At 47.2% G+C, this 123,444-nt stretch overlaps 1 protein-coding gene and 1 non-coding gene across 5 annotated transcripts; one reads left to right on the top strand and one right to left on the bottom strand.

Moving 5' to 3' along the window:
• Nucleotides 1–26,611: 26,611 nt before the first annotated feature.
• SAP130 (Sin3A associated protein 130) lies at nucleotides 26,612–85,149 on the bottom strand. Of its 4 annotated transcripts, none has more exons than XM_029068451.2 (21): nucleotides 85,093–85,149; nucleotides 79,259–79,376; nucleotides 76,642–76,916; nucleotides 74,516–74,674; nucleotides 72,935–73,046; nucleotides 70,717–70,841; nucleotides 69,329–69,453; nucleotides 66,060–66,207; nucleotides 62,192–62,282; nucleotides 61,822–61,926; nucleotides 54,938–55,079; nucleotides 52,897–53,018; nucleotides 49,667–49,969; nucleotides 48,101–48,278; nucleotides 44,440–44,544; nucleotides 42,385–42,740; nucleotides 40,916–41,164; nucleotides 40,571–40,696; nucleotides 37,273–37,376; nucleotides 28,884–28,997; nucleotides 26,612–27,577 (listed from the first exon to the last, which is right to left on the bottom strand). In XM_029068451.2, exons 2-21 carry the CDS (start codon nucleotides 79,368–79,370, stop codon nucleotides 27,419–27,421), a joined length of 3,210 nt encoding a protein of 1,069 aa, XP_028924284.1. In that variant the 5' UTR covers nucleotides 79,371–79,376; nucleotides 85,093–85,149; the 3' UTR covers nucleotides 26,612–27,418. The 4 variants fall into 4 exon arrangements, with proteins under 4 accessions (XP_028924284.1, XP_028924275.1, XP_028924301.1 ...); XM_029068442.2 differs by lacking the exon at nucleotides 85,093–85,149 and adding an exon at nucleotides 84,287–84,436; XM_029068468.2 differs by lacking the exon at nucleotides 85,093–85,149 and adding an exon at nucleotides 84,287–84,436 and having other exon boundaries at nucleotides 40,916–41,161.
• LOC114816590 lies at nucleotides 65,226–65,363 on the top strand. The gene has a single exon (XR_003764387.1). It is a non-coding gene; the product is annotated as a small nucleolar RNA SNORA7 (small nucleolar RNA).
• Nucleotides 85,150–123,444: the final 38,295 nt, after the last annotated feature.

The raw sequence follows: 123,444 nt of genomic DNA, 5'->3' as shown, positions 1-123,444 counted from the left end.
AAGCTCGTGGTTAGGAGCCCTGGGCTGTAGTCACGGGTCTGTCGGGAGCCGTTGGATGATCTGTGGAAGCCTCACTGCTCCACTCGTGAGGCAGCGGGGCCAAAACGGATAGAGGACGGGCCTGGGAGGCAGAAGGTCCCCGGTTCCCATCCCCGCTCCACCGCTTGTCTGCTGTGTGACCGTGGGCAAGTCACTTCACTTCTCTGGGCCTCAGCTCATCTGTAAAATGGGGATTGACGCTTTGAGCCCTGAGCAGGGTAGGGACTGTGTCTAACCCGATTTGCTTGTATTCATTCATTCAGTCGTATTTATCGAGCGCTTACTATGTGCAGAGCACTGTCCTGAGCGCTTGGAGGGTGCAGTTCGGCCACAGAGACAATCTACCTGCCCAGTGACGGGCTCACAGTCTAAACCGGGGAGGCAGACAGCAGAGTAAAACAGAATGAAACAAAAGTAGTCTGGCGTAGATATCCTCGAGATAAATAGAATCACAGATATATACACATCGTTAACAAAATAGAGTAATATATACAAATATGCACAAGTGCTGTGGGGAGGGGAGGAGGAGCAGAGGGAAAGGGGGGCTCAGTGTGGGAAGGCCTCCTGGAGGAGGTGAGCCCTCAGTAGGGCTTTGAAGAGGGGAAGAGAGCTGGTTTGGCAGAGGTGAGGAGGGAGGGCATTCCAGGACAGCGGGAGGACGTGGGCCAGGGGTCGCCCGCGGGATAGGTGCAAATGGGGGACGGTGAGGAGGTGGGCGGCGGAGGAGCGGAGCGTGCGGGGTGGTCGGTAGAAAGAGAGAAGGGAGGTGAGGTAGGAGGGGGCAAGGGGAGAGAGGTCTTTGAAGCTTAGTATAGAGTCTGGCACACAGAAAAACACTTAACAAATACCATTATTATTATCATTATTTAATCTCTCTGGGCCTAAGCGTGGCTTGGTGGAAGAGCCCGGGCCTGGGAGTCAGAGCCCAGGGTTCTCAAAACTGGCTCTGCCGTGGGACCTCGGACAGATCACCTTCTCTGTCCTTCACGAGTATCAATGCAAAATGGGGATAAAATACCTATTCTCCAGCCCTCTGGATTGTGAGCCCTCAAGTGGTCTGATAAACTAGTATATCTACCCCGGTGCTCGGCCCATCTGCGGGGTTTGATAGCGTCGTGATTATCCTAGTTCTTAGCCCAGTAAGCCTTAAAACCAATATTATGATCTGTAAAATAGGGGTAGAACTGAAGACTTGTCAAACCCTGAGCCCGGGTTTTCCAGCATAGTTTCTGCTTTCAAGGGACACAGAACCATATTTTCTCTGGAAGAGTAAGAAAATGGCTCTCTCTGAAACCTTTACCCCCGTCAGCGGTTATTGTGAAAGCAAAGAGGATCGTTTGATTGTGCTACACAAAGTGGACTTGTTTTAGGAATGTCTTTAAAAGAGGAAAAATGAATTCTTTAATATCTGCTCATTTTAAATGTGAATGTCCAACTTAAACACCCACCGACGGGGAACGTGGCTTCCGACTCTCTTCCGTTGTACTTTCCCGAGGGCTTAATACAGTGTTCTGCACACAGCAAGTTCGCAATAAATACCGGTGATGGATGGAGGTTTTATTATTAACGCTTCTGCATCTCTGGTAAATAAACCCATAGCATCCCAACGTTAAATGTTCAGAACATCTCTAGACTGTGCCCTCGTTGCGGGCAGGGAATGCGTCTGTGGTGCTTTTCACCCAGTGAGCACTCAGTACCTATGATCGAATGAATGGAGGAGTCGTGTACCCCCGCAAAACAGATTCTAGTTCCATTTCAAATGAAGTGAAAATTTTTAAGTAGAACCACCAGATAGAATGCCCCGTTGTATGACGTTCGTCTAACCGTTCTCAGTCACGGCAGGCATATGCAGAAACGTCCAGGCAAGTGACTATTGTGATAATGATGCAAGAATGAGAGAAATTGGGGTTAAATTTATTTCCGAAGCCCGCCGGGTACTGTGTGATGAAAACGTAAAATCCGTTATTCCCTCCGTGTCACCTGAAGATTACAGGCTTATGAATTAAGCTAGGGGTGGAGGAAGGCCCTGGAACGATGTATTTTTTCCTCCCTTTTAATGTTCTGCCAATTTTGAGTTGCGCTGGTTCAGCTGGGTTAGTGAGTGAAGCCTCGATCCATTTTCCAGAAGGGTGTCTGGATGGCACGGCGGTTAGCTCCGTATCGCCGCCGCGATACTGGACTTTGCGGACGAATGGGATGCAGGCTAGCTACGGTGGTTCCAGAAAGCACTTTGACTTTTCAAGCTGTTCCTGACTCAACTGGTTTTAGGGGCAGGAAAAGCAATTGGAGGAGTTAGCCTTTCTGTGAAGGGCAGGAGGAGGTGGAGGAAAAAAACCCCAACAACCTCCCTTTCTCATTCCTCTGCCTGATGGTGCGAGTTTTGGGTGGCCCTGCCTGAGCCAACCTTTTTCACGGGAAGCAACGTGAGGTGGGGGGAAGAGCCCGGGCCCACGAGTCAGAGGACCGGGCTTCTAATCCCGGCTCTGCCACTTGTCTGCTCTGTGACCTTGGGCAAGTCACCTCACCTCTCTGGGCTTCCGTTACCTTATCTGGAAAGTGGGGATTAAATCCTTCTCAGACTGCGAGCCCGATGCGGGACCGGGACTTTGCCCAACCTAATGAGCTCCTCCCTATTTCAGTTCTTAGAAGGGTGCTCGGCACTTAAATGCCGTGATTATTACGGTTTTTCTTAGTATTTCAGCCTCAGATGTGGTGAACCCAGGGGTCCGTGCCTCCCGACCATGACCCAGGTAAGGAGGTGATTTGAGGAGTGGGATTACTGAGCTGCAGTTAGTTTCCGTCTAAATAATCCCCAGCATCTTTCTGATCCGTCATTAGTATTATTAGTATCATCAATCGTAGAGAAGCAGCGTGGCTCAGTGGAAAGAGCCCGGGCTCGGGAGTCAGAGGTCATGGGTTTGAATCACGGCTCTGCCACTTGTCAGCTGTGTGACTGTGGGCAGGTCACGTAGCTTCTCTGTGCCTCAGTTACCTCATCTGTAAAATGGGGATTACAACTCCGAGCCTCCTGTGGAACAACTTGATGACCCTGTATCTCCCCCAGCGCTTAGAACAGTGCTCTGCACATAGTAAGTGCTTAACAAATACCAGCATCATTATTACTATCTGTGAAATACCCACTCTCTGCCAAGCACTGGGAAAGACACAGGTTAATCATTTTGGACAGAGGCTCTGTCCCACATGGGGCTCACAGTCTAAGTAGGAGGGAGGAGGGTTTTAATCCCCATTTTCCAGATGAGGTAACTGAGGCACAGAGAAGTGAAGTGACTTGCCTAAGGTCACACGGCAGACACGTGGCAGAGCCGAGATTCCGGACCCTGATCCCCTGACTTCCAGTCCCAGGCTCTAGCCACTGAACCCAGCCGCTTCCCTAGGCCATAAGGGCCAGCTGTGCCCCGACCCCAAATGCGAGAGCCAGGTCGTCAGACACCCATTGGAGGACTAGAAAAACCACCACCTTCAACTCTCCGCACCCTTTTCTGATGGCCCGTTAAAAGCTACCCAGCTAACGTGCATAAATGATGCATTATCTTCTATTCAAATGAAGCTTTCTAGATCACTTCACAAATGTGCGCTCTCCTTAAAATCTTGGGAGGCAGACTTCTATACTATTTTACTTTTGGGGAAACTCAGTCATCAAAAGAGTCAGTGTTTGGCATAGAATCCAGGAAGCAGCACGGCCCAGTGGAAAGAGCATAGGCCCGGGAGTTGGGGGCCTGGGTTCTAATCCTGGCTCCGTCACTTGTCTGCTGGGTGACCTTGGGCAAGTCACCTAATTTTCCTGGGCCTCAGTTACCTCATCTGTAAAATGAGGATCGAGACTGGGAGCCCCACGGGGGACGGGGACTGTGTCCAACCTGATTTGCTTGGCTCCATCCCAGCGCTTACTACAGTGCCTCGCACAGAGCAAGTGCTGGCTTAAATGCCATTATTATTCTTATTAGGCCTGGGAGCCAAGGGACCTGGATTGTAATCCTGGCTCCGCCACTACCTCTGCTGTGTGACTTTGGGCAAGCCACTTAACTTGTCCGGAGATGGAGATTCGAACTGTTAATAATAATAATGTTGGTATTGGTTAAGCGCTCACTAGGTGCCAAGCACTCTTCTAAGCAATGGGGTAGATACAAGGTAATCAGGTTGTCCCACTGTCCTCCCTCTTATGTAGACTCTGAGCCTCATGTGGGACCCGATTATCTCGTATCTGTCCCAACACTTAGTGCAGTGCTCGGTCCATCATCGTCAAATGCCGCCGAGTCATTTCCAACTCATAGCGGACTTCATCCGTAGAGTTTCCTCAGTAAACAATACGGAAATGGTTTACCATTGCCTTAGTCCACGCGGTAAAAACTCAAGTCTCTGCCGTTGTCTTGGAGAAACGTTCTGATCAGCTGATGGTCTGCCTGGGACTCTTTCCCGCGCCGCCGCCGCTCAGCGCAAGCGAATCAACTTCGTCTGACGCTTCGGCTTAGACCTTTCCACCGTGGGTAGCCCTGGCGAGAGACTACGTCTCAGGGGCGGAGCTCTAAGCTTCCTTGGCCTACACAAGCTCTCCTGCCACGATACGGTGTTGATTCATAGGAGAGTTTTTTGTCTTGGCACATAGTAGGTGCTTAATACCGCAGTTATCATCATTAATTATTATTGTTATTACAGATTGACAAATCTAGACCACTCTATTAGACCTCACAAATTTCCTGAAAGGATAAACAGATTAAAACTCCTTTATCCCGAGAGGGTAACCGAATAACGAATAGCACCAGTGCGCGCACACTTCCATTTCCCGCTCCCCCTACGTATCCACGGTTCGGCTAGACGCGAACGTGGATTTTTCACCCTCTAAGCGCAGGGGATGATTTTTGACGCGGCTCCGTGATAGATCAACAGTGTCCCTGCCTCAGCTCAGCTCGATTTAGACACCGAAGCCTCATTTCCATGTTTTTGTCTCTTGCCTACTCAGGAAGAAGTTATTTTAAAAACCCACGTATCAAGATTTGAGCTTTTCCCCCACACGCCTTAAAATCTTACACAATACTCAGGCTATTCGAATCCTTAGCAATGAGGCTCTTGGATCTCAAGGGCTTTAAAGTCTATCTTGAGTAGGGGGTGGAGGGTGGGGAAAATAGCCCAAAACAGAATTCCGCAGTGCCAAGATCTTTAATGTAGTTAGGGAGAAAGGAAGGGTAATTGTTTTCCCACTTTTATTCTAAAAGTAGAAGGAAAAGGAGAAATTAGACTTTGTTTTGGCTGCAATGATTCTAAAAGCGAGAGAATTAGGAGAAAGGTAAAGATACGGGTCGCTCTGCCACAGGAGAACCACCCCGAAGAAGAAACTGAGTGCAGAAGACAATATATCAGTGGGTTGGATTAACTCCTCAGCAGAGAGGAAGATATACAGCATCTAATCCCATTGATGGAAGTTTGAGAGTCCTGCGTGGGATTATCAGATGAGTTATTTTAAACCCTTCACCCAAATTCTCCACAGATGTAAACATTTGTGGAAGGGAAGGATGAATCAGTATAAATGTACTCAGCTAAAGATTATTTTCCTTCTCAAGTTACCCATCTGAATTATTTGTAGCTCCTTCCTGATGTTAGTAGGATTAATGGGAATTGTTAAATGCAACGAATCAAACCCTAGGCTAAGCACTAGGCAGGATAATTTAAGACAAGTAGGTCAGAACCCATCCCTGTCCCATATGGGGCCCAGAGTCCAAGAGGAAGGAAGAAAAGGATTTAATCCTTTTGCAGGTGAGGAAACCGAAGGACAGAAATGTTAAAGTGACTTGCCCAAGGTCACCCAGCAGCCAAACGGCAGAGTCGGAACTAGACATCATGTTTCCTGACCTTAATTCACATTCTTCACTCTACCCCACAGCACTTGTGTATATTTATGTACATATGTATCATTCTATTTATTTTATTAATGATTCTACAATTCTATTTATATTGATGCTATTGATGCCTGTCCACTCGACTTGCTTTGTTCTGTTTGTCTGTTTCCCCCCTTCTAGTCTGTGAGCCCGTTGGGCAGGGATTGTCTCTATCTGTTGCCGTACTGTACTTTTCCCAAGCGCTTAGTGCAGTGCTCCACACACAGTGAGCGCTCAATAAATACGATTGCATGGACAAACGAATAATTCGATAGCTCCAGGTCTGGTTCCAGAATAATTCCTTAACTAAAGTCAGCTATCCAAAGGAGGCCATTGCGTTGGTATAGTCTGAGGCTTTCGTGCTTTAGGTTCACCAGAATTGTCCCTCGAGATTTCACGCGGGAGAGTCTGCAAAGATGTTTGTTCTCCAAAGGCCAAACACTGACCACTGACAGCTCAGATTGCGACTAAATCAGGCCCGCTTTGTTCGGCATGTCCCGAATCACTCTGGAGGGAACGAGAGCTTAAAGATCAACCAATTGGTCATTTGTACTTATCTACAGAAACCTTCGGTTCATCTCTCCCCACTCCTCAAGAACTTCCTGTGGCCGCCCATCCACCTCCGCATCCAACAGAAACTCCTGACCCTTGGCTCTAAAGCCCTCCATCAGCTCACCCCTCCCTAAGTCAGAACCCGTCCCTGTGCCCCATGGGGGGAAGGAAGGACAGGAATCAATCCTCATTTTGCAGGTGAGGAAACGGAAGCACAGAGAACCAATCTCCCATTAATAGACTGTAAGCCTGTCACTGGGCAGGGATTGTCTCTATCTGTTGCCGAATTGTCCATTCCAAGCGCTTAGTACAGTGCTGTGCACGTAGTAAGCGCTCAATAAATACTATTGAATGAATGAATGAGCTCCTCCGGCACTAGCTTGCTCACTGGGCCCCAAACATGTCTATCCTCCACCTCCTTTCCCCTAGTCTGGAACACCCTCCCGCTCCTCGTATGCCAGTCCCCCACTCTCTCCGCCTTCAAACTATTACTAAGGTCACATCTCCTCCAAGAGGCCTTCCCCGATTAAGGCCTCTTTTCCCCAGCTCGCTCTCCCTTCTGCGTCATCCATGCACCTGTCTGTGACCTTTGGCTGCTTGATAGTCTCACCAACCCCACAGCATTTTTTATACATATTATCGGTATACCTTCTCTAGGAGAGATCTTCTCTATCTAGAGCAGTGACTGCCGGGAGTAGAATTCACAATCAGACAGTCACTGGTTTGGGGCCTTGCAGATTTGCTCAGAGTCAAATAATTGTCTGAAGACACTTTGCCCGCCCCTGATGCAAGATTCTATCGCCAACCCTCATCAGCACATGCGTCTCCAAAATGACGATCTGCCATGGAGAAACCGATCGGTTTTACAAAGATTCATTCCTACTCATCGCAGGACTGGAAGTGTTTGACAGACATCGGCATGGTAAGAGTCGATGCGGTAAGGTTGAAGAGAGATGAGGCCGTTGGGACTGACGGCATCCCTACCGGGGCATCTCGGAAGAGTGGAGATGGTAAGGGAAGAATCAACATTGACTTCGACGTCATCTTGAATACACCTACTATGACAGAGAGGAAGGGCCAGCTGAAAGCAGGGTCTCCCGGGGCCGAGGCTCAGGCTACCCCTCGCCTCCTCGGACCCCCCCACGATACGGCTTCCGACTGCACGAGCTACAGCCTCCGTTTCAGACCCCTTCCACGCCCAAAGTCGCCCTCAAACACGGCCGGATAGAGTACCTACCGGCCAATAACTGCGGCAGAACAAACTCCTTTCGCTCTCTGCGCCTCTGCCCTGTTGCAGGGGATGGCGGGCAGGAGGTGCCTGGAAACCACAGCCCCAACGGCACAGGAATAGAGCGGCAATGTGGACGAGTGGATGGAGCGGGGGCCCGGGAGTCAGAAGGGCCTGGGCTCTAAACTCGGCTCCGCCACCTGTCTACCGTGTGTCTTTGGGTAAGTCACTTGACTGTGCTTAAATTCCCTCATCTATAAAATGGGGATTAAGACTGTGAGCCCCACGTCGGGCAGGGACTGCGTCCAACCCGATTAACTTGGATCCACCCCAGGGAAATGGAGCTGCGGCCCCAGCCGACCCGACCCAGAAAGCCTGGAAGGGGAAGGAACACCCAGACCTTCAAGGGAGAAGTGGAGGTGGAGGATCACTCCCTCGCTCCTCCCGTCCTCCCCTTCCCCTGCCACCCCCCCAAACTCTTGTCCGTGAGAAAGCCAGCTCAGCAGAGTTGCAGAGCAGTTGCCCTGGGGCTCAACAGGCCAACAGCCCCATTAGCCCCTGTTAAATGGGGGGAAGACACATAGAGGACACGGAGAAGCAGCATAGCTTAGTTGAGAGCAGGGACCTGGGGGCCAGCCGGTCGTGAGTTCTAATCTCAGCTCCTCCACTTGGCTGCAGTGTGACCTTAGCCAAGTCACTTCACTTCTCGGTGCCTGGGTTACTCCATCTGTACAATAGAGGTTGAGACTGTGAGCCCCACGTGGGACAGGGACCGTGTCCAGCCCGATTTGCTTGTATCCACCCCGGCGATTAGAATAGTGCCTGGCACATAGTAAGCTCTTAACAAATGCCATGATTATTATTACTGTTATTATTATTCATATGAGGCGTCAGCCTGAGCTTAGGAGAGTGGTGGCAGGGAAGCCAGCGAGGGGATGAAAGAGGCTTCTCACCCAGCACGTGTCCGATAAGCCAGGGCAATAACTCTCTCATCATATGTGGCATGATGTGAGGATATCACAAGCCCCCACAAAATCTATTAGCTCCAGGCCCACGGGGGCGTTGTCATGGCCCAGAAAAGAGTAGAAAAAACTTACCAACCTATGAAGATCTGGCATTCTTTCGACTAGGGAGAAAGATCCTTAGCAGCTAGGTGTCACTGTAAAATGCCCAAGCACCCGGAGGCATATCAGCGTAAGTCTCGTAGACATTCGCTGCAAGTTTTTCCTAAAGATATGGAGGGCTTGTGTTACAGACCAAAAGTCGCCACTCTCATCAGCACCATCTTCAAGAAGAAAGGTGAAAAAGTAGGCCATGGTAACCATTATAGCATTTCTGTTGCCATTGCTGGTTAGGTCCTAAGCAGAGGACTTGGCAACCAATCGATGAATTGTATTTACTGCACACTTACTACGGAGAGCTTGGGAGAGTACAGTAATAACAATATAACAGACACATTCCCCATCCACAGTGAGCTCTCGGTCTAGAGGGGGAGACAGACATTAATTCAAATAAGTAAATTACGGATGTAGACGTAAGTGCCGTGGGCCCGGGAGGGGGGATGAATAAGGGAGCAAGTCAGGGCGACGCAGAAGAGAGTGGAAGAAAAGGAAAGGAGGGCTTAGTCAGGGAAGGCTTCCCGGAGGAGATGTGTCTTCTATCAGGCTTTGAAGGGCAGGGAGAGTAATTGTCAGATATGAAGAGGGAGGGCGTTCCAGGCCAGAGGCAGGTTGTGGGTGAGAGGTCGGCAAACGAGATAAATGAGATCGAGGAACGGTGAGTTGGTTGGCATTAGAGGAGCGAAGCCTGCAGGCGGGGTCGACATAGGAAAGTAGGGAGGTGAGGTAGGAGGGAGCAAGGTGATGGAGTGATTTAAAACCGACGGTAAGGAGTTTCTGTTTGATGCAGAGGAGGATGGGCAACTCCTCCAGATTCTCTCGAAGAGTGGGGTAAACGGACTGTACCTTTTTGTAGAAAAACCATCCGGGCAGGAGAGTGACTGGAGTGGGGAGAGACAGGAGGCAGGGAGGTCAGCAAGGAGGTTGATACAGCAATCAAGGCAGGATAAGAGAAGTGCTTGGATTAATGTGGTAGTAGGTGGGATGGAGAAGGATGGATTTTAGCCACGTCGTGGAGATTGAACCAACGGGATTTGGTGAGGGATTGAATACATGGGTCGAATGAGAGAGAAGAGTGAAGGGTGATGCCAATGTTACAGGCTAGTGAGACAGGATGGATGGTGGTGCTGTCTACAGGGATGGGAAAGTCAGGGGAAAGACAGGGTTTGGGTGGAAAGATAAGGGGTTCTTTGCCAAACCGTACATTCCAAGCGCTTAGTACAGTACTCTGCACACAGTAAGCGCTCAATAAATACTATTGAAATAATAGCATTTGTATCCTCAGGCTAGTGTGGCACAGAGACAGGATCTACCCAGCACATCAGATACAAGAGGGAGCAGTCTCAAAACCTCGGTACCGTTTCCCCAGACTTTACGATAACGTTGTACCCCGTCGTAGAGCTAAATAAATCTTACTTTGCTTGCCTTTGGGAAGTTCATCAGGATTCTGAGGCCGACCCAGTCAGCTGGGTGATGGTGGAACTGAGTCAGGGATGTCTAATTCGATCCACTGCCCGCTGCCTAAAGTGGGTAGAGCAGGGCCATGTACCTGTCCAAACTCAGTTCGGTTTATGCTAGGCAGCCACGGTGAAGGAGACGATCCGGAATCCCGGCCTCAGTGGGGTGGGAAACTCTTCCGACTCCACAGTTGCGAGCGTCTTTGGAGAAGATAAGAGTAAGAAGATCTACTATATGCCAGTTACTAGCCCGCCCCAGGGACACACACCCACGAAGAAATGCAGATGATTGGGAACTGCTTTGCAGAGTCAGCCTGGTGCGAGGGGCTGCCAAAAAGGCTGAAGAAAAGGTTGGTTGTGGAGCATGGCCCAGTGGAACGATCTCGGGCCTGGGAGCCAGCGGGACCCGAGTTCTAATCCTGCCCCGCCACCCGTCTGCTCTGTGGCCCTGGGCAAGTCGCTTCACTTCTCTATGCCTAAGTTACCTCATCTGTAAAATGGGGATGACGACTGGGAGCCCCACGTGGGACGGGGACTGGGTCCAACCCGATTTGCTTATATCCACCCCAGCGTCTAATACGGCGCCTGGCATGTAGTCACCGCTTAACAAAAACCATTATCGTCATCACTCTTTGCCCCCCCCGGGGAAACCTCTCACGCAATCAAATCTGCAGCCAGGTAGAACCGAATGCTGCCGTGACATTCTACTACCTGGGCTGCGGGCTGGCCACTAAAGAGAAGCAGCGTGGCTCAGTGGAAAGAGCCCGGGCTAGGGAGTTGGAGGTCATGGGTTTGAATCCCGGCTCTGCCCCTTGTCAGCTGTGTGACTGTGGGCAAGTCACTTCACTTCTCTTGGAGAAGCAGCGTGGCTCAGTGGAAAGAGCACGGGCTTTGGAGTCAGGGCTCATGAGTTCGAATCCCAGCTCTGCTACTTGTCGGCTGTGTGACTGTGGGCAAGTCACTTAACTTCTCTGTGCCTCAGTTCCCTCATCTGTAAAATGGGGATTAAGACTGTGAGCCCCACGTGGGTCAACCTGATTCCCCTATGTCTACCCCAGCGCTTAGAACAGTGCTCGGCACATAGTAAGCGCTTAACAAATACCAACATTATTATTATTCTCTGTGTGTCAGTTAACTTCATTTCTCTGTGCATCAGTTACCTCATCTGTAAAATGGGGATGAGGACTGTGAGCCCTACGTGGGACAACTTGATTGCCCTGTATCTACCCCTGCGCTTAGATCAGTGCTCGGCCCATAGTAAGCGCTTAACAAATACCGTTATTATTATTATTATTATTAAAGAATTACTGCCAAAAGTGTGTCACCTATGTGGTTCAGACCCAACTGTAGGTTGGCAGGATTATAGGGCTGTTTAATAGCTACTACTACTACTCCAAAATACTACTGTCTGGTATGTTGTCTTCGTCTTTCCAGTCTATGGAAAGCCTGGCCTTTTTTAAGCAGAAAATTCCAGAAGATGGCAAGACGAGAAGGTGAAAGCAACGGGTGTGGAAAATATGTCAACGTAAGGGACGATCCCCGAGTGTTTATTGTGTGTTCGGGGCTGCGGGTTCCAAATCCACCCCGTAAGCCACACTTACCCCACAGGCCCGATTCACTGTCAGTAGCAACATCTTTAAAGATGAAGGACCATTATGTACCATCGATTTCACCTGAAGGCATCCCCAAGACACAGAGAGGGTCCCTAGAGAAATCTTATAATTTTATTTTTACTGATCTTTTCTACAATCTTGTCTTTGAACGATCAATAGTAATAATAATAATGTTGGTATTTGTTAAGCGCTTACTATGTGCAGAGCACTGTTCTAAGCACTGGGGTAGATAAAGGGTAATCAGGTTGTCCCACGTGAGGCTCACAGTCTTCATCCCCGTTTTACAGATGAGGTCACTGAGGCCCAGAGAAGTGAAGTGACTTGCCCACAGTCACACAGCTGACAAGGGGCAGAGCGGAATTCGAACCCATGACCCCTGACACCCAAGCCCGGGCTCTTTCCACTGAGCCATGCTGCTTCTCTACAGACAGTATACTTCAAAGGTATTCCCTCCCATTTGTATAAACCCTCTGCAGGTGAATGTTCCAAAGAGAAATATACTACAGTGGTGGTTTTCTTTTTTGGTCAAATCTGAGATACATTTTTTTTTTTCTGAAAGTGTCCAAGTGAGCAAAGAAAAAGAAAAACCACAATCAGTCTTTAAGTCTGCAAAAACTCGACTAAATGATTGGGAAAATTTAATAGAAGCAAGACGCATGATCAACTCCCCTCCGTGATCTTACAATCTATTGAGTATGAAGGACCTCGAAAGTATTCTTTAGAGAAGGCAAGATCTTCCAGAACTAGAAGCAAACATTTCCAAGATCCAGGATAGGCTGCAGGGTGGCTTAGTGGATAGAGCACGGACCTGGGAGTCAAAGGACCTGGGTTCTAATCCCAGCTTTGCCACTTGTCTGCTGTGTAACTTGGGGCAAGTCATGTAACTTCTCTGTGACTCAGTTTCCCTCATCTGCAAAATGGGGTTCAAGACCTGTTGTAATTATAATTATGGCACTAGTTAAGCCCTTACTATGCACTAAGCACTGTTCTGAGCACCAGGGGTAGACACAAGTTAGTCTGGTTGGAAACAGTCCCCGTCCTACATGGGGCTCACACTCTTAATCCTCATTTTACAGATGTTCTCTCTTCTATTTAGACTGCGAGCTCTATGAAGGACCTGATACTCTTATACCTACCTTGGCGCTTAGTACCCCAGCTCATAGTAAGAGCTTAACAAATACCATTATTATTATTATTGTTAATTAGAGGGAAGGACACTGTTTGGCAAAGCTAGAGGGGCAGAGAGAGTTATCAGATCCCCACCCTACTTGATCCAGTAGTTGACTTTAATGTTAGTTCTATCCTAGGATGGTTTAGATTTCTTGTGAGGCCTTCTTTTAATCGGTATCGTCTGGATCTGTTGAGTGAAAATATGCGTTAGGCACTTTAACCTGTTCTGGGATCTTATATTCTGTCTCTTTTGGAGAATTAGGACTTTTACCGAATGAATGAAATCTCATGATTTCACAAGAGAGAAGTTAAGTGACTTGCCCAAGATCACACAGCAGATATGTTGGCAGAGCCAGGATTAGACCTCAGGTCCTTCTGACTCCCAGGGCCATGCTCTATCCACTAAGCCACGCTACTTCTCTCACGGGAAAGAATAATAACGACGGTATGATGGATTCTGAGCCATAGCTAAATGCAAAAAGAAAATAAAAAAAGAATCTGTTTCATTCAATCATATTTACTGAGTGCTTACTGTGTGCACAGCACTGTACTAAGGACTGTTTCCTGGCAAGTGCCTCTCAATGAGAAGTGGAGATTCTTTGATAAGAGTGTGATGGACCTTAGGGAACTAAATGTAAAGAAGAGGAGATTTAAGTTACTTAAGTGAACCTTCTCTTCTCCCCATAAGGCAGATCAAAATTTATGAGACTGTGGTAGCTAGAACAAAAATGGAAAGAACTTATTCCTACAGCGCTGAGAAGGTCAGAGTTGTGTGCGGTATGCAATGGAAAGAATATCTGTTGTTTAAGAAGGTGAGACATAATTCAGGATAAATCACTGTTTAGAATTATTGGAACTCGCTGTATAGGTCCTCCAAGGACAACAAAGACAAGGGGAGTTTGTCTATGGAAGCAGCATGGCCAACTGGGAAAAAACGTGTGTCTGGGAGTCAGAGGACCTGGGTTCGAAATCCAGTTCCACCATCTGCCGTGTGACCTTGGGCGAGTCTCTGTGTCTCAGTTTTCCTATCTAGAAAATGGGGATTCGGGACCTGCTGTCCCTCCTGCTGATTCTGGGAACCCAGTGTGGGTCAGGGACTGTGTCTGACCTCATAATCTTCTACCTACCCCAGTGCTTTAGCACAGTGCTTGGCACTTAGCAAGCACTTACTACCATGAGTGCTCTGCACATAATAAGCGCTCAATAAATACTATTGAATGAAGTGGAAAACTTTTCCCAAAATTCAACTTGGGAAAATGAGATTTCAGGGGTGTTAGATTCTAAAAAGTCCATTAGGACCGGCTCGAGGACCTATGTGTTGGTGGTTCTTTAAGGGTCGTTTGACGAGGAGAATTGATCCAAGACCGCCTATCCACCCCTGCTTTAACTTTATTTTAATATACAGTTTATCAAGCTAGGAAATTGCAGGAAGTCAGAGTGATGGATTTTCATTCATTCATTCAATAGTATTTATTGAGTGCTTACTATGTGCAGAGCACTGTACTAAGCGCTTGGAATGTACAAATCGGTAACAGAGACAGTCCCTGCCCTTTGACGGGCTTACAGTCTAATTGGGGGAGGATGCAGATGACAGACAGATGTAGATGACAGCTGTAAAACAGATCACACGCTCTCTTCTCAAGGGTTCAGTACAGTGCTCTAAACAGAGTAAGCACCCAATCAATCATTTGGCGGCACTTATTGAGCGCTTACTCTGTGCAAAGCACTATAATAATAAACAAAGACTACTGATGGATAGAGGTGTTGGTTAAAAGAATCAGTCCCCAACTGAGAATGCTTTCATGGAAGAAAAGCTTTTCAAAGTAAAAACATAGGCTGCTGACATGGAGCCCAAATTTTTCATTGCTTAAACAGTTCAAAGAGTCATAGTGTCCTTAAAAAATACTCGCATCAATATAGTTCATGCATTCACCTTTGTTAGAAGGAAAAATTCAGTAAACATAGGGCCATATAAGAGGTTTACTCCAACAGGTGAGAACAGAATTCATTCAGGGCTCACTGGTAATTATAATAATAATTATGGTACTTGTTAAGCACTTACCGTGTGCCAAGCACTGTTATAATGACTGGGGTAAATACAAATTAATCAGGTACAGTCCCTGTCCCACAGGGTGCTCATGAGTTTAATCCTCATTTTACAGATGAGAGAACTGAGGCCCAGAGAAGTTAAGTGACTTGCCCAAGATCAAACAGCAGACAATGTTGGCGGAGTCAGGATTAGAATCCAGGTCCATTAAGCCACGCTACTGCTCTAACTGGTAAGAATAATAATTATAGTATTTGTTAAGTGCTTATTATGTTCTAGGCACTGTGTTAAGTGCTGGGATGATACAAGATAATCAGGTGGGACACAGTCCTTGTACCGCAAGGGACCCAAAAATCTAAGTAACCTAGTCCCTGGGCTATTTAGTGTACTGGAAGGTGATTCACCTAAGGGATTCTAGCGTATGCCATCAGCCGGATGCCATTAAATCACGATCAAATCTGGGGAAGGAGTGTGTGCTTTGGTGGAAAAAACACAGATTGGGAGTCAGAGGACCTGGGTTTTGATCCCAGTTCTACCACTTGCCTGCTCTCAAGTCACTAAACGTCTCTGTGCCTCAGTTTCCTCAACTATAAAATGGGGATCCAATAACCTGTTCTCGCTCCTACTTAGAATATGAGCCCCATGAAGGACAAGGACTGTGTCCAACCTATCTTGTATCTACCCCAGTATGGTGCTTGGCACCTAGTAAGTGCTTAACAAATACCAAGGGGGTGGGGGGAAATCAGGTACTGTGTTGGAGGAGGGGAAGGGTATAGAGAAATGAAATCCACAGAGGATCCAAAAATCTGACAGTAGCTAATGAATTTCACCCTCTCCCAATAAACCTCCGTCCAGAACTACTGACAAGGGACAAAATGAATTGATTTGGCTTTCTTTCCCTTTTATTTCTTCTGCTCACCCTCTGATAGCCATACTTAATGAACAATAAAACTTGCCAAAAAATAAAAGCTGATTAGTGAGACAGAAGTAAGGGACAAACAGATTATTGAGCAGGAAGGACTAGGGACCAAACATAAATTGGGGTGTAACAAAAAATGTATTTAGGACAACATAAATTCAACACTTGTTTTCTGGAGCTTTTGGCTCTTGTAGGGTGAGCTGACTTTTTAGGAATTATCTCTGCAATTCACTTTTAAGATCAAGATTTGTTGGCGTTATATGAAGTTTATGGTCGGCAATAAGCATGCCAAAAGTGCCACCCTGGGTGACCTTAAAAAATTCAGCTAATGACAATTTTATGTCTTCAGGATGCTTCAATTTCTCCTAAGAGCAATAGCCGACCTTTCTTTATCCTGCTTGCAACAACCTCCTGGAAGCTTGGCTTTCAGTGCAGTTGGCAGTTAAATTATTTCCAGTACAGACCAAACTTCTTCTGAACCAGTTTATACCAAACCACCTAGGAGGTGATTCAATTCCACAGTTTTCTTCCTGTCAGTGGAGCCGTCCGATTAAACCCCTTCAAAAGGCACAGTTGTAAATCTCCGGTCCCTCCGTCCTCCTGCCCCTTCTTCGACTCACCCATCTTTCGTGGCAGTATCTCAAGAGAACCAGCGTGGCTCAGTGGAAAGAGCCAGGCTTGGGAGTCAGAGGTCATGGGTTCGAATCCACTTGTCAGCTGTGTGACTGTGGGCAAGTCACTTAACTTCCCTGTGCCTCAGTTACCTCATCTGCAAAATGGGGATGAAGACTGTGAACCTCACATGGGACAACCTGATTACCCTGTATGTACCCCAGTGCTTAGAACAGTGCTCTGCACAAAGTAAGCACTTAACAAATGCCAACATTATTATTATTATCTCAAGAGGAGATCTGCTTTCTCTCAAAATCCACCCCTCCACCTGTGCCTTATCAAAGACTTGCCCCTTCCCATCTTCCCTTCCTCTTCAACTGTTTGCTCTCCCATGGCTTTTCCACCACTGCTTCAAATATGCCCAAGTCTCCTCTATACTAAAAAAAAACAACCCCTCCCTTGACCCCATGGCTCTCTCCAGTTATCACCCCATCTCCCTTCTACAGTTCCTCTCCAAACTCCTTGAGCCAGTTGTCTACACCTGCTGTCTCCAATTTTTCACCTCCAATTCTCTCCTTGACTCCGTCCAATCTGGTTTCCAGCCCCTTCGCTCCACAGAAGCCACCTTTTCAAAGGTGACAGATGATCTCCGTCTTGCCAAATCCAGTGGCCGCTACTTCATCCTAATCCTCCTCGACCTCTCAGCTGCCTCAACGCCGTCGACCATCTCTCAGCTGCTTCGACACCGTCGACCACCCTTTTCTCCTGAAAAGATTATCCGACCTTATTCAGCTCTAGGTCCCATTCTATCCTCCAACTACACCCACGCTTTTGGAGAACTGACTCACTCCCGAGGCTTCAACTACAACCTCTATGAGGATGCCTCCCAGATCTACATCTCCAGGCCTAATCTTTCTTCCTCTAAGCAGACTCACATTTCCTCCTGCCTTCAAGACATCTCTAGTTAGAGGTCCCGCCGATACCTCAAGCTTAACAAGTCCAAAATCGAATGCCTTATCTTCCCATCCAAACCCTGTCCTCCCCATGATTTTCCCGTCACTATAGAAAGCACCACCGTCCTTCCTGTCTCACAAGCCCATAAGCTCGGTGTCATCCTTGACAAATCCGACAGATCATTGCTCTCCCCCTCTCCAAAGCTTTACTGAGGGCGCACTTCCTCCAGGAGGCCTTCCCAGACTAAGCCCCTCCTTTCCTCTTCTCCCTCTCCCTTCTGCCTCTCCCAGCCTTGCTCCCTTTATTCTTCCCCACTCTCAGCCCCACAACACTTATGAGAAGCAGTGTGGCCCAATAGGAAGAGCCCGGGCTTGGGAGTCAGAGGTCAGGGGTTCTAATCCCGACTCGGCCACTCGGTCAGCTGTGTGACTTGGGGCAAGTCACTTAACTTCTCTGGGCCTCAGTTCCCTCATCTGTATAATGGGGATGAAGACTGCGAGTCCCACGGGGGACAACCTGATGACCTTGTATCTTCCCCCCTCAGCGCTTAGCACAGTGCTTGGCACATAGTAAGCGCTTAACAAATGCCGTCGTTTATTATTACCATGGGAGCAAGAGGTCGACAGCAAGATGGAGGTAGACTAAGCAGGTTGGGGTTAGAAGAGCAAAATGTGTGGGCTGGGAGGGAGTGGAGGAGGAGGGAGGGGGAAAGCTGGATAGAGTGCCGAAAGACAAAGGAGGCAGGGAGGCCAGCGAGGAGGCTGACGCTGTAGTCGAGGGGGAGATGACCACTTCTTGGCGACTAGGCTAACCATACAAATTCCCCAAATCAGAAGAACCTGGTCAGTGGTCTTCTTGGAACCATCCCTGCAAATCCTACAGGAAGAACTACAGGACCGGAGCTGCTTGTCTGCTCATTTGTATATATTTTAATTACCCTATTTATTTTGTTAATGAGATGTACACCCCCTTGATTCTATTTATTGCTATTGTTTTTGTCTGTCTCCCCCGATTAGACTGTAAACCCATCAATGGGCAGGGACTGTCTCTATCTGTTGCCGATTTGTACATTCCAAGCGCTTAGTACAGTACTCTACACACAGTAAGGGCTCAATAAATACTATAGAATGAATGAATAAATGATCATGCCTACTCACTCTACTGTATGGGTATTCTCCCAAGCGCTCAATACAGTCTGTGCCCACAGTAAGCGCTTAAAATCCACTGATTGATTGAATTGTCAGTCTTTATTAGAACTCTCATTTGCTTGGAGCTTCAGCCTCAGCTGACTTGTACGGGTGTCCTTTATCTAGGTTTTAGGCATTTAAAATCAATCAGCAAGGAATGAATGATTGAATTTGAAAGGGTGAGGTGGGGGGAAATGCTTTGGTTTTCTTTGGAAAACAAAGTTAAGTCTTAAATTTAGGGCTAGAACACTTGGATTTGAATGCCTTATGGAAGAGAAGAATGTGGACAACGGCACGGAGGCATACTAAAAATGGCAGGGGGCGGAACCAAATGTAATGAAGATCTTATGCTGATTCAAGCCATTAGGCAAGGCTTAAAATACATCAGACTGAAGGTAGGGAATTTTATTAGAAAATGAAATTGAAAATTCACAGCTACGAGGTCTCTTGAGTCTGGAGGCACACACGAAGAAAAACGCGTCACGTCAACGACGCTGATGAATGCGGACAATGTCGTGAAAATGTAATTTACAGTTCTTCCACAGAGTGCGTTTTAACTATGCTTTTTGGTTTAGAATGTAGTTAGGGAAGGAGGGAGTGTTCATCCAGTACAGGCCTGTTTGCATACAGCGGGCTGTAGCTCCAGTGAGAACAAGCTGAGCTTTCCCCAGTGTCACAGAACTAGGTATCTCTACCTGACGCAAGCTGCCTAAGCATTATGTTGTGTATTATATCTAAATAAAGAGGCCTTCGAGGAGCCACAAGAGTCAAGAAGGAGGCCTCTGAAAGGTAGGACAAGTGAGATTCCTCAGGAACCAGAAAGGCTGAGAACTAGGAAAAGAAAAGCTAAAAGACACCATAAAAAGAGAGGGGTAAGCTATAGTAGACTCTAAGCTCCTTGCGGGTGGGGATCATGGCTATCAACTCTGTTGTATTTTCCCCAAGCGTATAGCTCAGCGATCTGACCCAGTAAATGCTCAATCAATACCATCGATTGACCGACAAACGACTGATGGACGGAGTTCGTATCTTTTACTTCCTATGTTCCCAAACACTCTGCTCACGGTACCCTCAAAAAATGCCACCCCTGCTGGGTATAGAGCAAAGCTGAGATCTAGTATTAATAAATCCCAAACCACCCACTCTTCGTCTTGCCTAAAATAGGTCACTACGATTGCATGTCTATAAAAATTTACACAGTTAAACAGTGAAATAGGACACCCCCAAACACGTCCATGGCCCCATCTAACAAATGATTCTACTCTTGATTACAACCTTACCAACGGGAAGCAGGGCTCCTGTTTCGGGTGTTTCCACCTGGCACTCTGCTAAGGCGCTCGCAGTTTTCTTCATTCCTTTTGGTTCCATGGCATTTATTGAGCGCTTACTGTGTGCAAAGAACTGTATTAAGCGCTTGGGAGAGTACTATAGAACAACAGACACATTCCTGCCCACCACGAGCTCACAGTCTAGATGGGGAGGCAGATATAAATATATATAAATACATAAATTAAAAAAAATTACAGATATATACAGACATGTATGTACGTGCTGTGGGGATGGGTGGGAGGATGAATGAAGGAGCAAGTAAGAGCGGCGCAGAAGGGAGTGGGAGAAGAGGAGAGGAGGGTTTAGTCAGGGAAGCCTTCTTGGAGGAGATGTGCCTTCAATAAGGTTTTGAAGTGGGGAAGAGCAATTTTGGTTCTCTTTTCTTTCGTCCTCCACAGTCCACCTCCTTATCTTTGTATATTGCGCTACTGTTTTAAATCCTACAGAATGAACCAAAGACAGCAGAGGTGTGGCATGAAAGCCTTAAATGGAAAATAACACTTGAGACAAATGTTTCCTATAACAGTCTCCGGTCTGAACGTCCCCTCGAGGTTCCCCCATATGCTGTTCTGGCGGATACTGAGGCCCAGGGAGCAGGAGCTCATAAAAACCCACCGTCGGAGTCCTGGATGCTGTGTCTGAGAAAAGCTTTAGATGACAGGCAGAAGCCGGAAGTTCTTTGAGGACAGAGACATTTCTACCACAGCTAAAGAGCGCTGTTGCAGATTATGATGGTTTCTAGATGGCCTAATGACAAAGTATCCAGTGCTGTTATTCAGGTTTTCTGATTCATTCATAGGATGGTAGGAGTGGAGGGGTGAAAATGAACTCTTGACAAGTATCTTTCTCTCTCAAGCTCTTAATATAGTGCTCTGTACACGATAAGCGCTCAATAGAAGCAGCGGGGCCTAGTGGAAAGAACGCGGGTCTGGGAGTCAGAGGACCTGGGTTCTAATCCCGGCTCTGCCACTTGTCTGCTGTGTGCTTTGGTAAAATGGGATTAAGACTTAAGCCCCATGTGGGACAGACTGGGTCCAACCTGATTAGCTTGCCTCTACTCCAGCATTTATTACAGGCACATAGTAAGTACTTCTTAAAAACCATCGAAAGAATGTGATTGATTGTAAACAAAATCCTATTTTTGCACCACCTTTTGATTTTACTGCCTTGTCCCACTAGACTAAGTTCTTTAATAATAACAATAATAATGATATTTGTTAAAAGCACTTACTATATGCAAGCACTGCTCTAAGTGCTGGGATAGATGATTATCAGTCTCACTCCCCATTTTACAGATGAGGTAACTGCGGCATGGAGAAGTGAAGTCACTTGCCCAAAGTCACACAGTTGACAAGTGGCAGAGCCGGGATTGGAACCCACGACCTCTGACTCCCAAGCCCGGGCTCTCTCCACTAAGCCACGACACTCCTTTGTGGGCAGGGAACTTGTCTACCAACTCCATTAGATTGTACTCTCCCAAGCGCTTAGGACAGTGCTCTGCATACAGCAAGCGTTCAAAAAATACGACTGATTGATTGAAACTGTGTTTTAGATTAGGTTCGGTGGAACTTGCCTAACCATACAGTGTGGCTCAGTGGAAAGAGCCTGGGCTTGGGAGTCAGAGGTCATGGGTTTGAATCCCGGCTCTGCCACTTGTCAGCTGTGTGACTGTGAGCAAGTCACAACTTCTCTGTGCCTCAGTTACCTCATCTGTAAAATGGGGATTAAGACTGAACCTCAGATGGGACAACCTGATTACCCTGTATCTACCCCAGGGCTTAGAACAGTGCTCTGCACATAGTAAGCGCTTAACAAATACCAACATTATTATTATACACTTTGGGCCGTGCTTTGCGATATACTGCACCCTTGCCTCCCTGTACAGTCGGGGCAGTCCATCAGAACCAAACCTTGCCCATCGCTCTTGAGAGGGAGACTCGCTCATCATCATCCTATGACCAAAGTGGGGCTCTCACTCCATATTTGGGGGAAGGCGGGAGTTGGGAAGTCTGGGCTAAAGATGGCAGAAGAGTTTATGAAGTGCTTCTTGGGAACCCACTTGGCTTCTTAGGAACCCAGGATTCCTTGCTGGTCAATAATCACCGGGAGAATGAAGTCGACCTTCCAATTGGACTTCAAAATCCAGCTCATATTTCCTTTCCCTCACGCACACAGAGTAAACCTGGCTTCAGAGGTCCCAAATTCTGCCCCCTCTTAGAGGATCTTGATGCACCTTCAGTAGACTTTGTTAAAATCTTCTTCATGACAAGGAAAACCAACTGCAGCCCGTCAGGACCAGCAGCCTTGAAAGAAATAAGCCAAGCACCGGCTGCAGTCAAAATTAAGACTGATACTGATATTTGCGAAACTGCAGCTTCAATTCCTGGCAGCAGGAAACCTTCCTCAATCGATCGATTAATGGTATTTATTGAGCACTTACCGTGTACAGCGTATTGTACTAAGCACTTGGGGGAGGTACCCTATTTATTTTCCTAATGAGGTGTATATCTCCTTGACTCTATCTATCTTGATGATGTTGTCTTGTTTTTGTTTTGCTCTGTTCTGCTCGGCCGTCTGTCTCCCCCGTTTAGAATGTGAGCCCGTCGCTGGGCAGGGATTGTCTCTGTCTGTTGCCGAATTGTACGTCCCAAGCGCTTAGTACAGTGCTCCGCACATAGTAAGTGTTCAATAAATACTACTGAATGAATGAATACGAGCTCTCGATAAATGATTGAATGAATGAACGAGAGTCGGTAGACACGTTACCTGCCCACGGTGACCTTACAGCCCAGAGCCTCCCTCCTAATGCTCTCCCCTTAGAAAATTCCAAATAGGAAAGAATGTGAGAGATTCAAAAAATTGGTTACAAGAAATAAAAAAATCTAAGCCCAAATGGCTCTTGTCTAAATCCCCCACTTGAATAGCTTGATGACTGTTGGCTCCCTAACCTCCTTCACCGAATAGCTTGGGAGGCCGGTTGCTTTCCCTCTTAGACTGTAAGCTTGATGTGTGCAGAGAATGTCTCCGCCAACTCTGTTATAATGTCTCTCCCAAGCACAAACTACAGTCCTCTGCTCACAGTAAGCCCTCCATAAACACCATCGAGCGATTGATTTTTGTGCTTAGGCAACTGCACATTTCCCAAATGCCGAATAACAGCATTGTGGCTGCCCAAATAAAAAGAAGATTTAATTTTTACTTAAGTCACCAAATTTGAAAATTATATATTAAAAATAATTATTAAAAATAATCATACTTTGTAGAATGTAAGAAGGAAAGGGGATAAATGCCAGCCAAATCATGTGAGACCAAAACTTACAGAAAAGCGATGCTCCTTTAAAGTAACAATTTTTCCCCACTGTTTGATCCATTTCAGTCAAGAGGGATTCTCTGGATATAAACAGTGAATCACCGTAAATGTTGCACCTGTCATAGCTTTAAATAAGCAATCTGCTAAACGTAAGGGTGACTAGCACATTAAAAGAAGACATTTAAGCTGCCAATCGATTTTAGTTTCGTATGCTGTCACCTTTTTAATGTTTTCTATCCACTTGAGAATTAGGCTCTCAAACAAAATTGAGTAAATTTGACTAAAGCTGACAAATGCAAACCACTGTCTCATCATTTCTAGCACTCTGATTTCAAGACACAGTAGTTTTACTTTTCAAACATGTCTTTACTCCCTTACCTCTACTCCAGAATGAGTAAAATTGACTTTTTTGGAACATCTTACAAAGGAATCCGGCCCCCTGGAAGATAGAACAAAACAGATGTCGGTAAAACCCACACATCTTCAAAAGAGGTACCGCAAGCCAGAAATCTTAATGGAGTTTCGAAAATGTAAATCTCTCCTGAGATAATAGCTTCGCGGTGGGGATGGAAGGTCTTGGATCTGGCAAAGAGGTCGGGTTCTGTTAACTTCATTCTTTTGACTGCAGTGAACATTGAAGAGCTATCTCAGTAAAAGGAGAATCTCATCTTACCTCAGTCATGCTTCTAGGTCTTCCTGGTGTGCAAGATGAAGAAATCTTTTTTCAGGATTAATAAATAGCCACTTGGCTCCTCGGGAACCCGGTATTCCTCGCTGGTCAATAATGACCTGGGGAATGAAACTCTAAATACAAAACCAATTATTAGGAAAAGATGCTATAGCTCATCGTGACCTCTACCTTCCAACTCTTGGCAGTGTTCTAACGAAAGGCCCTGCCATCACACCCGTTGGCTTCCAACTCAGAAATAGCAGGCCCTTCTCCTGCCTAGATACTGCGGTATAATAAACTTAACTGTTTAGCACTGTAAAAGAAAATACCGTAATTACCATTATTGAAAGAAATTTACCAGCCTTTACGTAGGATAAAACCATCTCCCTAAAGATCCCTCCTGCTCTTCTCCAGTCCCTCCTGGATTCTTCCACCCTTCCCAAGGGTAACTCAAGAGATCTCCCACCTCCTCTCAAATTCTATCTCCTTCACCACTGGGGTCTATGACCTCATCCCTTCGAACCTTTCCGAAACACTTGTCCCCTCCCTTCTTCCTCCCTGACGGCCATCTTCAACGATTCACTTTCCAATAGCTCCTTCCTCACTGCTTTTATACATGCTCCTGTATGCCCTATCCTAAAGAGACAAAAAAACAAACAACAACAAAAAACCCCCCACGTCTCTCCCCAGTTGTCACCCCAACTCCCTCCCACCTTTCGTCTCCTAACTCTGAGCTGTCTACATCCACTGCTTTCACATTGCCTTTCCTCAAACCCTTCCATTCTGCCCCGTCCACTCCAAGGAAACCATCCTCTCTACGGTCACCGATGATCTCCTTCTTGCCAAATCCAATGGCCTCTACTCCATCCTGAACCACCTTGACTGCTCAGCTGCCTTCGACACCAGAGTCCACCCCCTTTCTCCTGGAAACGCTATCCAACTTCGGGTTCACCGACGCTGTCCTCTCCTGGTTCTCTTCCTGTCTGGCTGCTCCCTCTCATCCTCTTTCACAAGTTACCCCTCTGCCTCCTTCCAACTGTGGGGGTCCCTCAGGGCTCACTTCCGGGTCCCCTTCTAGTTTCCATCTACACCCACCCCCTCGGAGAACCCATTCACTCCCATGGCTTCAGCTACCATCTCTATGCCAATGATTCCCAATTATCTGCAGGTTTCCATTTCCTCCAGCCTTCAGGACATCTCTACTTCGATGTCCCGTCGACAGCTCAAACTTAACACGCCCAAAAGAGAACTAGTCTTCTCGCTCAAACCCGATCCTTCCCGTCTTTCCCATCGCTGTGAGCATCTCCACGGTCCTGTCTCGCAAGCCCGTAATCATGGCGTTATCTCTGACATCCGTCTCGCTCAACCCGCATATTCGATATCACCAAATCTGGTTGATTCTACCTTCACAGATCGCTAAAATCTGCCCTTTCCTCTCCATCTAAACCGATGCATTTATTTTATCCTGCTTTACCTACTGTATTCACCTTCTTGCTGACCTCCCTGCGTCCCGTCTCTCCGGTATTTACTGCACTCTGCTGCCCGGATCATTTTTCTAAAACAACATTCAGTCCATGTCTTTCCACTCCTCAAGAACCTCCAGCTATTGCCCATCCATCCACCTCCGCATCTAACAGAACCCTCCGGTTTTAAAGCACTGAATCAGCTCTTCCTCCTGCTCTCCTACGAGAAGCATCATGGCCAAATGGGAAAAAAATGGGTCTGAGGGTCAGAGGACCCGGGTTCCAATTCCAAATCTGTGTGATCTCGGGCAAGTTACTTAACTTCTCTGCGCCTCCATTTCCTCAACTGTAAAATGAGGATTTAATCCTACTTCCTCCTAGAGTGTGAGCCCCGTGTGGAACAGGGTCCAAGTCTAACCTGATTAACTTGTATCTACCTCCAGCACTTAGAAAGGTGCTTGGCACCCAGTACTCATTCAATAGTATTTATTGGGCGCTTACTAGGTGCAGAGCACTGTACTAAGCGCTTGGAATGTACAAATCGGTAACAGGTATGACAGTCCCTTTGACGGGCTTACAGTCTAATCGGGGGAGACAAACAGACAAAAACAATACCAATAAAGTAAAATAAAATAAAAATAATAGTAATACCATCTCACCTCACTGATTTCCTTCTACAATCTAGCCCGCACACCTCACGCCTCCAACACCAACGCGTACTCACTGGACCTTGAGCTCTTCTATCTCGCCGCTGTCCCCTTTCTTTAGCTGTAGCTTTTCTGCACTTCATTCATTCATTCAATCGTATTGATCGAGCGCTTCCTATGTGCAGAGCACTGTACGAAGCGCTTGTACTTGCCATTCACTCCACCCTCAGATCCACAGCACTTCTGTCCATATCCGAAATTTACTTTAACGTCCGTCGCCCCCTCCGGACTGTAAGCTCCTTGTGGGTGGGGAACACGTCTACCGACTCTGTTATATTATACCTTCCCAAGTGCTTATTACAGTGCTGGGCACCCAATAAGCGCTCAATAAATACCATTGATTGATCGATGTACAAAAACCTCTTTGAGTCCTTTATTAATGTTTGGAGGATGTATGTGGTACATACAGTTAACAGCATCACACCAGCTACAGGAAGTACTGTGTTGCAAGAAAGTACTTCAAAAGAAGGATCCCAGAGCACCGCCGCCGTTGCCTGCCCCGAACCATCACAAAAACCCAACTTTGACACACGCAGAACAGACAAACGATACCACAAAAATCACTTGGAAATGGTTGTTTTAAAAAATGACCAAAGCTAGAGGTTCAAAACCAAGGTAGGTCGGAAATCTGGCAGATCTCCCAGCGCCGGGGCACCGGTTTTACAAGGCTACTTCGGACACTCCGACGGTCCGAAGGGACGACGACTGGCGACGGGCGGGAGGGGAGGGGGGAGGGGGACCGTAAGGGGCTTCGTCTTCAGGGTCGAGACGCTTCCAGTGGTCCAAGCCGCCGCTTTCGGTCCCCGTTCCGCAGGCGGGAATCCACTGGGACGGCCCGTCCTAGAGGGGGTCGGACGGAAGGCCCAGACCCGCCTGCCTCACGTTGGCGTCACCGGTTCCGATGGGTAGGCGCTGACACGACAGGAGGGCTCTAAACAAATACGTGACCGCCAAGCGAGTTGGAAACAGATGAGCCCGAAAGGAAGGTCTTTGTTCAGCGGGCCAGGTCGGTCCCTCGCCTCGTCTGGAACTCTGGAAATCTTCCTGTCCGTGAATGTTCCACTTAAAACGCAACCGGAAAAGTCCCCCCGCCCCCAAACCTAAACACCACCGTTCACAGATTCTGTTTCCACAGTCCAGATGCCTTTGGGCTTAGACTTTTTCCTTTCGCTTTAATTTGGACACTTTCTTGACAGTTCCGTTCTTGTTTAGAAGCTTCAGAACACGTTCTTTGTGATCTAAAACTTTCAGCATGGAGTCTCTGGCTTCGTTGATTTGATCCATCACAAGTTTACATCTCTGCATATTACCCTGAAACCAAAGACACCATCATTATTCAGATGATCCACAGTCTCTTTTAATAATGACGGTATTTGTTAAGCGCTTACTAGGTGCAGAGCACTGTTCTATGCGCTGGAGTCGATACAGCGTCATCAGATCGTCCCACGTGGGGCTCACATTTTTTAATCCCCAATTCTACAGATGAGGTAACTGAGGGATAGAGCCGGAAGTGACTTGCCCAAGGTCACATAGCAGACAAGTGGGGGATCCGGGATTCGAATCCACGACCTCTGACTCCCAAGCCCGGGCTCTTTCCACTGAGCCACGTTGCTTCTCTTTTAAGCCACTGAATTTATCTAGTATCTCTAATCAATAATAATAATAATCATAATAACGACGGTATTTGTTAAGCACTTACTATACTCCAGGCACTGTACTAAGTGCTAGACTGGATACAGGCAAATCGGGTTGGACAGAGGTCCTGTCCCGTCTGGAACTCACAGTCCCAATCCTCATTTTACAGATGAGGTAACTGAGGCACAGAAGCGAAGCGACTTGCCCAAGGTCACACAGCAGACAAGTGGTGGATCCGGGATTAGAACCCATGACCTTATAACTCCCAGGCCCCGGCTCTATCTACTAGGCTATGCTGCTTCTATGACATTAGGACTCTCATTTCTAGAAAAAGGGACTTTCTAGTAATAAAAGAAAAGTAGATAATGGCACAGATAGTTCAGTGGGGGAGATATAATAATCGTGGCATCGGTTAAACGCATACTATGTGCCAAGCACTGTACAAAGCACTGGGGGTGATACAAGATCATAATAATAATAATGATGTCGGTATTTGTTAAGCGCTTACTATGTGCAGAGGACTGTTCTAAGCGCTGGAGGAGATACAGGGTCATCAGGTTGTCCCATGTGAGGCTCACAGTCTTAATCCCCATTTTCCAGATGAGGGAACTGAGGCACAGAGAAGTGAAGCGACTTGCCCACAGTCCCACAGCTGCCAAGTGGCAGAGCCGGGATTCGAACCCATGACCTCCCAAACCCGGGCTCGTTCCACTGAGCCACGCGTCCCACACGGGACTCACAGTCTAAGAGGAGGGAGAAGAGGTTGTGAATCCCCATTGCAGATGAGGGAACCGAGGCACAGAGAAGTGAGGTGTCTTGCCCAAAGTCACACAGCAGGTAAGCGGCGGAAGGGGGATGAGGACCCAGGTCCAGTGGCATCCGGGCCCCTGCTCCTTCCACTGCGTTGCTTCATGAAATAACGACAGCATGGCCCGATATAACTGATGAATAGATTAGGAAGGAATAAGGTCGCCGTTCCTACCTGTATCAGTTCATTTATTCGGTGTAGGTCATCATCTGTTGCTGCCTTTTTCTTAGGGATTATTCCTTCTTGCAAGGTGGTGAGTCTCTCGTACACGTCGTGCTCCAGATTAGTCTGGAAAAACGCAAACGTTCAACAGACAGGGCTTATTCCTCCGGGCATTACACAGTCACTCAATCCATCGAAAGCGTCCGTTCGGCTCTTACTACACGCAGAGGACGGTAATAATAATAATGATGGCATTTGTTGAGCGCTTACTATGTGCAGAGCACTGTTCTGAGGACTGGAGAGGATACAAGGTGATCAGGTTTTCCCACGTAGGGCTCACGGTCTTCATCCCCATTTTTCAGATGAGGTCACCGAGGCCCAGAGAAGTGAAGTGACTTGCCCACAGTCACACAGCCGACAAGAGGCTGATCCGGAATTTGAACCCACGGCCTTGGACTCCCAAGCCCGTGTTCTTTCCACTGAGCCACGCTGCTTCTCTTGCCAGGCTGCGTGGCTCGGAGGGGGGGAGTACAAGAGAGTCGGTAGGCATGATCCTCGCCCTCAGAGAGTTAACAATCCAGCAGGGGAGATGGTCACTACGCTAAATTATAGGCAAAAGGAAGCAACGGAGCACCAAGATATGTACACGAACGCAACGGGGAGATGTGGAGATGAGAGGTTAATCACGGAAGGCCTTCTGGAGGAGAGGGGATTTCGGAAGGGCCTGGAGAATGAAGAGAAGAGTGGTCTGGGGAGGGAGGGGAGAAAGGAGAGGGAGGGTACGGTCCGGAGTTCGACGGTGAGAACGAGGAACAGTGAGTAGACTGAGTCAAGAGGAATTAATGAGGTGTCCATCCCTTTGATTCTATCTACCGTGATTCAGTTGTCTTGTTTTTGTCCGTCGGTCTCGCCCGATTAATAATAATAATAATAATGTTGGTATTTGTTAAGCGCTTACTATGTGCAGAGCACTGTTCTAAGCGCTGGGGTAGACACAGGGGAATCAGGTTGTCCCACGTGGGGCTCACAGTCTTAATCCCCATTTGACAGATGAGGTAACTGAGGCACAGAGAAGTTAATAAGTGATTAGACCGCGAGCCCGTCAATGGGCAGGGATCGTCTCTATCTGTTGCCGAATTGTCCATTCCAAGGGCTTAGTACAGTGCTCTGCACGTAGTAAGGGCTCAATAAATACTACCGAATGAATGAACGAAGCGTGTGAGCTGGGGTGTGCTGACAGAAGAGGAGAAGTATGGAGAGAGAACCCATCGAGTGCATTAAAAGTCAATGGTCAGGAGTTTACTGCTGGTGGAAGAGGAATGGCAACCATCAGGGGATTTTCCGGAGTGTACGCAACACAGTTTTGTAGAAAAATGATCCGGGCAGCGGTGTGAAATACAGACAGGAGATGGGAGAGACTGGAAGTCAGCAAGGAGGCTGATGCAGCAGCGTGGCTCAGCGGAGAGAGCCCGGGCTTGGGTGTCAGAGGTCATGGGTTCGAATCCTGGCTCTGCCACTTGTCAGCTGTGTGACTGTGGGCAAGTCACTTCACTTCTCTGGGCCTCAGTTACCTCATCTGGAAAATGGGCATTAAGAGTGTGAGCCTCACATGGGACAATCTGATGACTCTGTATCTCCTCCAGAGCTGAGAACAGTGCTCTGCACATAGTAAGCACTTAACAAATACCAACATTATTATTAATCTGCCCCAGTAGTCTGTAGTCTGCGGCCGCATGACTTAGTGGCAAGAGCCCGGGCTTGGGAGTCAGAGGTTGTGGGTTCTAATCCCGGCTCCGCAACTTGTCTGCTGTGTGACCTTGGGCAAGTCACTTCACTTCTCCGGGCCTCAGTTCCCTCATCCGTAAAATGGGGATGAAGACTGTGAGGCCCCACGTGAGACAACCTGATCACCTTACATCTAACTCAGTGCTTAGGAGAGTGCTCGGCACATGATAAGCGCTTAACAAAAACCATCATCATTATTATTATCATTAGTCTGGTTGGGATACGGCAAGTGCCTTGGATGGAGAGGAAGGCGCAGATTCTGGGGATGCTGTGGAGGAAGAACCGACAGAATTGGGGGACTCACTGAATCTATACATTATATATTATAAATTATCCATTATATATTAATATTTATATTATCCTGCCTCCCCCGCTAAACTGTAAGCTCACCGTGGGCAGGGAACACGTCCACCAACTCTACAGTACCGTTCTCACCAAGTACGCAGAAAGCGCTCAATAGATACGACCGATGATGATGATAATACGGGGGTTGAAAGTGGGGGTAGTTGAGGATGAGGCATCCATTCATTCAATAGTATCTACTGAGCGCTTACTATGTGCAGAACACTGGACTAAGCGCTTGGAATGTACGACTCGGCAACAGAGAGAGACGATCCCTGCCCAACGACGGGCTCACACTCTAAACGGGGGAAAAAGTTACCAGCTTGAGAGATGGGGAGAAAAGTCAACTGTGATGGGAAAATGGAGGTGGAGGGGTTGATTTGAGATGGAAAATGAGTTCAGTTGGGGATACACTGAGTGGAACCTCCATTGTACAACTGTCTTGGAGGGAGGAAGAGATGCGAGATTACAGGGAAGGAGAGAGGTGGGGGCTATCGAGGTGGATTTGAGAGCCGCCCCTGTAAAGGTGAGAGATGAGGTGGTAGGAATGGAGGAGTCCCCCAAGGAAGTGAGTACAGATGAAGAAATAGAGGGGACCCATAACCGAGCCTTGAGGGACACCTAGGGTTGGGAAGTTGGGGTCAGAGGAAGAGCGGGAGAAAGAGACCTAAGATAGGAGGGGAAACAGAGAAGACTGTCAGGAGAAACAAGGTTAGTTTTCTAGAAGTGGGTGGTCAAAAGCATCAAAGGCAGCTGAGAAGTCACAGAGAATCAGACGAGAATAGAGTCCATCGGATTCGGTGAGGAGCGGTCACTGGTGATTTTGGAGAGCGCAGTGGATGACGCGCTGGAATCCGGGAAACATTTTTTTTAAGGACAGGAAAGACTTCGAGCGTGTCTGAAGATTGAGGGGAAGGTGTCATCAGCGAGTGAGCAGCTAAAACGGCTGCCGGGGAGGGAGGGGGAGAAGAGAAGACACAAGGGTCTTAAGGTGAGACAGAATGGGGAGGAGCAGATGGGGAGCGTAGATTTTGAACTGTAGATGGGAGGTGTCCCCTGGAAAGACAGCCAAGAAGGATGAGAGACTAGATGGTGGGGTAGAGTCCACGGCCCCCTCCGGTTATCGCCCACCTCCCTCCTACCATTCCTCTCAAAACGTCTTGAGCGCCTTTTCTACTCCCACGGCTTCAACTACCACCTCTAGGCGGATGATTCCCAAATCTACATCCCCAGTCCCGAGCTCTCCTGCTTTCTGGACATCTCTCCTTGGACATCCCGCCAACAGCTCAAATTTAACACGGTCAAAACATAACTCATCTTCCCACCCAAACCCTGTCCTCACCGAGACTCTTCCCATCCCTGTAGACGGCACCAACATCCTCTCTGTCTCATGAGCCTGTGAGCTCGGCGTTATCTTTGACTCGTCTCTCACCCGTCAGCTATCACCGAATCCTGTCGGTTCAAGCTTCACAACGTTGCTAAAATCCGCCTTTCCTCTCCATCCAAATTATGACCACATTAATCTAAGCACTTAACCTTTCCCACCTTCATTCCTGCATCAGCTTTCTTGCTGACCTGTTTGCTTCCTGCCTCTTTCCACTCAGTACAATGCCTGGCACATAGTAAGCACTTGACAAGTACTATTAAAAGAAAAAAGTAGTGTTGCTGAGTAGAGGAGAGGGCAGAGGTACAACTGGTGAGGTTTTTTTTTTTTTATTGTATTTGTTAAGCGCTTACAATGTGTCAAGCACTATTCTAAGCACAGGGGTAGGTAGAGGTTAATTAAGTTGGTTGCAATCCCCGCCCTATACGGGGCTCACAGTCTAAGTAGGAGGGAGAAGAGGAGAACCGAGGCACAGAGAAGTGACGTGACTCGCCCAAGATCACACAGCAAGCAACTGGCAGGGCAGGGATTAGAACCCAGATCCTCTAATTTCCGGGCCTGTGCTCTTTCCACCAGGCCACAATGAATCTGAATTGGCAAAGGACAGCTTGGCACCGAGATATCCAGCAACAGCGTTATGCAGTGCGAGTGCGGGAGTGGGGGAAGCACTTTGTGGAGGAGGTCGTTCATTCATTCCTATTTACTGAACGCTTACCTTGTGCAAAGCACTGTACTAGGAGCTTAGGAGAGCATTCATTCATTCAATAGTATTTATTGAGCGCTTACTATGTGCAAAGCACTGTACTAAGCACTTGGAATGAACAAGTCGGCAACAGATAGAGACAGTCCCTGCCATTTGACGGGCTTACGGTCTAACCGGGGGAGACGGACAGACAAGAACAATGGCAATAAATAGTGTCGAGGGGAAGAACATCTCGTAAAAAAAATGGCAACTAAATAGAATCAAGGCGATGTACAATTCATTAACAAAATAAATAGGGTAATGAAAATATATACAGTCGAGCGGACGAGTACAGTGCCGAGGGGATGGGAAGGGAGAGGGGGAGGAGCAGAGGGAGATGGGGGGAAAACAGGGTTAAGCTGCGGAGAGGTGAAGGGGGGGCGGTAGAGGGAGTAGAGGGAGAAGGGGAGCTCAGTCTGGGAAGGCCTCTTGGAGGAGGTAAGTTTTAAGTAGGGTTTTGAAGAGGGGAAGAGAATCAGTTTGGCGGAGGTGAGGAGGGAGGGCGTTCCGGGACCACGGGAGGACGTGGCCCGGGGGTCGACGGCGGGATAGGCGAGACCGGGGGAGGGTGAGGAGGTGGGCGGCGGAGGAGTGAAGCATGCGGGGTGGGCGGTAGAAAGAGAGAAGGGAGGAGAGGTAGGAAGGGGCAAGGTGATGGAGAGCCTCGAAGCCTAGATTGAGGAGTTTTTGTTTGGAGCGGAGGTCGGTAGGCAACCACTGGAGTTGTTTAAGAAGGGGAGTGACATGCCCAGAGCATTTCTGCAGGAAGATGAGCCGGGCAGCGGAGTGAAGAATAGTCTGGAGCGGGGCGAGAGAGGAGGGAGATCAGAGAGAAGGCTGACACAGTAGTCTAGCCGGGATATAACAAGAGTACAATTACAACAATAAACAGACACATTCCCTGTCCACAGTGAACTCACGGTCTAGAGTCGGGGAGACAGAGCTGCATTAATATAAATAAATTACAGATATGTACATAAGTGCTGTGGGGCTGGGAGCAAGTCAGGGTGATGCAGACGGGAGTAGGAGAAGAGGAAAGCCTGCTGATTGTGGGGTGTGGGGGGGGGGACGGACATGAGATTAGAGGGACACGGGAATGACAAAGTTGAATTTGGCAGCTGGAGTGAATTTAATAATACGGTATTTGTTAAGCGCTTACTATGTGCCTGACTGCTTGTTTTGTTTTGTTGTCTATCTCCCCCGTTTAGACTGTGAGCCCGCTGTTGGGCAGGGATTGTCTCTATCTGTTGCCAAATTGTACATTCCAAGTGCTCAGTACAGTGCTCTGCACACAGTAAGCGCTCAATAAATACGACTGAATGAATGAATGCCAGGCACTGTTCTAAGCACTGGGGTGGATACAAGATAATCGGATAATAAGATAATCGAATTTGTACCTTAAAAGGAGGCTGGTTGGACAGGGAGTTCAAATGGGATGTGGTGGCCAACAAACCACCACTCTCCCCAGCTTCAGAGCCCAACTACAATTCTATCTCCTCCACACTAACCTCTCATCGCCACACCCTATTCTCCCTTCCTCCTGGGTCACCAAGTACACTTGATAATAATAATAACGTTGGTATTTGTTAAGCGCTTTACTATGTGCCGAGCACTGTTCTAAGCGCTGGGGCAGACACAGGGTGATCAGGTTATCCCACGTGAGGCTCCGAGTCTTAATCCCTATTTTACAGATGAGGGAACTGAGGCACCGAGAAGTTAAGTGACTTGCCCAAAGTCAGACAGCTGACAGGTGGTGGAGCCGGGAGAACCCATGACCTCTGACTCCTAAGCCTGTGCTCTTTCCACTGAGCCATGCTGATACTCACCCCACCCCCACCCCCCTTACGTATATATTCTTCTTCTGTTGATTCCCTTATTTATTACGTCTGCCTCCTTCACCAGACAGCAAGGTGGACTCTCCTGCGCTTTCCCAAGTGCTTAGTAAAATGTTCTGCCGATAGTCAACGCTCAGTAAACACCACTGGTCCACTGGTGTCCTGGGACAAGTGGAGGGAGAGAGGAAGGGGAAGGGAGGCACGAGGGAGAGAAGGCAGATAAAGAGATTGTGGATTTCTGAGCGGGTGAGGTTCAAGACCGTCCGATGACCAGTGGCGATAAGACAAGAAGTGGGGCAGGCTCCTCCCCGGCTCCCTCCCCAGCAGCAGGCAACGGCTCTCCTCCGCGCTGAGGAGACGCCATCCCGGCCTGCCTTCCGCCAGCCCGGTGGGAACGAGAACGGCACCCACGGCATCGAGCCCACCACGAAACCCGGCGACGGCTGGCGGCCGCGGCATCCGTCGCCGGGGTTGCTGGCGTGCCTTGGACTCTCTGCCTCGAGGAGCCCGAAATGATGCTCCTCTAGCCGCGGCATCCTAAGGATTTTTGCTTCCATTTATTCGTCCTTGTCTGTTGTGTTGCTTTGGTGTTTTCTCCTTAGGTGTCTGCCTTCGCTCCCTGCTCCCTAACTTGTATTCCTACAGAGAAAGCCCTTAGAGAGCCAGGGTCTGGGTCTAATTCCCACCGGCGTATACCTTCCCAGCACTTAGTATGGTGCCCTGCACGTATTAAGGGCTGCAAAATACGATTACTACCACTTCCCCTTTCTCCCTACCTAGCGGGGCAATGGAAGAAAGCGAGGCCACCTCGGGACAGTGCGTCCGGGGAGGCCGAGTCATCTGGAGTGACGGTGAAGAGGACCCGTGAGAGTGGGTCGGGAACAGGTCAAGGATGAAGGAGTTTCCCCAGGACAGAGCCAGGTTTCCAGATACCATTTTGATGGGATTGGAGGTTGGACAGCTAAATGATATTTGGTTTTTCTTTGCCATTTTGTAATAATAATAACAATAATGACGGTACTTTTTATGTGCTTACTATGTGCCAAGCACTGGTATTTGCTACTCTTTGTTGCGATTATTATATACCAGGCACTATCCTAAGCTTTGGAGTGCAGAACTTGGGGGGGGAGGCAATAATATCTAATGCTTTAAATCATTCTAGAAATTCAGCGATTTCCCTCATATAAAATGTGAATTACTGATTACCTGACCATCTCTCATTCAACCATGATTCTAGAGAGTGGCAGGTGACAGGTGAGTTTCCTTGCAACCCCATCTACCATATTTCTGGGCTCCAAGGCTCTTTTATCCTCTGAAACAACCCCTCAATTGCCTGAGCGCTTGCCAAACAGTGGCACGGGGTGCTTATTGAACTCTAGAGAATCTGGAGCTATTTCCCAGGCCTGGAGATCAATGCTATTATATCACTCGACTGTTATTCTGTGAAAAATAAAACAAAGTACCCAAGTGCTTTGCTTTTGTTTATTTTTCCATGGCATTTGTCAAACACTTACTCTTGTGCCAGGCATTGTGCTAAGCGCTGGGGAAGGCTTGGATGGACTTAGCTCCTCAGAGAAATAAATGTGGTTGGTAGGTTGTCTTTTTAAATTATCCACGTTACAAGATTCCTCCATAAGTACTACATAATTGAAATACATAATTTTATACTGTAAGTATAAAAGTGTTGCCTCTCAAAATGACCTTTCTCAACCAGCTCACATTCCCCAGGAGAAACACTCTTAACAAAATAGAGGAAACTGGGCCTCTTGATCGCTTAGCCAGCTACTATCGTTAGGGGAATAAGTAAGTGGACAGGTGGAGATTTGCAAGGCTACCCTTGCGCACAGTAAGTACTCAATAAATACAGTTGATTGCTCAACGATGACCCAGATTCATACTTCCTCTAACAGCAAACGACCAGAAGATCCCCAAAGCTGCTTTAAGAGCTGGGATCATCCTTAAAAACACAACTGGGGGAAGGTAGAACTACTCTGCTCTTTTTTCCCCCTGACTTCCCATCTTCCAATAGTCACGTCTACAGATCTCCGGTTCTATCTTTCTAGATCGCTGTTTCTCTGGAAGACAAAAACCATCTCATAATATTCCAAGTATTTTAGAACTGCACCCAGAGGAGTGAACTTTTCGAATTGGTAAAGATGCACCAGCCCACTGAGTGTCATAGATTTGGAGTGATCTTCACCATCGGTGAACACCCTATGACCCAATGGTGGTCGAGCGGATCAGAAAGGACATTTCGCCTACTTCGACTCTACCTCTGTGCAATCACTTGGCATCTGAGAGCTTTTTACTTACCAACTGCAGTAACTGGGCCGCACAGAGGTGAACTTTCCAGCCTTGAGCCCGGCAGGATACTCCTTTCTGATTGGCAATCTCCTGCAACATGGCCTTCTTCTCCTCTGGAATCGCAGATGGAGACAAGGGGACATTATACATTTCTTTTTCACAGGTCTGTTGAAAGCTTTCGATAGCCTCAGCGGCAAGAGTTCAAATGCGTATCACTTGGCTCTTGAAATAATCTAGGATGCAGTTCCACGGTGCCAAAGTTACACCCTTGTAAAAGCCCTCTTTAATGAAAACTGGGGCTTCGGTACTTAATGGTTTTGGCGCTGTGGACGAATAATTTCTTCTGAAAACTCAGCACGTCGTAAACAAAGAGGCTTGCATCGTTGGCTAACGTTCCCCAGCTCCTTAACAGAGGTCTAACCAAAACGCGTAGTGAAACCACAAGTTAGAGAAGAACTGAGTATATTATAACTTAACAGCTGGAGAAACTTAGAGCGAGAGTCCAAACAGAGCAGCTTGACTTGGCCAATCTCCAGGGTTCGATGTTTCCTGCTTTATCCTTATTATTAACAATAACAGAATCGCTAAATATTATTAAGCACTGAACTAAGCCTTGGGGTAAAAACAAGACATTTAGATACATTCCTTAACCCACATGGGGCTGACAGTCTAAGATATAAGCTTATTTTGCCCAAACTACTGTAGACCCCGATAATGAGGACAAAGACTATGTTTAAGACCCTAGTAGAGGGTCTCGGAGAACTTTGAGAATGCTCAAATGAAAATGATGCATTCATGCTCTTCCCCCTTCCCCTCCCCACAGCACTTGTGCATATTTGTATATATTATTTCTCTATTTATTTTGTTAATGATGTGTTATACATCTATGATTCTATTTCTCTTGATGATATTGATGCCAGACTACTGGTTTGGTTTTGTTGTCTGTCTCCCCCTTCTAGACTGTGAGCCCGTTGTTGGGCAGGGACTGCCTCTATCTGTGGCCTTACTGTACGTTCCAAGCGCTGAGGACAGTGGTCTGCACATAGTAAGCGCTCAATAAATACAACTGCAAATGAATGAATCTATGTAAGCGAAATATCATGGAGGTATTTTAATCCCACCCTGACCCCCCACCACATGGGGTAGGTCAGTCTTAACCTCCCCCTCTCCCAGTTCAGAGGTTAAGGAACGCCCGTCTCATTCTCCCTCTAGACTGTACGCTCATGGAGGGCAAGGCACGTGTCTACTGACATTTTTGTATTGCAATAATAATCATGGTATATGATAAGTGCTTACTATGTGCCACACACTGTACTAAGAGCTGGGCTGGATAAGAGCAAATCGGGTTGGGCACGGTCCCTGTCCCACATGGTTGGGGGTGGGGGGCACAGTCTCAATCCCCATTTTCTAGATGAGATAACTGAGGCCCAGAGAAGTGAAGTGACTTGCCTAAGGTCACACAGCAGACGAGTGGCGCAGCCGGGATTAGAATCCATGACCATCTGACCCTCAGGCCTGTGCTCTATCCACTCCCTCCCCCTTCACTTCCCCTCAGCTAAGCTCCCTTTCCCCCTCTTTCCCTCTGCTCCTCCGCCTCTCCCTTCCTCTCAGCACAGTGCTCATTTGTATATATTTTTATTACCCTATTTATTTTGTTAATGAGGTGTCCGTCCCCTTGATTCTATTTATTGTGATGATGTTGTCTTGTTTTTGTCTGGCTGTCTCCCCCGATTAGACTGTGAGCCCGTCGAGGGGCAGGGGTTGTCTCTATCTGTTGCCGAATTGTATATTCCAAGCGCTTAGTACAGTGCTCTGCACATAGTGAGCGCTCAATAAATACTATTGAATGAATACCGTGCTGCTTCTCTACTTTCCAAGTGCCTTAGTAAAGTGCCTTGTGCAGAGCAAGTGCTCAAAAAACACACTTGATGCTAACGGTCCAAAGTCACTACTTCTCCAGAGATAAACCAAAATTAGCCAGCAGAGAGCCCAACTTTCAAGTGCCTGGCAAACTAAGCCATGCCACTTCGACTCCTGATATAACGGTCTCCCCCGCTAGTCTGTGAGCAGTGATGTATCTGCCTGTTGTTGTATTGTACTCTCCCAAGTGTTTAGTACAGTGCTCTGCACATGGTAAGCGCTCAATACGATTGAAGGAAAGGAGAATTTTTTTCAAAGCCAGGACTGCTGCAGGTTTGGTCCTGACATTGGATATTTTGTGTAATTTGTGGTAATACCTATGCTCTGGGCTTCTATTGTTTGTAGGTAAATATCGAAGGAGGAAAATGAAGAACACTCTGCTCTTGAGCAATCAACTGTATTTATTGAGTGCTTACTGTGTGCAGAGCACTGGGGAGAGGACAACACAATAGAGTTGGCAGACAAATCCCAGCCTGTCTACACAAAGGAGAGTCTGATAAAATTTGAGAAGCAGCACGGTCTAGAGGAAAGACCGTGAGCCTGGGACTCAGAGGTCCTGCCTGTTGTGTGACCTTGGGCAAGTCACTTAACTTCTCTATGCCTCAGTTTCCTCACCCACAAAATGGAGATCAAATCTGTCAGAGTCTGAGCCTTGTGTGGGACAGACTGTCTCATTTGACTGTAATCATAATAATAATTATGGTACTTGTTAAGCGCTTACTATGGGCCAGGCACTGTACTAAGCACTGGCGTGAATACGAACAAATCGGGTTGGACGCAGTCCCTGTCCCATGTGGGGCTCGCAGTCTCGCTCCCCATTTTACAGATGAGGTGACTGGGGGACAGAGAAATTAAGTGAGTTGCCCAAGGTCCCCCAGCAGGCAAGTGGCGGAGCTGGGATTAGAATCCAGGCACTTAAATAGTTGAATAAATAATTGAATATACACATAAATATCTCAATAATGAGGGATCATTTTCTTGGAACACCACTCAGCACACAGCTCTGCATTCTCTGCAGCAGATAAGTGGCAGAGCTGCGGTTAGAACCCGTGACCTACTGTCTCCCGGGTCCACGCTCTATCCACTATGCCATGAGGTAGGTACTGTATCTACCTCAATGCTTAGTTCATAGTAAGTGCTTAAAAAATACCACAGGTATTATCATTTTGAACTGAACCGACAAGTTCACATTACTTCCCGATTTGAGATGTCCCCTTGTGATTCAGAAGCGGAAACGCATTACGTTAGAAACGGAAGGTCCTGAGCGACTTCGCTGTCATCACGCGGGAATTCCCATCACGTGAGATATACCTTCTACCGGCATTTGACTAGGGAATAAATTCTAGCCCCGGGGACGGTGAAGGACGACTTTCACGGGCAGTCTCACCTTTGACTCTGACATCACTGTATCTCTGAAAGTGGTGATAAGCAGCTTTCCAGGGATTCCGGTAATGGCGGAGCAGAGTAATGGGGGGTCTCGGACGTACAGGGACGTACCTCACACCTTCCTCATCTATTAAAAAGAGGGGCAAAGCAAAATGGTCACGCATTCATCTTTCGAGGATTTCTTTACTTGGATTTTCTATTTCCACTGCTTATGAGCTGCAGTTTCACCATTTAAGGCCTGAGCGGAGAACGCTAGTTTGAAGACAGAAAAAGCGGAGAGGGAGAGGAAAAAAAGAAAAAAGGCAGAGGTTTCTCAGACAATAACGTCGTAGAAAGTCACCCTTACCGATATACTCCTTGGGAGGAGACTTTCGCTTCTCAGCCTTCACCAGCAGACTCTTGGTAGTGGATTTCTCATCATCGGTGCTATTTGTTTCCATCATGTCGCCCTCCTCGGTTGAAATCACGTGTTGTTGCTTCCGGGGTTTTTTCCTCGGGGAGGCACCGGGTGGCAAGTCACTCGGAGGCAGAGACAGGTTGTTGGCCAGCAGCGCGAGAGACGGAGACACAGCGTTCGGAGTCAACGGGGGAACTGCTGACATGGGAGAAGGAAAACACGTACGTCTATTAAACCCCGACCGATAGTCACGATGAAAGGCGGTCAGCTGACCTCGAGCTGTCAGGCTAAAGGTCTTCATTCAAGATGGCCATAAAAAACAAGTTGCAACGGCTATACGGTGTTCGATCCTTGAGGCGCAGCAGATTTTAAAAAAAAATCTAATTAATCTTCAAAACATATCTGTTCTCTTTTTTCTTACGTGAATTCCCACTATTTAAAGACGAGAAAATTTTGACACAGAGCGATTGAAGCCCTGGTCCAGAACGGTGTAGCGGATAGAGGATGGGACTGGGAGTCAGGAATTCCGGCTTCGCCACTTGGCTGCTGGGTGACCTTGGGCGAGACATTGAACTTCTCTGGGCCTCGGTCACCTCACCTCTAAAATGGGGATCAATAACGTGAATCCCTTGTGGGGGACGCGGAACTGCGTCCGACTTGATTAGCTTGTATCTACCCCAGCGGAAGAGTGCCTGGCGCACAGTAAGGCCGTAAGCTCTTTGTGGGCAGGTAATGGGTCTGTTTCGTGTTATACTGTACGCTCCCAAGTGCTTAGGATGGTGCTCTGCATGCAGTGAGTGCCCAATAAATAGGACTGAATGAATGAATGAAGCACTTAACAAATACCATTAAAAAAACCAAAAACTAACGGTAAAGAAAAGAGCAAACGAAATTTCCTGACTTTGAGTTCAACAGTCTCAGGAACACTACCTCCTCACCACTCAAACTGCGTGAGAGACGACAGGGAAATACACACGCTTTCCGCTTTGTCTGGGAAGAAAACGGAAAATGGAAAGGGAGAGAAGAGAAACAAGAAGGAAGGGACATGACAACTGAAAAGAGACTGATTGGGAAGTTGGGGTCATTTCTAAAAACGAGGGATTTTATTTTACCGTTCAAACCACCTTTGCATTTTTCAATGGTCTCTTTATGCAAATTAAATTAGTACCATATTGTCTCGGTAGTAATCTCAGCTCTATCAGTCAGTCATATTTACCGAGCGTTTGCCAGGCACAGAGCGCTGTCCTAAGCACTTGGGAGAGGATGACTTTCCAAGCGCTTAGGACGGTGCTCTGCACACAGTAAGCGCTCAATAAATACGCCTGAATGAATGAATACAACAGAATCAACGGCCACGTTCCCCCCCCCGCAACGAGTTTACTACATGGCAGAAGACGATCTTTTCCGTAGCTACCTACCGGAGACGGGCCGCATTATGTCCATCGGCTCCATTTCTTCTTTAATCTTGATCTCAGGTACCGCGGGCCCCAAAACAGCGGAGAGGGCGCTTCCGACCACTGACGGCGGCGGAGCGGCTGCGAGGGTGGGGACGGGCGAAGTGACGGGCACCGCGCCTGGAATGCCGGACAGGGCAGCGGCCGGCTGCGATGGCGGGCTGGCTGCCGCCATGATGGTAGGAATGGCAGACGGGGGCGGCTGAGAAGTGGGCGGGACGGCGATGGTGGGCTGTTCCCCACTCTGATTGGACACGGCCTCCACAGATACCGTCACTGGAGCGCCCATAGAAACGTGGATTTCCGATTTAGGCTTGGAGCTGAAATACGAAAGTCAAGAGACGGTAAATCACAGTAATTATAGCGACGATGGTATATATTAAGCGTTTACGACGTGCCGGGAACTGTACCAGGCGCTGGGTTAGACACGATCAGTCCCTGTCGCACCCCATTTTACAGGCAGGGGAACTGAGGCCCAGAGAGGTGAGGTAATCCCAGCAGCAGACAAGTGGCGGAGCTGGGATTAGAACCCATGACCTACTGACTCCCAGGCCCGTGCTCTACCCACTAGGCCTTGCTGCTTGGGTTATGCAATGCCAAATTCCTAACTGCAAGGGATTCCCAAGTTAAATGTCAAGATACAACCCACTAACTAGGCCCAGGGAATGTTTTGTTGGAAGACTAAATCAATTTATTTCAAACCCTAATGGATTTGATAGCAATAATGATAATAATAATAATAATGATGCATTTTTAAGTGTTTATTATGTACCAAGCATTGGGGTGGATAAAGTATATACATATTAGACTCAGTTCCAAAGAATAACGATAACTGTGGCATTTGTTAAACGCTTACTCTGTGCCACGCAACGTCCTAAGTGCTGAGGTAGATAGATAGAAGATGATCAGATTGACACAGTTCCTGCCGCGCACAGGGCTCACAGTCTAAGTAGGTGGCAGAAGGGGTACTGACTCCCCATTTTACTCTGTGCTGAAACTGAAAGGCAATCTTGTAATAAAACGACAAGCGTGAAAATCTTAATCAACAGCATTTTCTGACCGGCTAATGTATAACAACCTTGAAATTGAAACTGGGGGTAGCACGGAAGAATCTGCATTCTTTCTAAAGCATGAAATTCATCTCTCTGACCAAATGAGGGGTCCAGTTCCAATCCTCATGTGGCTATAGCTCTCTTCTCGCTCAGATTTCTCAACAAATCTTTCTGAGCTTCAACTAAACTCACACTAAGGTCAGTCTGATACACAGAGGTGGAAATCCAGCGATGAAAATAAATGGTTAGAGAAGACGGCGTGGCCTAATCGCAAAGGGCACGTGTCTGGGACTCAGAGGATCTGGATTCTAATCCCGGCTCTGATATTTGCCTGTTGTGTGACCTTGGGCAAGTCACTTCACTTCCCTGTGTCTCGGTTACTGCATCTGTAAAATGGGGATTCAATACCTGTTCTCCGTCCTACTTAGGGTGAGAGCACCCCAAGGGTCAGGGATGGTGTCCGTAGCTGATCGACTTGCATCCACCCCAGAGCTTAGAATGTTGCTTGAGACATAGTAAACACTTAACGAGTACAATTATTAAAATTTATTCTCCAGGACAATGAACTAACAAGTCCGGTCCGAATGAAACTTTTGGCCTTTTGCGATGTGAATCTTACTTGGCTTGGAAAGACAAATAACGCTTTCACATAGATTGCATTTCTCCTGTCTCCAGTCCTCTTCTGATTACGAAATAATGGTAATTGTGGTTTTTGTTAAGTGCTTACTATGTGCCAGGCACTGTACTAAGTGCTGCGGTGAATATAAGCAAATTGGTGGGGGGGAACACAGTCCCTGTCCCACATTGGGCTTACAGCTTTAATCCCCATTTTACAGATGAGGTATCTGAGGAACGAAGAAGTGAAGTGACTTGCCCAAGGTCACACAGCAGGCAGGTGGCAGAGCCAGGATTAGAACCCATGATCTTCTGGAGCTAAACAGTGCCCAACCAGTGCTCTAACACTTACCCTGCAGGCCTGGGGGATCCAGACGTGGTCCGCAGAGAACTCTCCACTCGAGGGTTGGCAACCTCAGGAGGTTGAGGTGGAATGAGGTTTTTCCGAACTGCCGTTCTGAAACACACACGGAGACGATCACGTGTACAGGGGCAGCCTGGACGAACGCTTCTACTTACATAGAACACTCTCGAAACCATTAAGTGTGAAAATTACATGATGCATTCCTGGAACTAATTCTAATGGCTAAAGGGACCGTCTGTCCCTTTTATTGGACTTGTGCTGGTTCATCATCAGAGATTTTAGGCTTGGAATTTACAATATGAAATCTTAATGGGAGAAAGCACTGAAGAGCAAATATGAGCAATTCATGTGTGACGGTAAAAATGAAGTAACTAATGTGAGAGCGCTTTGGGAACAGAAGTGCTAAACAAAATCGAGGCCTTATTAGAGCTCTGCACAAGTGGGCCAGAGTGGCCAGCACAGTGACTGTACCTCCATTAGGCAACCGCCTCCTCCACTCCACGGAAATTGCCCTCTTTTAGGTCATCGATGACCTCCTAACTGCCAAAAAGCCTTCCTTAACTTAGGCTCCATTTCTCCTATTCCCTTTGATCTAACCCCTTAAGCCCGGGTATTCACCCCACAGCACTTCTGTCTATATGCATTTTCCTATTTTGGAACTGATTTGAATGTCCGTTTCCCCGTCTAGACTGTGAATTCCTTGGGGGCAGAGATCATGTTTACCAACTCTACTGTCTTGTACTCTCCGAACACCCGGTATAGTGCTCAGGCACACGGTAAGCACTCAAAAAATACCACTGATTGATTGACATATACCTGTGAAGAAGCCACGGTACGTCTCTCAGCTGCCTTCTGGGAACGTGTGGCCCTATCCATCTGAAGTTTAAGACAGGTTTGGCCAAAATCAACCAATGCCATTTTAAAAAAAAATTATATTTCTTAAGCGCTTACTACACGCCAGGCACTGTACTCAGCACTGGGGTAGATAGAAGTCAATCAGATTGGACACTGTCCCTGTTCCTCATGGGGCTCAGTCTTAATCCCCATCACACGAGGTAACTGAGGTAGAGAAGTTAAGCCCAAGGTCACACAGCAGGCAAGTGGCAGAGCCAGGATTAGAACCCAGGTCTCGTGGCTCCCAGCCCCGTGCTCTTTCCCCTAGGCCACGCTGCTTCTCTTTATTGAGAGCTGTGTGTGGGTCATTATATTTAGTGCTTGGGACTGAAAAAGCAGTGCGGCCTCGTGGATAGAGCACGGGCCTGGGAGTCAGAAGGCCCCGGGATCTAACCCCAGCTCCGCCACTTGGCTGCCGGGTGACCTCGGGTGAGTCACTTCACTTCTCTGGGCCTCAGTTACCTCATCTGGAAAATGGGGATTAAGGCTGTGAGGCCCACATGGGACGGGGACTGTGTCCAACCTGACTGGCTTGTCTACCCCAGCGCTTAGAAGCGCAGAACAATGCTCGACACATAGTAAGCGCTAACAAATAACCTAATTGTTATTATTATTATTAGAATATAATAAAGCTGGTAGGCATGATCCCTGTCCTCAGAGAGCCTACAATCTAGTCAGGGAGATGGACATTACAATCAATTACAGATGGGGAGGCAGCAGACGATAGAGATATGTAGGTAAGTGCTGCGGAGTTGGGGATGGAATGAACATCAGAGGGCATAGTACACTGATTTAAAGGCACAGATGATACAGAAAGGCATCCTTGACTCGTCTCTCTCGTTCACCCCACACAGCCTATCCGTTACCGAGACCTGCCGGTTTCACCTTTACAATATCGCCAAGATCCGCCCTTTCCTCTCAACCCAAACGGCTACCTTACCGCTATGGGCTCTCGTTATATCCCGGCTAGATTACTGTGTCAGCCTTCTCTCTGATCTCCCTTCCTCCTCTCTCGCCCCGCTCCAGTTTATGCTTCACTCCGCCGCCCGACTCATCTTCCTGCAGAAACAATCTGGGCACGTCACTCCCCTTCTTAAACAACTCCAGTGGTTGCCTATCAGCCTCCGCTCCAAACAAAAACTCCTCACTCTAGGCTTCGAGGCTCTCCATCACCTTGCCCCTTCCTACCTCTCCTCCCTTCTCTCTTTCTACCGCCCACCCCGCACGCTCCGCTCCTCCGCCGCCCACCTCCTCGCCGTCCCTCGGTCTCGCCTATCCCGCCGTCGACCCCCGGGCCACATCCTCCCGCGGTCCCGGAACGCCCTCCCTCCTCACCTCCGCCAAACTGATTCATTTCCCCTCTTCAAAACCCTACTTAAAACTCACCTCCTCCAAGAGACCTTCCCAGACTGAGCTCCTCTTCTCCCTCTACTCCCTCTACCGCCCCCCCCCTTCACCTCTCTGCAGCTTAACCCTCTTTTCCCCCCCATTTCCCTCTGCTCCTCCCCCTCTCCCTTCCCAGCCCCTCGGCACTGTACTCGTCTGCTCGACTGTATAAATTTTCATTACCCTATTTATTTTGTTAATGAAATGTACATCACCTCGATTCTATTTAGTTGCCATTTTTTTTTATGAGATGTTCTTCCCCTCGACTCTATTTATTGCCATTGTTCTCGTCTGTCCGTCTCCCCCGAATAGACTGTAAGCCCATCAAACGGCAGGGACTGTCTCTATCTGTTGCCTACTTGTTCATTCCAAGCGCTTAGTACAGTGCTCTGCACATAGTAAGCGCTCAATAAATACTATTGAATGAATGAAAGGCAGGGAGAATAGGGTGGAGAGATGAGAGATTCATCGGGCAAGGTCTCGATTTTAGCAAGGTTTTGAGGATGAAATGAGTCGAGGGCTGTCAGATATGGGGAGGGAGGGAATTCCAGGGAGGAGGGAGGGTGTCAGTCAGGGGTGGAGTGTCAGTGAGAGAGATGGAGACACGGCGTTCAGGTTAATGTTAAAGAAGAGAAGGGTGTGGGCTGGGCTGTAGTGGAGAAGGGTGAGGTTAGCAAGGATGGGGAGAGTTGACCGAGTGTCCTAAAGTCAACAGTGGGGAGTTTCCATTGGACGGGCAACCACTGAAGGTTTCCAAAGCATGGGGATGCGTGCCTCTTACTCCAGAGATTCGGTTAAGCCACCAGATTCTCATCCCAGGCTGACCCCTATCATTTCCCAGGAAGACCCTCCGTGCCCTAAAGAGTTCTTAATCTTCCTCCATTTTAACCCTCTCACGTCATTTACCCCCTCCTAAGGACGACAAATGAGAATCAGGTATCCCGGCAATCCCGCTTCCTAAAGACAGACGCTAGTCCTGGGCAATCCCAAAATCGCGAGTGCCATTTCAAAATTCTGTGAGCCAAAATACGGATTTTTTTTTTTTTTTAAAAGAGGTTAATAAAGGCTCCTAGAATAACAGAACATGGGGGCCCAGAAATACAAGGGTAACTATACTGAGCACCCACTGACTGCTAACACCGCACCGTGTTTGGGAGAGTCCATCGCTAAAGGGAATCAACAACTTCTATATCCCTCAGGACGACTGCCGCCAGGTCAAATTCTGAGACCGGAATGAGAGACGTGGGGTAAACACGCTCCAAGAGAACCAGGGCTTCAAATCTCGCCGTGCGGAACAGGTGGGAGTCTGCCTCCCCGGCTCCTCAGAGCAACTCAGTCGAACCCCTGAGCCACGGCAGATCTTACTCACCCGTCTGTGGCTGGTTTCTTCCGGAGGATGCTCGGACGAGGGGACGAGCCCTGGGCGGGAACGCTGGTGCTGGCAGTCTGGCTGTGGGTCTGCACCACCGTAGTAGCTGCTGGAGCTGCATTGAATGCGTTACTGATAGGGTTGGCTACGATCGTTGTCCCTTCGGCTAACACTACTGCTGGAAGGTCAGAAGAGAAGAGTAAGGAGTGAGGGGAAAAGGAAGAGGGCATTTACTCAACTCCCTTGAACGGAGACCGGAGCACGCTTCCCCTCCAGGGACGTAGGGCCCGAAACAACTCCACTATCGACCTGTGGTAGCTGTTGGGTCCGGCTAGCTTTCCGGGAGACGGAGTTGGTCCACACGACGGCCAGGATCCACGGCAACGGGTTCTTATCAAGTGGGATTGATCCGTTGATCGTATTTGCCCAAATCCTTGTTTCGTTTTGCTGTCTGCCTCCCCCTTTTGAACCGTGAGCACGTAGTTGGGCAGGGATCGTCTCTCTCCGTTGCCGGATTGTACATTTGAAGCGCTTAATACAGCGCTCTGCACACAGTAAGCACTCAATAGATACGACTGAATGAATGAGTGCTTACTGGGTGCAGAGCACTCTGCCAGGCACTTAGGAGAGTACAGAGTCTCTCCTGTCCCTGCCCGCAAGGAGCTCACACACCAGAGGGAACGATGGGTGACTGATGCATAATCGACAGCTCCCAACTGTCTTCAGTGAAATGGCTCACGGGGCTCTTGGCTCACAACTCACTTGAAAGGCAATAAAATAACTGGCTGTCCTAATAACCAGCTCCAAAGCCACGTGGCCTGTTTCTTCACAGACTGTCCTGCAGTTAAGGTGCTTTCATGGGCTTGGGAGGGCCCCAGGATCCTACACCAGCAGACCTCTCGACTGTCCATCAGTCGGAAGCGGCCTTCTTCTAAATGGTATTTTTTTCACGCATTACCAAAGTGATCTGAGAAATCTCATCACTCCGGTGCAGAAATGGACTCAGGTAGATAGAATTCGAGGTGGGTTTACGCAGCACCCGCTCTAAAGTGGTGCCGACCCGTGCAGTGTTTAACTGTCGTACTCCCATCTTCCCTAAACCGTGGGGAAAATGAACGGGAAACGCACACCCATTCTTCCAGCTTTGAATCTGAGGGGTTATCTGTGGCTGATATCAGTGTGGGCTTGCTTTACGTAAAACCAGGTTTAGGAACAATGCCTGTGCAGGATTACCAGAGAAGCTGACAGATGGCAGTCTGTGAGGACCGTCAGTTCTCACGCTCTGACAAATACAGAACAGTACAACCTTCTTTAAAGTCCGCTTTCTGCCCAAGAAATCACAGTTTTCTTAACGAGAACTATCACCCGTGAGACTCTTTCAGTACTTCAAAGACAGAGGTGATTTACGGAGCTTTAGGAAAAGCTCGTCCCAGTTAGCATCTCTACCTAGACTAGGGAGTCGCTTCCCGGAGAGTTCAAGAGAGCCGGCGATCGATAAACTGGAATAACGCACGGCTGGTTTGCCGCCTGAAATGGCGCTCCCGCCGGGGAGAAGCCTAGAGTTACCTGAAGTTTTCGCTTCCGTCTGGGGCTGCTGAGCACCCAGTGGTGCCGGCTGAAGTCCCTGTGCGTTAATTGGCGTGGCTGAGTGAAGTCCCTGTGTTCCAATCGGTGCCGGTTGGATCCCTTGTGCTCCAATAGGTGCCGGCTGGATCCCCTGCGTGCTGATCGGTGCCGGCTGGATCCCTTGGATGTGTCGGGCATGAGACGCATCCACTGTCATCAACTGCATGGGGTTGAGGTGCACCGTGGAGGCCACTCCGACACCAGTCTGAGCTGTGATTGCAGAGTTCGGGGCCTGAGCTGAAACTGAAAGCAAAGGTTCACACAACTCTCAGTAGAAGAACGGAAAACGGATCGCAGAGATGGGCTAGACATGCACAGGACGACAGAAAAATAATCCCAGAATCGAGAGAGGTTATTAGTTATGGTATTTGCTGAATGCTCACTATGTGTCGCACGCTTTTCTAAGCGCTACGAGTTAATCAGGTCTGTCTCCCCGTCTAGACTGTAAGCTTGCTGAGGGCAGGACATGTTTGCCAGCTCTGTTGTATCATACGCTCCCAAGCATTCATTCAGTCATATTTATTGAGCGCTTAATGTACAAAGTGCTTGGAAAGTACAATTTGGCAACAGATAGAGATGATCCCTACCCAAAAACTGGCTCACAGTTTAGAAGGGGGGAGACTGACAACAAAACAAAACAAATAAACAGGCATCTAGAGCATCGATATAAATAAATAGAATTATACATTCAAGTATTTATTGAGCGCTTACTATGTGCAGAGCACTGTACTAAGCGCTTGGAATGGACAATTCAGCAACAGTTATGCACATCACTAATACAATAAATAGAATAATAAATACATACATACATACCCAAGTGCTGTGGGGAGGGGAGAGGAATAGAACAGAGAGATGGAGTCGGGGTGATGGGGAGGGGAGGAGGAGCAGAGGAATTGGGGGTGGGGGGGGCGATAATAATTATGATATTTGTTAAGCGCTTACTACGTGCCAAGCACTGTTCTAAGCGCTGGGGTAAATACAAGGTAATCAGATTGTCCCACGAGGGGCCCACAGTCTCAACCCCCATTTTACAGATGAGGTAACTGCGACACAGAGAAGTTTAAGTGACTTGCCCAAGGTCACACAGTTAGTACAGTGCTCTGCACATAGCATGCTCTCAATAAATACCACTGATTGAGGTTGGACACAGGTCCTGTCCCAAATGGGGCTCACAGTCTAAGAAGGAGGGAGACACTGAATCCCATTTTACAGACGAGGAGACCAAGGCAAGAGTCACGTTAAGTGACTCGCCCAAGGTCACCCAGCAGGCAACTGTCAGCCAGGATGAGAACCCACATCTTCTGACTCCCTGCCCCGTGAGCTTTCCAACAGGTTATACTCCTCGTCTTGGAAATGTTCCCTTCACAGTCCCAATCTTAAATCTGTTAAAAACCTCTAGTCTTTGAGCTCCTGGAAAGTAGGGATCATGTCTTCCTACTCTACTGCTCTGTAATCTCCCAAGTGCTTAGTAGTGTTCCACACATAATAGGCACTTAGTAAATACCATTAACTGCTTGCGGCAGCACTTCAAATCGTTTCAGTCCATTTTTTCCCACGGTTATGCCTGGAAGGTCATATCTCACTACAGAATCTTTGTGTGACATGATATTTACCCTTGACTGTTTTATGACTTCTGAAAAGAAGCAAAACATCCTTTTTGGCATTAACAACACGCCTGCAAACAGAGAATAGGAAAAATAATACGAGCAACGTCGATTCCTAAACTCAGCCACTACTACACTATTCATTTAGCACTTTCTTGAATCTACTCAAATTTTAATGCTAGTTTTTCCCTTAGCGTACTTGTACGTCATGATAACACTGATTCTGCAGCACGCATAGAGATTAATTTGGCTCAGATATCTCACTTCTTTCATATCCGACTGATTTGAACTAGAGAAATTAAAACCCCATTTGAAGAGTTCATTGTTCTCTGTTTTCCATTAGACAATGTTTAAGATTTCGGTATGTTACCACTGCCTTTTTGCTGAATAGGATGTGAAATAACACACTTAAAAAATAAAATTCTTACAGCGTACACACAAACGAACCGATATTATTGGCACACATTAACATTGCTATTTTATCAACTAACTTTTGAAAATCTTTTTTACATGGTTTTGATCCATTTTTTCAATGTTGAGAATGAATGAAAATGCATTTTACATAATTTCCTATGGGAAATTATATTTTGTTTAGCACTTTATCGCTTTAACACCCTAGTTTTATGAAGCCTATTGTAAGTGTTAACCAGGGAGTCCTACCTCTGTAAAAATGTGAAGCGTGATTGCTTGCTGTCAAATTACAGTTTTATCGCCTATTAAGCATTAAGATACATATATAGTAACGCCATTTGGAAAGAGAAGCAGCATGGCCTAACGGAAAGAGCACCAGCCCGAGATCCAGGGGACCTGGGTTCTAATTCCAGTTCCGCCATATTTCTGCTATGGGACCTTGGAGAAGTCACTTCACTTCTCTCCATCTTAGTTACCTCGTCTGCAAAATGGAGATTGAGACTGTGAGCTCCATGTAGGAAATGGACTGTGTTCAACCTGACTGGCTTGTATTTACCCCAATGCTCAAAAGAGTGCCTGGCAAACTGTAAGCACTTACCAAATACCATTTTTTAAAAAAATCAGTTTACAAATATCAATGGATGGGGTAAAATGTTGCAGCTCTACACAGTCCTTTATTTGGCAATCTGGATAACGAACAAGGACCGGCCCTTTATTGACCTTCACTGTTACGGGTGTTCTGATGTGCAACATTCACTCAAGGGTCCTATAGCACAGAACATCCAACTGTAAATCTCATGGCAAAACATACAAAAAATCAATAAAAATGTCTACATTTGAGGGCACCTCTGCGAGGAAATTTTTTAAAATCTGGACGTGGACTTCCGGGATCAATTTCTGTTTAGCATTCGGAGTTTTTTGTGTGACTACAACTGCATTTAATCCTCAAAAATCCCTCCCGGGTGGATAATGATAATCCAAGGGAAATTAGTGATGACATTTCAGATTTAAATTTTGCCTCTGATGAGAAAGAAACGTTATTCAAGAATACTATTCCTCCACTTAGATTGGTCTCAGATTCAGCTGGAATTGGTTTACACCCTGCAGTTCCCCAGTGCCATCACAATTAGAACATGTCACAGCAACTTGTCTTACCTGGATACTGTCGTATCGTAGATACAGAACTGGTGATTGGGGTGTACGTGTGAGCAGCCAGCGGGTAGGCCGAAGGAGGGTACGTTGGCAAGAAATATTGGAACTGAACAGGAACAGACTGCCTGGGGATGAGAACGGAGAGAGAAAATGTCAGCCTTAACTTCAACTAAGCATTTCCTGACCCTAAACACTAGATCCACTAGACCCTTTCAGAGAACCACCAAAGAGCACTTGCCTCAGATAGTTTTCAGCTGATTCACAGCCAATTCAATTCAAATTATGTGAACCAATCTGCTCAAATCTGCTCTCTACCCAGATTTCTTTTATCTGATCAGCCCCCACAAGAACAGAAGAAATGCTAGGTCAGAGTGGCGGTCTGTGCCATCTTTTATTCTGTCTCCAACAGAAGAAACAGGATTCCTGGAGGAAGTGTGATGATTTCTCTCCTGGAGCACCATCCTAAGGAAAGTCTTTTTTTTCTTTTCCCATTCCTCTTTAAATCGCCTGCAAACTAGATTGTAAGCTTGCTGTGGGCAGGAAATGCGTCTACCAACTCGGTTATACTGTACTCTCCTAGGTGCTTAGTACGATGCTCCGCACACAGCAAGCGCTCAATGAATACCATTGATCGAAATAGAATCCTTCTTCCCCTCTGCTATATTGTGTTCTTTTCCCATCTATTTGTTTCTTATTTCAAGTCTTTCCCTGACGTTCCTCCACACAAAATTTCATGACAACACAGTGGGGACAAAAAAGATCAGAAAACAGAATACTACTAATAATAATTAAGGCATTTATAAAGTGTTTCCTAAGCTTCCTATGGCTGGTTAGATGCAGGCATATCAGATCACCTAAGCTCTTGTCACATTTGAGGTTCACAATCTATCTTTCCCCATTTAACCATAGTGAACTCTCCCAAGTGCCTCATACAGTGTTCTGCACACCATAAGCACTCGATACCATTGACTGATTACCACTGAGGAAACTGAAACCCAGAGAAGTAAGAGGTTTCCCAAGGTCACCCAGCAGACCAGGAGAAGTGTGACTTAAGTAGCAATAATTATATTTATTAAGCGCTTACTCTGTACCAAGCACTATACTATAGCAAACCGGGTTGGACACAATCCCTGTCCCACGTGGGCCTCACAGTCTCGATCCCCATTTTACAGATGAGGTAACTGAGGCACAGAGAAGTGAGGTGACTTGCCCACAGTCACAAAGCAGACAGGTGGAGGCAGGATTAGAACCCATGATCTTCGGACTCCCATGCCCCTGCTCTATCCACTATGCCTTGTTGCTTTAACCATGGTCTCTTGCCTCCTTATCCTGAGTTTTTTCCACTAAGTTACATATGTTCTTCACTGTGTTCTGAAACATACGTATCTGCATGTCTGCTGAGGATGCTGAGTCTGCTGAGGATGATATCAAACCAATTTAGCTCTCTAGTCTAATAGTTTTAGGTCACCATCACTTCTTTGGCTAGTCTTCCTAGATTGCTAGTTTAGAGAGAAATAGTCTTTAGAGTTTATAATGTCCTGACTATGGTGCAGTGCAATAAGGGAAAAAACCTATTCTGGATCCTTTTAGAGTTCTCCACTACTAATCCATATTCACCGTACTCCTACTAACTGAAATCAAGTGAGTTTCAACACATAAAATCCCTTTTATTCAAGCTTTGCTATTAAAAGTAGAGTTTTATGATCACAATCTTGTATGTGTTGTCATGGTCAAGCATGAAGATTTTAATGGAACTCTTCCGCTGCCAGAATTATTCTCTAGTATTTTATCTGAGTCTGTGTAATTGCCTAAATCAGATTTTCACTTTTTCAAATTTTGGCCACCTATGATAAATTACATCTAATAGACTTTCAGATGAAACTTCTTAGAAATGGGTTAATTGAAAAAGAGGCTGAGACCAAAGTTACTTACAGAATGTGCATATGTGAACTTCGAAGATTCATATACGATCTCCAAGATGTCTGTTGTTACTTCCCTCCCCACAACATATCAACTTCTTCATATGATGTTTATAAAATTCTACCTGTTGTCGTTTCGGGTTTCCATTGCAACCGGATTTGGAGAGGCCCGATGTCCAGAAATGGGAATAAGGCTACTCCTCTCCGTTGGGTAATCAGGTTGAATCCTGGGGGACGTGTGCGTAATCTGTTGAGGGACCACTTTAGCTGTAAAAATAAGAAGATTCTTCTTCATTAAAAGTCTAAAAGAAGCATTTTTGGTAGCCAACTAGAAGACTTTGAAACCCTTAATGTTCATTAACATTCTTCCTTCAGGGGTAACCACATAAAATCACAGGTATCTTTCATCTTTCACTAATAAGGACAAAACAGTCATCTTTAATAATAATGTTGGTATTTGTTAAGCGCTTACTATGTGCAGAGCACTGTTCTAAGTGCTGGGGTAGATACAGGGTAATCAGGTTGTCCCACGTGGGGCTCACCGTCTTAATCCCCATTTTACAGATGAGGGAACTGAGGCACAGTGAAGTGACTTGCCCACAGTCACACAACTGCCAAGTGGCAGAGCCGGGATTCAAACCCATGACCTCTGACTCCCAAGCCCGGGCTCTTTCCACTGTGCTACGTTGCTTCTCTTTAAATCTTTAAAGAGTTGATTGAGAAAATGTTTCAGGAGTCTCGCAAACTCTCTCAATTTCAAAACCAAGGGAATATCGCAAAGGCTAATTTCTGCTTTCTCTAGCTCTTCCATGTAATTCATTATGCCTATCATCTCTTACCTTGAAACCCATTAGGTAACTTTCCGAAATGGCTCTCCGTCAAAACAAATGATGCAGATTACTGGATTAGTATATCATCAGTGGTATTTGAGTGCTTACTATGTGCAGAGCGCTGTACTAAGCGCTTAGGAGAGTACCATGCAAGAGAGTTGGCAGCCAGGTTCCCTGCCCACAGCAAGCAGATATTCTCACAACTCTTTTGATCTATTTAGAAAGAAATTTGTGTGGATTCAACAAGTAACTCTCTCTCGCTCCTGGGATTAGTATATATAATCAAACAGCATTAACGATCACATTTACACGTTTCAGATTCAGAAGGTAAGGTTTTCTGAAGGAACAGTGGCCTTGAATTTGTCACAGTAATTAGAGTAATCTAAAAGAGGGTTTACTCCTGATGCGGAAATGAAGGAGGCCACAAACAACCTGCCATTTCCTGAGGCAACAAGAAAGGGGGAAAATGTGTGGATTTTTTTTAGAGGGGCAGACTGCGGCTAGGACGGGGAAATGGAGTTTGAGATCTGGAGGGCTCTGAGCTTCCAGAACCAAACTGTGTCAAGCAGCAGTGCTAAAATCTTATAATAATAACAACAATAATAGTGGTTAAGTGCTTTCTATGTGCAAAGCACTGCTCTAAGTGCTGGGGTAGATACAAGGTAATCAGGCTGTCCCACCTGGGGCTCAAAGTCTTAATCCCTATTTTACAGATGAGGGAACTGAGGCACAGAGAAGTGAAGTGGCTTGCCCAAAGTCAGCTGATAAGTGGTGGAGCCAGGATTAGAACCCATGACCTTTGACTCCTAAGCCTGTGCTGTTTTCACTAAGCCATGCTGCTTCTCACATTGCATTCCTTAAACACTCTGACATTCACCCCAGCCCCACAGCACTTATGTAAATATCCTTTTACTCCAGTACTTCCCCATCCATGATTTATTTTAACATCTATCTCCCCCTGTAGACTCTAAGCTCCTTGGGATCGCGTCTACCAATTCTATTACACTGAACTTTTCCAAGTGCTCAGTACAGTGCTCTGCACATAGTAAGGGCTCAATAGATACCATTGACTGTTTGCAAGCATTGAGTTCTAATAGTCCAGAACCAACTCAGAGTACTACAGTGAATCCAGTCTATTTTTTATTTTTTTTTAAAACAGTAGGAGTAATAGGACTTTACTGAACGGCTGCTGGGCTCCATGCACTCTGCAAAGCACTTGAGAGACACAAAACAGCACTTGAGAGGGAAGCAGCGTGGCTCAGTGGAAAGAGCCTGGGCTTCGGAGTCAGAGGTCATGGGTTCGACTCCCGGTTCTGCCACTTGTCAGCTGTGTGACTGTGGGCAAGTCACTTCACTTCTCTGTGCCTCAGTTACCTCATCTGTAAAATGGGGATTAACTGTGAGCCTCACGTGGGACAACCTGAATACCTTGTACTTACCCCAGCGCTTAGAACAGTGCTCTGCACATAGTAAGCGCTTAACAAATACCAACATTATTATTATTATTATTAAAACCGAGGGACACATTCCCTGATAACAAGTAGCTTACGCTCTAATGAAGGAGACAGACGTAACATATCGATAAACACAGCCGACAAAAGGAAAAGGATGTACAACTGAAGAGCAGACCTACAAAAGTGGAAAGAACGCGAAGAATTAGGGTATGACTTCTGTATGCCTTGGGATGCCGGGAGGTAATTTAGGAAAGGTTGGTGGAGGTGGTGGGATTTTAGCGGGGCTTTGACTATGGGGAGTGCTACGGTCCGCTAGATCTGGGCAGAGGGGAAGTTCCAGGCTGGGAGAACAACAGGTGTGAGGGGAAAGGCATGACGGGCGAAGGGAAGAGTGAAGAGAGCACATACGTAAGGTGGGGCAGGATGGTTGAGAGCCTTAAAACATGTGAAGTCTTTCTGTTTGATTCAGAGGGAGATGGGATAATGGATATAGGAACCCATGCAGCAGTGCCTAGTATAGACTGGGATGGGGAGAAGCTGGAGGACGGGAGAGCGGCGAGGAAGCCAATTCAGTAGTTTATCCACTTATCACTAGAGCTTGGATCAGTTGTTTGGGTGGAGTGGAAGGGGCGGATCCAAAAGAGAGAGGAAAACATGGGCACGATTTGGCAGGAAACTCAATGACACGGAGGGGTACAAGGTGACATCGTCATTTTAGGTTTAGGTGATGGGGGGGTGGTAGTGTTAATGTTGGTATTTGTTAAGCGCTTACTATGTGCAGAGCACTGTTCTAAGCGCTGGGGTAGATACAGGGTCATCAGGTTGTCCCAAGTGAGGCTCACAGTTAATCCCCATTTTACAGATGAGGTAACTGAGGCACAGAGAAGTGAAGTGACTTGCCCACAGTCACACAGCTGACAAGTGGCAGAGCTGGGAGTCGAACTCATGACCTCTGACTCCGAAGCCCAGGCTCTTTCCACTTCCATAAATGGGAGAGTTAGCAGGAATGAGTAGTTCCATTTCAGACACATTGAGTTTGAAGTGCCAGTGGGACACCCGGATGGAAAGGTAGGTCGGATGAGAGGTCGGGGCTAGGGAGCTCTATTTGGGAGGCACCGCAGAGAGACGGTAGCTGAAGCCACTTGGGTGGATGAGCTCCCTGAGGGAGACAGCGTAGATGGAGGAGAGTAGATCTAGAACAAAACCTGGTGGAATTCCCTCAATAACAGGATGGGAGACACACGAGGAGCTAGCGAAACTGAGAAGGCAGAGTCAGAGAAGTGGGAGGCCAACCAAAACCAAATACTAAGAGTCTCAAGGAGGAGGGAGCGGTCCAATGTCAAAGGGGTTGAGGGGCTGAGGAAGAACGTGGCAGGGCATACAGTCCTTTGGACTGAGCTATACGGAGTTCACCGGTGACCAGACGGCGTAGAGTCTCAGTGGAATGAAAGGATCGAAATCCGGTCCACAGAGGGTTGAGCAGGGAATTGATGGCGAGGGATCGAAGGCAGCGGGTACAACCACCCAGTTCCCGAAGCTGGGTTAAGAAAGGGAGTGGGGAGATGGGGTGACAGCGGGAGGGTCCTTGGGATTGAGCCAAGACTTTTTTAGTATGCGGTAGACTTGAGGCAGAAGGAAAGGCGCCAGAGGAGGGAAAGGCTGTTGAAACAGTAGTGAGGTGGGGAGAGAAGATATTGCATTCTTTCCCGTGAGTTGTACGACAACACCAGCAGCATCAGCAACATTTACTGAGTGCGTGGTACGAGGTACCCGGTGGGAACGTTCAACAGAAGTTAAAAGAAAGAGTCCCTGCCCTCAAGTAGCTTGTACTCGAATGCTCTGCACACAGTAAGCGCTCAATAAATATGACTAAATGAATTAATAGGGAGGACAAGTGAATACCTACTGTGGTCACCCACTATAAGAAAGTAGAACACAATGAGAAGCAGCCTGACCTAGCGGAGAGAGCACGGGCCTACGAGTCGGAAGACCTGGGTCTAATTCCAGATCTGCTACTTGGCTGCTGTGTGGCTTTGGGCAAGTCGCTTAACTTTCCCGCTCCTCTGTTACCTCATCTATAAAATGGGGTTTAGGACTGTGAGCAGGGACTATGTCCAAGCCGATTATCTTGTATGTACCCCGGCGCTTAGTACAGTGCCGGGCACATAGTAAGCACCATTAAAAGAAATTATTTCATTGCCTACTTATGTTTTATAAGTAAACAATAAGGGCTGCTGCTTATGGGCATTTGCAGCTTCCAGGTGACAGAGAAGGAACATCATAGGGGCTCCTTTTGGGTTCGCCGAACAGTTCTACCTAAAATCCCACATATCGGATGGGATTTGCTAACTTTAGGGTTTTCAGAGAAAGTTCACAAAGGCAGGCCTATGGCTCCAGAAATACTAGTCAAGTCTGCAGAGTATAACGTTAACTAAAATTAGATTGTCCCACCATGTTGGATTGGTCCTGTGGCGATCCGGGCAAAAAATGGAAATTCCCAAAATTCTTTTTCAAAAATACAACTGTCTGTAGGAGACTTGGTCAACGCTGCTACATATTATTTGGGCTGATAAAGTTTCAGGTGGACTGGTTGAATCTAATGGCTAAAATGTGGATTTTCAAAAATTCACTCCAACAACTCTCTCCCTCATACTTAGCCACTCTCTCTTCCCAATATACCTCACACTCTTCATTTCTCTCAAACTAACCGGCTTCCTAGGCCTTATTTTAATCTCTCCTGCCTCTATCTCTCCTGCCCTGCTTTTACTCAGAACTCTCTTCACATTCAAACCTGCCAAGTTACAGTCCTCCCCGACCTTCAAAGCAATTCTGAAATCCCAGGAGGTATTCCCCGATTACATACCCTATTACTTAAACACCAACTCATGTATACATTCCCCTTTGGTCTTACAGTGTACTGTAAACTATCTGTGTCCATCTTCGCTGCTACAACGTAAGCTTCTTAAGGGCATAGAAACGTTACTCTATCATACTCTCCCAAACGTTTAGCACAATACATGCCGTACAAAATCGGCACTCAATTGACCGATTGATAATTTTTCTTCTCCTTCGGTCATAATCTTCCAACTACCACCTCAGCACCGGTGTGGCCACCTCTACATTTAATCGCTCACACCGACTCATAACGCTTCTACATATATATTGACTTATGCAGTCTAACATTTAAAAATTCACTCATCCACCTATCCATTTTTCCATTCCATATCCACTTTTCCATTCTCTTCCTCCTCCAGCCCCCAAATTAAATGAATCAAAAGTCTGAGCGCCTAGTTTTTGCAAAGCATTCTACTAAGTGTAAGACAGAGTAATAGAAATGATCCCTGCCCTCAAGGAGCTTACAATCCTGAGGGAGACAGATGCTCAAAGAACTTACAGAGAGAAGGAAGAAACAAAAGTGGTTCTGTAGATTTGTGAATGCTCAGATAATACGATATTTAAGTGAATTCATTCAGAGGTTATGACTATACAAGAGTGAGGTTGGCACTGATGAGCTAAGGTGGTAACTAGGAAGCAACAACCTGAGGAAAAGAGAAATTAATTCATGCAAGCCTCCTGGAGGAGGGGGATTTCCAAAGGGCTTTGAAGATGGAGAAATCAATGGTCTGCTAGATGTAAAGGGGGAGGGAATCTCTGGCAGGAGGAAGGGCTTGAGCAAGGAGAGGTGGAGGTGGAAGAGACGGGAAAGAGGTCCAGTGAGTGGGTTAGCGCGAGAGGAATGGAGAGTACGAGCTGGGATGTAGTGGGAGATGAGAGTGGAAGGACCCGGGGCTTGGGAGTCAGAGGTCATGGGTTCAAATCCCGCCTCTGCCACTTGTCAGCTGTGCGACTATGGGCAAGTTACTTCACTTCTCTGTGCCTCAGTTACCTCATCTGTAAAAATGGGGATTAAGACTGTGAGCCTCATGTGGGACAACCTGATTACCCTGTATCTAGCCCAGCGCTTAGAACAGTGCTCTGCACATAGTAAGTGCTTAACAAATACCAACGTTATTATTATAAGCAGCAGGGCGAGAGCTGACAGTGCCTTAAGGCCAACGGTCAGAAATATCTGCTTGACGTGTAAAGGAATGGGTAACCACTGAAGATTTTTGAGGAGTGGGGAAATATATGGATGATGTTTTAGGAAAATGATCTGGGTAGTGCTATGAAGTATAGACTGGAGGTGGGGAGAGATTAGAGGCAGGGAGACCAGTGAAAAGACCGATGCAGTAGTCAAGGCCTGGATATGGTAGCCTGGTAGCAATCTGGTCGGAGAGGAAAGAGTGGATCCTTGAAATATTATAGAAGAAAAGAACAGCCGGGTTTGGCAAGACTGAATTGGGGTTGGGGGGGCGAGGTGGAGCGGAGGTCGAGGCGGGGAGAGAAAATCAATGATAACGTCAACGTTGTGTGCTTCAGAAACAGTGGGACTGTGGTGTCACTGTGATGGGAAAAGAATCGGCAATTATTTAATGTGTTTCACCTGCTTCACTGTGAACTCCTTGAGAGCACGAATTGCATCTTCTAACTCTTACTATACTCTCGAGTGTGCTCAATACAGTGCTCTGCACCCGGAAGCCATTGGTTAAATAAAATGGATTTCCTTGTCTCTCAAAAGCAATGGATAAACGACATCTAACAATAAAAACTGACCACAGAACCTCAGCCTAAAGGGCCTGAAAGACTTTTTTTTCAGCTTCTCTTTCAAAGCTACAAAACACTCACCGACTGGGATGTTTGAGGTGGTCACAGCAGTAGCATGGGATGAGTGTGAGGGCATTGTCATGGTGACAATAGTACTTGTGGGCGCTTGCGTGTTCGACACAGATCCTGAAAGAAGAAAAGTTTACATTTCTAAACAAAACTTCTTCCTCTATAACTGTATTTATGGATTTTAAAAAAAATGCCATCAGGAAGGGAAACGCACAAATAACCACTAGGATTTGACTACTTGATTTGCCTCAATTGTGAGTTGGAAGGGGTTCATTAAATGCCCAGAATAGTAGGTGAGGAGGCAGCGACTAAATAAAGCAAGAGGTCATCATTCCACCTTGATGGGGAATCGACGCTGCCATCCTGCACCGTACTCATTTACCTGCGGTGGTTGCTGAAGGAATGGTGTTAGTTGCCAAAATGGGAGCCACTGTCGCTGCTGCTACTGGTGTACCAGTACTAAAGATGGTTTTCTAGAAAACAAAATGAGTCAAAGAATCGTGCGGAGTGAGGTTAGTGAAGACTGCCCATTCGACTTTGGAATTTAAGGAATTCCACAGTAAACGATGAGCTCTAGCCAAACTGGGTGGAATCCTGAATTTAACCCCAGATCCTGCCTTCAACCTCTGTCTAACCTCTTCAGGTTCTGCAGCCCCTACAAAATTGTGTACTCATAAGTGCCCAAAACACTAGATTCACCTTACAGACCCTTCGTTTTACCTACACTCAAGCACTGATTCATAGACAGAGTCACTTTTTCGAACCTCCCAGCCCTCGCTCAATCAGACAGTGGTATTTATCGAGCACTTACTGTGTGAAGGGCACGGTATTAAGAGGTTGGGAGAGTCCAATCTAATAGTAAGAAAGTACAGACACATTCCCTGCCCAGTCTAGAGGGGAGCTTACAGTCTATAGCACAGTACACTTCCTCCCATCCCGTGCTCATGCCGCAGAACACGGTCGTGGAAATCTAGGCACCCGGTCGACTTGGACCGCTTCAAATAATAATAATAATGATAACGATAATAGTATTTGTTAAACGCTTACTATGTGCCAAGCACGGTTCTCAGCACTGGGGGAGAAACAAGGTAATCAGGTTGTCCCACATGGGGCTCACAGTCTTAATCCCCATTTTACAAATGAGGGAACTGAGGCACAGGGAGGGTTAAGTGGCTTGCCCTAGGTCACACAACAGACAAGTGGCGGAGCTGGGATCAGACCTCATGTCTTCCAACTTCCAAGCCCGTGCCCTTTCCACTAAGCCACACTGCTTCTCTATTGATCCTCACTTGCTATAACTCAGCCTTTCACTCAGCAACACTCCTCTTCTTCTCTAATCAACTCCCTCCCCACTGACCCACCAACTATTCTAGATCTTGAATTCCTCTGGAAGCCCACTGAGCCCCCACCTTTCCCGATACTTCCAACTGTTTCGTTGGTCAAAACCAAAATGATCAGTGTATGAGTTCCCCACAATCTCCTCATTCCTTTCCCAGCTTCCAACTATACCCACATCTACTCTCTCATCCTTCTCAGCCATCTGCCAATCAAATAATCAGGAGTATTTGAGCGCCCCAGTGCACAGCACTGTACTAGGTGCTTGGGAGACTATAAAATAATTAGTAGGCATGAAACTCCCTAAAGGAGTTTACGATTCAGTGTAACCCAGAAGTATTCGAATATATAAGGTATGTGTATGTAAATGAAATAGGGGATTGTGGGTACTTGGGTGGTGTTAAAATATTGATGTAGGGCCTATGGAATATAAGGTAAGAAGACTGGAAATTAGTTGAAGGCCTCCTCAAGGACATGTAAATTCAGAGGGCCTTTGAAGATGGGGAGACTTGGCTCTGCCGGACATGAAGGAGGAGGAAAGTCCAGACAGGGGAAAGGACATGAATAAAAGGTCAGCAGTGAGCGGCACTGTGCGTCTGTTAGCTTGAAAGGAGAGGGAAAGCCTGGGTACAGTAGATGATAGTGAATAAATAGGAGGGAGAGTGAATTAAGACCTTGATCTCTCCTCAGGAAGAGAACTACCATTTACTTTCACAAATCTAACCCCCTCCACCCGTACCTCTGACCCAAACCTTCACATCTTTTATAAACACTCATTCCACAAGTCTTCCTTAAAGACTTATTCTCCTATGGCCTCATCCTTTCCAACTTCAAACCCACCTGTGACTGCCCCATCCTAAAAAAATCCTTCTCTGGACTCCACTGCGTCAACCATCTATCACCCCATCTCCACTGCCGACCCTCCAACTCCTTGCGGTTTCCATCTCCCACGCTTCACTTCATTGACACCCCTCTTAGGTCACCAGCGATCTCTGTCTCGTCAATTTCTGACTCTACTTTCTCCCCATCTCCCTTGATCTCTCTACTACATCAACACCATGGACCACATCCTTCCCTGAAAACCCAATCTAAACTTGGATTTTCCAACAGTTCTCTCCAGGATCTTCACCGCCTGCTCTCTAACTTTGGGTATGCCTCTAAATTCTAGTTCTGTTCTAGATCCCTTTCTCATCACACTCTACACTTACTCTCTTGGGGAGTTCACTGGCTCCCATGGCTTTGACTAGAACGTTCTTTGTAGTTTTAAAGGTACTTAATAAGTGCTTACTACGTGCCAGACACTGCACTAACCAACTCGAGGCAGATAACTCTGATACCTACCTCACTAGCCCTCACCTCTTTCCTAGCCTGTAATCTCGTATTTTCTCCGCTAATCCTCCTATATAGATGTCCTGCGGGCACCTCCAGTTCAATACGCCCAAGACTGAACTCCCCATCGACTCCCCAAATTCCCTCTCGACCTTTCCCCTCACAGTGAATAGAATCGGCCTCCTTCCCATCACTCAATCTGGCAAAGCTGGCATTGTTCTCGACTCCTCCCTCTCAACCCCCATATTCAGTCTGTGACCAAATCCTGTCGGTCCTTTCTCCAGGACATTCCCAGAATCTGTTCCTTCCCTTACAGTCAAATGGCCTTCTCCAGCCACTTGTCAACCCAGTTGGACTTCTTTACGAATCTCTCCCTGTCTCCAGTCCATACTTGGCTCCATTTCCCAGATCACTTTCTTAAAACGGCATTCCAGTCCACAAAAAACTTTGACAGTTACTCATTCCTCTCCACATCAAGCAGAAATCTTTACCTTTGGGTTTAAGGCACTCAGTCAGCTCTCTTCTCTGTGCTTCTGTTGTGCTTCATGAGCACTCAGTAGAGTGCCCTGTAATTAGTAGGGGCCCAGGAAAATACCACTTCTATCATGACTATGTATCCACCTTTTTTCCACATCCCAGCTTACTTCCTTTGTTCCTCTCAATTCAACCTTCTCCCTGTGCCTCCTCATTTCTCTTGCCACTGGCCTCTTATTCACTCCCTACCACTGGCCTTTGCAAGAACTCTCTTCTTGCCCCTCTCGGGGTCACACCCGGAGAGTTTCCAGTCCTCTACCAGTCTCGACGACGGGAGGGAGAGTCGAGCAGAGGCCCACCCTTTCCATTCCTACCTTGGGCAGTGGCTAGCGAGTGGAAGGCAATCTGCTACAAGACAAAACTCACCCGTGTTGGGCTGGCAGCTGCGTGGGAGAGAGTCGAGGGTGGAGACTCAAGTTTATCGCACGGAAGGCGGCAGCGGCAAACCGCTTCCATATTTTTACCAAGAGAACACTACCAGAACGATGGCAGATGGAGAGCGGGGCGTTGTGGGAGAGATGTGTCCGTGGTGTCGCTATGGGTCGGAAATGACTCGACAGCATAAGACAAGACCTTTGGCCTGGAACTTCTTCCCTCCTCATATCACTTGCTTTCTCCATTTCCACAGCTCTTCTGAAATCCCTTCTCCTCTGGGAGGCTTTCCCCAGTTCATTCCTAATCTTTCCACCTTAACGCCTCCAACTCCCGTGCTACCTGAGCACTGAAGTATTCACAACTTACCACAGCACTTATGTACATATTTTTATATGTACATATAAATTATAGAGAGTGATTTCCTCCTGTTTTATTTTAGTGCCTCCCCAGCTAAATTGTCACCTCTTGTTGGGATCACGACCACTGATTCTGCTGAACTCTCCCAAGTGCTTAGAACAGAGTTCCACACGAGGAAAATGCTACTGACTGGTAGGCCTGTCTACTAACTCTACTGAATACTCCCAAGTCCTTAATACGGTGCTCTGGGAGTAGCAGGTACTCCAAAAATACAACTGAACACTCTAAGAGTTGGGTTAGATTTTGCCTTGAGGTTTTACCTGAGCCATGGTATGAAGCTGCTGTTTCTGGGTCCCTATGGCTGGGTGAGACGGTAACGTGATTCGGGTTGCTGCATCCCTCGACTGCGTAGGCCGGTGAATACTTATCGCTGCAGAAGGTGGATGCTGGAGAGACAAAGTTGGCCGACTAAAACGACAAAAAAGAGTCAATATTCACTGCTTCTCCGTGCCATCTAAGAGATGCGTCTTTCCTTAGCTATAAAGACAGTCTTAAAATTCTATTTTTTCCCCCGCGGGTTTTTGTTTGAGGGAAATTATAATTTATGCCTAAATCCTATGCTAATGCTCAAATACTACAAGTCCTTGGGTGACATATCCAGCTTCACTACGGAAATTACATGAGATTTACATACCTGTAAACTCCTTACAAACTTTTTTAAACTTTAAACCATGAGAAGTAGCGTGGCCTAGTGGACAGAGCAAGGGCCTGGGAATCAGAAGGTGATGAATTCTAATCCTGATTCTGCCACTTGTCTGTTGTGTGACATTGGGCAAGTCATTTAACTTCTCTGAGCCTCAGTTCCCTCACCTGAAAATGGGGATTAAGACTGTGAACCCCATGTGGGACAGGGACTGTGCCCAACCAATAAGCTTATATCCATCCCAGCACTTCATTCAGAGCCTGGCACATAGTAAGCGCTTAACAAATATCACAGTTATTATTATTATTTTCAAATGGATTGTTATTCTCACAGTACATGCTGAGAGGTTTGGGTGGGTTTGCACTACATAAGCTAAATCGGCTGTGTTGGATTGTTTGTGTCTCAGACAGTGTTCCCTCACGTGGAAGAGAGACTGTGTTTAATCTGATCATCTTGTAGCTACTCCAGGGTTTACCACAGTGCTCAGCACCACAGCAAGTGCATCAAAAATACCTTGATTACAATTATTCTCACAATGTAGGTAATTTTGCATCTGATGGTTTAAATCGTTTTTAACCGTTGGAGAAATACCCCATTCCTTTTAAGATACCTTTTGGTATCCGTGGTAAAAAGGTCTGATGAAGAAGGAGGTTGAAATCTGGGGCTAAAATAGGGTTAGGGATTATCTGAAAATTTCAATGATCTCATCTAGCCTTATCCTTTCTTCACTACCCATATGAATGAGCGTTCATTAGCGTCTTAGCACCAAATGATACAGCCCTCTTAAGTTCCTAATCACCCCGTTTTACAGGAGATGGTTAAAACATCAGGACAATGATTAATTGAGGAGTCTTAGAGGAACGTGGGATAACCGGAGGACTTGGCAGGGATTTCCAGAATTTATATGTTCCCTCTGAACACAAATTAATTGCTTGCCAACTAGACTCTCTTTCCCAACGTGCTGACACCTAACTGCTCCCTCCAGGAGAGAGTTGACTCAAGAGTTTTATTGGGTTTTGGGGAAAATAGCTTGTGAAAATGCAGCATTTTCAAGTTACACAAAATTGAAGGAGGGAAGTTTATTTTTGAGAATTTACACTACAGTGCGAAGTTTAAACTGGTTAAGAAGCCTCTCCCCTATACACTCAGGAAATCCGAGGAAAAGTTAGAATTAGAATTAGAGAAGCAGTGTGGCCTAGTGGCAAGAGCCCCGGCTTGGGAGTCAGAGGACCATGGGTTCTAATCCTGGCTCTGCCACTTGTCTGCTGTGTGACCTTGGGCAAGTCACTTAATAATAGTGGTATTTGTTAAGCAGCATGGCTCAGTGGAAAAAGCATGGGCTTAGGAGTCAGAGGTCATGGGTTCTAATCCCGGCTCTGTCACCTGTTAGCTGTGTGACTTTGGGCAAGTCACTTCACTTCTCGGTGCCTCAGTTACACCATCTGTAAAATGGGGATTAAGACTGTGAGCCTCAGCTGGGACAACCTGATTACCCTGTATCTACCCCAGCACTTAGAACAGTGCTCAGCACGCAGTAAGCGCTTAACAAAAACCAACACTATTATTATTATTATTACTATGCGCTTATTATGTGCCAAACACTGTTCTAAGTACTAGGGATTACAAGGTAATCAGATTGTCTCACTTTATAATAATAATGTTGGTATTTGTTAAGCAATTACTATGTGCAGAGCACTGTTCTAAGCGCTGGGGTAGTTACAGAGTAATCAGGTTGTCCCATAATAATAATGTTGGTATTTGTTAAGCGCTTACTATGTGCAGAGCACTGTTCTAAGCGCTGGGGTAGATACAGGGTAATCAGGTTGTCCCAGCTGAGGCTCACAGTCTTAATCCCCATTTTACAGATGGTGTAACTGAGGCACCGAGAAGTGAAGTGACTTGCCCAAAGTCACACAGCTAACAGGTGACAGAGCCGGGATTAGAACCCATGATCTCTGACTCCCAAGCCCGGGAGTCATGTGGCTCACAGTCTTAATCCTCATTTTACAGATGAGGTAACTGAGTCACAGAGAAGAAGTGACTTGCCCAAAGTCACACAGCTGACAAGTGGAGGAGCCGGAATTAGAACCCATGACCTCTGACTCCTGAGCCCGTGCTCTTTCCACTGAGCCATGTTGCTTCTCTAACTTCTCTCTGCCTCAGTTACCTCATCTGTAAAAGGGAGATTAAGACTGTGAGCTTCACGTGGAACAACCTGATCACCTTATATCCACCCCAGTACTTAGAACATTCCTCAGCATGTAGTAAGTGCTTAACAAATACCATTAGTATTATTATTGAAAACTCTCATCTCATGAAATCTCCACTGGGCTACTTTCATTCAATAGTATTTATTGAGCGCTTACTATGTGCAGAGCACTGTACTAAGCGCTTGGGATGAACAAGTCGGCAACAGATAGAGACAGTCCCTGCCGTTTGACGGGCTTACAGTCTATTTCCTTTATCATTCAGACCCTAACCAAGAAGCAAAACAAAAATGAAACACCAGGTGATAAGTCCTCTCCTGAGGGCCTCGCTTAAAATTTCTGTTTTTATCAGATCTATTTTCACAGGAACGTGTGGGCAATAAAAGGTTGTAGGGTTAAAATTACATATGTTTAATCCAATTCTCCCAGGTTCCAAAGGTCCACAGCTTCCAAAGCAATTGTGAAGAAAAATATGGCTACCTTGGAATTCAGTAGGTGGGTGGCCCTTCACTGAATTTATGTTGAGTTACCCGTTCTCCTTATAAAAGAACTGAAAATATTTCCAACTCCACAGCGGCCGGTCATTTACAGGAGAAAGTCCCACACCGCTGATAGAAATCAACCTCGTGAGATAGACGGTTTTTACTGAGTCTTAGTTCTACTACTCTGATGGTCTTACCTAAGAGTTGAATCTGTAGCATGTGCTGCTGTTGTAGTAATGACTGGAGACTGAGCTCTTGTGGCTGAAACTGTCGCCACCACAGCAGGAGGGATGGTGTTCGAGGTGGTCACGGGAGGTCGAGACTACGAACAAGAAAATACCGCGTTACAAAAAACGAAGAACGGAACCAGTAACGGACGAGACCTATTTAAAGGAAGGAGCCGGGAGTGCTATCTACTCTCAAGGCTAGTGTGTCTTCTGGCTGTTGGCGATTGAAAGCCCGTCCATCTATCGGTTGTTATTTACTGAGCACTTACTGTGTGCAGAGCACTGTACTAAGCATTTGGGAGAGCACAATTTAACAGACCTAGTCTCGGCCCGCGACGAGCTTAGAGTCTGCGGGGGGGAGACAGACATTAATTTGAATAAATTATGGATAAGTGGTGTGGGGCTGGGAGCGGGGGATAATAATGTTGGTATTTAAGCGCTTACTATGTGCCAAGCGCTGTTCTAAGCACCAGGATGGATACAAGGTAATCAGGTTGTCCCACGTAGGGCTCACAGTCTTAATGCCCATTTTACAGATGAAGTCACTGAGGGACAGAGAAGTGAAGTGCCTTGCGTGGGCCTGGGAGTCAGAAGCGCCTGGGTTCTAACCCCAGCTCCGCCACTTGTCTGATGCGTGACCCTGGCCAAGTCATTTCTCTGTGCCTTAGCTACCTCATCTGTAAAATGGCGATTAAGACTGCGAGTCCTATGTGGGACAGGGACTTGTATCTACCCCAGTGCTTCGTACAGTGCCTGGCCCATAGTAAGCACTTAACACATACCATTAAAACAAAGAAACAGACACAAAAAACCACTGGAGATTCTCGAGGAGTGGGGAAACGTGGACTGCAAGTTTTTGTAGAAAAACGATCCGGGCAGCAGAGCGAAGTGTGAACTGGAGTGGGGAGAGAAAGGAGGCAGGGAGGTCAGCAAGGAGGCTGTTAAAGTAATCAGGGTGGGAGAAGATAAGTGCTGGGATGAACACGGCAGCAGTACTTCTCTCCGACGTCTCAAGGAAATCTCAGTTCTGAGACTCGTCTTAGGTGGCGTCGAAAGCCGAAACAGTGACATGATCCACTTACGGCCGGACAGTGCTCTGCCCTCTCCGTTCCTCTGAATCCAGGCTAAATCCTTCACCACACTCCTTTACAACTCTGGAGTCGATTCAGTGATATTTAGCTTGTGATTAACACGCACGCGAATTTTCAAAGTGTCTCCAACAGACTACTGGGCAGTTGACAAAAATGCAAGTCCTCTGGGCTGAGTCCAGGGACTCTGGTCGATACGACTGTGGTGAGGTTTCCAAATGGCTAAAATAATGTCAGAGAAGACCAGCCCCACCAAAGCCTGTCACCTGCCTGGATCGGTTGGTGAATGATGTGTTGGACTGCCGGTTGAGCCGTAGCCGCATTTGGCAACTGTGAGGTCGGCCGCAGGACTGTAGTTACTTTGGAACTGGACATCACAGCGGCAGCAGCTGCACCTGAACAACAAAATATAACTCTTGAGGTGGTAAAAGTACCCGGCAAACCCCGGAGAAGGCATCACAGATATCTCCAATTCCACCCACTGGAGAGATAAAAAGTTAGAACCCTTCAATTCCGTCCGCCGAAAGCGACGATTTCCTAAAAATCTAACCCAGTGACGGCGAAGCCACTCACCCTGTCTTCAGGGAAGGATTACATTTTTGGCCAGGGAAAGGGTACATAAGATTGACATAATTCATCTTTACTCCCTAATGTGAGGACGGTAGGCTACTTTTCAAAAATTTCAAAAGGAAGCTTTTCTGAATCCGTTCCCAAGGTTGATTTCCTATTTGTTTTTGACATTTCACTACGTTTAAGCAAGGGTACAGTCTTTCCCTCCACTTTTAGAAACGATTGACATGAAATTATATATTGAAAAGATTAGGAATAGTCTTAACAATCGCTTTAGCACATTAGCAGTAAAAGCTTTGGCTGTTCCATCACGGAATTTATACTCTCGGGTCATTCTCTGGCACAAGTCTGACAGCTGGCTTCAATTGGTGGTATTTATAAAGCGCCTAAAGTGTGTAGCACATTGAACTTAATGCTTAGAAGAATAGGGCATCAGCAAGAGACACATTCTCTATTCTCCGAGGAGTCTTCACTCTAATGCGGGAGACGGGCCTTCATGTCATTTACTGACAGCTGAGTGAAAAAGAAAGACAGGCCAGGTAGCATCAAAAATACGGAAATGTGAAACAGGTGACTAAGTGAATACATCAGTAGCGGAGAGAGATTGCTAGGCGCCACTGATGTACATCGGCATAAGTACTAGCAGATGGAAATTCCTGTAGGTTTGACAAGGGTTGAGGTGGTGGGAAGGCTTCTTGGACAAGGTAGATCTGTGACTTTGGCCACGGACAACACATTAAATGACGGGGGAGCACCAGAGAAGCAGCGTGGCTCAGTGGAAAGAGCCTGGGCTTCGGAGTCAGAGGTCATGGGTTCAAGTCCCGGCTCTGCCACTTGTCAGCTGTGTGACTGTGGGCAAGTCACTTCACTTCTCTGGGCCTCAGTTACCTCATCTGTAAAATGGGGATTAACTGTGAGCCTCACGTGGGACATCCTAATTATCCTGTATCTACCCCAGCGCTTAGAACAGTGCTCTGCACATAGTGAGCGCTTAACAAATACCAACATTATTATTATTATTTCAGAGAGGAAAAAAAAGACCGAAGCTAGATATTCACTGACGCAGTGTGGCTCAGTGGCAAGAGCCCAGGCTTGGGAGTAAGAGGTCGTGGGTCCTAATCCCTACTCCGCCACTTATCAGCTGTGTGACTTTGGGCAAGTCACTTCATTTCTCTGTGCCGCAGTTGCCTCATCTGTAAAATAGGGATTAATAATAATAATGATGGCATTTGTTAAGCGCTTACTCTGTGCCACGCACTGTTCTAAGCGCTGAGGAGGATACAAGGTGATCAGGTTGTCTCACGTGGGCTCACAGTCTTCAACCCCATTTTACAGATGGGGTAACCGAGGCACAGAGAAGTGAAGTGATTTGCCCAAAGTCACACGGCTGACAAGTGGCGGAGCCGGGATTTGAACCCAGGACCTCTCAACTCCCCAGCCCTTGCTCTTTCCACTGAGCCACGCTGCTTCTCTGATTAAGACTGTGAGCCCCACGTGGGACGACCTGATCACCTTGTATCTACCCTGGCGCTTAGAACAGTGCTTGGCACATAGTAAGAGCTTAACAAATACCATCATCATTATTATTATTATTAGGAGCCTGGAAGAGCTTTGGATTTACGAGCTCTGGACAGAACTGCCATGAGGGCAGGGTAAGACCACTAGACCGGGAGTGAAGAGACCCAGGTTTAATACCAGCTCCGCCACCGTTCTACCGGATGCCCGGCGCCACACCGCAGCACCCCGGCCTTCGGTTTCCTCATCCGGTGTGGGATCGGAATCGTGTCTGACCTCGGAACCTTGCCCGTAGCCCGGCGCTCCGCACGACAAAAGCGCTTAATAAAATGCCATAGTTATTTTGAGGCCCTCCGCGCGGGACTTGGACCGTGACAAACGGGGCAAGGGCGGAGCAACTTACCTCGGGGTAAATGGGACGCTCCTATGTGAAGGGGCGGGCCGGGAGCACTACTGCGGATGATGGACATCTGCACGTTTGCCGCCATGATGTGGTGCAAGTTACTGGGGTGCCCCTGCAGGGAAGAAGAGGATAAAGAAGATTAAAGGCAAAAGAAAAGCACAGCGTGATCTAATTCTCCAAACTGCCACGTGACCACGCCCGAGACGTTTAAAAAGTTTTAGGGAAACTTATAGGGGAGCAAGTTCCAGGTGGATCAGAGCTCGTAAGGGGGTGCTGAGACTGCTAGAGAGCATCTGTGGAGAATTGACATTACGCGGTTACTTCCACAAAATAATCCTAACAACGGTATTTGTTAAGCGCTTACTATGTGGCAAGCACTTTTCTAAGCGCCGGGGTAGATAACGTGACAATCAGGTTGTCTCATGTAGGGCTCACGGTCCTCATCCTCATTTTCCAGATGAGGTAACGGAGGCACAGAGAAATTCAGGGGCTTGCTCAAGGTCGCACAGCAGACGAGTGGAGGAGCCGGGATTAGAACCCACGTCCGCTGCCTCCCAAGCCTGTGCTCTTTCCACTCAGCCACGCTGCTTCTAGTGGTAAGAGCACGGGATCGGGAGGCAGGAGATCTGGGTTCTAAATCCCACTCTACCACTTGCCACCTGGTCTTGATGTAGGTAAGAAGGCAGGTGGTGTAGTGGATAGAGCACATGCCTGGGAGTAAGCAGGTCATGGGTTCTAATCCTGGCTCCGCCACCTGCCTGCTGTGTGACTTTGGGGAAGTCACTTCACTTCTCTGGGCCTCCATTACCTCATCTATAAAATGGGGATTGAGACTGTGAACCCCATGTGGGGCAGGGACTCTATCCAACCTGATTTGCTTGTATCCACCCCAGCATTTAGCACATTGCTGGCACACTGTAAGCGCTTAACAAATACCATAATAATAATAATTTGCCTATGCGACCTTGAGCAAGTCACTTAATTCTTTGCACTTCGGTTTCTACTGAGAGCTCTGTGTGGGACAGGGTCTGTGTCCAATCTGAATGTACTGTACCCAGCCCTGTGCTTAGCACAGTGCTTGGCCCCTGGTAAGTACTAACAAACACCAGGATTATTCAGCTAATGATTTCAGAGGCTTGGAAAGCGTGATCCTCTCCAGCATTATTAGAAGCAGTAAATGTGAAGAATTTATGAGACCTAAATCACTTTTTCCCGTCCCCCCCTTCTGCCTCCCTTAATTCTCCGTTAAGAACAACTCCGAACCACCTCCCTGCTTTGACTTACCTCTCTCCATTCCCCTATTTCTCTAATCTCCTTTTCACACTTCTGAGAAGCCTTTTTGGCCCAGAATCCAATCAGGGGCTTCAACGAATTGCCTAAATGCAACGGTTTTTATTACCCAGGTTCTCGTCTCTTCCTGAGAACCAACGACCGCCTTCCTCCGGTTAGCGACCTGTCTATTACGACAGCAGGACCGACACAACGTTTCGGTTTCTCCGCTGCCTTACGGACCGCGAGGTGTTCCACGAATGAGGATTCCTAACACCCCCTTCTGAACATAAACCGTATGAGAGGAAGAACCTGTTGTCCACTGATTGTCGCTACGGGAATGGCGGAGGCCTGCGGGATGCTGCTTTCCATGGTGACGGTGACCTGGCCGGGAACCTTGGGCGGAACTGACAGGGTAGAAGGAGGAGCAGGAGCGATAGGCCGACTAGGCATGGTGGGTTTCAGGGGAGGCTGCAAACACAAAACCATACATGTCAATGAGCGGGCTTCGGAATTTCGTCGCCCCAGTCCCCTCGTTAAATTAGGGAGGGGAACCGACCCGCTCTGGTAAGGATGTGAGAGATGCTATCTTGACACCGAAGAGCCGGAAAAAAAAGATAAAAACAAACATCGCCTGAAAATAGTCCTTCATTCCACATTTGATCAACTTATCACAGTTTACTTCGTTGCTACCCTGTTTCCAACGCAGTAGATCCCGGTTTTCCGAAAGTAAAGAGGTTTTCAATTCTCCGATAACCAGGCTTGCTTCTTTATGAATATTACAAATGTGTTCTTCCCCTTTCTAAAACGGTACGAAATGCTAATCAAGAATCTTCTTCTGGAGAGCGCTTAGTGCCAAGAGAACAAAACTTCTCTACGTTCTGCATCTCTTTCTCCTCCTATTCTTGATCTTAATTTGCTGTTCATAAAAAGCAGATAAGAGACTACAGTTTTTGAAAGTGAAACCGAACAATATTAATAATGATAATAAAAATTTGAATGGTATTGGTTAAGGACTTACTCTGTGCCAAGCAATGTGCTAAGTACTGGGATAGATACAAGGTAGTCAGGTTGGACCCAGTCTCTGTCCCACATGGGGTTCACAGTCTTAATCCCCATTTTCAAATGAGGTAACAGAGGTGCAGAGCAGTGAGGTGACTTGCCTAAGGTCAAAGAGCAGATGAGAGGCGGAGTCGGAATTCAAACCCAGATCCTTCTGACTCCTAGGCACACGCTCTATCCACTATGCCGGGCTGAGGCTAGTATTATTTATCAGGCAGACTTCTGCTAACCGACGGCATTGTTCGACCAGACCGCTTCACGTACTGACCATTTCCCTGCTCCAGGGGCTTAGCGAGTCAAGTGAATCTTTGCCTCCAGCCGAATGCCCATCTGACTCAGAATAAAACTGATCTATGCTGACTTTGATCTAGGCGGCTTTAACTTCAAAACGTTTCAAAATGTTTGAAGAGAAGCCGGGGAAGCCGTACAAAGGCTGGGGGCTGCGGACCAAAGCGGACACCGGGGTCACCGGGACAGAGCTGGAAAGATGATAAAAAAAAAGAAAAGAAAATCAAAAGGCAGATTGGGCCACGTTGAGCGCTGCCTTACTGGACAAACCGTTGGCCCACGGTCCCTGTTCCCTTCACCCGAAAAGCGAACTCAACTAATGACAAGCACGGTGGCTCAGCGGAAATGATGATGATGATGTTGATATTTGTTAAGCGCTTACTATGGGCAGAGCACTGTTCTAAGCGCTGGGGGAGATACAGGGTGATCAGGTTGCCCCACGTGAGGCTCAAGAGCCCGGGCTTGGGAGTCAGAGGTCATGGGTGCTCATCCCGGCTCCGCCGCTTGTCAGCTGTGTGACTGTGGGCAAGTCCCTTCACTTCTCTGGGCCTCAGTTCCCTCATCTGTCAAACGGGGATGAAGACTGTGAGCCCCACGTGGGACAACCTGATTACCTTGTATCTCCCCCAGTGCTTAGAACAGTGCTTGGCACATAGTAAGCGCTTAACAGATATCATCATCATCCCGGCCCTGCCACTTATCAGCTGTGTGACTTCGGGCAGGTCACTTCACTTCTCTGTGCCTCGGTTACCTCATCTGTCAAATGGGGATTAAGACTGTGAGCCCCACGTGGAACAACCTGATTACCTTGTATCTCCCCCGGCGCTTAGAACGGTGCTTGGCACATAGTGAGCGCTTAACGAATACCACCACCATCATCCCCCCGGCTCTGCCACTTATCAGCTGTGTGATGTCGGGGAGGTCGCTTCATTTCTCTGTGCCTCCGTGACCTCATCCGTCAAGTGGGGATGAAGCCTGTGAGCCCCACGTGGGACAACCTGATTCCCTCGCATCTCCCCCGGCGCTCAGAACAGTGCTTGGCGCAGAGGAAGCGCGTACCAAATACCGTCGTGATGACGATGAATTACCTTCATGAGCCCTTCGGAAAAGGAGAGCGGTACGGCCGAGGGGAGGTGAGCCGGCGGGGCCGTGACGGTGACGGGAGCGGCGGACGAGACGGCGTGGTGCTGAGTCAACACCTGCACCTGGGGGACCTGCGGGGCCTGGGGGACCTGCGGGACCTGGGGATAGGGCCGCACCACCACGGGCTCTTGCTTTTCTTCGCGAGACTGGAGGGAGCTACCGGGCCCCAGGTGCTCCCTGGGAGGGACTTCGGAATCTCGACTGGACTCCTCATTGACTGCTGGAAAAGAAAAACAAAAAAACAAGGCCAGAAGAGTGAGAAATGAGGTAGAATGGGAAGACGAGGGAAATCCAGCCGCACACTCTTTAGCGGGAGCACAATGTCGGTGTTTCAGGGTTGACGAACTCGGCAATTCTCCAGTGAGCCTATGATAATAATAATAATAATGGCATTTGTTAAGCGCTTACTATGTGCCAAGCACTGTTCTAAGAGCTGGGGAGATTCAAGGTAATCAGGTTGTCACAGTCTTAATCACCATTTTACAGATGAGGTCACTGAGGCACAGAGAAGTGAAGCGACTTGCCCAAAGTCACACAGCTGGTGAGTGGCGGAGCCGGGATTAGGACCCATGACCTCTGACTCCCAAGCTCGGGCTTTTTCCACTAAGCCACGCTGCTTCTTATGTGCCCTTATGTGTTCCTTCTATTAAAGGAAACGTGCCTATTTCATCCACAAACCCAAAACATAAACCTTGGTTAGAGATTACTATCTTCCTTCTCTCCCAAACTTCCCACCCTACCGTTTTCAAGCTCCCACAAAACAGCCGTAGTTTAATATTTCATACTTTTTGTTTGTGGTGTTATTTAAAGCTACTAAGAAAGTGATCAACCGGCTAAAATCCAAACTGGAAAATTTAACCAATTTTTAAACTGATCCAAATGTAATGAAATAAAATATAAAGGAGTTTTAATTCTAGTGTCTGAAACCCAAGGATGACCCGTCAATAAAAGAGGGAAAAGAAAAAGAAAAACAAACCCTTCAGATAGTTTAAATTTGTAAGGGAAGTCTAAATCAATAATAGTGCAGTGAGAATGGTAAGAGCAGGGTTCTGAATAAAAAAAGTTCCTACTCTAATTGTATCCAGTCAGGGCAAAGCAGAGTTCTGGAATTATTTTAGAGGATGGTCGCTTACCACGCCAGACCAGGAGAACTTAAAATAGCATTTTTTTATTCCATAAGGCAGGAAACAAATACTACTGTAAGGATTTGGTCACATTACACTTTTGGACTTTAAAATTAAAAAAATTAAATCAGATTTGTCCTACAGTTACTCTTAAGGTAACTAAGGATTTTTAAGGCGCTTTATACTACACCTAAGGACTCTGTACACATTTATCAACTGCCTCATAACACTTCTCTGAGAAAGCTGGGTTACATCCCATTTTACAGACAGCGAACCTGAGGCAGAGATGCCAGGTGATTCATCCAAGGTCGCAAAGCGAGTCAACAGCAGAACCAGGTCGAAGCACTTGAAATCCCAGGATTAGCCTACAAAGCCAACATGCTTCCTATAATATCATCATCATCATCATTCATTTAAGCGTATAGGGAAATGGTTCTCTCTTGGAAATCTCCATTAACGTTCCTTCAGCAATTTTAGGAAAAAAATCACTACATCTTGTTGCTTGCTCCAACGCAGGCACGTAACAGAGAACCTGCTCAATTTGCTCTCCACCATCTGAATCACAAGCTTCTTTCCTTAAAAGGCTTTACTTAGCCATTTTCTTGCAGCAAATTCAATTTCATTGAAGTCAATTTTTTTAAAGTAGGCTTCAAGGTCAAAAAATCTACCACCTTATTTGGGAGTAAAAATAAGATCATTTACTCTAGCTTCAATATCTAGTTTATAAGTTTTTTTTTGGCAGAGGCACCAATTTCAATGGAAATTTGACGCACGAATCTTTTCACCGTGCCTAGATATTTCCTCTAATCTTGACGGAATTTCGAATGCAGCGCGAACAGGCCAGAATCCATTTGTCAGCACGCCAGTGATCCACTCCAAATAGGACTGCCAATTTACCATTCTTCTAGAACCGCACCGGAACAATCGTAAATCCACAAGGCACCATCCTCGCTCGTGCGCTTCCAGTGAGCATTTCCCAAGCCGAGTTCCGCCTAAGTCCTCCCGGAAAAAAAGGTACACTGAGGGCAAAAGAGCGAAGCCAAGGCACTGCTGACACTTGCTCTGAACCGTTCAACGTGGAACTCCGGCACAGGCAGGGAGAGAGGCGAGGTTTGCCGCCAATCTCTAACAGGAGACACGGCACGTCTGGGGTGATCACTGAAAAGCGGGAGCCCTGTCAAAAATAGGGGTGCAGGCACGTTACGGCAGTGGGGGAAGGAATGACTCGGGGAGAGGGGAGGACCGGGGATAGACAAGGTGGGTCTTTGAAGACTTCATTTAATCTGGCATCTTTCTACATTTAATTCCTTGAACGCAATTAGAAATTAAGTGGGAATTCACCGATACGAAATCGGCCGATATCTGAGTCAGGAAATTGGCAGTTCTATCCGAGGGAGGGACATCGTCGCACGGCAGAGTTAACCGACCATAGCCTTACCTGCGGTTGTCGGGTTTATCAGTCCTGCGGACCCGGTACTGGAAATCTGGGATGGAGCTTGGCCCAGCCCAGTAGAAGGGGCTCCAGAACGGGGAAACTGTTGAGAACTCATCTCCGCCTGTACAACATTAGAGAGAGTGTTAAAAACAGCAGGATGCCCAAACCGTTGGCAACGCGGACTCTGGAACTGAGGCTGCGCACTCAGAAAAGTCCGAGAAAATCCATCCAGCCAATACGAAGAAAGACCTATTCAGAAGGGCCTGAATTTCAATTCCGAATATTCAAGAGAAAACTGAGGAACAATAGATCATTTTGGTCCTCCTGACCCGCCTGTTTTGAAGGGGCTTCCCTTCCATCCCAAAAGTTTTCCTGCAGTATAAAGGCACAAAGAACATACGGTAAATAATTATATTCTTGGCAAACGGGTCTTCCTCAGTGTATTCAGGGACCCGTCTAGGAAAGGAACTGATTGAGATAGTGGGGTGTTTTGTTTGGTTTTTTTTTTTGGTCTGAGTTCTGAATATCTTTAAAGGCATCGCAAATTTCGCCATCACAATAGGAAACAAAAACAAACACCTAGGATTAAAGAACTACTTCCTCTACGGTGGCAAGCCATATTTTTATGCCAAACAAAACAATCTCTAGTAGTGGAGAACCTGTGGGCCGAACACTGTACTAAGTACTTGAGGAGAGACTGTTTCCCTGCCTTCAAGGAGTTAACCGTCTAGGTGGGGGGGACAGACACTAAAATAATTTACAGATAGGAGGAATGAAGGATATATAAGTCTACCTGAGCAGAAGTGCCACAGGCAGTAATGAAAAGAGCTAAGGTGGTGGTTGCCAGGGCATAAAGTGAGAAGATAATTTTTAAATCACCTGTGGGGAACTGAGAAAACCTATTAAAAAACTGGAATTTACCCAAAATATAGAATTTTTAAACCCACTTTTCTGGAGAAATTGTCTCTAGAAAGCAACGTAGCCGTTTTACACATTTTTGCACAGTTCCTCGGACGTGGCAGAGAAAAAAAATCGCTCTCTGCCACCTTGAAACGAACCCCTAAAGGGTGGGAGACAAAGGGTGGGAGAGCAAGCCCGTTCCCGAGAAATTGTTTCATATTCCCATAAAAAAACAATTTCTCGGGAACGGGCTTGCTCCTGGCCCGATTTGAATTTGACTATTATAGCACAGTTTGATGACTCTCTAATTCTGATTAAGGATAATGAAATTATTGTTTCACTTCATCTAGACCAATCATTAATCACTTGTGATTGTGCCTAGAGGAGTGGCTACATGGTGCTAGGCATTTCGAGATTTACGCTGAATTCTGATGACACGCCTTAAAAGAGATTACAATCTGGAAGGTGGCAAGTGGAAAAACAGACCGGGCTTTTATCACGGTTTAAAACAACGTGCTTTGCTTTTATAGAAAAAAAGAATTTGGCAATTTACAAAGAGGACCTAGTAAAAAAACAGTACTGTTCCGTTCCCCCTTTCACAGATGGAAAAAGAAGGACGCCCGGATTTGTCCGTGGTCTCCCGGACAAAAATAAAACTCGGCCGACATTGCTCTTGCCCGCTTCACCGTTACCTAATCCGTCGTTCAGATCGAACGTCTGATGCTCTTCTCACCTTACTTCCGGATGCGCTACCTGCGGTAACGAGGTTGGAAGTCTTTTCTATTTTTATTGGAAATATATTAACGGAAAAGATTTTTAATGCGATGCAAAGAGCGTGCAGGAGCTTGTGTGGAAAATTTTACATTTTAAAGGACGGCGTAAGGACTTTTTGAAGAACGGTGACAGACCACCAGAACTAAATCAAATTTGTCCCACAGGGGACTGGCAACCTGATGAAGGAGGCTGTGGGTTCTAATGCTGACTCCTCCACTTGTCTGCCGTGTGACCTTGGGCAAGTCATTTCACTTCTCTGGGCCTCGGTGACCTCGTCTGGAACACGGGGATGAAGAGTGTGAACCTCGTGTGGGACAGGGACTGGGTCCAACCTGATCGCCTTTGATCTACCCCAGCGCTTGGTACATAGTAAACACTTAAATACCATAATTTTATTATTATTAGGTGGAAAAGGCTGAGTGGCTTTCTGTGGATTTTTTTTTGAAGAGTTGATTACTGGGGATTTTCCCCAGGGCAGTAGTTCCCCAGGAAAAGCCCCCGAAAAGCATGTTTAATTTTCACCACCTTGCCAATTAACCTAAATTAGAGAAGCAGCGTGGCTCAGTGGAAAGAGCCCGGGCTTGGGAGTCAGAGGTTGTGGGTTCGAGTCCCAGCTCCGCCACTTGTTAGCTGTGGGACGGTGGACAAGTCACTTCACTTCTCTGTGCCTCCGTTCCCTCATCTGGAAAATGGGGATGAACTGTGAGCCTCACGTGGCACAACCTGAAGACTCTGCATCTCCCCCAGCGCTTAGAACAGTGCTCTGCACATAGTAAGCGCTTAACAAATACCAACATTATTATTAAAAGAATCATAATAATAATTAAAAGAAATAAACTGCTAGGGAGCAGTTACCCCTTCCTGCGACGTTCCTCCCACGGACGACAGGGTACTTATTGATTGTTACTCTTGCTAGGGCCTAAATGTCAAAAATCCTTTATCCCCAACACCTAGCCAATCCTCTTGTGCATTCATTCAATCGTATTTATTGAGCGCTTACTATGTGCAGAGCACTGTACTAAGCGCTTGGAATGGACAATTCGGCAACAGGCGATCCACGAACAGTTTGAGGGCTTTATCTGGAAAGGGCTTTATTTTCAGACTTTGTGTATGTCCTTTTAACACACACTTTTACTTACACACACTCTCACTCCAACTCAGTAATCCCCTCCCCATGCGGGCGCATTTATTGAGCGCTTCCGGTGTGGAGAGCACTGTACTGAACGCTCAGAAGGGTCCAATACAGCAGAGTTGGTAGACGCGCTCCCTGCCCACGACGAGTTTCCAGTCTAGAGGGGGAGTCAAGCAAAACTGTGAGCTGGTGGGGGGCAGCGATTATCACTCTTTAGTGCTGTACTCATTCATTCAATAGGATTTATTGAGTGCTTGCTGTGTGCAGAGCGCTTTGCTGAGCGCTGGGAAAGTACAATGCAGCAATAAAGAGAGACAATCACTGCCCACAGGAGCTCACAGTCTAGAGGATAATAATGCTATTTGTTAAGTGCTTACTATGTTCTAGGAACTGTACTAAGCGCTGGGGGGGATACAGGCCAATCGGGGTAGACCCGGTCCCACATGGGGCTCACAGAGAAGTGAAATGATTTTCCCAAGGTCACAGAGCAGGCGAGTGGTGGATTCAGGATTAGAACCCATGACCTTCTGGCTCCCTGGCCTTTCCTCTATCTGCTACGCCATGCTGCTTCTCCCTACTGTACTTTCCCCAGAGCTCAGTACAGTGCTCTGCACACAGTAAGCACTCTGTAAATAGAAATTCATTGATTCACTCATTCCATCAATCGCACTGATTGAGCGCTTACAGTGTGCAGAGCGCTGTACTGAGCGATTGGAAAGTCCACTTCAGCAACAGAGAGAGACAATCCCTGCCCATATGGGGCTCACAGTCTAGAAATAAAAACAGTCTAGAGAAGCAGCGTGGCTCAGTGGAAAGAGCCCGGGCTTGGGAGTCAGAGGTCGTGGGTTCTAATCCTGCCTCCGCCACCTGTCAGCTGTGTGACTTTGGGCCAGTCACTTGACTCCTCTTTGCCCCATTTCCCTCATCTGTCAAACGGCGATGAAGACTGTGAGCTCCACGTGGGACAACCTGATCACCTCGTATCTACCCCAGGGCTTAGAACAGTGCTTGGCACATAGTGAGCGCTTAACAAATGTACCCGGGACAACCCGATTACCTTGTATCTACCCCAGCGCTTAGAACAGCACCGGGCACACTGTGAGTGCTTAACAGATGTACTTGGGACAACCTGATGACTCTGTATCTACCCCAGTGCTTAGAACAGTTCTTGGCACACAGTAAGCGTTTAACAAATACCAACATTATTATTAGACTGTCAGCTCGTCGTTGGGCAGGGATTGTCTCTATCTGCTGCCGAATTGTCCATTCCAAGTGCTGAGTACAGTGCCCTGCACATAGTAAGTGCTCAATAAATACTAGTGAATGAATGAATGAGCAGTAAACGCTCAATAAATACTACTGAGTATAGTGCCCCGCACACAGGAAAAGCTCAACAAATACTATTGAATGAATGAATGAGCAGTAAGCGCTCAATAAATACTATTGAATGAATGAATGAGCAGTAAGAGCTCAATAAATACTACTGAGTGCATACAGTGCCCTGCACACAGGAAAAGCTCAATCAATACTACTGAATGAATGAGTAGTGCCCTGCACACAGTAAGCGCTAAATAAATACTGTTGAATGAATGAATGAGTTGTGCCCTGCACACAGTAAATGCTCAATCAATACTACTGAATGAGTGAATGAGCAGTAAGCGCTCAATCAATACTATTGAATGAGTGAATGAGCAGTAAGAGCTCAATCACTACTACTGAATGAATGAATGAGCAGTAAGCGCTCAATCAATACTACTGAGTGAGTACAGCGCTCTGCACACAGAAAGCGCTCAATCAATACTACTGAATGAATGAATGAATGAGTAGTGCCCTGCACACAGGAAGCGCTCAATCAATACTACTGAATGAATGAATGAAATCAATACTATTGAATGAGTGAATGAGCAGTAAGTGCTCAATCACTACTATTGAATGAATGAATGAGCAGTAAGCGCTCAATCAACACTACTGAATGAATGAATGAGCAGTAAGTGCTCAATCACTACTATTGAATGAATGAATGAGCAGTAAGCGCTCAATCAACACTAGTGAATGAGTGAATGAGCAGTAAGCGCTCAATCAATACTACTGAGCGAGTACGGCGCCCTGCGCACAGAAAGCGCTCAATAAATCCTACTGAATGAATGAAGGAGCAGTGCCCTGCACCCAGGAAGCGCTCAATGCCATTCATTCAATACTACTGAATGAATGATCATTATCAGCACCTCCTAAGCGCTCAAACGGCATTCTTCTTCTTCTTCTTCTTCTTCTTCTTCTGTGGTGCTGGACCGTGGGAAGCGCTCAGCACAGCCCTCTGCCTCCAGCGGGGGCTCAATGCCTGGGCTGAAGGGGTTTCATCCAGGGAAGGAGGGAGGGAGGGAGGGAGGGAGGGAGGGAGGGAGGGAAGGAGGAACAGCCCAACTGTTGCTCAGGCGACCGTTCCCTCGGCGCGGCCTCCCGCCCTCCGGGGCGGAGCTGGAGGGGGCGTGGCCGGCCGGCGGGGCAGCCAATCGGCGACGAGGACGGGCCGGGGGGCGTGGCCGGAGGCGCCCCGCCCGCCCCCCCGCTCCCGCGGCAGCCCCGCCCCTCCCGCCCCGCGCCGATTGGTCGAGCGCCGCGCGCGTCAGGCCGCCGGCCAATCGGAGCTCCGCCCGGCTCCTCCTTCCCGCCGACTGCCGACCAATGGGCTCCGGCCGGCGGCGGGGCTCTAAAGTCCCCGCTCGGGGGCCAATGAGAAGCGGGCCAGCCCAAAGGGGGGGGGAGGGGGCAGGCCCCGCCCTCGCCGGGCTCCGGAGCGGCGGGACCCGGATGTGGACAGTGACTTTAAACTGGTCCGGGCGCTCGCCTGGCTCGGCCCCGCCCCCCACCGCGGGGAACCCCTTCCGCGGCGCCCCGGCCCCCCGATCCCCCGGCCCCGGCGGGAAAGAGGAGGGAAAAGGAGAGGCGGGCGGGGAGCTGCGCCCGGAACCCCCGCCTCCCCTCCGGCCCCCGGGGAGGGACACGCTCCCGCCCGGCCCCGGCCTCCCGCTACCTGCGGCCCGAAGCGGGGCTCGCCCCGTCCCGCGTCCGCTGGCCTCCGCCGGGGGGGAGGGGGGGGCCGCTCCGTCCGCCCGCCCGCTCCGCGCTGACCCTCCGGACTCCGGGACCCGCTTCCGCCGCTTCGCCCAGCCCGCGCCCCATTGGCCGCGGCCGGCGCCGCCCACCGCGGGCCCGGCCAATCGGCGCGCGTCCTGGCGGGGAGGGCGGGAGCCGCGGCGGGGCCGGGAGCGGGGGATGCTGGGAAATGGAGTTCCCGGGCGGGGCTGCGGGAAGGGGATGCTGGGAAATGGAGTTCGGGAGCGGGGGATGCTGGGAAATGGAGTTCGGGGGCGGGAGAAGGGGATGCTGGGAAATGGAGTTCCCGGGCGGGGCTGGGGGAAGGGGGCGCCTCTCTCCACCCACCCACTCATTCATTCATTCATTCATTCATTCATTCATTCATTCAATGGTATTTATTCATTCATTCAATGGTATTTATTGAGCGCTTACTATGTGCAGAGCACTGTACTAAGCGCTTGGGATGAACAAGTCGGCAACAGATATTTATTGAGCGCTTACTATGTGCAGAGCACTGTACTAGACGCTGGGAATAGACAATTAAGCAGCAGATAGCGACCATCCCTGCCCCAGGACGGGCTCGCAGCCCACTGCTCTTTTCTGCAACTTTCCCTCCTCTATTTTCATCCCTTCAGGCCTCTGTATTGAGCGCTCACTGTGCGCAGAGCACTGTACTAAGCGAAAGTAGAATCGGCCGACCGATACAGTCCCTGCCCACAACACCGTACTGAGCGCTTGGGAGGCGTCTAATATTCATTCATTCGTATGCGTTGAACACTTACGGTGTGCAGAGCGCTGCGCTAAGCGCTGGGAAAGTAGACTTGGGCAACCGATACAGTCCCTGCCCACAACACTGTACTGAGCGCTTGGGAGGCGTCTAATAGTCAATCGTTCGTATGCACTGAACACTTACTGTGTGCAGAGCACTGCACTAAGCGCTGGGAAAGTAGAGTCCCAGCTCTGCCACTTGTCAGCTGGGTGACTGTGGGCAAGTCACTTCACTTCTCTGGGCCTCAGTGACCTCATCTGGAAAATGGGGATGAAGACCGGGGAGCCCCACGTGGGACAACCTGATTCCCCTGGGTCTACCCCAGCGCTTAGAACAGTGCTGTACACACAGTAAGTGCTGTGAATAATAATAATAATGTTGGTATTTGTCAGCTGGGTGACTGTGGGCAAGTCACTTCACTTCTCTGGGCCTCAGTGACCTCATCTGTCAAATGGGGTTGAAGACCGGGGAGCCCCACGTGGGACAACCTGATTCCCCTGGGTCTACCCCAGCGCTTAGAACGGCGCTCGGCACATAGGAAGCGCTTAACAAATACCGACATTATTATTATTATTGTTGGAATTGGGCAACCGAAAGAGACGGTCCCTGCCCACCACACTGTACTAAGCGCTTAGGGAGAGTCTAATATTCATTCAGAGGTATTTATTGAGCGCTGACCATGTGCGGAGCACTGGACTGAGCGCTGGCAATAGACAATTCGGCAGCAGATAGAGACCATCCCTGCCCCAGGACGGGCTCGCAGCCCACTGCTCTTTTCTGCAACGTTCCCTCCGCTATTTTCATCCCTTCGGGCCTCTGTATTGAGCACTCACTGTGCGTAGAGCACTGTACTAAGCGCTGGGAAACTACAACGGGACAACCGATAGAGACGGTCCCGGCCCACAACACTGTACTAACTGCTTCGGGAGAGTCTACTAGTCATACATTCATTCATTCATGTTTATCGAGCGCTTACTGTGTGCAGACCACTGTACTAAGCGCTTGGGAAGAGTCCAACATTCATTCATTCACGTTTATCGAGCTATTGCTGTGTGCAGAGCACTGTACTAAGCGCTTGGGAAGAGTCTAACATTCATTCATTCTCGTTTATCGAACCCTTACTGTGTGCAGACCACTGTACTAAGCGCTTGGGAAGAGTCTAACATTCATTCATTCACGTTTATCGAGCGCTTACTGTGTGCAAAACACTGTACTAAGCGCTTGGGAAGAGTCTAACATTCATTCATTCATGTCTATCGAGCGCTTACTGTGTGCAGAGCACTGTACTAAGCGCTGGGAAGATACAATTGGGCAACAGATAGAGACCATCCCTACCCACAACACTGTACTAAGCACTTGGGAAGAGTCTAACATTCATTCATTCGTATGTATTCAGCGTGGCTCAGTGAAAAGAGCCCAGACTTGGGAGTCCGAGGTCATGGGTTCGAATCCCGGCTCTGCCACTCGTCAGCTGTGTGACTGTGGGCAAGTCACTTCACTTCTCTGGGCCTCAGTGACCTCATCTGTAAAATGGGGATGAAGACTGTGAGCCTCACGTGGGACAATCTGATGATGACCCTGTATCAGTAAGCGCTTAACAAATACCAACAGTATTACTGTGCGCAGAGCACTGTACTAAGCGCTGGGAAAGTAGAATTGGGCAACCGATACAGTCCCTGCCCACAACACTGTACTAAGCGCTTGGGAAGAGTCTAATATTCATTCATTCATTCATTCATACGTATTGAGCGCTTACTGTGCGCAGAGCACTGAACTAAGCGCCGGGAATGGACAATTGGGCAACCGATAGAGACGGTCCCTGCCCACAACACTGTACTAAGAGCTTGGGAAGAGTCTAATATTCATTCATTCGTATGTATTGAGCGCTTACTGTGCGCAGAGCACTGCACTAAGTGCTGGGAAAGTAGAATTGGGCAACCGTTAGAGAAGGTCCCGGCCCATAACACTGTACTAAGCGCTTGGGGAGAGTCTAATATTTACTCATTCATTCAATCGTATTTATTGAGCAATTACTGTGCTCAGGGCACTGTACTAAGGTCTGGGAAAGTAGAATTGGGCAACCGACAGAGACGGTCCCTGCCCACAACACTGTACTAAGCGTTTGAAGAGAGTCTAATATTCGTTCATTCATATTTATTGAGGGCTTACTATGCTCAGAGCACCGTACTAAGCGCTGGGATAGTACAGTCGGGCAACCTGCCCACACCACCGTACTAACTGCTTGGGGAGAGTTTAATATTGAAACATTCAATCATTCACGTTTATTGAGCGCTTACTGTGTGCAGAGCACTGTCCTAAACGCTGGGAAAGTGCAATTGGGCAACCGATAGAGGCGATCCCTGCCCACAACACTGTACTAAGCGTTTGAAGAGAGTCTAATATTCATTCATTCAATCAATCGAGCGCTTACTGTGCAGCGGGGCACTGTGCTAAGTGCTGGGAAAGTACAATGCGGCAACCGAGACAGTCCCTGCCCACAACACTGTACTAAGCGCTTGGGGAGATTATAATATTTATTCATTAAATCGTATTTATTGAGCTCTTACTGCGTACAGGCCACTGTGCTAAGCGATGGGAAAGTACAATTTGGCAACAGGTAGAGACAAGCCCTGCCCGTAACACTACTGAGTGCTTGGGGAGATTATAATATTCATTCATTCAGTCAGTCGTATTTATCGAGCGCTTACGGTGTACAGACCACTGTGCTAAGCGCTGGGAAAGTACAATTCCCAGGAAGTTACGCTGTGCTATTTTGTTTTAGTGAGATGTTCATCCCCTTGATTCTATTTATTGCTATCGTTTTTGTCCGTCCGTCTCCCCCGATTAGACTGTGAGCCCGTCAAAGGGCAGGAACTGTCTCTGTTACCGATTTGTACGTTCCAGGAGCTTAGTACAGTGCTCTGCGCATAGTAAGCACTCAATAAATACTATTGAATGAATGAATGAACAATTCGGCAACAGGTAGAGACAAGCCCTGCCCCTAACACTACTAAGTGCTTGGGGAGAGTATAATATTCATTCATTCATTCATTCAATCATATTTACTGAGTGCTTACTGTGTGCAGAGCACTGTACTAAGCACTGGGAAAGTACAGTTCGACGACAGAGAGAGACAGTCCCTACCCAACAACGGGCTCACAGTCTAGAAGCGGGAGAGACCCACAACAAAACAAAACAGGTACAAATAAACACTATTTTCGAGCGCTCAGTCCAGTGCTCTGCACACGGTAAGCGCTCAGTAAATACGATTGAATGAACGGATCGCCCCCTGCCCTCGGCTTTGCCGATCAAGAGGGCCTCGGTCCTGCCCAGGTCCCCGCTCCAGCCGCCCGACCGCTCTCTGGGCCTTTTCATCGACCTGCCGGGGAAGGACAAAGGTGGGGAAAAAAGCACGTGAAGCCCACGGCGTTCCCACCTTCCGAAACACTGGAGGAGGTTCGACGATTTCCCTTAAACCGTGCTTTCGTTCCTTCGGTCGTATTTACCGAGCGCATCCCGCGGGCAGAGCACTGTACTGAGCGCCCGGGGAGTACAGTGCGGCAACGGATAGAGACGATCCCTGCCCAGCGTCGGGCTCACGGTCCGGAAGGGAGGAGACAGACAGCGAAGCGAGTAGACGGGCATTGGCTGTGGCTTATCCCTCTTTGTCCTTTTATTTTTCAATTCCAAGCGACAGACAATAACCTGTGGACAAAATGCAGATTGCCCAGGATGACTCTCAATTCAGCAATTAGCGTCCAACCGCAGTTTTCCGCTTAAATGGCCTTGCTATTTTTGCACCCTTTGCTCTTCTGCCTTTCTAGCCAACGACTCACATAGTAGAACGGCTGAGTTCGGCAGTTAAGGTCTAATGCCCAGCACGGCGTCTTTACAGAGAGGCAGCGTGGCTCAGTGGAAAGAGCAGGGGCTTGGGAGTCCCAGTGTTTAGAACAGTCAGGCGCTTAGTCCAGTGCTCTGCACAGAGTAAGCGCTCAATAAATATTCTTGAATGAATGAATACCTCGGCTGGTCCTGCTTTTGCTTGATTATCAGAAACTCGGCCTCATCCCCTCTCACTGCCATTCGTCAACTCTCCGTCCTTTGACGGGAGGCCTTCCCCATAATGATAATAATAATAATGTTGGTATTTGTTAAGCGCCTGCTATGTGCAGAGCACTGTTCTAAGTGCTGGGGTAGATACAGGGTCATCAGATTGTCCCACATGAGGCTCACAGTCTTAATCCCTATTTTACAGATGAGGTAACTGAGGTCCAGAGAAGTTAAGTGACTTGCCCACTGTCACACTGCTGCCAAGTGGCAGAGCCGGGATTCGAACCCGTGACCTCGGGCTCCCAAGCCCGGGCTCTCTCCACTGAGCCATTCTGCCCGATGACGTCTTACCCTCCGATTTTCTATTTCCCTGCTCTCCTGCCAGCATTTTTGCACCGTCTGAGCATTTTAAGTACTCACGCCCCCTGAAATACTTATTTTAATAATAATAATAATAATGTTGGTATTTGTTAAGCGCTTACTATGTGCCGAGCACTGTTCTAAGCGCTGGGGTAGACACAAGGGAATCAGGTTGTCCCACGTGGGGCTCACAGTCTTAATCCCCATTTTACAGATGAGGGAACTGAGGCACCGAGAAGTTAAGTGACTTGCCCAAAGTCACACAGCTGACAAATGGCCGAGTGTGTTCTATTAATAATGATAATAATTGTTTTTCAGTTGTCTGCACTGCACTAAACACTGGGGCAGATATGAAATAATCGGATTGGACACACAGTCCCTGTCCCCCGAGGGCTTTCCAATCTAAAGAGGAGGGAGAACCGGATTAATACTGTATCGTGTTACTTTTCCCTAACCGTAATTTATTTTAGTGTCTGTCGCCCCACTAGACTGAAAGCTCCCTGAGAGCAGTGATCTACCAGTCAGTGGTATTTATTAGCCGCGTTCTAAACCCTTGGGAGAATACAAGAAAAAGGAGTAGGTACGGATGATCCCTGCCCACGAGGAGCTTGTACTGATTCTGTTTTACTCTCCCAAATGTTTAAATCCCCTGCTGAACGCGAGGGAGGTGCTCAGTAAATACCGCTGATTGACTCACCATCTTCCCCGTGCTGAGGAAGCCACAATTGCCCTGAGCTCACCTCCTCCAAGAGGCCTTCCCAGACTGAGCTTCCCCTTTTCCCTCTGCTCCCTCTCTGCTCCCCCTCGGCCCTCTGCTCCTCCTCCTTCCTCCCTCCCCCTCCCCTTAGCACTGTGCTCATTTGTCTATATTTTTATTCGCCTATTTATTTTGTTAATGAGATGTACATCCCCTTGATTCTATTTATCGTGATTATGTTGTCTTATTTTCGTCTGTCTCCCCCGATTAGACTGCGAGCCCATCACTGGGATCGTCTCTATCTGTTGCCCAATTGTCCATTCCAAGCGCTTAGTCCAGTGCTCTGCACATAGTAAGTGCTCAATAAATACTATTGAGTGAATAATCATCCTCTCTTTATCACCCTCTCTGTTCCTCTCCAAACAGCACCGAAAGAGTGGTCTACGCAGAGAAGCAACATGGCCTAGTGGAAAGAGCGTGGGCCTGGAAGTCAGAGGCTCTGCCAGTTGCCTGCTAGGTGATCGTGGGCAAATCCATTCGTTCAGCTGTATTTATTGAGCGCTTACTGTGCGCAAAGCACTGTACTCGGCACTTGGGAGAGTACAACAATAAGCAGACACGTTCCCTGCCCGTAACGGGTTTTCTCTGTACCTTAGTTTCCTTATGTGCGGAATGGGGATTCGGTGCCTGTTCTCTTTTCCCCTCACACCGTGCTCGCCTCATCGTAAGCACTTAAATGGAATTCTGCCTCCATTTCACTCATTCAGTCGCATTTATTGAGCGCTTTCTGTGTGCGGGGCACTGCACTGAGCGCTTGGAATGTACAATTCGGCAACGGATAGAGACGATCCCTGCCCGACGACGGGCTTTTCTTTCTATCTTCTTCTCTGTGAGAAGCAGTGTGGTCTAGTGGACAGAGCACGGGTCTGGGAGTCAGAAGGACACGGGTTCCAATCCAGGCTCCGTCAGCTTGTCTGCTGTGTGAGTTTGGGCAAGTCACTTAACTTCTCTGGGCCTCAGTTACCTCAGCTGTAAAATGGGGATTGAGACGCCTTCCTCACCTCCGCCAAACTAACTCTCTTCCCCTCTTCAAAGCCCTACTGAGAGCTCACCTCCTCCAGGAGGGCTTCCCACACTGAGCCCCCCGCCCCCGCTGTCCCTCCGCTCCTCCTCCCCTCCCATTCCTTCTCCCTCGCTCCGCTCTTCCCCCTTCCCCTCCCCACAGCACTGTGCCTATTTGTATACATTATTTATTACTCTATTTATTTTGCTAATGATGTGTATATACCTAGGATTCTATTTATCTTGATGATACTGACGCCAGACTACTGGTTCGGTTTGGTTTGGTTTTGTTGTCTGTCTCCCCCGTTTAGACTGTGAGCCCGTCGTTGGGCAGGGATCGTCTCTATCTGTTGCCCAATTGTACATTCCAAGCGCTTAGTACAGTGCACTGCGCGTAGTAAGCGCTTACTAAATACGATTGAATGAATGACTGTTTATCTTGTATTTTCCAACCTGTTCATCTTTTATTTTACCCTAGTGCTTAGGACGGTGCCTGGCACACAGTGAGTGCTTAACAAATACTTATAAAAGGAAAAAATATATCACCACTCTTCTCAGCCCCTTCGTGGCCTGGTTTTGCAGTCTATACTTCACTGAGCAAGTGCTTTCCTACGACCTTCTGATTTCATTTAATGGATTTTACTGTGCTCCACTTGTTGACCTCACTGACTGCCTTTTAACATGCCTGACCAGGCCTTTCTCCTGGAAACTCTGCTCGGTTTTACTGTCTCAGAACTCTCCTGGTTTTTGACCCGTCAGCTAATTCCGTTTTATCGTACTCTTCCGAGCGCTTAGTACAGTGTTCTGTGCATAGTAAGCGCTCAGTAAATACGATCGATTGGTCTTCTCCTACTTATCTGTTCTCCAGTTTCCTTTGCTGGTTCTTCACGCTCTCCTCACTCATTAACTGTGCATGTTCTGTTCTAGGTCCTCTTCTTTTCGCGCTCTATACCCTAGGGAGATTCTCAAGGTTTCATTTATCGCCTCCCGGCAGATGGCTCCCAAGTCCACATCTCACCTGCTTTCCAGTTTTGAATCTCCTTCTGCCTCTAAGGACCCACTGGTACCTGAAATTTACAGTGTCCAAAATGAAATAATCTTCTCTTCTACCTCCCCTTCCTTCTTTCCCCATCGCTGTTGGGAGCACGCCATTTTCTCAACCTTGGTGTCGCTTCTGACCCCCGCCTTTTACCTCCCACATTCACCTGTTCTCCTAGTTCTTCCTTTGTGAAATTTCACTTGACTGTTAGCCCGGTGTGGGCAGGGATTGTCTCTGTATTGCTGAATTGTACTTTCCAAGCACTTAGTACAGTGCTCTGCACATAGTAAACGCTCAATAAATACGATTGATTTGGATCAAATTGAATTGAGGGGGCAGTGACACCAAGAACCCAGGCATCCGAGAACCTGGCAAAGGGTGAGACACGTCAGCTCCTGGTATTCAGCGGCACGCTGCTCGGGAATGGAAGAGGTCCTGACTTTCCAGCACTGAAAACGTCGTGATTAACCCCTGCCCCGCACCCGCTTTAATAATAATAATAAAAATGTTGGTATTTGTTAAGCACTTACTATGTGCAGAGCGCTTTCTAAGCGCTGGGGGAGATACAAGGTAATCAGGTTGTCCCACGTGAGGCTCACAGTCTTAATCCCCATTTTCCAGATGAGGTAACTGAGGCCCAGAGAAGTGAAGTGACTTGCCCACAGTCACACAGCTGACAAGTGGCAGAGCCGGGATTCGAACCCATGACCTCTGACTCCCAAGCCCGTGCTCTTTCCACTGAGCCACGCTGCTTCTCTTTCGAGTGGAGCCGGCTCTGAACATGTGAAATGCAGGGCTGAGCTGCTCTGAAGTCAATCCTTGGAAATCCAGCCAAACCTTAAAAGCAGGAAAAGGGAAAGAGACTTTTGAGGAGAAGTTCCTCTCCTTCTAGCCAGCAATTTCCTTACTGACTCCAAATGGCTTTGTTTGCCCTGAGCTCGCTCCAAGTAATGAGCATCTGGCCCAGGGTGGCTCTTGGGGATTTTCCCAGTCATAATAATAATACGGGAGATTACGGGGTAATCAGGTTGTCCCACGTGAGGCTCACAGTTAATCCCCATTTTCCAGATGAGGTAACTGAGGCCCAGGGAAGTGAAGTGACTTGCCCACAGTCACACAGCTGACAAGTGGCAGAGCTGGGATTGCTAATAACTACTATCATTTTGGAGAAGCAGCGTGGCTCAGTGGAAAGAGCCCGGGTTCGGGAGTCGGAGGTCATGGGTTCGAATCCTGGCTCTGCCACTTGTCAGCTGTGTGACTGTGGGCAAGTCACTTCACTTATCTGTGCCTCCGTTACCTCATCTGGAAAACGGGGATTAAAACTGCGAGCCTCACAGGGAACAATCTGATGACCCTGTATCTCCCCCAGCACTTAGAACAGTGCTGTGCACATAGTAAGCACTTAACAAATACCAACAGTATTATTATTATTAGTGCTCGGCACATAGTAAGCATTTAACAAATACCCCTATTATTATTATTATTAACTCTGCTATAGTGTACTCTCCCAAGCCCTTAGTACGGTGCTCTGCACCCAGCAAGTGTTCAATAAATACGATTGATTGGAAATACACACTTCATCTCTATATTGGTCAGTGGAATAGATTTCTCTGAACAGAGCTTCTGTCAACACCAGAGAGGGAAACCTCTCTAAAATATGGCTTTTAAAAGTAGCTTGCATAATAATGGCAATAGTGATAATAATAATTGTGGTACTTGTTAAGCGCTTACTGTGCACCAAGCACTGTACTAAGCACTGGGGGAGATACGAGATATTCAGGTCCCACGTCGGGCTCACGTTTTAAGAAGGAGGGAGGGTATTGAATTTCCATTTTGCAGATGAGGGAACTGAGGCACAGAGAAGTTAAGTGACTTGCCCAGTGTCATCAGCAGGTACACGGTGGAGCCGGAATCAGAACCCGGATCCTCTGACTCCCAGGCCCTTGCTCTTTCCACTAGGCCACCCTGCCTCCCAGGCAGTTCCTTGCTCTGGGCACTACCATCTACTGTCAGAAGTTTAGGGTTAGGAAATAGTTTTTGAAACCTATTTAGCCTAAAATGCCATCTTTAAACGACCAGCACCACCACCTGCTCTGCTCTTAACTACCTCAACTTCCCTCCATTGCTCCCTCTTTTTCTAGGCTAAGAGAGCTCCTGCATCTGTCTTTTGACAGTCCCATTCCCAGTTGCCCTCCAGACTATGTCTCTGGGAAAACCGAAGAGGGAATAGATGGGAGGAGGCTGAACATACTCAATTTCTTTCAGGCCCGTCGCCGAATTTTCATTAGGCCCGTTAACGATTTTCATGGCCCACCATCTAGACGAATGTTTGAAAAATAGGCGTAAAACTCCTCTAAAGGGAATCTTTGGATAATCTCTGTTTTCCAGAACCCCGCTCCTCCATAAACGTGGAGGATTGAGAGACGGCCGAACGCTTTCCGTTTTTCGCTCTGTGTGGCGTTTCGGGGTGCGCTTGTCGGCCGTTAATATTGCTCCAGTGCAAATCCTCCCGAGGCCGGCGCTTTTCGGGTCAAATCCAGTAGAAACCGTAAAGATCCCGGCCGAGACTTTGATGCTCTCTAGACCTGGGACTGGCAGCATTTAGAGAAGCAGCGTGGCTCAGTGGAAAGAGCCCGCGAGTCAGAGGTCGTGGTTTCGAATCCCGGCTCTGCCACTTGTCAGCTGTGTGACTGTGGGCAAGTCACTTCACTTCTCTGGGCCTCGGTCACCTCATCCGTAAAATGGGGATTAAGACTGTGAGCCCCACGTGGGACAACCTGATCACCTTGTATGCCCCAGCGCTTAGAACAGTGCTTTGCACATAGTAAGCGCTTAACGACTATGTGGTTCCCTGCCCACAGCGAGCCAGGATAGGCCCGTAAGTGTAAGCTTGGCTAGAGGCTGGCACGTGGCAGAGAATGCATCTGTTACATCGCTAAATTGTAAAAAATAGTAATAATATTGGTATTTAAGCGCTTACTATGTGGCAAGCACCGTTCTAGGCACTGGGGAAGATACAGAGTAATCAGGTTGTCCCACGTGGGGCTCACAGTCTTCATCCCCATTTTACAGATGAGGGAACTGAGGTCCAGGGACGTGAAGTGACTTGCCCATGGTCCCACAGCTGACAAATGGTGGAGCCGGGATTAGAACCCATGACCTCTGACTCCCAAGCTCGGGCTCTTTCCACTGAGCCACGCTGCTTCTGCATCGTACCCTCCGGAGAGCTCAGTACAGTGCTCTGCACACAGTAAGTGCTCAATAAATATGGTTTACTGACTGTCAATCCATCGTTTGACCAGGTGGTATTTATTGAGCACTTACTATGTGCAGAGCACTGTACTAAGCGCTCGGGAAGCTACAGTACATCCGAATTGGTAGATGCCAACCCTGCCCATAAGAGGCTTACAGTCTACACAGGGAGGGAGACATTAAAATAAATCACAGATAAGGGAAAGAGTAGACAATGTCACTACGTTGCTGAATTGTACTTTCCAAGCGCTTAGTACAGTGCTCTGCACATAGTAAGCGCTCAATAAATAGAGTCGAATGAATATTTAAGTGCCGGTGGGGTCGGGGTAAGTATTAAGGCATACACAGCCAAGTGCATAATTGATGCAGCGGGGAGGGGTAGATAGGGGAAATGAGGATTTAGTCAGGGAAGGCCTCTTGGAGGAGATGTGATTTTAAGAGGGTTTTGAAGGTAAGGGAGAGTAGTGGACTGTTAAATATGAAGGGGGAGAGAGTTCCAGGCCAGAGGGAGGACATGGACATGGGGGTGGGACAGATGAGATTGAGGGACCCACGTAGGCTGGTGGCAGAGAGATGGAGGGTGTGTGTTGGTTTTTTTAAAAAATGGAATTTAAGTGCTTATTTCGTGCCAGTCACACTGTACACACAAGGTGATCAGGTTGGACACAGTCTAAGTCACACACGGGGCTCACGTCTTAACCCCCATTTTCCGGATGAGGTAACTGAGGCACAGAGAAATTAAGAGACTTGCCCAAGGTCACACAGCAGACATGCCCGTCTCCCCCTCTAGACTTTAAACTCGTTGTGGGCAGGGAATGTGGCTGTTTATTGCTATACTTTACCCTCCCCAGCCCGTAGTACAGTGTTCCGCACACAGTAAGCGCTCAATAAATACGACTGACAAATGGTGGAGCCAGAATTAGACCAGGTCCTTCTGGCTCCCAAGTCCGTGCTCTATTTGACGAATTGTACATTCCAAGCGCTTAGTACAGTGCTCTGCATATAATAAATGCTCAGTAAATACTATTGAATGAATCCATTAGGCCATGCTGCCTCGTCGCGTGTTTCGGGTTGTATTAGGACATCAAGGGGATAAGGTAGGAGGGAAGAGAGATGAGCTCCACACCTGGATGGCCCAGCGATTCAATATTTCCAAAATTGAGCTTCCGTCCTAAATGCTCCCCTCCTGCTCACTTCCCCATCTCTGTTGACGAACACCACCGTTCTTCCCATACCCGAAGACGCCACCCTGGCATCATCCTCGATTCCTCGCTCTTCTTCCGTTCCCGTATTCAATCTCCTGCTCAAACCCATCCGTTCTTCCTTAAAAACATTCCTCAAATCCCTCCCTTCCTCCAAACAAGATTTAGCCACCAGCCTGGCTCAAGCACTCATCATATAATAATAATAATGATGGTGTTTGTTAAGCGCTTGCTATGTGCCAAGCACTGTTTGAAGCACTGGGGGGATACAAGGTGATGAGGATGACCCAAGTGGGGCTCACGGTCTTCATCCCCATTTTACAGATGAGGGAACTGAGACAAAGAGAAATGAAGTGACTTGCCCAAAGTCACACAGCTAACAAGTGGTGGAGCCAGAATTTGAACCCATGATCTCTGGTTTCCCAGGCCGGGCTCTTTCCACTGAGTCACACTGCTTTTCATTCAGTAGTATTTATTGAGTGCTTACTATGTGCAGAGCACTGTATTAAGCGCTTGGAATGAACAAGTCGGCAACAGATCGAGACGGTCCCTACCGTTTGACGGGCTTACGGTCTAATGGGGGGAGGATTGCTTCTCAATCATATCCTATTAGACTATTGTATCAGCATGGCTTGGTAGGTAGAGCCCGGGCCTGGGAGTCAGAAGGACTTGGATTCTAATCCTGCCTCTGTCACATGTCTGCTGAGTGACCTTGGACAAGTCACTTCACTTCTCTGGGCCTCAGTTACCACATCTGTAAAATGAGGATGAAGACTGTGAGCCCCACGTGGGACAACCTGATGACCTTGTATCTCCCCCAGTGCTTAGAACAGTGCTTGGCACATAGTAAGTGCTTAACAAATACCAACATTATTATTATTATTATTATTCTATCTCCCCTCCTCCCTAAAGCCCAGTTGGACTCCATATGTGCACGGTCTGTTGGTCATTACTCCATGATGCCTAGGTGAGGATTCGGATGCTAATAAATACTTGTAACTATCGTCTCAAATGACCTTTGTGAGATGTATAAAATGTGGGAAAGGGGTCGGCGGAAGGATAGACGAGATCGGGGCACCGTGAGCAACTTGGTGCTAGAGGAGTGAAGTGTGCAGGCTGGCCTGGAGTAGATGAGAGAGGTAAGGTGGGAGGTGGGCGAGCCGACTGAGGGTTTTAAAGCCGACGGTCAGGAGTTTTCTGTTTGATGCGGAGGTGGCTGGGCGACCACTGGAAGCTCTGGAGGAGCGGGGAGACGTAGACCGAATTGTCAGCTTTGTGACTGTGGGCAAGTCACTTAACTTCTCTGTGCCTCAGTTACCTCATCTGTAAAATAGGGATTAACTGTGAGCCTCACATGGGACAACCTGATTACCCTGTATCTACCCCAGCACTTAGAACAGTGCTCGGCACGTAGTAAGCGCTTAACAGATACCAACATTATTATTATTATCTTTTTAGAAAGATGATCCGGGCAGCGGAGTGAAGTGCGGGCTGGAGGTGGAGAGACAGGACTTCTCCTGATGTCATGGCTCCTGTGTGTCCCAACTCTTTCATTCATTCAAACAATCGTATTTATTGAGCGCTTACTGTATGCAGAGCACTATGGTAAGCGACTGGGAGAATAAAACATAACAATAGACATATTTCCTGCCCATGAACTTACATGAACTTTGCCCTACTGAGAGCTCACCTCCTCCAAGAGGCCTTCCCAGACTGAGCCCTCCCCCTCCCCCCCCCCCGGCTCTTCCTCCTTCCCCTCTCCTCAGCTCTGTGCTCTTTGTATATATTATTTATCACCCTATTTATTTTGTTAACGAGGTGTACATCCCCTTGATTCTATTTATCTTGATGATGTTGTCTTGTTTTTGTTTGGTTCTGTTTTGCTGTGTCTCCCCCGTTTACACTGTGAGCCCGTCGTTGGGCAGGGATCGTCTCTATCTGTTGCCGAATTGTACATTCCGAGCGCCTAGTACAGCGCTCTGCACATAGTAAGTTCTCAATAAATACTATTGATTAAATGAATGAACTTACAGTCTAGAGGGGGAGACGGACATCAATATGCATAAATAAATTACAGCTATGTACAGAAATGCTCTTCCTTATTCCCTTTTGCCCCTGGTGGGTGGGGTGACACAACTAGCCAGGAGCTGCAGCTTCAGAAGTGGGAGAAAAGGCAATATGTGGCAATTTTTTTTTAATTACTACTATTTATTATAGTATTAACTATGTGTCGAGTGCTTTTCTAAGTTAATCGGATAGGACACAGTGTCTTTCTAAGTTAATCGGATAGGACACAGTGTCTGTCCTATATTGGGCTTACAGTCTAACTAGGAGGGAGAATAGGTATTGAATCCCCATGATGAGGAAATTGAGGTACAGAGAAGTTAAGTTCAGTCATTCGATCATATTTATTGAGCGCTTACTGTGTGCAGAGCACTGTACTAAGCGCTTGGAGCATACAATTTGGCAACAGAGACAATTCCTGCCCCACAACAGGCTCACAGGCTAAAAGGAGAAGACAGACAGCAAAACAAAACAAGTAGACAGACATCAATATCATCAAAATAAATAGAATCATAGATATATACACATCATTAATTAGAGTAAAGAATAATATGTAAAAATATACACAAGTGCTGTGGGGAGGGGAAGGGGGTAGAGCAGAGGGAGGGAGTAGGGGTGATACAGAGGGGAGGAGGAGCAGAGGGAAAGGGGGAGAAGTCTGGGAAGGCCTCCTGGAGGAGGTGAGCTCTCGGTAGGGCTTTGAAGAGGGGAAGAGAATCAGTTTGGCAGAGGTGAGGAGGGAGGACATTCCAGGACCGCGGGAGGACGTGGGCCAGGGGTCGACGGCGGGATAGGCGAGAACGGGGGACGGTGAGGAGGTGGGCGGCAGAGGAGCGGAGCGTGCGGGGTGGGCGGTAGAAGGAGAGAAGGGAGGAGAGGTAGGAGGGGGCAAGGGGATGGACAGCTCTGAAGCCAAGAGTGAGGAGGTTTTGCTTCATACGAAGGTTGATAGGCAACCACTGGAGGGGAGTGACATGCCCAGACCGTTTCTGTAGAAAGATAATCTGGGCAGCGGAGTGAAGTATAGACTGAAGCGAGGAGAGACAGGAGGATGGGAGATCAGAGAGGAGGCTGACACAATAATCCAGTTGGGATATTATGAGAGATTGTACCAGCAAGGTAGCAGTTTGGATGGATAGGAAAGGGCGGATCTTGGCAATGTCTTGAAGCTGGGACCGGCAGATTTTGGTGATGGATGGGATGTGTGGGGTGAATGAGAGAGCAGAGTCGAGGATGACGCCAAGGTTGTGGGCCTGTGAGACGGGAAGGATGTCGTGCTGTCCACAGTGATGGGAAAGTCAGGGAGAGGACAGGGTTTGGGAGGGAAGATAAGGAGCTCGTTCTTGGACGTGTTGAGTTTTAGGTGGCAGGCGGATATCCAGGTGGAGATGTCCCGAAGGCAGGAGGAGATACGAGCCTGGAGGGAGGGGGAGAGACCAGGGGAGGAGATGTAGATCTGGGTGTCATCTGCGTAGAGATTATCGTTGAAGCCGTGGGAGCGAATGAGTTCACCGAGGGAGTGAGTAGAGATGGAAAACAGAAGAGGGCCGAGAACTGACCCTTGAGGAACCCCCTACAGTTAAGTGACTTGCCCAGGATCACCCAGCAGGTAATTGGCAGAGTCGGGATTAGAACGCGGGTCCTCTGACTCCCCGGCCCATGCTCTTTCTAATTGGCCACCCTGCTTCCATAAGAGCCACAAGAGAAGAGGCGTATTCCAAGTGGAATCGAACCACTGTTCTGAAGCCAGCATAAGGCCTGACACTCATTCCCCCTAGTCCTTCTTGAGACAGTGCCTCAAAACCCCCATATTTGCAGATGTTTGTTTTTAAATTTTTAATATAGTGCTGTGCACTGTATGGGTGCACAGTAAAAGTCGTCGACTAGATATATTGTTAATACCTCTTGATTTATACTCTTCCCTTCCGTCTGAGCTCCCATTTTCAGCCATTCCAATTTTCTCCTGAGATCATGGATTTTCATTTCAGGCTTAGATCTCATTCTGCTTTTCCAAAATATTTACCAAGTCACATGGCTGGGTTTGTACTGTATGCCCACATATCCTTGGATTAGCTCCATCACCGATACTCTTGTTCTCTCAGTTTCCAGTGATACAGAGGCCCTGAAATGTTCTGGCTTCTAAAAATTGGGCTATCAATGTGGGAATCAGAATGAGAGTCCCATTCAAACATTTCAAAATTGTCAGGTCATTTGGGAACAAAGAATCCATCGCTGATAAACAAACCACTTCTGTTCTTTTGTGGGAAAATTGAAATATTGAACCGGCAAGATGTTTTAATTTCGAATTCTGGCTATGTAAATGCCACTGCTCTCCAAATGTCTTTGTTAGAAATCACATGCATTGCACAGATTTGCAGGCGTATACACCATCGCTGAGGCTCTTTATGTTCCCGACTACGCTATTCATTTATTTATTCATTCAATCGTATCTACTGAGCCCTTACGGTGTGCAAAGCACTGTACTGGGCGCTTGGGAGAGTTTTGATATAGCAACAGACACATTCCTGCCCACAACGAGCTCACAGTCTAGCGCATAGCACTACCTACGATTTACCCAGGAATGGAGCAGGCAGAGCAAACAAATGAATATATGTGTGTGTGCGCCTGTCCTTATCAGAAGATGCGGTTTCAAGATTTGCCAGGAATATGGCGATTAATGTCCTTGAATCGGAGGTTTCCAAGATGAAAGTAGTGAACACCTTGCCCTGCAAATAGACAAATTACAGGTTGTGGGCCGTTGTTGGTTTTTAAGGCTTTATTTTTGGAAATCCCACGTTGCAGATGAAAACACGCAGGGATATGAACTGTCCCAGATAGCACCGCCGTAGCGCAACCTTTCGTAAGGTTTCAAAAGGTGACAGATGCTCAATATAATAGGAGTGGATTGTTGCTCTTAGTGTGTGTAAAAATAGATTCTTTGTTTTATGAGTCACCAGTACCTCAGTAATCCATATTCCTGGGAATCGGAAGGACGTGGGTTCTAATCCCGTCTGTGCCGCCTGTCGTCCGTGTGACCTTGGTCAAGTCGTTGAACTTCTCTGTGCCTCAGTGACCTCATCTATAAAATGGAGATTGACTCTGAGCCTCACGTGGGACATAGACTGTGTCCAACCTGATTAGCTTGGATCCACCCCTGGGCTTACTACAGGGCTTGGCACGTAGTACGTACTTAACAGATACCATAAAAAAATGTCCTAGGCACTCGCTGCAAAACACACATCAGATGACACCAAGTTTCGAAAGTTGTACAGGCTTTAATTTCATCAACAATTTTCCTTTGAATTAATCAATCGTATTTATTGAGCACTTACCACGTGTACAGCACTGTGCTAAGCCCTTGGGAGAGTAGACTGTAAACAGAATTGTTAGACATATTCCCTGCCCACATGATTGCTAATTTACAGATTCGTATGATAGGATGGGAATCTGCTCATCAGCAACTTCTCCCCCGTTAAGAGGCTGGTACCTATTTTGCTGGTTTAAGAATCTCTAAGTAACATACAAGCAATCAATCAGTCATACTTATTGAGCCGCTTATGTCCAGAGCACTGTACTAAGCGCCTGAGAGAGGGCAGTATAATAGAGTTGGTGGACACTTTGACAAGAAGCTAACAGTTTAGAGGGAGAGACAATATAAAAAAATTAATTACGACGAGGTACTTAAGTGCCGTGGGTCTGTATTATTAAGTGCCTCCGAGTCGTTTCCGATTCAAAGCGACTCTATGGATATACTTTCTCCAGAACATCCTGTCCTCTACCGTAATCTGCAGTCTTTCTAATGGTTCTTCTGTTATCGCTGTTACGTCTCTACCCATCTAGCTGCAGGTTTGCCTCTTCCACGTTTTCCCTGGACTTTTCCCAGCATTAGTGTCTTCTCCAGAGAATTAGTCCTCCTGATTATGTGTCCAAAATCTGCTAAGTCAAGTCAATGGCCTTCCATGACCACTTTGGTTTAATTTGCTCTAAAATCCATTAGTTTGTCTTTCGGCCAGTCCCTGGTATTCCCAAAAGCTTTCTCCGACACCACGTTTCAAAAGAATCGCTGTTCTTTCTGTCCTGTTTTTTCACTGCCCGGCTTTCGGATCCATACGTCGTCACTGGAAACACCATCGAGTTGACAATTTGTATTTTGGGGGCAATAGTTACATCAGCACATTTCCTGATTTTTCCAGGCTCTTCGTAGCAAATCTTTCTAACCTTAATCTTAGGCGTGTTTCTCGGCTACTGTTTCCTTTATTATTAATTATTGATCCCAGGAGAGAAAAACTGTCAACTATTTCAGTCTCCTCTAAGGGCTGGGGCTTGGGAGTCAGAGGTCATGGGTTCAAATCCCGCTCTGTCACTTGTCAGCTGTGTGACTGTGGGCAAGTCACTCAACTTCTCTGGGCCTCAGTTCCCTCATCTCTAAAATGGGGATGAAGACTGTGAGCCTCATGTGGGACAACCTGATTACCCTGTATCTACCCCAGAGCTTAGAATAGTGCTCTGCATAGTAAGCGCTTAACAAATACCAAAATTATTATTATTATGTGTGAGGGAGGGGTAAGTAAAGGGAGCCAATCCAAGTGCAAGGGTGATGCAGAAAGGAGTGGAAGAAGAGAAAAGGAGGGCTGAGCCGGGGAAGGCCTCTTGGAGAAGGTGTGCTTTCAGTAAGGCTTTGAAGGAGAGGAGAGTGATCGTCTGTCACATGTGAAGGGGGAAGGAGTTCGAGGCCAGAGGCACGCCGAGGACTAAGGGTCAGGAGTGAGATAGATAAGATCAGGGTACCATGAATAGGTTGGCAGTAGAGGAGCGGAGCATGCAGGCAGGGTTGTAAAGGGAGACCAGCAGCGTGGCTCAGTGGAAAGAACCTGGGCTTGGAAGTCAGGGGTCATGGGTTCGAATCCCGCCTCTGCCCCTTGTCGGCTGTGTGACTGTGGGCAAGTCATTTCAATTCTCTGTGCCTCAGTTACCTCATCTGGAAAATGGGGATGAAGACTGTGAGTCTCATGAGGGACAACGTGATTACCCTGTATCTCCCCCAGCCCTTAGAACAGTGCTCGGCACATAGTAAGCGCTTAACGAATACCAACATTATTATTATAAGGTGGGACGGGGCAAGGTGACTGAGTGGTTTAAAGCCCATGGTAAGGAGACTTCTTTGTATTTCTTCCAAATCATAAACAGTGCCAGATGTGGCCTAGTTGAAAGAGCTCGGACCTGGGAGTCAGAGGACCTGCGTTTAAATTCCAGGTCGTCCCCTTGACTGCTATGTGACCTTGGGCAAGTCACTTCACTTCTCTGGACCTCAGTTACCTCCTCTGTAAAATGGGGATTAAGTCTGTGAGCCCCATGTGAGACATAAGCTGTGTCCAACCTGATTATTTTGTACCTACCCCACTGCTTAGTTCTGTGCCTGGCACATAGTGAGAGCTTAACAGATATTTTTTAAAAAAGATCATCTTAGTAGTTCATTGTGACTAACTAGGTTGGCCGTGGTCTCCACACCGGAACCTGGGCACCCATTTTTCCACGACGGGAAGCAGCATGGCTTAATGGTTAGGGCACGGGCCTGGCATTCAGAGGACCTGGATTCTAATCCCAGGTCTGACGGTCGGTTAACTGCTATGTGACCTTGAATAAGTCACTTCACTTCTCTGCGCCTTCGTTTCTTCAACTGTAAAGTGGGGATTCGAAACCCGTTCTCCCTCCTACTTAGACTGTCAGCCCAACGTGGGATCGGGGGTTGTGCCTGACCCGATTAACTGGTATGTACCTCACTGCTTGATACATAGTAAGCACTTAATAAATACCATAAACACCTAAATATGACCATCATTCATAATAATAATGATGATAATAATTGTGGTATTTAAGCACTTACTACCTGCCAGGCATTGTCCTAAGCACCAAGGTAGATACAAGGTAAAGTTGGACCCAGTAGGGGCTCCCAGTCCAGTAGGAGGAAATCTCCATTTTAGAGATGAGGTCAGGGAAGTTAAGCGACTTGCCCAACGTCACGGTTTGTTGCTGAATTATACATTCCGAGCGCTTAGTACAACTCTCCGCTCACAGTGAACGCTCAATAAATACGATCGAATGAACGTCATACAGGAGGAACTAAAAGCATACAAACGTGCTCTCAATCTTGGTGATTATGGAGAAGCTTACATAAGAAAACAGGAATCACTCATTCAATCAATTGCATTTATTGAGTGCTTACTACGTGCAGAGCACTGTCCTAAGCACTTGGAAGGAAATACAACAGAATTAGCGGGCACAATTTCTTGCCCATAATGAGCTTACAGTCTGGTGGGGGAGGGACAGACATTCATATGAATAAATAATTGTATAATAATATAAGTAATTTATAATATATAATTAAGATATGTACATAAGTATTCACCAGTCACATTTATTGATCTCTTACCACGTGCAGAGCACTACTCTATGCACTTGGGAGAATACAATACAACAGAGAAGCAGCGTGGCTCAGTGGAAAGAGCCCGGGCTTGGGAGTCAGAGGTCATGGGTTCGAATCCCAGATCTGCCACTTGTCAGCTGGGTGACGGTGGGCAGGTCACTTCACTTCTCTGTGCCTCAGTTACCTCATCTGTCAAATGGGGACTAAAACTGTGAACCCCACGTGGGACAACCTGATGACCCTGTATCTACCCAGCGCTTAGAACAGTGCTCTGCACATAGTAAGCGCTTAACAAATACCACATTATCATTATTAGACTGTGGGCCCAATGTGGGACAGGGAATCGGGTGTCCAACCCGATTTGCTTCTATCCACCCCAGAGCTTAGTACAGTGACTGGTACCCAGTAAGTGCTTAACAAATACCACAATTATTATCATTATTATTATTATTTTTTCCTCTGCCCACAACAAACACTTGTGGACACCACTGATTCATCAATGGTATTTAGTGAATGCTTACTATGTGCAGAGCACTGTACTAATCGCTAGAGAGAATTGAGTATAACAGAGTTGGTGGACACGTTTTCCTGTTGACTGTAAGCTCTAGACTGTAAGCTTGTTGTGGGCAGGGAATGTGTCTGTTATATTGTACTCTCCCAAGGGCTTAGTACAGTGTTCTGCACACAATAAGCACTCAATGAATAAAATTAAAAATAAATGGTGGTATTTGTAATAATAATAATAATAATGTTGGTATTTGTTAAGCGCTTACTATGTGCCAAGCACTGTTCTAAGCGCTGGGGTAGACATAGGGGAATCAGGTTGTCCCACGTGGGGCTCACAGTCTTAATCCCCATTTTACAGATGAGGGAACTGAGGCACAGAGAAGTTAAGTGACTTGCCCACAGTCACACAGCCGACAAGTGGCAGAGCTGGGATTCGAACTCATGAGCCCTGACTCCAAAGCCCGTGCTCTTTCCACTGAGCCACGCTGCTTCTCTGTTGTATTGTATTCCCACACTTACTCTGTACAGAGCACTGTTCTAAGCGCTGGGGGATACAAGGTGATCACGTTGTCCCACGTGGGGCTCACAGTTTTTCATCCCCATTTTACAGATGAGGTAACTGAGGCCCAGAGAAGTGAAGTGACTTGCCCAAAGTCCCACAGCGGGCAAGCGGCGGAGCCGGGATTAGAACCCACAACCGCTGACTCCCAAGCCCGGGCTCTTTCCACTGAGCCACGCTGCCACTGGTGAATCAGTGGTGTCAGTCCATCGTATGTACTGAGGGCTTACAGTGTGCAGAGCACTGTACTAAGCACTGGGAGAGTACAGCACAATGGAGTGGGCCGATCTTGAACACAGGGTAAAAGAAGTTCACCTCAGTCAGCTGCACGTGCCCCCACGGAGGTGTGAGATCAACTGTGACTCGTCCTAGCTTCCACTCTTTCGCCGTGCAGCGTGTCCTAGTGGAAGGAGCGCAGACCCGGGAGTCAGAGGACCTGGGTTCTAATCCTGGCTCTGCCATTTACTGGCTGGGTGGCCTCAGGTAAGTCACTTAACTTCTCTGGGCCTCGGTTTCCTCAGCTGGAAAATGGGGATTACCTGGTCTCCCTCCTACTTAGACCGTGAGCTCCGTGGGACAGTGTCCTACCTCATTAACTTGTCCCTCCCCCAGGTCCTAAAACGACGTTTGACATGTAGTACGCGCTTCGTACGTACCGTAAAACAAACCACTCTGAGCCCCCCAGAGCCGCCAAACTGCCCTGCTCCTGCCATTTCTCCTCTTCCCAAACCGAAGGTAAAAGATGCTTTCAAGAAGCAGCGTGGCCCAGTGGCTAGAGCCCGGGCCTGGGAGTCAGAAGGAACTGGGTTCTAACCCTGCCTCTGCCACTTCTCTGCTGTGGGACCCTTGGGTAAGTCACTTCACTTCTCTGTGCCTCAGTTCCTTCATCTGTAAAATGGGGATTGAGAGTGTGAGCCATATTTGGGACAGGAATTAAGTCCAACCCAATTAGCTTGTGTCTACCCTAGCGCTTAGTACGGTCCTTGGCACGTAGTAAGTGCTTAATAAACACCACTATTATTATTATTATATTGCAGATGAAGAAACTGAAGTACAGAGAAGTGAAATGACCGGTCCAAGGTCACCCAGCTGAAAAGTGGCAGACTGGGATTAGAACCCAGGGCCTCTGACTCCTTTTCAAGTGTTCTTTCCACTAGGCCTCACTGCCTCGCAGCCTGCAGGGATGGAGCCAAAGAATCAACGCCGCTGGACTCGCTCTTTCTGATCCTGTCAAGCTACCGGAGAGCTCAGCCGTCCACCTACCAATGTCGGTGGTCGGAGCTAAGGCTTCGGGGCGGGGAACGTGTCTACCAACTCCGTCGTGCTCTCCCAGGTGCTTAGTACAGTGTTCTGCACACAGTAAGTGCTCAGCGAAGATCATGGACTGATTCTGCAGCAAGGACAACTGGGCAGGAACAGCTGAAGTTGAAAATTTCTTGCCTGACTCCTCTCCGTTACATCTCCAGGTCGTTCTGGAGCCTGAATGTGGTTTTAACAAGTCGTCTTCTGATAATAATAACAAGTAAATTATGCTATTACAGTTTCTGGACTATAAGCTCGTTGTGGGCGGAGAATGTGTCAGTTATTCATTCATTCAATAGTATTTATTGAGCGCTTACTGTGTGCAGAGCACTGTACTAAGCGCTTGGAATGTACAAAATGGTAATAGAGACGATCCTTGCCCTTTGATGGGTTTACAGTCTAATCGGGGGAGACGGACAGACAAGAACAATAGCAATAAAGAGGATCTTTATATTGTACTCTCCCAAGTGCTTAGGACAGTGCTCTGCACACAATAAGTGCTCAATAAATATGATTGACTATTTAAGATTAATCAGTAGCATTTACTGAGGGTTTCATGTGTGCAGAACACCGACCCGAGTGCTTACTAAGACATGGCATAGATTAAGCACTTAGTCTGTGCCAAGCACTGAGTTTAAGCACTGGGGTAGATAAAAGATGATCAGATCTGTTACGGTCTCTATCCCACATGGAACTCACAGTCGGCGTTCCTCCTCAGAGACGGGTGGCTCAGTGGAAAGAGCCCGGGCTTGGGAGTCAGAGGTCATGGGTTCTAATCCCGGCTCCGCCACTTGTCTGCTGTGTGACTTTGGACAAGTCACTTCACTGGGCCTCATTTATCTCATCTGCAAAATGGGGATTAAGACTGTGAGCCCCACATGGGACAACTTGATTACCTTGTATCTACCCCAGATCTTAGAACAGTGGTTGGCACAGAGTAAGCACTTAGCAAATACCATCATTATCATTATTATTGTACCTCCAGTGGAAGTTACTCAAGCACCATCCAAATGGATTTTTCAGGAATTCCACAAAGCAGGGGCCAGATGGAAGGTTTTTTTTGACACTAATTCTCAAAGATACTATTTAAAAATGCCCAAGTGTGAGAAAGGTAAAATTAATTCAGAATTTGCAGTTTCTGTTAAAACGCCAAATCTGTTTTCTGGAGAATCTGAACGTACGTATTGCTATTTAAACTCCAGGGATTAAACGTGCCAAAAAATGTTAAGCTTTAGTGAGTATGAATGTAGTGTGACCATTTGTTGGTATTTTTTGAGGGGTGGAGTGATGATTCACTTTTTGCTTAAAGGACTCTCTGCTTTGACTAACATTTACCAGTCAATCGTGTTCAAAGAAGAAACATTTTATAAACGTTATTGCCCGTGAATGAAGTTAGGCATGGTTTAGTGGAAGCCCATAAAGGAACATTGACACTGATCTCAATTTGGCCTGAGAGAGCCAGGAAAGGCAAGGTGATGGAGCTAATATTAAAGTCAAAGTTTAGGGATATTTCTGGAAAAATCAGGAAGCTTTCTTTAGCATCCTTTAGAGAATATATTCTATATTTTCCACATATTCCATACTGGGAAGAGTGGATGAGTGGAAAGAGCATGGGCCTGGGAGTCAGAGAGCCTGCGTTCTAATTCTGATTCCACCAGTCGTCTACTGTGTAACCTTGGATGACTCACTTTAACTTTGGTCCTTGTTTTTCTCATCTGTAAAATGGGGATTAAATCCGACTCCCTCCTCATACTGTGAGCCCCATGTGGGACAGGAACTCGGTCCAAACTGATCATCTTGTATCTACCTCAGTGCTAATTTCAGTGCGTGGCTATTATTAATATTATATTTTCAGCACCACAGACCCTAATTTAATTTAAATTTAATTTAGAGCAAGATGAGCCATTCCCTCAGCAAGGCCGATGTCAGAAACACTCGGAGGTCCCGGTCCCGTGTGGGGCTCACAATCGAAAAGAAGGTATTGGAGGTGGATCTAGCGGAATTAATCGATCAGTCGGTCATGTTTATTGAGCATTTACTCTGTGCAGAACATTGTACTAAATATATGGGAGAGTATAATGTAATGGAGTTGGTACACATGTGCTCTGCCCAAAAGGAGCTTATAGTCTAGAGGGAGAGATGGTTGTTAATAGAAATAAATTACAGATATGTATGTAAATGGTGTGGGGCTGAGGATGGGGTGAATAAAGGGTGATGAAACCTTAAAACACAACACAAACCAATACACAAAATAGGCTCAGAGTCTCGCCAGGGATGGAAGGGTCCAAAAGCCCAGTTGGAAACAGCTTTTTCCTCTGGCCCAGCACGTGGGAACGTGTCGGCAGCAGGGATACTCTGTGGTGGGAAAGAAAGTGGAGATGGAGCTTTCTTAAACTGAAGTTTTTACAAAGTCCTAGTATTGAAAAATGGAGGGATTGATATTATTTTCCAAATCATTTTGTGATACAGCTTTTAATCATTCTTTAGAGCCAAAGATTTATTCATTCATTCATTCATTCGTATTTATTGAGCACATCCTGTGTGCAGGGCACTGTACTAAGTGCTTGGAAAGTACAATTCGGCAACAGACAGAGACAATCCCTGCCCAACGACGGGCTCACAGTCTAAAAGGGGAAGACAGAGAGCAAAACAAAACAAGTAGACAAGAATCAATACCATCAAAACAGAAATATAGAATCATAGATATCTACATATCATTAATAAAATAGAGTAATAAATAATATATACAAATCTACACAAGTGCTGGGGGGGAGGGGAAGGGGGTAGAGCAGAGGTAGGGAGTAGGGGGAATGGGGGGAGGAGGAGGAGCAGAGGGAAAGGGAGGGCTCAGTCTGGGAAGCCCTCCTGGAGGAGGTGAGCTCTCGGTAGGGTTTTGAAGAGGGGAAGAGAGTTAGTTTATGCCAGGTATTGAATGGTCCACCAGAATTCAAGGAAATTATTATCACTACTACTACTAAAAATAATAAGAGTAAATGGCAAGTGTTCAGTGCTTACTGTGCGCCAAGCACTCTACTCAGCACTGGGGTGGATACAAGCAAATGGGGTTGGACACAATCCCTATCCCATGTGGCTCTCGCAGGCTTAATCTCCATTTTACAGATGAGGTAACTGAGGCACAGAGAGGTTAAGCGACTTGCCCAAGGTCACACCGTAGGCTCTGAGTAGCTGGATGTTTTATATTTTAAGTTGTTTAATTGGGCACTAATTATAAATCATATAACCTGACTATATTCACTCATCAGGCTTGCAAGAAGGAAAATCCTTATCATCATCATCATCAGTATTAATAATAATATTGGTACTTGTTAAGCGCTTACTATGTGCAGAGCACTGTTCTAAGCCCTGGGGTTAGATACAGGGTAATCAGGTTGTCCCACGTGAGGCTCACAGTCTTCATCCCCATTTTCCAGATGAGGGAACTGTCACACAGCTGAGAAGCGGCAGAGCGGGGATTCGAACCCATGACCTCTGACCCCCAAGCCCGGGCTCTTTCCACTGAGCCACGCTGCTTCTCTATTATACTGCCTCTATGGCCTCGTATCTGTCGTCGAACGCTGACCTTCAAACGGCTCTAACACAATTTCAATAGACTTAGGGAAGTGCAGTTATTAGAGAGAGAAGCAGCGTGGCTCAGCGGAAAGAGCACGGGCTGAGTCAGAGGTCATGGGTTCTAATCCCGGTTCTGCCACCTGTCAGCCGTGTGACGTGGCCCAGTCACTTCACTTCTGTGTGCCTCAGTTACCTCATCTGTAAAGTGGGGATGAAGACTGTGAGCCTCCTGTGGGACAACCCGATGACCCTGTATCTCCCCCAGCGCTTAGAACAGTGCTCCGCCCATAGTAAGCGCTTAACAAACACCAACGTTTTCATTATTATGTAATGGACAAGGGTAGACACCCAAAAGGTCACGCAATAGGTCACGGCATTTTGCGTTGCTTGTTTCTGAAGTGTGATTGCCCCACCGGAGTATGGTGGAAATATTATTAGCTGACGAAAGCGACGTATCGTGTGTTCCAAACGGATCTGAGGGTGAATTCCTTGTTTATAGGGATGTTAAGAGTTGTCAGAAAGAGTCATTTCTACTGAATTTTGGCCCGCTGCTAAGCGGGGATTGTAGGATGCGAAAACGTGGATTATTGCTTCCATCTAGTGGCAGTACATCAGATCAGCTTCGGAGAGGCTCTGCTGCTGCTTGGACAGGTCAGCTTGGCAAGCTTCTATTAATATTAATAATAATAATAATAATAATGGCCTCTGTTAAGCCCTTACTATGTGCCAAGCACTGTTCTAAGCGCTGGGGGAGACACAAGGTCATCAGGGTGTCCCACATAGGGCTCGCAGGCACGGGCTTGGGAGTCCGAGGTCGTGGGTTTTAATCCCGGCTCTGCCACTCATCAGCTGTGTGACTTTGGACAAGTCACTTCACTTCTCTGGGCCTCAGTTCCCTCATCTGGAAAATGGGGGTTAAGTCTGTGAGCCCCACGTGGGACAGCCTGATTGCCTTGGATCTACCCCAGTGCTTAGAACAGTGCTCAGCACATAGCACTTAACAAATACCAACATTATTATTATTATTATTCTTCATCAGAGAAGAAGCAGCGTGGCTCAGTGGAAAGAGCCCAGGCTTAGGAGTCAGGGGTCATGGGTTCTAATCCCGGCTCCGCCACCTGCCAGCTATGTGACTTTGGGCAAGTCACTTCACTTCTAGGTGCCTCAGTTACCTCATCTGTAAAATAGGAGTTAAGACTGTGAGCCTCACGTGGGACAACCTGATTACCCTGTATCTACCCCAGAACCTAGAACAGTGCCGGGCACATAGTAAGTGCTTAACAAATACCAACATCATTATTATTATTAATTCTGGTTATGCTTCTTATTCCTACCTCATTGCTGTGAACTGATTTCCTCCTGAGAGTGAAACAACAGCCCTAAAGGGCAAGTGATCGATTCAGTATCATTGTGCTATGTTTCCCTATCATTTACAGTAGGGAAATGGAAGTATTCAAAACTTCAAAACTCTGCCTCAAACAAAAACTACCCACCATTGGCTTCAAAGCACTGGATCACCTCGCCCCCTCCTACCTCACCTCACTACTCTCCTACTACAACCCAGTGTACAGTCCGCATGCTTTGCTTCTCTAATGCTAACTCGCTTCTCTAATGCTAACCTCCTCACTGTCTGATTAAAGAAGCAGCGTGGCTCAGTGGAAAGAGCCCGGGCTTGAGAGTCAGAGGTCATGGGTTCGAATCCCAGGTCCGCCACTTGTCAGCTGTGTGACTGTGGGCAAGTCACTTCACTTCTCTGGGCCTCACTTACCTCATCTGTAAAATGGGGATTAACTGTGAGCCCCACGTGGGACAACCTGATTATCCTGTATCTACCTCAGCGTTTAGAACAGTGCTCTGCACATAGTAAGTGCTTAACAGATACCAACACTATTATTATTATTATTATCAGTCTCACCACCGAACCCTCGCTAACATCCTCTCTCTGGCCCGGGACGCCCTCCCTCCTCGAATCCAACAGACAATTATTCTTCCCCATCTTTCCAAGCCTTATTAAAGGCCCATCTCCTCCAAGAGGCCTTCCCTGACTAAGCTCTCCTTTCCTCTTCTCCCACTCCCTTCTGCGTCTCCCTGACTTGCTCCCTTTTTTCATCTCCCCTCCCAGTCCCACAGCACTTATGTACATATCTGTAATTTACTTATTTATATTAATGTCTGTCTCCCCCTCTAGACTGTAAGCTCGCTGTGGGCAGGGAATCTGTTCATTGTTATATTGTACTATCCCAAGCCCTTATACGGTGCTCTGCACCCAGTAAACCCTCAATAAATACAGATGAATGAATGACTGAAGGAAAATGGCTAGGCCACCAAACAGTCCAGGGCAGATCTCAATTTGTGTCAGCCTTCATCCCTCTAGGGATGGGACTTGAATATTTTATTTCTTCTGTAGGTTTGCCAGTCATAGAGAAGAATGTTGTGCACACAGTGGGTGCTCAGTAAACACTTGCTAATGATACCAGTTTGGCATCAGGATTTACAAGTTTCCTACTGGGCCATGCCAGCAGGCTACTTTCCTTAATATTCTTGAATTCAAGATTTTCACCATCTGACTCTCCAACTTGAGCAGCAGGCATTTACTTTATTTAAATTAGTTTTGTTAAATACTTAATCAATCGGCACTCCCTCTTCTGCTTCTCCTGGCTGATTTCCTACTACAGCCCAATCCACACACTCTGCTCTTCTAATGCCGACCTGTTCTCTGCACCTCAGTCTCGTCTTTCTCACCGTCGACCCCTTGCCCATATTCATTCATTCATTCATTCATTGAATCGTATTTATTGAGCGCTTACTGTGCGCAGAGCACTGTATTGAGCACTTGAAAAGTACAATTCGGCAACAGATAGAGACAATCCCTACCCAACAACGGGTAACAAGACAGACAACAAAACAAGTAGGCTGGCATCAATACCATCAAAATAGAGAGAGTCATAGATATTCATTCATTCAGTAGTATTTATTGAGCGCTTACTATGTGCAGAGCACTGTACTAAGCACTTGGAATGAACAAGTCGGCAACAGATAGAGCCAGTCCCTGCCGTTTGACGGGCTTACAGTCTAATCGGGGGAGATATATACACATCATTAATAAAATAAAGTAATAAATATGAACAACTATACACAAGTGCCGTGGGGAGGGGAAGGGGGTAGAGCAGAGGGAGGGAGCAGGGGCGATGGGGAGGGGAGGAGGAGCAGAGGGAAAGGGAGGGCTCAGACTGGGAAGGCCTCCTGGAGGAGGTGAGCTCTCAGTAGGGCTTTGAAGCGGGGAAGAGAGTTAGTTTGGTGGATGTGAGGAGGGAGGGCATCCCAGGACAGTGGGAGGACGTGGGCCAGGGGTCGAAAGCGGGAGGCGGGAACGAGGCCCAGTGAGGAGGTTAGTGGCAGAGGAGCAGAGTGTGCGGGCTCTCCCTCCTCTGGCCTGGAACTCCTGCCCCCTTTATATACGACATTCCTAACTGTCCAAAAATCACATCTCCTCCAAGAGTTCTTCCCTGACTAAACCCTCATTTCCCCTCTCTACCTTCCCCCTGCATCAACTATGCACTTGGCTTTGAACTTGATTCTATTTATTGCTCTTGATTCTATTTATTGCTATTGTTCTTGTCTGTCTCCCCCGATTAGACTATAAGGCCGTCAAAGGACAGGGACTGTCTCTATCTGTTACCGATTTGTACATTCCAAGCGCTTAGTACAGTGCTCTGCACATAGTAAGCGCTCAATAAATACTATTGAATGAATGAATGAATGATTATTAAATGCCATTGAGTCATTTCAGATTCATAGTGACTCCATGGATATACTTTCTCCAGAACATCCTGTCCTCTGCCATAATATGCAACCTTTCTAATGGTTCTTCTGTTAGCATTGTTATGTTCTGTATTCATCTAGCGGCTGGTCTGCCTCTTCCACCTTTTCCCTGGACCTTTCCTAGCACTAGTGTTTTCTCCAGAGAATTAGTCCTCCTGATTATGTGTCCAAAATATGCTAATCTAAGTCGAGTCATTTGGCCTTCCAAGGACCACTTTGGTTTAATTTGCTCCAGAATCCATCTGTTTTTCGGGCAGTCCACGGTATTTGCAATAAGCACTTTAATACTCACCCCAGCCCTCTAACACCTATGTAAATATCCTTATACTCTATTTCCCCGATCTGTAATTTATTTTAATGTCTGTCTCCCCCAGTAGACTGTAAGCTCCTTGTGGGCAGGGATTGCACCTACCAACAATACGGAGGTTCCACAAGTGATTAGCAGAGTGAGAGTAAGGGCTCCGTAATGCCCTAGTGGATAGGGCACGGGCCTGGGATTCAGAAGGTCTTGGGTTTTAATTCCGGATCCACTGCTTGGCTGCTGTGTGATCTTGGGCAAGTCGCTTCACTTCTCTGGGCCTCAGTTCCCTCATCTGTAAAATGGGGATTAAGATGGTGAGCCCCAGGTGGGACAGGGACTGTGTCCAACCTGATTTTCTTGTATCCACCCAGCGCTTAGTACGGTGCCTGGCACAATTCCATCATTATTAATAAATACCACTGATTGATTACAAAGGGAGGCACCAATAATGGGCCTCTTTTTAATAATTATGGTATTTGTGGAACACTTACTATGTGTCAGGCACTGAACTAAGTGCTCGTAGAAGGAGCTGTCTATTTTTTTGTAGGAAAGACCAGCCAATAAGCCATCAGTGTTGGCCTGAACTCTGAACACCCAATATTTTTCATTAAGATTTTTTTGAAAAATGCTATTGATTTTATTTTTTAAATGGCATTTGTTAAGCACTTACTATGTGACAGGCACTGTACTAAGCACTGGGGAAGATACAAGCTAATCAGGTTGGACACAATCCATGTTCCCATGGGCCTCGCAGTCTTAACTCCCAATTTACAGATGAGGTGACTAAGACACAGAGAAGTGACTCACCCAAGGTCACCCAGCAGGGAAGTGGTGGAGCCGGGTTTAGAATTCGGGTCCTTCTGATGCCCAGGCCCCTGCTCTATCGACTAGGCCATGCTGCTTCTCAAGATATTCCAATATCAGGTGTAGCTGATAAATATAATATGTTTGTTGAAAAGCTTTGGGTCAGCGTTTATGCTAACTTTGAATATTGTATTTAGCTATCTATGGATGTTATTTGAATGCTAATATAAACACTGGAAGAATGGAAAGTGTATGTCAACTGAGAATTATACTGACTCATATCTTATTTTTGATTACATCTTAAGGAAGCATGTTCTTTGTCCCTTAAGTAATCTATTTTCAGCAACAGTGGTTTTTCCTCTGGAAACGGAAGAAAAGACCAGTCAGATGTCTGCCTTATAACTTTTAATGTTGGCATAAACCGTCCTTCAGATGTTTTTTTTGTAAGCCTCAGAGAAAGTACCTAGATCAGTCACTTAGCTTCTCAATGCCTCAGTTTCCCCCCTTTTAAAATGGGAATTCAATACCCATTCTCCCTTTTGCTCAGTCTGAAAGGCCCATGAGAGTCAAAGATTGTGTCCAGCCTGATAACTCTTCAGAACAGTGCTTGGCACGCAGAAAGCACTTAACGTGAACCACAATTATCTCTCAAACTGTTGTATAGTCTGTGTTCTAAATCATTAAAATATGGGTTTTTGCCAAGGAGAAAAGTCACAAGGGGTTCAGGAGATCCTCGAATTGGTATTAATTAAACCTTCACTTTAGATCACTCATGCCTGGGGCTTTACTTTTCAGTTCAGTGCCTTGATTGAGTGAAATCAGATGAGTCAGTTCCACAGGGAAGAATTCTAGTGGAAACTCAATTTTTTTCTTTTTCCTTCCAAGGGGCTATCGTTTTTGGTTCATAAATGTATAACTACATTCCACAGTGCATGTTTTGGATCAATTCTGGATCAGTTTCACTCCTCTCTCCCTTTGGAGTCCTACCTTAATCTCCTTTAATGTGGTTCTTCCACAGGGCGGTCCGTGTCCCTCTCTTTCTGCTTACCTCTTATGCTTTGGAGCACTGTAGCATTTTAGTAGCTCGTCATATGACCAACTTTGTCTTTCTCACTTTACCCAGGTTTCTAGCTTTTTCATCACTTGTAACAGCAAATTTTATTTTCTTTTGGCCTCCTCAACTGGTTTTATTTTGTCATCTTTGTCATTCTTTTTACTCCCCTCTTTTTATTTCCCAATAATTTCTTTGTTCAGGTGATCGCTAACATTATCTCTTTTGAACTGCCCATCTTCCTTAGTCATTTTATCAATCAATCATATTTATTGAGCACTTATTGTGTACAGAGTACTGTGTTAAGCAGGTAGGAGAGTACACTCTAGCTGAGTTGGTAGACACGTACCCATTTAACTCATTCTATTTTGTGTGTTTCTTGTCTAATTGACTTTTTTGTACCTACTTCCAATGTTTCCTTGTTGTCTCTCCCATTTTACTTGTTGCTTCCATTGCCTCCCTGCCTTTTGAGGACTTCCCTCCATTGTCCACTATATCGCTTTCTCCCTACCCCTCAGTGATGCGGAATAGTACTTTCGTAGTTCCGTAGTCTATTTATTTAGCCTAAAAAACCAACCACAAACCTGCTACATGTAAAATGTTTTTAAGAGAAAGCTGTCTTCCAGAGAGGGCCAGGAAATACAGGAACAGGAGGTGGAGAAGCCAATCAATGATACTCACTGAACTCTTACTGAGAGGAGAGCACTGTACTAAATTCATTCATTCATTTAATCGTATTTTTTGAACGCTTATTGTGTGCAGAGCACTGTACTAAGTGCTTGGAAAGTACAATTTGACAACAGATAGATGTTTGGGAGAGTACGCTAGAAGCAAATTACACATTCCCCTGTCCTTCTGCTTGCAACTGAATGAGGGAAACAAGCTATAAATAATTTACAAGTAGTAGAGTTCATTCAATCTATTCACTGAGGGCTTATTGTGTGCAAAGCACTATACTAAAGGCTTGGGAGAGTACAATATAACAACAAAGAGACACATTCCCTGCCTACAATGAGTTCACAGTCTAGAGTGCCCCCCCCCCCCCCCCCCCCCCCCCCCGCCCGCTTCTGCTGTGTGACCTTGGGCAAGTCATATAACTTCTTTGTGCCTCAGTTCAAGAGAAGCAGCATGGCTCAGTGGAAAGAGCACGGGCTTTGGAGTCAGGGCTCATGAGTTCGAATCCCAGCTCTGCCACTTGTCGGCTGTGTGACTGTGGGCAAGTCACTTCACTTCTCTGTGCCTCAGTTCCCTCATCTGTAAAATGGGGATCAAGACTGTGAGCCCCACGTGGGACAACCTGATTCCCCTATGTCTACCCCAGCGCTTAGAACAGTGCTCGGCACATAGTAAGCGCTTAACGAATACCAACATTATTATTATTAAAACCTGAAGCAGCGTGGCTCAGTGGAAAGAGCACGGGCTTTGGAGTCAGAGGACATGGGTTCGAATCCTAGCTCTGCCACTTGTCAGCTATGTGACTGTGGACAAGTCACTTAACTTCTCGGCGCCTCAGTTACCTCATCTGTAAAATGGGGATTAAGACTGGGAGCCCCATGGGGGACAACCTGATTCCCCTGTGTCTACCCCAGTGCACTGTTCTAAGCGCTTAACAAATACCAACATTATAATTATTATTATTATTATTATTACTCCATGCTTAGAACAGTGAACTTCCCCCCTTCCAAGCCCTCCTGAGAGCTCACCTCCTCCAGAAGGCCTTCCCAGACTGAGCCCTCCCTTTCCCTCTGCTCCTCCTCCCCTCCCCATCGCCCCGACTCCCTCTCTCTGCTCTACCGCCTCCCGGCCCCACAACACGTGTATATTTGTACATATTTATTATTCTATTTTATTAATGATGTGCATTTATCTATGGTTCTATTGATCTCTTTTGATGGTAGCGATGCCTGTCTACTTGTTTTGCTTTGTTGTCTATCTCCCCCTTCTAGACTGTGAGCCCATTGTTGGTCAGGGATTGTCTCTATCTGTTGCCGAATTGTACTTTCCAAGCACTTAGTACAGGGCTCTGCACACCGTAAGCGCTCAGTGATTACGATTGAATGAATGAATGAATGAACAGTGCTTGGCACCTATCAAGCGCTTAAAAAATACCATCATTATTAGTAGTAGTAGTAGTAAGCACTTAACAAATACCACAATTATTAATTATTTCAGGGACTTTGTCCAACCTAATTAGTTTGTATCTACCCCAGGGCTTAGTATAGTGACTGACGCAGGGAAGCAATACAGAGTAATGGATAGAGCCCAGGCTTGGGAGTCAGAGGACATGAGTTCTAATCCAGGCTCTGCTGCTTGTCTGCTGTACGATCTTGCGCAAGCTACTTAACTTCTCTGTGCCTCAGTTACCTCATCTGTAAAATGGGGATTTAAGACTGTGAGCCCCACGTGGGATAACCTGATTACCTTGTATCTACCTCAGTGCTTAGAACAGTGCTTGGCACCTATTAAGGCGCTTAACAAATACCATTATTATTATTAAAACAGAAGGAGTATGGTCTAGTGAATAGAGCACAGACCGCAGAATCAGAAGGACTTGGGTTCTAATCTCAGCTCCCCCGCTTGTCTGCTGAGTGACCTTGGGCAAGCTACTTAACTTCTGTGCCTCAGTTACCTCATCTGTAAAATGGGGATTAAGACTGTGAAAACTATGTGGGACAGATACTGGGTCCAACCTGATTAATTTGTATCTACTCCAGTGCTTAGTGCAGTGCCTGGCACATAGTAAGAGCTTAAAAAAATTAACCAACTAGTCAATACGTTAATTGTTAAATATGTTAACTGTTACACTGTCAGATCATTGAAGCCAGGAATCACTTGGGTCTACTCCCTCTCTGTAAGCACAGTAAGCACTCAATACGTTGATTCGTTATTTATTGTCAAATAAAATGCAGAAGCCAATGTAACCATAATGGAAATAACCTCATGTAGTGTTTATGTAAAACACAAACAACTGCATTAAATGTACTAACCCCATTTGGGAAAGACACAGAGCCTGCAGAATTGGTTGAAATTTGTTTTATCTCTGGGTCAGTAGATGTATCACCCCGAAGGCAGTATATCTTAGCCAAGTATTGATTTGTTTTGGGAATCCCAAGTGAAGGTATTATTTGTTGTCTCTTTCAAAGAAAAAAAAACCCCATCAGCCATCATTTAAAATGTCCTGAAAAGCTCTCTTCAGAAAGGAGGTCGATGCTCATATGGGATATAAAAAGAGCTCAACCATGTTGCTCCTGACCTTAAAATGTCCACACTGGTTGATTAATGGAAACAAAATGTTATCCTCTCCCTTGCCCCAGGATTAAAAATTTCCTGGAGCAATTAGATAGGATCAGCGGAAAGAGCCGGGGCTTGGGAGTCAGAGGTCATGGGTTCAAATCCCTGCTCTGGCACTTGTCAGCTGTGTGACTGTGGGCAAGTCACTTCACTTGTCTGTGCCTCAGTTCCCTCATCTGTAAAATGGGATTTAAGACTGTGAGCCTCATGTGGGACAAGTTGATTAACCTGTATCTACCCCAGTGCTTAGAACAGTGCTCTGCACATAATAAACGCTTAACAAATATCAACATTATTATTATTATTAAAAATGGTTTGGAACTGAAGGAATCTCAGGAGCTTCCACCATTCTGCCTGATGGAGGCTGCTGCTGCTCTGGAAAACCCTCAGCTCTTGACCCGCTATTGCTTCCATAAAATGAAATAATAATAATCATAATAATTATGGTATTTGTTAAGTGCTTACTATGTGCCAGGCACTGTGCTAAGCACTGGGGTGCAAACAAGCAAATCTGTCCCACTTGGGGTTCACAGTCTCAATTCTTATTTTACAGATGAGGTAAGTGAGGCCCAGAGAAGAAATGTGACTTGCCCAAGGTCACGCAGCAGACAAGTGGTGGAGCCGGGAGTAGAACCCATGACCTTCTGACTCCCAGGCCTGTGGTCGATCCACTATGTCATGGTTCTTCCCCAAATCTTTACAAGGAGAGGACCGGATTAATAGAGAGTGTTACCAAAATCCAAACTGCTCCGATGGAGGACAATAGAAGCCGTCAGTGGCTTGTGGCGATAATAAAGAGGCAGGAAACCTTCCTCTGGACAATCAGCCCAAGAAGGTCATTCAGTCAATTGTATTTACTGAGCGCTCATTGGGAGTCAGAAGGTCATAGTTTCTAATCCCGGCTCTGCCACCTTTCTGCTATGAGACCTTGGTTGTTACTTCACTTCTCTGGGCTTTCTCTCCCTTGGTGTTCTGGCATCTACGGGAGCGATCCCATCCTTCCGTTGGGCACGGTGGCGAACCAAGGCTGCCTTCTTGACATTTAGAATTTTGGGAAAGTCGGGACAGTGCGGGCCAAGGAGGCCAATGTCTGGGAGACTGGGCGTTGAGGTTGAAGGGTTGGCTCTCCATCCCCTTGCCCCCTCCTACCTCTCCTCCCTTCTCTCTTTCCACCGCCCACCCCACACGCTCCGCTCCTCCGCCGCCCACCTCCTCACCGTCCGCCGTTCTCGCCTATCCCGCAGTTGACCCCTGGGCCACGTCCTCCCGCGGTCCCGGAATGCCCTCCCTCCTCACCTCCGCCAAACTCATTCTCTACACCTCTTCAAAACCCTACTGAGACCTCACCTCCTCTAAGAGGCCTACCCAGAATGAGCTTCCCCTTTTCCCTCTGCTCCCTCTGCTCCCCCCTCTACCCCGCCTTCACCTCCCCTCAGCTAAGCCCTCTTTTCCCCCCTTTCCCTCTGCTCCTCCCCCTCTCCCTTCCCCACCCCCCAGCACTGTGCTCGTTCGCTCAACTGCATATATTTTCTTTACCCTATTTATTTTGTTAATGAGATGTAGATCCCCTTGATTCTATTTATTGCTATTGTTTTTGTCTGTATGTCTCCCCCGATTAGACTGTAAGCCCGTCAGTGGGCAGGGACTGTCTCTATCTGTTGCCGATTTGTCCATTCCAAGAGCTTAGTACAGTGCTCTGTACATAGTAAGCGCTCCAAGCACTTAGTACAGTGCTCTGCACATAATAAGCGCTCAATAAATACTATTGAATGAATACAGCTGATTTTGGGATACTCGATCTGTAAATGAAGGGAATCCTGGAAGGAGCAGAAGAATGGGGAGGGAGAGGCAGTTCCTGGCAGCAACACAAGAAGGCAGGTATGAGGAGTCCTAACAGGAATACATAGAACACAAAAAGATGAAGGCAACAGGACAGTTCCAAGCCCAGTGGAGAAGGGACAATAGGGGCTACAACCAAGGATAATCCCATCACCACCAGGAAAACAGCGGATAGTGGCGATAATAAAGGGACAGGAAAGCTTCCCCTAGACAACAGCCCAAGAAGGTCATCTATTGAGCACTTACTGGGAGTCAGAAGGTTCTGATCCCAGCTCTGCCACCTTTCTGCTGTGAGACCTTGGTTAAGTCACTTCACTCCTCT

The sequence above is a fragment of the Ornithorhynchus anatinus genome, chromosome 1, assembly GCF_004115215.2.
Source record: "Ornithorhynchus anatinus isolate Pmale09 chromosome 1, mOrnAna1.pri.v4, whole genome shotgun sequence".
NCBI classification, from domain to species: Eukaryota; Metazoa; Chordata; class Mammalia; order Monotremata; family Ornithorhynchidae; genus Ornithorhynchus; species Ornithorhynchus anatinus.
This window is presented reverse-complemented; position numbering and strand designations above follow the sequence as displayed.

Bases quoted from the DNA above. Each gene is read 5' to 3' on its own strand.
- SAP130 (XM_029068451.2), bottom strand. From the start codon at position 79,370: ATGAGTTCTCAACAGTTTCCCCGTTCTGGAGCCCCTTCTACTGGGCTG. The intron at 73,047-74,515 runs GTTCTTCCTCTC...TCTTCCCTGCAG, and splicing joins CGACAATCAGTGGACAACAG to GGGCACCCCAGTAACTTGCA. The intron at 53,019-54,937 runs GTAGAATTTTAT...TCTCATCCCCAG, and splicing joins GAAACCCGAAACGACAACAG to GCAGTCTGTTCCTGTTCAGT.